General features: G+C 50.9%; 10 protein-coding genes and 2 long non-coding RNA genes across 27 annotated transcripts; 6 read left to right on the top strand and 6 right to left on the bottom strand.

Annotated features, from left to right (window-relative positions):
• Nucleotides 1-555: 555 nt before the first annotated feature.
• CAMK2N1 (calcium/calmodulin dependent protein kinase II inhibitor 1) lies at nucleotides 556-4,673 on the bottom strand. Of its 2 annotated transcripts, none has more exons than XR_007779290.1 (2): nucleotides 4,322-4,673; nucleotides 556-1,915 (listed from the first exon to the last, which is right to left on the bottom strand). XR_007779290.1 is itself a non-coding variant. In XM_030232851.2 (2 exons), the coding sequence occupies exons 1-2, from the start codon at nucleotides 2,901-2,903 to the stop codon at nucleotides 1,845-1,847; spliced, it is 231 nt and encodes a 76-aa protein (XP_030088711.1). In that variant the 5' UTR covers nucleotides 2,904-2,958; the 3' UTR covers nucleotides 556-1,844. The 2 variants fall into 2 exon arrangements, 1 of the variants encoding a protein (XP_030088711.1); XM_030232851.2 differs by lacking the exon at nucleotides 4,322-4,673 and adding an exon at nucleotides 2,744-2,958.
• Nucleotides 4,674-5,240: 567 nt separating this feature from the next.
• On the bottom strand, nucleotides 5,241-8,937 carry MUL1 (mitochondrial E3 ubiquitin protein ligase 1). Its single transcript, XM_030233737.2, has 4 exons — nucleotides 8,786-8,937; nucleotides 8,600-8,687; nucleotides 7,553-7,673; nucleotides 5,241-6,586 (listed from the first exon to the last, which is right to left on the bottom strand). The coding sequence occupies exons 1-4, from the start codon at nucleotides 8,903-8,905 to the stop codon at nucleotides 5,866-5,868; spliced, it is 1,050 nt and encodes a 349-aa protein (XP_030089597.1). The 5' UTR covers nucleotides 8,906-8,937; the 3' UTR covers nucleotides 5,241-5,865.
• A 1,161-nt stretch (nucleotides 8,938-10,098) lies between these two features.
• FAM43B (family with sequence similarity 43 member B) lies at nucleotides 10,099-11,449 on the bottom strand. Its single transcript, XM_050982525.1, has one exon. It carries the CDS (start codon nucleotides 11,209-11,211, stop codon nucleotides 10,321-10,323), a length of 891 nt encoding a protein of 296 aa, XP_050838482.1. The 5' UTR covers nucleotides 11,212-11,449; the 3' UTR covers nucleotides 10,099-10,320.
• A 2,447-nt stretch (nucleotides 11,450-13,896) lies between these two features.
• CDA (cytidine deaminase) lies at nucleotides 13,897-16,133 on the top strand. Its single transcript, XM_009099591.4, has 4 exons — nucleotides 13,897-14,119; nucleotides 14,396-14,507; nucleotides 14,776-14,833; nucleotides 15,370-16,133. The coding sequence occupies exons 1-4, from the start codon at nucleotides 13,945-13,947 to the stop codon at nucleotides 15,481-15,483; spliced, it is 459 nt and encodes a 152-aa protein (XP_009097839.1). The 5' UTR covers nucleotides 13,897-13,944; the 3' UTR covers nucleotides 15,484-16,133.
• Nucleotides 16,134-17,593: 1,460 nt separating this feature from the next.
• On the top strand, nucleotides 17,594-27,077 carry PINK1 (PTEN induced kinase 1). Its single transcript, XM_030230640.2, has 8 exons — nucleotides 17,594-17,914; nucleotides 19,806-20,105; nucleotides 21,034-21,137; nucleotides 22,722-22,904; nucleotides 23,274-23,437; nucleotides 24,393-24,520; nucleotides 25,265-25,501; nucleotides 25,892-27,077. Exons 1-8 carry the CDS (start codon nucleotides 17,594-17,596, stop codon nucleotides 26,150-26,152), a joined length of 1,698 nt encoding a protein of 565 aa, XP_030086500.2. The 3' UTR covers nucleotides 26,153-27,077.
• Nucleotides 27,078-27,193: 116 nt separating this feature from the next.
• Nucleotides 27,194-31,413, top strand: AGMAT (agmatinase). 2 transcript variants are annotated; one of them, XM_018924682.3, is made up of 8 exons: nucleotides 27,194-28,789; nucleotides 28,907-29,109; nucleotides 29,636-29,749; nucleotides 29,826-29,907; nucleotides 30,043-30,238; nucleotides 30,572-30,751; nucleotides 31,015-31,099; nucleotides 31,206-31,413. In XM_018924682.3, exons 1-8 carry the CDS (start codon nucleotides 28,419-28,421, stop codon nucleotides 31,277-31,279), a joined length of 1,305 nt encoding a protein of 434 aa, XP_018780227.1. In that variant the 5' UTR covers nucleotides 27,194-28,418; the 3' UTR covers nucleotides 31,280-31,413. The 2 variants fall into 2 exon arrangements, with proteins under 2 accessions (XP_018780227.1, XP_050838671.1); XM_050982714.1 differs by lacking the exon at nucleotides 29,636-29,749 and having other exon boundaries at nucleotides 29,859-29,907.
• A 390-nt stretch (nucleotides 31,414-31,803) lies between these two features.
• On the bottom strand, nucleotides 31,804-43,350 carry DNAJC16 (DnaJ heat shock protein family (Hsp40) member C16). Its single transcript, XM_030230639.2, has 14 exons — nucleotides 43,153-43,350; nucleotides 41,890-41,956; nucleotides 40,697-41,027; nucleotides 40,267-40,451; nucleotides 39,014-39,118; nucleotides 38,272-38,430; nucleotides 37,790-37,920; nucleotides 37,376-37,559; nucleotides 37,019-37,201; nucleotides 36,721-36,797; nucleotides 36,390-36,470; nucleotides 36,204-36,302; nucleotides 35,598-35,768; nucleotides 31,804-35,190 (listed from the first exon to the last, which is right to left on the bottom strand). The coding sequence occupies exons 1-14, from the start codon at nucleotides 43,311-43,313 to the stop codon at nucleotides 34,794-34,796; spliced, it is 2,331 nt and encodes a 776-aa protein (XP_030086499.1). The 5' UTR covers nucleotides 43,314-43,350; the 3' UTR covers nucleotides 31,804-34,793.
• A 28-nt stretch (nucleotides 43,351-43,378) lies between these two features.
• On the top strand, nucleotides 43,379-53,846 carry CASP9 (caspase 9). 5 transcript variants are annotated; one of them, XR_007779308.1, is made up of 12 exons: nucleotides 43,396-46,052; nucleotides 46,961-47,180; nucleotides 47,551-47,631; nucleotides 47,793-47,824; nucleotides 48,363-48,539; nucleotides 49,220-49,309; nucleotides 49,975-50,122; nucleotides 50,473-50,652; nucleotides 50,826-50,935; nucleotides 51,762-51,978; nucleotides 52,117-52,415; nucleotides 53,702-53,846. XR_007779308.1 is itself a non-coding variant. In XM_050982712.1 (10 exons), exons 1-10 carry the CDS (start codon nucleotides 45,921-45,923, stop codon nucleotides 51,643-51,645), a joined length of 1,263 nt encoding a protein of 420 aa, XP_050838669.1. In that variant the 5' UTR covers nucleotides 43,396-45,920; the 3' UTR covers nucleotides 51,646-51,803. The 5 variants fall into 5 exon arrangements, 3 of the variants coding, with proteins under 3 accessions (XP_050838670.1, XP_050838669.1, XP_018780228.3); XR_007779309.1 differs by having other exon boundaries at nucleotides 52,117-52,399; nucleotides 53,702-53,777; XM_050982712.1 differs by lacking the exons at nucleotides 52,117-52,415; nucleotides 53,702-53,846 and having other exon boundaries at nucleotides 51,553-51,803.
• LOC103824333 (chymotrypsin-C) lies at nucleotides 52,997-57,014 on the bottom strand. The gene is made up of 9 exons (XM_009099586.4): nucleotides 56,932-57,014; nucleotides 55,475-55,629; nucleotides 55,267-55,358; nucleotides 55,092-55,189; nucleotides 54,884-55,009; nucleotides 54,666-54,802; nucleotides 54,437-54,582; nucleotides 53,635-53,787; nucleotides 52,997-53,537 (listed from the first exon to the last, which is right to left on the bottom strand). The coding sequence occupies exons 1-9, from the start codon at nucleotides 57,012-57,014 to the stop codon at nucleotides 53,520-53,522; spliced, it is 1,008 nt and encodes a 335-aa protein (XP_009097834.2). The 3' UTR covers nucleotides 52,997-53,519.
• Nucleotides 55,562-80,951, bottom strand: LOC103824349 (EF-hand domain-containing protein D2-like). Of its 10 annotated transcripts, XR_007779306.1 has the most exons (29): nucleotides 80,856-80,951; nucleotides 80,239-80,445; nucleotides 77,714-77,984; nucleotides 76,516-76,607; nucleotides 76,037-76,264; nucleotides 75,582-75,705; nucleotides 75,106-75,236; nucleotides 74,290-74,355; nucleotides 73,807-73,899; nucleotides 73,302-73,409; nucleotides 72,812-72,895; nucleotides 71,932-72,084; nucleotides 71,402-71,597; nucleotides 71,016-71,086; nucleotides 70,587-70,724; nucleotides 69,674-69,781; nucleotides 69,391-69,480; nucleotides 68,985-69,210; nucleotides 68,428-68,509; nucleotides 67,624-67,739; nucleotides 66,817-66,976; nucleotides 66,402-66,489; nucleotides 65,025-65,160; nucleotides 64,618-64,745; nucleotides 64,174-64,269; nucleotides 63,361-63,581; nucleotides 62,805-62,970; nucleotides 62,356-62,528; nucleotides 61,282-62,059 (listed from the first exon to the last, which is right to left on the bottom strand). XR_007779306.1 is itself a non-coding variant. In XM_050982708.1 (28 exons), exons 1-28 carry the CDS (start codon nucleotides 80,949-80,951, stop codon nucleotides 57,773-57,775), a joined length of 3,681 nt encoding a protein of 1,226 aa, XP_050838665.1. In that variant the 3' UTR covers nucleotides 57,650-57,772. The 10 variants fall into 10 exon arrangements, 8 of the variants coding, with proteins under 8 accessions (XP_018780230.1, XP_050838668.1, XP_050838665.1 ...); XM_050982708.1 differs by lacking the exons at nucleotides 61,282-62,059; nucleotides 62,356-62,528 and adding an exon at nucleotides 57,650-57,778; XM_050982706.1 differs by having other exon boundaries at nucleotides 61,282-62,528.
• A 66-nt stretch (nucleotides 80,952-81,017) lies between these two features.
• LOC108963569 (uncharacterized) lies at nucleotides 81,018-82,581 on the top strand. Its single transcript, XR_001992278.3, has 2 exons — nucleotides 81,018-81,162; nucleotides 82,112-82,581. It is a non-coding gene; the product is annotated as an uncharacterized LOC108963569 (long non-coding RNA).
• Nucleotides 82,582-85,790: 3,209 nt separating this feature from the next.
• Nucleotides 85,791-92,941, top strand: LOC127060349 (uncharacterized). Its single transcript, XR_007779288.1, has 2 exons — nucleotides 85,791-88,011; nucleotides 91,875-92,941. It is a non-coding gene; the product is annotated as an uncharacterized LOC127060349 (long non-coding RNA).
• Nucleotides 92,942-117,943: the final 25,002 nt, after the last annotated feature.

The following is a 117,943-nucleotide window of genomic DNA, read 5'->3' as shown; positions in this document are numbered from 1 at the left end:
TCCTGTACAAATACCAGCTCAGTAACATCCTGCTTTTATTGCAATATATGATTTTCTTTGCAATAAAATCCCACCCCTGGACCTGTTTCCCATCTGTGATTATATTCTTGTTCCCCGGGCACAAAGGTTGGCTCGTGCCCTCGGTGGCATGGGCAGAAGGGATAATGGCCTTTTTTAACACCAGGATTTGGGGGTTGGGGGGAAGGGAGGCAATACTGGAAGGGAAATGCCCATTTTCCACAGCTTTTCCCACTGGTGAAGGAGAAGCCACCTTTTATTCCCCATTCCCAACAGGCACTCTCAGGACCCAATGTTGTATTTTTCCATTAAATTTGTGCCCCTGAAGCGTTTTCCCAATAAACAAAAAAAAAATCCCACAAATAAATATGAATTACAATTAGTTATTCAGATTAACAGGGGTCTGTGCTAGAGAGTGGGGAGGTTTTCCTTAGTTCTTTTGGGATTATTTGCGGGGACAGGGATGGATGCTCATGCTGTTTGGCCCTGGCAGCCCATGGGAAAACACGGCAAATCCGCATTTATAATTTTTTTCCGTTTTGTTTCATTTTCCTTTTTATTCGGACATTGCAGAAATAGCCCTGTGTAGTGGATAAAAGTGCAACATACACAATATTTAAGAAAAGGAGGAAAGAAAAACCTGCCTTGAGGTCTGTCAGTCAATCGCAAACAGAAACAAGAATCAAGCCCGGGCGCCAGAGGCGCTTTTTGTCCCCCCCCCTCTTTTTTTTCCCCTTTTGTTTTTATGCACATCATGCAAAATAGTTAAAAAGAAAGATTAGAAAAGAGAAGTCAGAGAAAACCCCACGAGAGATCGACCGAGCCCTAGAAAGAGCAGAAAGCTCCAAGTGCTTCTCGTCTCAGGGAGGGAATCGCTGCCCTCCAGCATCTCCAAGTGTTTGGCACTCTTGTGATTACATTAAATAATTTCTTTTATATATATGTTTTAATACAGTCTGTTAAAGAGAGGAAACTGCCACAATATAAGGAAAAAAAGAAAACAAAACCAAGATCACCCACACTACAGATTGCATGGTAGTTAGAAAAGCTGAGCAACCCCCCCGCCCTCCCCCATACATATAAAATCTGTCCCTTTGCTCACAGCAACCAAGAAGTACAAGCTTTAAAAAATAAACCAGCAATTCTTCCTTCAGGCCTTTCCTTTATAAAAGTTTTGGTTTTCCCCCTCGAGAACCTTAAAACGCGACTAAAATTAAATATATATATATATATCTATTTTATATAATTTCCCAACATCCAAAGACATCAACATAAAAAAAAAGAAACTCATACAGAAGGGGATAGCGTGGTACATCCAAGTGCACGGATTCATTTTTGCAAGATTAAATCATGTAAACAAGGTGCCCGCTGGGAACAACCCTGGCCGGAGGGAGACTCCAGGGGCTGTTCCCCCCGCTCCCCCCATCTCCCGCTGCCCCCTTTCCTCTTACCCCCCGATCTAGCGCGGCACAAGGTTCATCATCTCGAGAAAAGCGATCCCGAGTAATTCAGAGCCGCAGCGTGCCTCCTCCGTCCATCCCTCGGGGCGGGGAGTTTGAAGCAGGTCACTATTTTCCCGATTACATAGATATATTTTAATTTATTATCATTTTTGAATTCACGGCTGGGCTCTGGCTCGCTCGCCGCCCTCCCCTCCCGCGTCTCCGGAGGGCAGGAGGAGCCGCGGGGCCGCAGGCGGGCGCGGGCGGCGTTCGCGGCGCTCGGCGGGCGGTCGCTGCGGTGCTGGGGGTTATTCTCTGCCGATCACCTGTGCCATTGTAAACCGACCCCACCCCGAGCCTCAGCCCAGCGTCCCCAGGGAGGCTTTAAACACCGGGAGGGGCCTTTTCGGAGAGGTTTTGCAGCACATCATCAATTCTATCATCTTCAATAACCACTAGAAAGCAGAAAGAAACAGAAGCGCGATGAATTTTGTGCCGCCGTGCTCCCCCCGCCCAAGGTCACCCTGGGGAGGGTTGGAGGGGTCCCACATCCCTGGTGTGGCTGCTGGCAAAGCTACACGGCCCCGACCGCCGCAGGGCACCCGGCACCGCGTCCCGTCCCCAGGGAGCGTCCCCACTATAGCACGCCCCGGCACTGGTGTCCTGTCCCTGGGGACACCTGGCAAAGGACGTGTCCCCAAGAAAGGTTCTCTCACTTCAGTGCCCCGCGGATGGTCCCCAGAGAATGTGCCCTGTCCCCGAGGAACGTCCCTGCTGCCCTATACCCGGAGAAGTGCCCAGGGCAAAATGTCCTGTCCCCAGGGAAGGTCCTGGCTATCCAACACCCCGGTGACAGTCAGGACGTGATGCCTGACATCCTGCAGGGAGTCTGGTGCATCATGTTTCGTCCCCGGGGACGTCCCCGGTGCCCTGCATCCCCGAAATGTGCTCGATGCCCCCCATCCCTGGGGAAGGAACACGATGCCCATCATCGCTCAGGGAGCCCGGTGCACCATACCCTGTCCCCGGGGACGGTCCCCAGTGCCCTGCATCCCTGGAGAAGGTCCTCGGGACGCGATGCCCGACATCCTCAGGGAGCCCGGTATCATGCCCCGTCCCTGAGGACGGTCCCCAGGATCCCGCATCCCCGGGGAAGGTTCCCGGTACACGATGCCCAGCACTCGCGTGATACCCGCTGCATCCCTCTGCATCCCGCCGCATCCCTGGGGCCGTGACCCGCATCCCGGGCGACTCCCTGTGCACCCGGTCCCTCCGGCACCCACCTCTCTTGCTGCGACCGATCTGCCCCAGCTTGGGCGGCCGCTTGCCCTGCCCGCCGGCCAGGAGCCCGTCGCCGCCGCGGAGGCGAACGGGGAAGGGCAGCTGCCCCACGGCCGCGTCCCCCGCCAGCTGCCCCTCGCCGTAGGGCGGCCCCTCCGACATGGGGGCGGCGGGGGGGGACCCGCCGCCGCCGCCGCCCCCCGACAGCCTCCCGGGGCGCGGGGCCCGCGGGCCCGGGGCAGCGGCGCAGCGGGCGCGGGGCAGCCGCCCCGTCACATCCCGGCCCGGCCGGCGCTGCTCGCGGCTCCGCGGCTGCGGCGGCGGCTCCGGCGGCGACGGCGATAGAGGAGCGGGAGGCGGGACCGGGCGGGGCGGGGCGGGACCGGCTCGGCCCCCGGCACCGGCGGCGGCACCGCCCCGCGGGCTGATCCCGCACCCCGGGGATCCCCGGGACTGCCCCGCCGCCTGCCCCGCAGCGTCCCCGGGGAGCGCGGAGCATCCTCAAGGAGCCCGGGCCTGCCCCGCAGGCTCCCCGCGGAGCACGGAGCTGTCCCGGAGTATCCTCGGGTTGTTCCCAGCATCCCGGAGATCCCAGCGCTGCTTAGCAGACACAGTCTGCGGAGTCCGGAGCTGCTCCGCTTCATCCTCTGGATTCCCCAACCTGCCCCTCAGCATCCCCGCGGAGCCCAGAGCTGCCCTGCAAGGACCCTTGGAGAGCTTACGTGGCCCCACAGCACTTTTGGGGAGCCCAGATCTTCCCCACAGTCACATCTGGGGAGCCTAGACTACCCCACAGACACGTTTAGGGAGCTCAGAGTGAGCCCTCCCCAGCCACTCCTGAAAAGTCTGGAACTGACCCCTCCACCCCCCTGGGGAGCCCTGCGCCAGCTCCCAGGAACCGTGGGCACAGCCTCACGTGCCCTGCAGAGCCATATGGGGGCCTCTGGCACTTTGTGGGGGGCTGCAGCGTGGGGGGATTGGGTGTGCTTGGCTGGGGGTCCCTGGGACCCGTTCCTGCACGAACCTTTCCTGGGGCACTGCAGGAGGACTTCTGAGTCACTTTGAGCTTTCTATGCAGTCACCACAACAGTGTGGGTCTTTTGGGTTATTGCCTGGCAAAGTGAGTGATGGGAAGGCTGGGGATAACATTTTGGGACAGGCCACAGCTATATTGGGGTGTTCAGGCATCTGTGGTGCATCTCCCACAAAAGAGAGCAGGAGGACAGCAGCAAAGAACCTGTTTGTGCAAGGCTGAGTTACAGGATTTCTCTGGAATCAGGAATCAGGAGCCTGGCTCATTTTGGGGCAGACCAGAATGGAAGGACAGGGTGCCTGGTGGTGCCAAGGCTGGGGTGCGCTGTCCCGGGGCTGCTCCCATCTCCAAAGCCCTCGTTTGCTGAAATCCTCAGCCCCCAGAGCTGCACAAGCCCCTCTCCCCTGCACTCCTGCCCGCCCCCGAGCTGTCAGCTTCTTACATAAGGTTGCGGCTACGCCCGAGATATCACAGGGAAAGCTTGGAAACAGGAGGCGAGGGGTAATGGGGAAGCACAGCCCCTCCAAGGAGTATTTTTGGGCTTTACCTGATGCTCCATTCCTGGGCAAAACACCAAGGCTCGAGGCCATGTCTCCGTGAGGAGAACTGACCTCCCTGCTGTCCCCAGTGAGGGGATGAGGCTTTCTGGGGTGGTCGTTCCCCTGAAGAGGAGGGACACCTCTTCCAGCAGATGGGACTCTGCCATTTCAATCTGTCTTCTGGGTTTTGGGGCTGCAGTGTGGCTTTTTGAGCTGTGTTCCGCTGTTCCCTCTGGGATTCTGTTCCGCGGGCTGCCTCGCCCTGCAGGCAGCCACCGCCATCTACAGCTGGTGGGACGTGGCCCTTTCCCGGCACCGGAATCGCCAGGGACCGGCTCCTCCTCCAAATCCAGCCGTGGATTTGTGCCCCACAGCCAGAATGGCCTTCGGACACTGCCCGGCTGTTCTGGTTAATGTTTAATGAGAAACAAACCTTCATCTTCACTGTAAATCCAGGGGGTTTTAAATGCCATTCAATGGGAATGTTTCTTTTTAAATGTGCCTGGGGGATGTGGACAGCTCTGCCTGGAGCAGGGCTGCCCAGGGGCTCTGTCAGTCCTGGGAACTGCTCCTACTTGAGGTTCCCTCATTCCCCAGGAATGTTTCTCTAATTGTCTTCCCCAGCAAATGTTAACTGCAGCAGCACTTTGGGTCCATTAACCCTCTTGGGTGCATATGGGATTTATGGCAAAATAGGAGTGTCAGGGAATTTTCCTTTTTTGTGTCAGTTTGGAGGTTTGGCACCACCTGTATCATGAGGGGACAGCAGTGACTGTCATGTCCAGTGCAGGGGGGACAGGTTCCCCCCTCAGCCAACCTCCAACATGGCTTGGGATGACCCAGACTCACCATGTCCACCTCAGGAAGAACAAACCTCACCACTCCCCTGGAATCCTTCCCTGTTGTTCCCCTGGAATAACACAGACACGCTTTTCATCCTATTTTATTACATCACACCTCAATTGCTATCCCAAGCCAAGCCAAGCACAGCCATCAGCCATTAGCACAGCACTCTCACATCCCCATCCTCACACCCTGGTTTGACAAAGCCATTTTGGGGGGATCACAGAATTACCTGTGTTCACACCCCCTGGTACGAGCTCTCTGACAGCCCCTCCTGCTCCATGAGGCCTTACAGCCCTCTGGCAGCCTCACAAAAATTCTGCAGTCTCCCAGAACCCTTAATGCATTTTATTTCAGTTTTCCCCATGTTTTTATCAGCTGGGTAAAGGGCTGAAGGCTCTGTACCTATGACACAAACCCTTCAAGTCCAAACCTTAACAGAAGAGCTTCAAGCTGCATCTTCCCCCAAGCACGTCACCCTTGGCAAGGAATCATCTCTCTCAAAAACACCTCCATAGCACAGTGTGAGCCCTGGTCAGCTGCCTCCAGTCACCTTTTCAGACTCTGCTCTGGCCCCCTGGTGAAGCAAATGCTCCCTCAAGCTCCCTCCCCTTCCCCAAAACCCACCACCCAAGCAGCGAGGTGACAAAACCCCTTTGCCAGTGGCAGCTTTAAATCCAAAGTCTCCCCGCCGAGAACCAGAAAAAAATTAACTGTTGTACAAGGGAACCACTCTGGTGATGCCCTGCCTGCAGATTGGGCACTTTTTGGGATCGGGAAGCGCCTGGTAGCACTCGTGGCAGGAGCAGACGTGGCCACACTCCAGGAAAACGCAGGATTTGGTGCTGCTCAAGCAGACCACGCAGGAATTTTTGAGAACCTCCCCACCCTCGGCGCTGCCCAGGCGCTCCTGGGCCTGCCGGAACTCCTCCTGCATCTGCCGGAGGTGCTGCCGCTCCCGGTGGTGCCGGTACTGCTTCCGCAGCAGGAAAAACAGCACGGCGCAGGTGGCAAAGCCGAAAACCACTGTCAGGATTTTCCAAAACCGTACGCTGGACTCTTGCTTCTGCAGCAAGGACTGGAAATCCAGGGAGCTCAGGTAGTAGGGCATGCCCTGCTTCGGGGGCTGCAGCTTGATGGTGGCGTTGTCCAGGACCAGCTCTCCCACCCCAGTCAGGGCTGTGCCCACCTTCAGCATCTGCTCCGTCTCCTGGATGCCCTTGGGACGCTCCCCGCTGATGTAGTGGCCGATGACGTCCGTGAAGGACTGGACAGAGGGGTGGAATTTCTCATACACCGTCTCCAGGCCAAGCTCGGCAGCCTCCAGAGGCTTCATCACCCGGACGGTGATGCCGGCGCCATCCTCGGCAGGGACCAGGTCAAAGGGGGTGGTACTGGTTCTCTGGTGGATGATCTTCTCGTAGTCATTCCTGGGGAGGGAGAAGGGGGGGAAGTGAACTGACTGCCCCTGATGGGAAACACAGCCTGGGATGGCCTGCTGGTTTTGGGGACTGCCAGATGGGACACACCCTGAGTGGAGTTTCTTTGATGGGGGTCTCTGGAATGTGGAGCCTTTCCCTTCCGAGGAGGCTGTAATCTGATCCTAAGACTCCTCCCATGGGACATCTGATAAAACCCTGCCCCGGGTGTGTGTCTCCCCTCTCTGGACTTTGCTCAGGCTCCCAGGCCTTTGCCTCCTCCCCGCCATGGCACGGGCTGGGAGGGGAGGGGAGTGGGACATAAAATGGACTCTCGTCCTAAACAACGAAGAGACTTGTCTGTTTCCTCTGCTGTCGGTTGTGGCCTCCCTGGATAGGACCATCACTGTAGCCAAACACTACTACGCTGGAGAACACTTTTCCCCTCACGGCACTGTCCAGGCGTGCACGAGGCAACTCCACCCTCACCTCAGTGCTCCACAAGCAGTGGGGGCTTCCCCCATCCCCACCTACTTCCTCCTCACTTGCCTGTGGCATTCCCAGCTGTCACAAACCATCCCATGAGAAGAAGCACCATGTGTCACACATTCCAATTTGGTGTTACCAAATGCTTATCAAACAGCATCACTGGGCTCTGTTTCAGCAGTTCTGGGACACCTGGGCATGGAGATCACCCAAATCCAATTAATTTCTGTTCTGCAAGTGGGGTTTTTTTTTTAAATGCCATCCTCTGGTGGGGTAACAAAGTGGGGCTGATCAATCTTCAGCCCATGTTGGGCTACTAGATGCTCTCTTCTCCTCCAGCCCCTCTGTGAAAGCCCAAAAATCAACCAAACCCCCCATTATGGCAGCTGTCACTGTGGAGGCTACTCTGGGACCCAGCTTAGAGGCACTTGATCACTCTGGCCATTCCTGAGGCCATTTCAAGCTGTCAGACCTCCCAAGGGCACCACATACCAGAGGTGGGTGGTTCTGTTCCACACCATCTTGTGCTCCTGCAGTGTCAGCCTCTGAACCACCCCCTTGCAGTTCTCCACAAACTGACTGCTCAGCGTGTCCTTCACCGAGCGCACCACACCTGCAATGGGAACACAAGGGCCATGTGACGGCTCGTGAAACAAACCCTGGACAAAGGCTGGCACTCACAGGACCATGGGGAATGGCTTCACTGGGCTGCTAGGAAGAAATCCTCTCCTTCCTGTGAGGCTGGTGAGGGTATCCAGAGCAGCTGTGGCTGCCCCATCCCTGGAAGTGTCCAAGTCCAGGTTGGATAAGGCTTGGAGCAACCTGGGCTAGTGGAAGGTGTACCTGCCCATAGTAGGAGTGGAACTGAATGAGCTTTAAGATCTCTTTCTACCAAAACCATTCTAGAATTCTAAGATGGGGGCAAAAGGGCCAAGAGCCTGTATTTTCTGCTGTCAGGAGTCTGTGGCTGCATGGTGGGGGGGAAATGAGCTGATGGGCACGGGAGGAGGAGCTGGGGATGAAATCTCCAGGTGAGGAGCAGCTGTGGCGCAGGATGTGCCCCCCCACCACCGTCTGGGGTGCCACTTCAGGTCCTGTTTGAAAGGAATGAGGGATTTGTCTTTACAAACAAACTGTGGGTCTGCTGGTAGATAAAACTAGATACTGATAGATGAAAAAAAACAATGGGAAGAACCATAAATTCCATAGGAATTCCACTGACTGACGCAAGGGAAGGGAAAGGGAAAGTGAAAGGAAAAGGAAAGTGAAAGGGAAAGGTGAGGACAGGTTATACATTAGAAAGGGGTCTTAGGTATCAGGCATTTCAGGCAGTCTGCACCTCTCAAGTGCCTCAGCCATTAGGGAAAGAGAGAGGGAAATGCGGCCGGGAAGTGAGAATAAAAAGGAGGCTGCATCCTCTAGTAATTTGAGAGGCCCCATGGGAAACGCCCATGACCTCTCCCTTGGTTCAAATAAAGTTATAGGACTCCTCTGTCTCCTTTTTGGACATAAACCTCTGGTGTTTGTACACAACCCTACCTTCTATGACTGCGTAGGGCACGCAGCGTCCGGGCGCCTCCAGCAGCACGGCCCGCAGGTCCCCGTCCAGCCGGACCTTCCGGGCGCCCTGCGGGAGCAAACAGAGGCCGCGGCTCAGCCAGCGAGACCAGGCCGCGGCTCGGGGGCCGGGCACATGCATTACCCCGTCGCACCCCTCACACCCACCTCGAGCCCGCGGGCCACGCGAGCCTTCTGCCGGTAGATGGAGTAGAGCAGGGCGGTGATGGCGGTGCTGGTGGCCAAGAGCACGGCCTGTGCGGCCGAGGGCCGCCCGCCGCCCTCCATGGCCGCAGGGCCCGTCGTTACCACGGCAACCACGAGACGCGCCGGCGCGTGGTGATGACATCACGAGATGCGTTCTGGCCGCCGCAGTGCCGCCATAGAGACGGGGGGTCCGCCAAGGCCGGGCGGGGCGTGGGGGCTCCACACAGCCCTGGTGGGGTGCGGGGTAACACGGAGTGTCCCCCTACAGAGGTTGTGAGTCAGGGGAGGCGGGTCAGATCCCGGCCCCACAGAGCTTTAGGGGGATAAGCCCCGTCCGAGTTTGGGGGAGCGGGACAGGTGGCAGCCTCCACACCTCTTTTACCCCCACCTCCACCCTGGGGTCTTGGGAAGGACATCAAACTCCAGCCTCACCAGTATCTGAGGGAGATTAGCCCAAATCCCAGCCACCCCCTAGGATCCTGGCAGCTGGCCCCAAATCCTAATGCCCCTGGGTGTGGAGGGGGAGCATCCCCCATAGCCTCCCCGCCACCTTGGGGCTGGAGGGGCAATCCAAATTTCACCTGCTAAGTTTGGGGGGACAGTGGTCAGACCAAAGTCTGTCCCCCCGTGGCTCGGAGGGTTTATCTCTCCAAATCCCAGCCCTATAACACCTTGGGGAGGGGCTTACAACCCCTCGCTGGGCTGTGGGGCAGCAGCACCACCTGGTCCCCACTGCGGGGGCTCAGCCTCAGGACACAGCCCCCAGCCCCACTTTGCAGAGTCCTTTCTCCCACCCCACAAAGGGCCATGGCAGGGTGGCAGGTCGCTGCTGGGGAGGACACAAACATCCCCCATCCCCACCCCCCATCTCCTTACCATCATTTATTCTGGGAAAGCAGAAAAAGGGGAAGAAAAAAATAGCAATTTTTTTGTAAATTATTGATCTTCAGGCCCTTGGTGCTAATTTGGAGGGAGGGGGATGGGTGGTGCAGGCAAGTTGTGCTCCCCAGTGGAGTCCAGGGGGCCAAACCTCCGTCACTGCTCCCCCGACGTGGGTGGCACCGCCCCCCCCCATATTTAAAAAATGAAGTTGCCATGACTACGCAGAGCAGTACTCCCCCGCCCTCGGTGCTGCAGGAAAACACCGTGGACTCCGCAGCCCCCCCTCCTTGGCTTGCCTTTCGAGGGGTAAAAGCAATATAAACCCCCCAAACTGCCTCAGAGCCGAGCTTAACTCTGTTGTCCGCCAAGGTCCGGGCGAGACACAGGCGCCGTCACACTGCAGAAAACACACATTAATTTTATTATTATGGCCGCTGTGGAGGAGGCACGGGAGCAGGTTCATGTGCGGGGCCGGGGGGGGTCCCTGGGGTGCAAACCCACCACCACCACGGCTCTTCCTGCAAGCGGAGCTGCTGTCTTGTCCAGATTGCTCCCCGAGGAGGGTCCAGCACCGGCTCAGGGCGCAGGGAGGGCACCTCGTGCTCCGCCGGCACTCAGCACACGGCGGCTCGGGGCCCGCGCAGGCTGCATCCCCTCATGTCGCTGGCCAGCCGCAGCACGGCCGCTCGCTCGGGGTCCCCCAAGGGCGTCCCGGCGCCGAAGGCCTCCTCCTCCTCCTCCTCCAGGATGGAGCTGAGCCTTGGGGCGCAGCGGGCCCGCTCGGCCGGCGGGCGGTAGGGACACTTAGCGTTGAGCAGCCTTCGGAGCGGCACCAAAGGCACGATGGCGTCGCCCAGGAGCTGCTGCTGGACGTGGCGGAAATCGCTCTGTCTCTTGAGGCGCTTGAACTCGTTGAAGGCGGAGGCCGAGGTCTGGTAGAGGAGCAGGGCCATGGCGCGTGCCTTGTCGGCCTTGGAGACCAGCACGGCGTGGCAGCGCAGCACCACCGCCTTGTTCTTCACCTGGTGCCGGTACACCCAGGCGAACACCTTGGGGTGCCGGCGGTCGGCGGCGCAGTAGGTGATGCGGTGCAGCAGGTACGCGTGGCCCGGCCGGCGGGCCCCCTTCTCGCAGGGCGTCATGCGAATGCCGTGAGGGCCCAGCGTCAGCGTCATCTTGGCCCCGCCGGCGCCCGCCTCGCTCTTGGCCCAAATCTTGCCCACCGCTTCTTCGGTGCAGCCCTCGCCCTTGGCGTGCAGGGTGACGGCATTGCCCAGGTACCTCACCGTGTACGTCGGGTCCTCCTTGTTCAGCTCCACTTTCTGGCGCTTCCCGCGGAAGACGTTTCCCAGGCGCTCCAGCGGGCACTCGGGCAGCAGGTCCGGGCAGGAGCGGAGGAAGCCGGCCAGCAGCGCCGCGTAGCTCAGCCCCGGCCCCAGGCTCTTGCCTTTGCACTTACGTTCATTTTCCACCAGCACGAACTTGCTCCGGCGCCAGGGCAGCATCTCGGCTCCGCTCCGCTAATGCCGGCCTCGCTCGCAAGCAGCGGGACCACCCCCCGAGCCCCGATGCCGGTTTGGGGGGTGTCCCAGCACCCCCCGCGCAGGGGGTCTTTCCCCTTCCCCGGCAGCGGGATGCGGCCCCGTGTCCGATCCGGCTGCCCACGGAGGATGCGGAGCCGAGGAGCCGCCGCGTTCCGGGTGCCGCCTGCGCCTGATGCTGCGGGAGCGGCAGCGGCGGCGGCTGCGGGGACGCGGCTCTCCGTGGGCTGCTCCACCTCCCCGAGCACGCGGGGAGCCGCCGGTGAGCGGCCCCCGCCGGCTCCGTGCGCGCCCGCTCCGTGCCCCGGCTGCGAGAGGAAGCCGGGGGGGAATCCAGCCCCCATTCTCCATGCAACAGCCAGACCCCCAGCACCGAAACCCACCGGCGACAGGGGATATTCCCTCATTTCCCACCCGGGTTGGGGGATGATTTTGGGAAGGTCAGATGATGGCTTCTGACACGGGAACGACAAAAAGGTGGGGGGTTCCCCTAAATCAATACATGTCACAAGGGTGTGTGCCAGGATTTGCAGATCCTGCAGGTTTGCTGGCATTTTTTCCTCCAAGCCTCCCATTTGCTCCTGTTATTTCCAAGCCAGTCAGACCTCCTTGCTGCTCATCTCCTTTTGGGCTGAGCTGGCTTTTAACCTGTTGCTTTTATCTCTGGCCAAGGCTCTAGGACAGCTTCTCTCCAGGAGAATGGAATGTTATTTCCCCATGGCACAGCTCAGGGGGGATTTTTGGGGAGCACTGCAAGGTTTCAGCCCTGCAGTGGAGACTGAGACCGCTCAGGATTCAGTGCCTTTGGCTCAAACCCTGATTTTCACCTTTTTTTCTTTTTTTTCTTTTTTCATCTGGAGGTAAAGCAGGGAGACCCTTGGGGATGCTCTGTTTGCCTTGGGATTAAAAAATGGGGAGGAGAAAGGGGTAGAATGTTCCCCCACATTCCCCCACTTTTAGTCTGCTTGAGGAAGAAAATCAGAGTGGGGTGTTGCAGGGAACGGGAAGCCATTTCCCAGCAGCTTCCCAGATTTTCTGCAGTTTGAGTGAAGCAAATACAACCTTAAAATAGCAGCTTCACAGGCAGACAGCACCAGCCCCACTCTCTCACTGCCGCGGCCTCAACAGCCTTGTAAGATTTTGCAGCCAAAATAATAAAAAATGCATGAATTTATCTGGTTTTCAGCTTTTCTTATGCAAACATGGGCTGTATGGTTTGCTCCTAGTGCAAGGATGGTTTTGGGGAGATGACAATTAGGGAATTAGTGCTAATGAGGGAGATTTCTAGCTATGCTAGCCTCTGTCTTTCATAATTTCTGTTTTTGCTCTTGATGGCTGAGGTGAGGACCGTGTATACTTGCTCAGTGTTCATATTGAGAGGGCAGATGTGAACCACCCTGGAAGCTTCTTTATTTACAGATTCCACATTATTGGGGTCGGGGAGGGGCTGTGGTGTCCCTCTACACTGGTTTGATCCCACAGTGCCACCCACAAATTGCCCTAGGACTGGTTTTCCTTTTTTCTCCCAGATTTTGGGGGGCAAGGGAGACTCTGCACTGCATTGTATATAGGGGAAAAAAACCTGGATTTGCACTTGAAAGCTGAGAAAAGGAGCTGTGGGCTGGTTCAGGGCTGCCAATCCTTGATCTCACTCACTGCCCTGACAAGTAGTGAACTGTCATTGCTGGGCTCCAGAGTCAACAAGCACCCTGGCAGTGTGTGGAAGGTGGATTTCCTGGTTATCCCTTGGACAATACGGATCTCAGCATCCCAGCTTTGGTTTCTTGGGGTGCCTGTGGTGGTCTCACTGTCCCATACTCAGTTTCAGCTCCTGGAGTTTCAGCCCCATCAGAAGACACTCCCAATTTGGATGCTGCTTCCCAGCCTGTTGTGGCTCCTCAGCAGTGACCCAGCGGCAAGATTTGATGGCAAAACCAGCAGGTAAGGACAAAATCCTCCCAAAATCCAAGAAACTGGACAAAAATCCCAGTGATAAATCCCTGGGACCTGTGACAGCTGTCCTTGCAGCTAGAAAATGGGGCAGAAAGCTCCTTGGGCAAGGGGAAAAATAGAGAATTCTTTAATTAAAAAGCAATTTGATGATCACCTGGGAGCCCTTTACCTTGCGTGGGCTGATTCCCATGGAAGCACCAGCCAAACTGAATTTGGGCTCCAGCATGAGGGCATCTGAAATTGGACTTTTGACCACCTGTGTCTTCAGCCAGTTTCCCCTGCTGCTTGTAGTTAGAAGACCCGGAAAAATATTATTTTTTATGATAATTTTTTTTTATGCTTTCAATCTTATTAATTTATTTCTTTTGATCTCACTGATCAGGAGCTGTTGTTCCTTCCCATCAGGAATGATCTAAGGACATTTTCCTGCGGAGCCACAGAACCAGTTTTGAACTGAGGAGGAAAAAAACCTCCAGGATGGCGGCCGACAAATATTCTGCCAGGACAGAGAAAGGAGGAAGTAAATAACGAAAACAGGAGAAATTGGAAAAAATGAGGCAGCAGGCAGGGAAAGGATGTGGGAATCCCTGAATACGGTGCTTTGGGGGCCAGGGCTGCCCCTGAGGATGCTTTCCAGAGTTCAGCCCCGTGCCGGGGCGTTATCCTGGCGTCCCGGCCAGCCTATTTTCCTGGCGAGGAAATATTTAACCGCGGCGTCAGCAGGCAGGGCAGGCAGCTGCAGCAATGGAGAGAAGCGGGCAGCACCCGTTCCCTGCTGTCCCCCCAGGCCAGCCTCAGGGTGACCATCTCCAGCTCCTGCTGCGCCGCAGCCGGGAGGCCAAAAACTGCGCCTATTGCCCCTACAGCCAGTTCCCAGTGGGAGCTGCACTGCTCACCAGCGGAGGAGAGATCTTCTCAGGTAAGATGGGCTCTGAGACCCCCCCAGGGATTTCGGGGAACCCCTCAGCAAGCCTTGGGTTGTGTGTGAGGGTGTAGCAGGGTCATCCTGGGGTGCTGGTGTTGTGTGTCCTCCCCCGCTGCCTCCTGACAGCCTCCATCCGGGACCGAGCCAAAGATCACAGTGGATGGGAAAATAAATAGGGGAAGCAGGGGAAATGGCTTTTCTTTGTCAATTCCCCAAGAAGAAATGAGCTGGTGAGATTTGGGGTGGCTGATGCCGGGGTTGTCCCTGCAGGGTGCAATGTGGAGAATGCCTGCTACAGCCTGGGGATGTGTGCCGAGCGTGGTGCCATCCAAAAAGCCATCTCTGAGGGGCACACCAGCTTCAAGGCCATGGCCATCACCAGGTGAGGGTGCTCCGAGAGCTGGAGTGGTGAGGGATAGGGTGGGAATCAGCAGGAGATCCCCCACTGCTCCTCAGGGAAAAGGAGGAGCTGCTGCAGCTTTTGCAGCAGCTCCATCGTTTGGGGGAGGGAAATAAAGCTTTTACATGTTTTTTTTGGAGGAATTGGGGGGCAAATCTGCTGTGGCTTGTATTTATTGGGGGATGAAGGTCTTCTGCAAGTGTTCTCCCGTCCTCTGACCTCAGGACTCTGTACCCTTCTCCTTTGGCAGTGACATGGGGGACCACTTCATCACACCCTGTGGCGCCTGCAGACAAGTGATGAGAGAGGTGACAGCTTGTGTGGGGTTCTGTGGCTCATTCCCTGATTCCAGACACCATCCCCTGACCCCAGGCATCTCCCCCTAAAACACCTGGAGGTTCCAAGGAGGGTGCAACCCCTCCATCCTCAGCCCCAGGGCTGGCTCCAGGCTCCTCAGATTTCATTATCCCCTGGCAAAGGGGTATTCCTGACCTGGGTGGGTGTTCAGTGGGAATTCATTAGCTCACCTTCCAGGGGCAGGGTTTTGCCCTTGAGTCCTTGCTCTGGCAAGCCTGAAAATGGGGGTTTTCCTGCAAAAGGTGAGCTTCCCACAGATCCTGTCCAGCTCTCATCTCCCTCCTCCTGGGAATCCCAGCACCCACACCCTGTTTTGGGGTTGTTAATATTTAATGGGAAGGTAATGCTGATAAACCAAACCAAAATACGTGTAATAGAGAGGGATGCTCCCTGTGAACCTGAAAAGGTATATGAGTAATCTGGGGAAGAAATGCAGCTTCTTCCCTTCTTCTTCTCCCTCATCAGGCTCTTCTTTCTCCTCCTCCAGTTTGGCACAGACTGGGATGTCTACCTGACCAAAGGAGATGGCACCTACATTGTCAAGAGGCTGGAGGAGCTGCTGCCACTCTCTTTTGGCCCTGAGGACCTGAAGAAGGTCTGAGCAGCATGGCCGCCACCAGCCTTTGCCCTTAGGCACAGGGGACAATGGTTTTCCCCGATTTTCTCAGCCTATAAGCAACTTTTTGGGAACAACACGGTGGGAAATTTGTTTATACCGTTAAGTTGCCTGTTCCTCTGTCTCATCCTCTAATTCAGTGTTGATTTGCAGACTCCAGCTCCACCTTGCCCCGAGGAAATGGCTAAATCAAATCATAGAAATTCCCTGTTATTAGTGAAAAAAGCGTCCAGACATCCCTGTAGGCAAGGGAGGACATGGGTTTGGTGCAGAACTCAAACAGGCTTTGGTACAGAAACCACTCCTGAATAATGCAAAATCATTGCTTGGGAAAGTGCCGGATCCTTCAGCTCTAAAAAGAAGTGAAAGCAAGAGGGGAAAGGTCCATCAACCCCAGAAGTAATTAGTGACCCAATCCAGATTACGTGGATTGCAGGATGGTTATTGCACTGACCGTGTCCTTTGCTCCTTTCTTCCCAGCTTGTTTTCCTTACTTTTATTCTGTGGGGTGAAGAAGAGGACAAGGAATTTTTGGGGTGTTCTGGAGGGTTTTGTGCCTCCAGGGTAATGCCATTTGTTGATTGTGTACTGATTTATAATACAATGATTAACAAATTAATTACATTTCCCAACCACCGCTGGGTTGAGCATTTCTGCCATGCCCAAGTGAACTAAAAGCAGTTCTGGTTTATCTCCTGAATGAATGAAACACAGGGAGCGGGGTCTTGGGGCTGTCCTGCAGCCCAGGTAGGGCTGGGGGGTGCTGGATGTGCCCTGGGAACCTCATGAGGTTCAACAAAGCCGAGTGCAGGGTGCTGCCCCTGGCTCAGGGCAGCCCCTCAGTATCCCTACTGGTTGGGGAATGTAGAACACTCCTGCTGGGAAGGACTTGGAGATGCTGCTGGATGAGAGGCTGGATGAGCCTCTCTGTGGGGCTGATCCCACAGCACGGGCAGCAGGGGAGGGATTCTGGCACAGGCTGCTCAGAAAAGCTGTGGCTGCCCCTGGATTCCTGGAAGTGTCCAAGGCCAGGCTGAACAAGGCTTGGAGCAACCTGGGATCGTGGAAGGTGTCCCTGCTCATGGCAAGGGACTGGATGAGCTTTGAGGTCCCCTCCAGCTCAAATCAGGCTGTGACTCTGTGATTTGACGATTCCACGCACTGGGCTGTGCCGTGGCGGTTTCCAGGGCAGTGCCGTGCTCCATGCCAAGGCACTCCCAGCTGTGGCATCCATACCCTGCATTGCACAAGGCTTTACGTTGGTTGCACCCTGCTGTGTGCCCTGCTCCATGACCCATTCCATGCCCTGCTTGATGCCCCACACCATCTCCCCTTCCATATCCTGCTTTGTGCCTTGCTACATATCCCCTTCCATGCCCTGTTGAGTAGTCCACTCCATGCCCGCCTCCATGTCTTGTTCTATGCCCCATTCCATGTCCCACTCCCATGCCCTGCTCCCTGCCCGGCTCCATGCCCCACTCCATGCCGATTTCCACACTTTGCTCCGTGCCCCTTTCCCTGCCCCACTCCGTGCCCCATTCCCTGCCCTGCTCCGTGCCCATTCCCTGCCCCACTCGGTGTCTCGCTCTGTGCCCATTCCTGGCCCCATTCCCTGCCCCACTCTGTGCCCCGCTCCGTGCCCATTCCCGGCCCTGTTCCCTGCCCCACTCTGTGCCCCGCTCCGTGCCCATTCCCGGCCCTATTCCCTGCCCCACTCTGTGCCCCGCTCCGTGCCCATTCCCGGCCCTATTCCCTGCCCCACTCTGTGCCCCGCTCCGTGCCCATTCCCGGCCCTATTCCCTGCCCCACTCGGTGCCCCGCTCCGTGCCCATTCCCGGCCCCACTCGGTGCCCCGCTCCGTGCCCATTCCCGGCCCCACTCGGTGCCCCGCTCCGTGCCCATTCCCTGCCCTACTCTGTGCCCCGCTCCGTGCCCATTCCCAGCCCTGCTCCATGACCATTCCCTGCCCCATTCCCGGTCCCACTCTGCGCCCCGCTCCGGGCCCATTCCCGACCACATCCCCCGCCCGGTGCCGGGGGCGTGGTTTCGCGCTCTGGCCGCTCTGGGCCCCGCCCCCCGCCCTGACGCGCTGGCCATGGCGGTCCGGCTGCTGCTGGCCCGGGCCCTGCGGCTCCTCCCGCGGTGCCGCCCGCCCTGCGCGCCCCGCGCCCCCCGCCCCGACCCCCGCCCCGGCCCTGGGCCCGCGCCCTCCGCGCCGCCCGTCCCATGGCGGCCCTGGCTGGCCTGGTTGCCGGCCGCCCGCCGCCTCTTCCTGCGCGGCCCGGCGGGCGGGCTGGCGGCCGTTGCGCGGCGGGGCCGCGGCGGCGTCTGCCTGGCGCTGGCCATGGCGCTGGGCCTGGTGGAGCCGCGCCTGGAGGAGCAGCGCCGGGCTGAAGCGGCGTGTCGCCACATCCAGGTGGGGAGCGGCACGGGGGTCCCGCTGGGCAGCGCATGGGGCGCCCTCAGTGAGGGGGAGGGGGGGGCCTCGCCGCGGGGGGAGGCATTCAGTCACCTCCCAAGAAGGGCAGAAGAGGCCCAGGATGCCCTCCAGACATCCTTCATGAGAGAGAGGGTGGTCCTTGATGTGTGGAGCCCCTTGAGCTTCCCCCATGAACAGCACAGAGTGTCAGTGCTGGGGGGATCCACGTAGATACGCCCTCCTATGAAGGGTAGGGGGATCCTTGCTTTGGGAAGTCCCTCATACATCCCTCCCTGAGGGTTCTGCTCGTTGCTCTGGAGAAGCCGTTAGACATCATCCATAAAGGGGAGGGGGCTTCTTGTGAGCAACCCCTCAGATGCCCCCTCTCAAGATGGGGGGGGATGTCACTGCTGTGGGGAGCCCCCCAGACACCCTTGTTGAAGGGGAGAGCCTTGTTTTATGGAGCCCCTCAGACACCCCTCATGAAGGGAAGGGGTTCACTGCTGTGGGGAGACCCCCTGACAGGCCCTGTGAAGGGCATACTGGGGAGCTCCCCAGACACCTCCCCATCTCTCCCCAAGGAAGGTGAGGGGTGCTGCAATGAGTAGCCCTCAGGCACCTCCCTAAAGGAGGGGTGCTGGGAGCAGCCCCAAAGGCAGCTCCTTCTCCCCAAAAACAGGGTCCTGGGGAAGCCTCTCACTCAGCCCCTCATTGCCCTAAAGCAGGTACTTTCAAAATCAAGGGACCCTCACTCCCTGTCCCTCCACAGAGGGAGGGGGTCAGGGCTCTGGCGGTGGGGGTTTCATGTCCCAGGACACTGATGTTGATCCCCATGGGGACCGTGTGGTGCTGGCCCAGGCCGTGCTGGCAGGGCATGGAGGACGGATGGTACTGAACTTATTTCCTGGGTAAAAATAGACCTCTGGTGCTCAGAGCCAGCTGTCACCTGCTCCACTGACCAGCAGACACATTCTCTGAAGTTTCTTCTGAAGAGGATGCTTTCTCTCCTCTGTCCTTGTTGGGTGTTCCATTTGTTGTCCCTGGTCTGTGTCCAGTGACACATCCCTAGGGTGTCACTGCTGCTTTGGGGCTGCAACTCAGGAGAAGGCCACTCCTTTGTATCATTATGGTGACACTTGGGGCAGCACCAGACCTGTAGGATCATGAACTGTGATGACACTCCAGAACAGCCTCCTGTGTGTTGTTTTTCCACATCTTTTGATATCCTCCCTCAGCTCCCTCCCATCATAGATTCACTCTTCCTCACACTAACCAGCCCTCACAGCCGACTGCTGCAAAAAGGCCATTGTTTTTCCTGTTGCTGCTTTTAATTGGATTTTCTTTTAAATGCTGCTTGCCTGATTTGTTTATGGAGAGGGAGAAAAGTGTAATAATGCATCTGTTTTCAGAAATGTTCAGTTAAACTTTTCTTTACATAACCACAGAATCATGGAGTGGTTTGGGCTGGAACGGACTTTAAGGCCCGTCTCTTTCCGCCCCTTCCATGGGCAGGGACACCTTCCACTATCGCAGCTTGTTCCAAGCCCTGTTCAGCCTGGCCTTCGACACTTCCAGGGATGGAGCAGCCACAGCTTCTCTCGGAAAATATATTTATATTCTAGACTGGCAAATGACTCCCTCTCCTGGTTCCTCTTCTTCCCTCAAAAAGGGCACCTTTAGAAAAGACTGGTTTAGGGGTAAATTGTATCGCACAAAAATATATGGCCTGCATGTGGTTACAGTGATTTGAGCCCAATGCATAGAGTCTGATTGAGACTTTCAGGTTGGATCATCCCACCAGGATGTGTAATACCACTGACGCACCAAGTTCTCCTTCACTGGGAAGTCTGGGCTAACTGAGTGGGTTTTCTGTTTGTGTTCCTTTCAGACCACGTTTGTTGGGAAGAACAAGCCGCAGAAAGACCCCCTGAGCTCCTTTCGCTGGCAGGGCTTCAAGCTGGAGGAGTATCTCATTGGCCAGCCCATCGGGAAGGGCTGCAGTGCTGCTGTGTATGAGGCAGCCATTCCTTTCTGCCCCGCTCCTCGGGATCCTGCCGAGAGCAGCCCTCTCCCAGCCCTGCAGCAGGACCATGCCTCAGCTTCCCAGGGGGCTGAAGAGGAGCCTGTAGTGAAGCACCAACCAAAAGGGGCTTTTCCCTTAGCTATCAAAATGATGTGGAACATTTCGGTAAGGAGTCGTTGCTGAATCCCCCGTCTGTTGCTGGGGAATTCTGGCTGGAGTGTTTAATACTGAAGTGCTGAAAGCACTAATTATGGAGTGCAGGATGAGTGTGTCACAACAAAGCTGTTGGTAGGTGACACTGGAGACATCAAGTGTTAGTGTGGAGTCCCAAAGCGAGGTAATTAGCATTCATCATCCTCTGGAATCAGCACCGAGAGCTGCTGCTGGAGCTCGTGGGTATGGAGGTGATGTTTTGGGAAGAAAAGGTTTTCTGAGGCTGGCTCTATTGGAAAGGTCTAAGAAGGAGAAAGCCACTGCTGCCAGTGATTTAGGAACTGGTGTCCTGTCAGTGTCAGGACAGAGGTGGGTTTTCTTCCTGAAGAGTCAGTGGTCTCAGGGTGCACAGTAACCTGCCTGCTTGCCGTGAGTGACTGTCCAAGATCTGCTCCAGTGTTTCCCAGCCTGGGTGACTGGTGATCCAGTTCCTCAATGTGGCTCTTCCATGTTTAAAAAAAATCCATGTGGCTTTCCCCATTGATGTGACAAGTGAATATTTCAAGAGAATCTTCCAAAATGCCAACATCTGGAATCCCTTGGTCTCCAGATGTACCCTGGCATTTAGCTGTGTGCTCTTCCACTTGGGTTTGGAAGTTGAAAGTGAGTGCTAAGGTATAGTTTGGATTGCTGACAGTCAAGGGTGCATTTGAAGTGACAAATAGATTTCTTTCTGCAAATAAAGACCTTGTGGCCTCCCTTAGTGAACTCTTTAAGTTGTTAATTGTCTTCCTTGATTTTCAAGGGAAGGAGGTCCTGAAATTTGGTCTCAGTCAACCCAGCTCCAGACATGGTGCCAGCATCAGGATTATTTGCTCTCAGCATTGGGGCCAGGTGATTTCGGAGCTGAAACCCACATGGGGTGTGATTGTTGTTGCAGGCTGGTTCCTCGAGTGAAGCCATCCTCGATGCCATGGGCCGAGAGCTCGTCCCAGCTACAGGCCTTGCCTTGTCCAGGGAATATGGAGCTGTCTCTGGCTGCAGGTATGGAGGTGGCAAGGTGCTGATTTTATCCCTTGATTAGTTTTGCAGCAATTTGTTCTGTTAAGAAGGTGGACAGGGCTTTCTAGAACAGCTTGTTGGCATGCAGGGAATTGCATTACGAACGTATGTGGTCCAGAGGGGGTTGGAAGGGTGCACCAAGAATTTGGGAGCATTTGAGATCCCACCAGGGTCTAGTGGCTATGTTTTAGCTTTCCTGTGTTGAAATGTGTTGGCATTTGCTGAGGTAAAGGCTGGAGGAGCCACTGGTTGAACACCATTTAAATTTGTATTGTGATGCTTTTTAATTGCACCGCTGCAATTGGTAACAATTTGAGTGTATTAAACATCACATGATTTCACTGTAATACAGTAAGGTTGACTGTGAGGTTTGAGGAGTGGTTTGGGGTAAGATGGGTGCTGGACAGGGAGGTTGAAACTGTTTTAGTGCAGGAAAACTGATGAGAAGGGAAATGGAAATTACTTAGTTCGTACTCTTTGACCTGAGTGGGAAGTGAGCAAACAGCATGAAGGTGGAAAATCTCACGGAAACTTCTAAATTACCTTAAGTTAGCTATCTTTTTGTTCAGAAATGCATCTTTTTTTTTCCATTTGAAACAATGGAGTCCACAGCCCAGATTGTCTGATTTAAATTTCAAATCCATCCCGGCTGCCAATACAAATGAATAATGAATGCTGTGCCCGTGGCTGGCTGGGAATGCAGTAGAGCAGCCAAAGGGATATTTGACATTCAGGGGATGAGAGATTTGTGTTGCAGACAAATAGGTAATCTGCTTTTCAGGGTAGGGAGAGCTTCCTGCCTCTGCCGTAAAATAGAGGTTCTTAATTGATACTCCCAGTGTGAAGTTGACCTTTATTATGTCTAACAAAGTAATTGCATTTGGGTGTTATTCTCTAGAGCTGCTGTAGCTCTTTTTGAATGGAGAAGCAGCCTGTGCCTGGCTCTGCCTTTGTTAGCAGCATAGAAGGGTTAGTGGGGCTTGAGTAAAATGAAGGCTGCATGTTATGTGTGAGGGTTTTTATCAAAGCTCTGTTTGTAATGCAGGTAGAGCACCTTATTTCCTATTTGGCCATTGTGAATAGGGAAATCCAGTTACAGAAGAGCCCCTGTGACACCTTGGTTGGCTCAGTTTGCTCTGGAAAGCACCGAGGTGGATTCTGAGCTCTGGAGAAGGTGCTGGGATATGCCTGTGGCTGCAGTGGGTCTGTACAGGCTGTGGGTGCTCTGCATCCCCCTGGGAAGTACTGGGCTGAGATGCTGGTTGGGAAATGGGCAATGAAACTGCTGCCCATGCTCTTGCTCAGTGAATGGATTCCAGGATGTGAGTGTCTGACTGTTTGCTTAATGTGCAGTCCTGTAATCCACCCTGTGCAGCTTTAATCTTTCTCACTGGATGAGGCTTTCAGTGCAGAAAAAACATGTTTGCTCTCTGCTGGGGAACCCTTTGGTGTGGAGGACAGGCCATAATAATGAAGAGTAGTTCCAGCAATAACAGCAATGTGCCTGGGATCCATCAGAACCAACTGAGGGATTGGTGCAATCTGTGGTGTCTTTCCTCTGCACAGAAAACCTGTCCTTGGGAGGAAGAAGCTGCAGCCTCATCCGAATATAATCCAGGTGATCCGAGCATTCACATCCTCTGTCCCTTTGCTGCCTGGAGCCTTTGCTGACTATCCCGACGTCCTTCCATTGAGCCTGAACCCCAGAGGGCTCGGTCACAGCCGCACGCTCTTCCTGGTGATGAAGAAGTAGGTGGAGAGGAGCTGGTTAACGTGACTTGGGTATTGTCCCTGCAAAGCTTGGGTCTGGGCTACTGCCAAAGAGCAGAGTCTGCTCTTGGAAACGCCTCCCAGGACCTGTTCCAAGTCCTTGACGTTCTGACTGTGCTTCCACAATGAAGACAAACCGTTCTTTTTAATAATTACCCCAAATTGAAGTGAGAAATGTGGAGTTTGTCCCCATTTGTCTGCCCTTCTAAGCCTGAACTTCACCCCTAGTCTGAGCACACTGCTAGAGATGGAGTAGAATTAGTAATGAGATGAGCCAACACTGAGGTTGAACTGCCAGAGATAAGCCTCCAGGATGCTAATTCCCATTTTTTTCCTTGTTCTGCCTAGCTACCCCTTCACGCTGCGCCAGTATCTGCAGGAGAACACTCCAGATGTTCGCCTTTCCACAGTGATGATTCTGCAGCTCTTGGAAGGTGTGGACCACCTTGTTCGACATGGAATAGCACACAGAGACCTCAAGTCTGACAACATCCTGGTTGAATTTGATTCTGGTACGTAGATCCCTGAGGATAAATGCCAGTTAATTCACAGAAGTGATTTGGTCACGTTGGTATTTGGGGAAGTCTCACCCAGCTGCGTGTTTGAGGAAAGAAGCATCAAACCTTTTGAATAATCTCAGGTTTAGTTTCTAGCTTAGTATTTGCTGTGAGTGCAGCAAGTCATTGATCCCATCTGTGCCTGAGGTTTTGGATCATTAACATGGACATAGTGTATTGGTGAGATGATGAATTGCGTGAGCACAGCCAACATTGACTGGAGCATCTGGGAACACCGCATTTGGGATCCTGCAGGAGCCTTTGCTTCAGGTTCTTGGTTCTATCATCTTTCCCAAGCCAAAGAGTACAGGGAGCCTCTTAAAATCCCACCCCATGGCCAGGTTAGTGGTGCTGCACCCTGGGATGATGAAACATGGGTTAGGAGGGAAGGGATGCAGCATTTTCTTCTATGTGTTCTCCTGTCAGCTTCTAACAGCAGTTTTAATTACCTGAGCTCTTGTTTTGGTGTGATTGAGATTCAAATTGGCAAGAGCAATAGGAGGCAGGCAGGTTTGTGTGATTAAGAATGGAAGAATTTGGTTGAGTGTCAGGGAGAGAGACACAGAGACCACTGGAATCCACCCTGCCTTCCTGGAGACCGGCCCAAGAGGTGACAGAGGATTCTCTGTTCCCCAGGGCTCATATTTGGAAACATAAAATCATGGAATGGCCTGGGCTGGAAGGAACCTTAAAGCTCTTCTCATTCCAACCCCGTGCCATGGACAGGGACACCTCTCACTAGATCAGGTCACTCTACTCAATGTCTTTGCCCACGATCTTGATGAGGGAATCAAATGCCCCCTCAGTCAGTTTGCAGAGGACACCAAGCTGGTTGATGTGATGTAGTGTTTGGTGCTGCCAGGTCCTTCCAAACTGAACCCTAACTCTGGCAGCTCTGTGTTGTTCACAGCTGGCTGCCCCTGGCTGGTCATCACTGACTTTGGCTGCTGTTTGGCAGATGAAAACATTGGCCTGAAGCTGCCCTTCACCAGCTCCTACGTGGATCGGGGTGGCAACGGCTGCCTTATGGCACCTGAGGTAAATCTCTCTGTAGCAGTGCATTGTGATGCTGGTTTTCTGCTTGTCCTGCTGCTGGGCCTAAAAGTTTTGGTGGCAAGAAGGTTTGTGTCCTACCTTGAGTTAGATTTGGTAAACATCTGTGCTGAACTATGTCAAATGGACACCTTGAGCTCTAACAGGTGAAACGTAATCAGTTGGTGTTAAGAGGCAGAATCAGCTTTCCCCCCCTGCCCCCAAATTTACTCAATCTTTATTGAGGCCCCTTTCCATGTAACTATTAAGAATTTTATGCAGCAGTTGCAACAGTAGCTTTTGGCTAAAGTTCAAGATGGTTGTGAAATTATTTACAGTTCCTTTTTATTTTTTTGATGATAAGAAAAACTAAAAGCCAAGTCACCTTTAACTGTCTGCTGGACCTGGAGCACCTTGACGTGGTGTTGGTTGTTCATCTGCAGGTCTCCTGTCTCCATAATTGCAGCAGGAGATAGCTCTTGGAACTCTGGGAATGCTGGTCAGAGACAACAGCTAAAGCCTCAGTGCAATGTTCAGACTCCTCCCCACATCCCAGTGGGCTGAGCAGTGCTAGAGGCTTAGAGCATGCCAATAGGGAATATTTATAGCACAGATTCAGATGCAACCCACCTTTGGGTTCAGTGTCTAAGTTTATTACAGGGAAAATGCAGGTTTAAGCATTACAAATTTAATTTCAGCACAGAGGCTGCACTCGAGCTGTTTATTTGAATAGCCCCCTCTCTGTGGCAGGTGATCACAGCATCACCTGGTCCAGGCACAGTGATCAACTACAGCAAAGCCGATGCTTGGGCTGTTGGAGCGATTGCCTACGAAATCCTGGGCCTGGCCAATCCTTTCTATGGCCATGGGGACTCCACTCTGGAAAGCAGAAGTTACCAGGAGGACCAGCTGCCAAGCCTGCCCAACCATGTGCCCCTCGAGGTGAGGCAGGTGATAAAGATGCTGCTTCAGAGAGATCCCAACAAGGTAAGAAGCTGTTGCCTTCAAGATACCCTCTTTGGGAGTATCCCTGGCAGATCATTTTACCTTGGAGGGCTGTGGGTGCAGGTGGTAGTCCAGATCTCACTGCAGAATCAAAGGACAACATAAGGATCAAAGCCAAAAAAGTCTTTGCTGGGTGGTGGTGAATTGTTTCAGATGTTTGTGTCAGGAGCAGACCTCACACCGGAGGATTACACCCAACATTATACACATACAGTAGTAGTTTGAAAGATCTTTCTGATTCACAGGGTATTGCCTTTTAGGGGGGCAGGGGCCAGGGAGTTTTGGAGGTGCCACTGCTCCATGCTGGTGATGTGGCCGAGTGTAGCAGGATCAGCTAATCTCCCCTCCCCTTCCATCCCCTTCCTCTTGCAGAGGTTGTCTGCGAGAGTGGCTGCGAACGTGCTGCACCTGAGCCTCTGGGGTGACAGTGTTGTGGTATCCAGGACCCTGAAACCTGACCAGATGATCGCCTGGCTGCTCTGCCAGTCTGCAGCCACCCTGCTCACCAACAGGCTGGCAGAGAAGAGCCAGGTAGAAACCAAAATGAAGATGTGCTTCTTGGCAAACCTCGAGTTTGAAGACCTCTGGGCAGCAATATTCCTGTTGCTGGCATGGAGAAGCCACTCTGGGTGAAGGAACCACCTGGAACACAAGCATCCCACATAAATGGCACTTTCTAAAGGCACATAGGAACCTGTCCTTTCTGTCTGTCTGCAGTCCTCTAGTGCTTTAGGGAACAAGCTGCAGGCCTGTGTTTAGGAGCTTGAGTTTCTCTCTAGCAAATGTTAACCATGCTGCTTTTCTGTCCCTGCTAGAGGAGATGCCCTTGCTTCCTTACCCTCTGGGGAGGTGGGAGTGTGGACCTTGCAGGTGTCCAGAGGTACGTGGTTGGTTTTGCTCCCATTAGGGAATTAATTGACTTGTAAGTTTTGTGCTGAGTGAAGCAGATTCCTTTCAGAGGGATGACTGGGAGGAGGCACTGTCTGGCTGCATTTTACAGAGAAACAATTTGACACACAGAAATCCAAGCTGACAAAGGGAACTGCAGTCTCTGTTCTTGGGGTAACTACGGTGGTTTGAAACTCATTTTCTTCTGAGCTGTGAAATGACAGCCTGAAAACTTCCTGATGTGGTGCTGCCTGGTAACGTGAGCGTCAGCAGCACTAAAAACCTCACAGTTGTACGCAGGATAGTGGAAGCACATCATCCTCAAATCCCGCTTATTTTTGTTCTTAACTGTTGTAGCTCTGTGGTGGTGGCTGCCCCAGGGTCCAAGGCTGAGTCAGACTCTCCAGTTAGGGATAATGCTGCAAACAGAGTGAGGTTGGGCAGCAGCCCCTGCTTAAAGAGGTCAGTGTGATGCTCTGCTCTTTTACCTGCCTGTGTTTCTTTCAATGAAATAATGTCCTGTGGTGGGGAGGACAGAGACATCGGTCTTTAAATAACAACAGCCATGTTTATGAAACAGCATTCAATTTCATGGCTATAATTGTGTTTAGAGGAACTTGGGGAGAAAGTTATTTATGCTTGTTGCACAATAAATTAAAGATTTAATGTGGCTGTGGCTCTGTGGGTTCTCTCAATCCAGTTTGGGCTGTGGAGCATTGTTTCCGGGGTGTCTTAAATGCAAATTCAGCTCTTTCCAGTGCTAACTGTGGAACATGGTGTTCTACTCCAAGGGGAATTTCCCAAAGAGGAACAGACCTTGCCATGGGGATGTATTTTGTACTCTGCTGCATGGTAAATCACTGTCTGCTCCTGCAGTTTCCAGGTGGATGATAATGGCTGATACCCCTAATCATGACAAGGTAACCTGCACTCAGGGTTCTGCACATTGTTCCAGCGCAGCAAAGAGCACAGAGCCTGGGGAATTGGGGGAAATGAGCTCTTGGGGGAGAAAGCTGGAAAAAAAGACCTTTCTAACGTTGATCTGACCCAACCAAAGTGTCTGCTGCTGTTTCTTACATTACTGAGCTCTTGCAGTATGTTTCTGCTGCCTTTGTTTTGTATGTGCCTGGGTCTGGTGGTGAGTCCCATGCCCTGGACATGTGGAGCCTTTTGAGGAGTAAATGCTGTTGCTGTGTGGTGGATCTCTAAGCCCTCTTCCTGCTATGAACATCATTCCCATCCCTTTCCCTCTCTCTCCCAGGTCCAGTCTCTATACAAGTAGGGAGCAGAATTATGGGCTGGAGCCATCCAGTATCAAGAGTGTTTGTATTTGTCCAACCAGGGTTTTATCTGCACTGATGAACTCCACTTGTTGGAAACTTGCTTTCCCTGGAAACCATTTCAATTCTGTCCTCAAAAATGGCCTAAAATGCTTGTCCTGCAGCTTGTCCCTCAGGTCCTTAAATCCCTGTTAATGCTTCCCCTGTTGCTTGCATTTTGTCCACCCCTTGCATTTTGTCCACTCTGGTTCTGCAGAGGTCAGACTTCCCTTTTGTTTTCTTTCCCTTCTGCCTTCCACTAACGATACATTTTTAGATTTTTCAGCATTCTGGGTGCTTTTGTGGAGTGCAGGTTAAAAGTACAGGCTGTTAATGCAACAAATGCTGCTATGCTGTCTGCAAATGCCCAAGGGGAGCAAACTGGGACATCTCCCAGCATGTCCCTCCCACCTTGTCCCACTAATCCCTGCACAGGCTCTTGCCCCTCACTGCTGTGTTTGTTCCCAGTGTTTGCCAGGACTATGCCATTGGGAAAGGGGGTGGCTGGGAGGGTGAATGTGGATTCTGGGCTGGCTTTCTGCCCTTCCCTGGGCAGTGGAGTGTCCGGTGCACTTTGATCCCTGGAGGGAGGCTTGGCAGAGGCAGCTGGCACTGCCCAAGCTGGGAACGGGCTCCACAGCACACCTTGCTGCATTCCCAGTGGGAGAGAGGGTGGGAGTGTGTGGGTCAGGATGAGGCCTCTGCTCTGGGCTGCCTGCAGCCAGCTGCTGCCCCGGAGAGCTGGGCTCTGCGCTCCCAAGCCAGCTGTGACCACTATGGTGACCGCATCACACCACATCCTGTGGCCTCCGGCCCTTCTGGCCACCTCCAGCTCCCCAGCCAGTGTGTCCACAGGGTTCCTCCAGCCCATGGTCCCAGGGAGCAGAGCCCCCAGCTGCTGGAGCTCGCAGTTCAACGTGCCCCCCAGTGCCCTGCTCGTGGCCCGGCCTGTGGGGGTCTGCTCCATGATGAGGCTTCCCATGCGGGCTTCTGCAGAGGGACTGGACGTGGTGTTTGTCGGTGTCCCGCTGGACACAGGCACGTCCAACCGGCCGGGAGCCAGGTAAGGGCCAGCCAGGGAAGCTCATGCTTTCCTCCGGCCATCGGGCATGGCTCTCCTGTGGTGAGAGGGGTGCTGGGAACAATGCTGGTGGCATTTCCCTGCCATGTCATCACCCAGGTTCGGCCCGCGTCAGATCCGCGCCGAGTCGGCCATGGTGAGGAGGTACAACGGCAGCACCGGCGCGGCGCCCTTCGACTCCCTGCGGGTGGCCGACATCGGGGATGTGAACGTGAACCTCTACAGCCTGCCTGACAGCTGCCGCCTCATCCGGGAGTCCTACCAGGAGATCGTGGCCTCTGGCTGTGTGCCCCTCACCTTGGGTAAGGAGCCTCTGTCTTCCTGTCCTGCCACTGCATCCTGGCTCCGTCAAACTCTCTCTGCTTCTGTCATTCAATCCAGGCTTGGCAGAAGGCGAGCAATGAATCTGTGCCCTGCCTGGGCTGTTGTGCTGTATCATGGGTAAATTCACAGGCTCTCCACTGAACAGAATGTTCTGTGATGCCTTTTCCTTTGGGTCAAAAATTAGGAGCATGGGTCTGTCTGCAAATAAAACCAGTGACGTGTTTTTGGTGTCCTGTTGAGCAGGACCCAAAACAAGAGCAGGTTTTGTCCCTTGTGTCCCTCCAGCTGAGCGAGGACCAGGCTTTGCACGAGGCCTGATTTGGGTGCATGTTCAAGTTCTCAGCTGTTAGTGCTTGGCGTTAGTGCTGCTAGGGAGCACTAGTGGCAGTGAGTGTGTGGAGTAACGAGGGGCAAGTCATCAGTTACAGCATCCTAGAAGCTGATCAAATATCTATTTATAAGCCCAATCAAGGATCCTGCTCCACAGGCTGTCTCTTCTGGCAGTTCTGCGTATCTGGTCCTCCCTAAAAGCAAGACCAGGAGAAGAGAGGACCCAGGAGAGGAAGCAACCTGCACATGGGAGTGTTAGTTTTCCTTTGGCAATGAAGCCCTGCATAAGTGAGTGCAGGATAAATGCAAAGAGGGAAAAAATTACTTGGGAGCAAAAGTAATGAGCACTGAGCAGCTCCTGTAGTGTATTCCCCCTCTTCCCCATGGCTTTTTGCAGGTGGAGATCACACCATTACATACCCAATCCTGCAGGCCCTGGCGGCAAAGTAAGTTTCTAATCTGAATATGGAGAGAAAGGACCTGGGAAAGAGCCTCAGCAAGGCTCCAGGTTTGCTGTCCCTGCTGTTGGCAGGGCCACCATGCATGGGACAGGACTAGCGTGGCCACCTTGTCTCGAGCAGGCACGGTCCCGTGGGACTGGTGCACGTGGATGCTCACACTGACACCGGGGACACGGCTCTGGGGCAGAAGATCTACCACGGGAGCCCATTCCGGCGCTGTGTGGAGGAAGGGCTGCTGGACTGCGGCCGCGTGGTACAGATCGGCATCCGAGGCTCCTCCTATGACCCCGATCCCCACAAGTACTGCCGGGAACAGGTAAACTGATCCGCATGCAGAGCTGTGTGCTCCCCTGCCATAAATATCACGTCAGTAACATTTACTTGGCTTCAGAAGGGGAATAAATGAATTTTTTGCCTCTTGTTTCATGCCAGCGGCTTGTCTGCAGGACAAGCACTCCCGGCTCACTGAATGTCAGCTGAGTGGGGAGTTAGAAAGTGTGTGTGGGGAGTGGAAGGTGTTTCTGGGTGCACTTCTGCAGCTTCGCCCTGGAATGAGGATTGTTCCTGGCAGATATTCCCCATCAGGGCAGGGGATGCTCCTCATCTCCCCCCTTTCCCTAAGCAGGTGCCTGTGTCTGTGCTCCCACAGGGTTTCCGCGTGGTCCCAGCTGAGGAGTGCTGGATGAAGTCCCTGGAGCCGCTGATGAGGGAGGTGAAGGTGCAGATGGGGGAAAAGCCGATGTACATCAGCTTCGATATCGATGGGCTGGACCCCGCCTACGCCCCAGGCACTGGCACCCCGGAGATAGCCGGGCTCACACCTGCACAGGTGAGGGGACACGCTGCCCTGCCCAGGGGGAAAGGGCTCTTTTGCTCCCTTTATAAAGGAAGTCGTTTCACCAGCACAGCAAAGTAGAAGTTTAGGAAGGCCAGGAAGTGTTTCCTCATGGTGATGAGGAAGGAAAATGTGGAACAGATATGATTTGGTCTGTAGAGGTTGGGTTTCCTTGCTGGAATATGGGTAAAGCAGAGACTGAACTGGTCTGCTAAGCCAGATGTGTTTCTTGATCCCAAATCCATTTTTTCCCCTAGGCTTTGGAGATTATTCGTGGCTGCAAAGGCCTGAACATAGTGGGGTGTGACCTTGTGGAAGTTGCACCAATGTACGATGTCTCTGGTGAGTTTGAAGATGCCTGAGGGCAAGATAAGTGCCTGGCACAGGTGGCTGGGGGTGAAAGCTGTTGGATATACACAGATTTCCTTTTTTTGTGTTGTTTTTTTAGGCAATACAGCCCTCCTGGGGGCAAACCTACTGTTTGAAATGCTGTGTGTCCTCCCAGGAGTGAAGACACTGTGAGGGCAGTTCCCATCTGCCCTGGGGCAATGCTTCTCTGTGTCCTCAGCCAGGCTTTCCATGTCCCCTTCCCTTCAGGCAGCTGCAGCCAGCATGGACTTTGCAGCATGAAATAAATGCCATTTAGCACTAGAAAAGGTATTTTTTTAGCTGGGAAACTGTAGGGAAGGCTAGACAACCTATTTAACTGGGGTCTGGAGCTTTGGAGCTGGCCTGGGAAAGGCATAGATGAGGCTAATGCCATTTTGCCTCTGGAATGATTCACCCAGCTCACGGGGCTCCTGGAAAAACTGACACTGATGAAAGGTTTGTCCCATTAGGATGCTGCAGCAGGACAATGAATGTAGAAGGGAAGACATGGAGGGGGGCCTGAGCCTCCTGCTGAGAGTAGGGAGATATATGACTAGATTGCCTGCTGGTGGAATAACCAGGAGTTTCCTATGGCAGAAGCAGTTTAACGCTCCTGAAATTTCTGAGAGGACATGGAGGTGAGGTTTGTTTGTATATGGAGACACAGACCCACCTCATCACACTTTAAAATAGTTTATTTTGGTTGCGAAACTGTAATTGTCTTAAAACAAAATGACAACAAATACAAAAACGAAACAAAACCCCCCAAAAATAAAAAAGACAAGTTTGCCAAATAAGTTAATTCCCCCCCTCCCAGTATCAAAAGTGCAAAATAGGTACCTAGTTCTCAGTCCTACTTGTCAGGCTGCACTCGAGTCCTGGCTCCTGGTTGCTGTGGGTGAAGGGCAGAGACAGGGACAGGGAAGAGTTTGGGAACAATCTCCACTCTGGGGCCTGTATCCCTTTGCCTCAGCTCTGAGCACTGTGCCATTGCTCAGATCTCACTAGGAAAGTGCACTAGGACCCAATCTCCTCAATCTTTGGATTACAAATCACCGTGTGTGGAACAGAATCACAAGTGTTCAGAAAATGATGGGGTGATGGCTCACGGCTGCTGGGAGAGGGCAGATCCTGGGATAAGCAGCTCTGACCGTGGTCTCAAGACAGCAAACACCTGGGGTGCCACACTGGCACTGCAGCCAACTAAACTAGGGGCAGAGCAGCTTGGCTTTTGCTTCAGCTTAGGCAAAATTTCCATAAAAATCCAGGAGCTGTGCTCCTGTCCAGCCCCAGCCAGCACTGATGGACTGATGCAAGAACTCCCTGGCTGAAAGGGGAGGCTGTACTAAAAAGAAAATAAACCCAATGATTCTGGCAGCATACAACACACAGTGGATGTGAAGGCCATAAAGCCTTCTTCCCTTCCTCAGGGTGGGGCTGAATTCCCTCACTGTAGCATAACTAGGCACTTTTTTTTCATGAGTTGAGGGTTTTCTCCTTGTTTCTGATCAGCTGAAGAAACAGCAGAGAGCCAGAGAGCATTCTTCTGCTACTGCAAATGTTTAAGATGTTATGTGGAGCTTTCTGCTGGGCTAAAAACTATTCCAACCACATCCTGCATGGCAAGCTGTGGGAAAAGTGCAGGAGTGCTACAGTGATTGCTCCAGCCAGGTGGAAGTGAAGTCTAGAAACATCAGGCTCTCTGTCAGTGCTGCCTGTGCACCCTCACAGGAGCTTCACAGGAACTCCTGGGCAGGGAGAAGACATCACTTTCCTTCCTTCCCTCTACTTTAGTGCCTCATTCCATGGCCCAGAGTGCACTGGGCTGGAATTCACCTACCTCACATAGGGATCGTTTGTACCATCACAGCCTTTATTTGAAGCACATTGTACAGGGGATCTGAGGTACCTCTGGGGGTTGGAGCATGCCAGTCTGCTCCCAGGATGGGGAAATGCAAGGAGGCAATTAGGGGATGTAGGGAGTGCAATGGCTGGAGCATTCCCAGCATCTGTGCAGGATCAGCAGCTAGCTCAGGGGTTGGCAATTATTCCTACTGTCTGGCTGCTCTGCTAAGATGGTAACTAAAGTGGCAAGGGCTGAGACTGGAATTAACACCATGTGTTCACTGAGTGCTCTGTGCTCCAAGCCCTGTGGCAAAGGCCACTGGCCCCCATCCCTGTGCTTTGGCAACGCTGGAGCCTGATGGTGCCACAGGGTTCCATATCCATGGAAGGAGAAGGCCTGGGCGCCAGTGTCAGCCCTGGTGCAGTGAAAAGGAAGAACAAACCTCACAGGATTTCAGTCCTTGCCACAAAGAGAAGTCCTGCTGCCTTGCTTGGTCACTTGAGGAGTATTAAGCAGCCACGAGGCTGCTGCTTATCCTCCCTCTGCCTTACCCAGGGGCACCCTTTCCCTGTGGTGCTGGAAGCAGCTGTCGGGCACTGCTACAGCAAAGCAACGTCCAAACCCAGGGCTCTACAGCTGCTCTAACCTCACACACCCCCAATGCTTCCAAAAGATGAAAGAAATACCCAAGCAAACAAACAGAAAGCCACGGGAACAGCCTGAGTGTGCAGAAATGGAGGTTTGGGGTAAGAAAGAAATGGGTGAGAGGCTGAAACCCAACATCTCAACCTCCAACTAAACCAAAGGAGCTTCACACGCACACAACAGTCTGATTATACAGCACTTCTGGGACAACATTTCAAGAATACAATCGTTGAAGGATGAGGTTCCTTGATACAAAGGAAGGTTGGTTTGTACTACAGCTGGAAAGGTGTTTGCAAGGAGTGCAGGTGACTCCCTGGCAGCTATGCAGAGTTTTTTACACATCTACTGGCTCATAGCAGCTCACGCCTACAATCTGAGGACGCAGGTAAAGTTATGGCTCTAGGATACATTGTCTAAAATCGACAAGCAGAAAAGGCATCTGAAAAATGAACGTGACATTTAAATGACTCAACACTTTGACAGTATTTTACGGCTGTGCCCTTTCCCTCCCTGTTATGGTTCAGCCAGTGAAGCTGCAGGTGGAACCATGACACGAGGAGCGTGAAACATGCAGATCGCCCACGAGCCCGCACCACGGGGTGGTCCCAGCTAAGGTTTGCTACAAGGGAGATGCTCCTAACCAGATTCTGCATCACTTACCATGGGGAAAGCCGAGAGAGTACCACTGCCTGGTCGGAGGAAGCCTTTCAGAAGGGCAGGGCCTGGAGGGTCTGCAGGGTCTTGCCAGAGTTACACCATGCACCATGGGCTAAGCACACGGGGACGGGGAGGGAGTACCGTGACCCGGTCTGCGTCACCAGCCACAGCTGGTCCGGACCCAGGGAAGTCACTGATTTCTTCAACCGAGGTAAAACAAGAGGTGGGATGGGGGCGACTTGGGAAGCAGACGTGGCAGGACGAGAGGGGCACAACGGACCTCTGGGCTCTTGGGTTGTACAGCATCCAAACGCACAGCAGGGCGGTGGAGGGCACATGGGTGCGCTTGGCTGCGCTCCTGGGCTCCAGACATGGGAGGTGTGTTTTAATTGCTGGCCCCAGGAAAGTTCATCTAAAACCTAAGGTCCATTCATCAAGCTTGTTTGAATATTCCTGGAAAGAGCTGTCCCTTGTCATCTTCATAAAAAGTTTGTCCCCTTAGAATCTCTGTAAAATTCCTCAGTCTAGTGCAGGCCATGAGGGGATATAGAACCTCTGTAAGGAACCCTCTAGAAGGCGTTCCATCCAAAAGGACAATTTGTGTAATTTGTTTTTAATGGATCTAGATCCTGGGCTGCAGGAGGATTTCCCTCTGGCTTCCGCGTGTTGTAAAGCATCGTAATCCTCACATGATCCCAGGGTTCCCCCCTCATCCCCTGATCTGTGAGGCTTAAAGAGGCAGAAGTATTTCTTGTGACCGTTCAGAGCCAGGACATAGCCCGTGTAGTCACGCTCGAGGAAATGCTTGTCATACTGGTTTGGGATGGGGGCCGCGTCCTGCGCAAACTCCAGCAGATACTCCAGCCACTCTCGGTGCTTGTCCAGGCTGAGGAAGGAGAAGTGAAGAGAGCTGCTCCTTGGGGAAGAGCAGAGAAGATATTTGGATTAGTATGTGTCCTGGGTCTGGCTGGATTCCTACTGAACAGGTAAGGAATTGTCAACAAGGGCAGGGCAGTGCTGTGTAGCCACAGCTCCTTTTTCCGCTCAGTGTACGCAGCACTGTCGTGCTTTCTATTTGTCAAAACATGGGTACAGTCAAAGTGGCACCAGCACCTGACCCCTCTTGGCCACCACCACGAAGTTTGGCTGGGAACAGCCTCTTGGTTTTTGGTGACTCATTGCCACTGATGAGGGCAGAGGCTGCTTCGATCACCAGAAGCATTCACTGGCAATAGAGCCCCCCACGCTCCTCACATGTCACCAGAGCAACATTACACAAGTGCTTAATACAGCAACAGAAGTCTGGGAGAGGGCCCAGCCTACCCTGTGAACATGTAGACTTCCAGGGCGAACTTCTGGAGCAGGGGGGTTTTGGTGGAGTTGGACAGGATCAAGACGATGTTCATGTGCCCTGGCCTCAGGCGCACCAAGTTACTGGTGTAGTTGATGTCCGTTAGCTCAGTCACCTCAACAAAGCTCTTTTTGGGAATCCTGCTGCAACAAAAAGACCAAGTGAAAGGGGGGCAAAGGACTGGGAGCAACTGAGGATGGAGAAACTGAGTGCATTTGCTAGCCCTTTATGCTGAGCCATCCCTGTGCCCTGTAGCAAAAGCCAATGTTACTGATGCAATAGCTTGGTTTGCACCTCTCTCAATGAGTGGGTCACACCTTTACCTCTCCCCTGAGGATGCTGTCTTGGGCAAACTTGGTGGGAATTCTTTAATAAGCAGATTAGTGTCCCCCAGTCCTTGCTGGCTGCGTGCTGGCTGTGCACTGGTCCTCCTTCCTTGCTGTGCCTGCACAATCCTGCACAACAACTGCACTATGTGCAACTTCAGCACTTCTCTGCTCTTCACTAACGCTCCCCGCACAGGTGCTCCCTGAGCAATGCTTCTGCAGAAAACATTCTGGAAAATTTAGACAGGGAACCTGTTACTCTCTTTGCTGAAGCTCGCGTCATTCTTCTCTGTCTTTGCCGCCGTTTCTTCTTTCCCCGAGGATGGAGTGTCCCTTGTGTCACTCGAATCACTGCAGAGGAAGGTGATTTTGTGTGTGTTTAAGGCCTTGAGGTTGGGCTGAAGAGCTACCCCTGAAGGCATTTTGGTGTACACTCACCTGAAAGCCTGAACAATAACGGTGCCAAAGAGAATGAAGAGCGCAGAGAAGAGCAAGGACAGGAGTGGCATCATTTCTCGCCTGAGGGAAGATGTGCAAGCAGCAGTCAGGTCTGTGAGTTCACATTTTCTGCCTCAATTTCAGTTCCTGCCTATGTCAGGTAACACTGTGTGCCTTCCCCAGAAACTCAGCTTGTTTCTTGGGTCTTAAAGGCCGTCATGTTTTTGAGTACTGTCCTGCTCCCACCCAAAAGGATGCTAAAATTGCATCTGTTTTAAAATAAAGGTAACAAGGAAGCAACGAATACCAACAATGGATGCCCAATCCGTACCAGTTACTGTGAAACAAACTGTCCCACCAGTCTGAGATGTAGTCCACTGTGGAATAGAACCATCGGATAAGGAACATCTGTTTGAAAAGAATGAAAAGCAAAAGACGAAATGACAAAACTGCTATAAAGAGCCCCAACAGGTTTGCAGCATGCCATGAGATTCCTTCTGTAAGCAAGAAATCTTTTAAGAGTTTTGCCTTGTTATTTTAAAATATAAATAATGCCTCTGAACAACCATAATGGGACTGTCCACAAAGGTAACACGAACGTCAGGCATCTGGAAAAGCTGTGCACTTACAGGAGCAAGCTCATCATTCAGGTCTGCCACAACAGTCTCTGATGACAGAAGGCCAGGGTCTGTTCTCAGCTGATCCAGGAGATCCAGGAGGATGAAGTTGTCCTCTTTGCTGCCTTGCCAGGCCTCCTCCAAGGCTTTAAAGACGATCTTCCCTGCATTATTTCGTCTCTCCAAAATGACCACCTGGATGAGCCAAGAGCATGGCACATGTCAGAGAGGAAGGGGCTTTTGTTTTCTTCTAGACAGATAAATAATTTCAAACCACTTCCCAGAATCAGATGTCAGATCAAGGTACAGCATCAATTAAATGACAGGCTAAGAGAAGAAGGGATTAAAAAAATAAAAGGAAGCCCTCACAGCTGATCTTCCGTGATACTTCTCCTCATCCATCAGCAAGGAGTCTGCAAATTCCGGCTGCCGATCACTGTAGATGTGCACAAACCTCAGCGTGTCTTTTGTGTTGGCCACAGCAAAAGTCAAGAACGCCTCATAAGCCTCAGCAAACTTCTCTCCTTCCTCGGTAAGCAAGACCACGCAGTGCCTGGGTGACACAACAAGATGCGGGATTAAGAGCCAGTCTGGAGGTGAGAGGGAATGACCAACCCCTTTCCTCTCAGCAGAACAATCCTGATGAGCCCGAAACCTCTCTGACAGTGTGGATAATCGAGCATGATCCAATGCAGTCATTGCTCTTTTCCTGCAGAATCAAACCAAGTAACTCTAAGAGCAGCCCCAGAGCCTTGGGAGTCAAAATGGGAACACCTCACTTACTTCCGCTGACGATGAGACTTCTTCACAGGACACAGCTCCTGGAACAGCCTCTGGCTGGTTAGCCTGGCCACCATGAGGAACTTATTCTGGGAAAGGAAGTCATCAATGAGCTGCTTCTTCATTTCTCGTGCCTGGCAAGGACCAAGAAAGCAGAAGTAGGAAATGAGCAGGAAGAGGAGGAGAAAGCTGTTGGATGTTCCTGGAGAAGGCTGCCAGCCCTTGTGGTCATCCCTGCAATCACCCAAGATGTTCTGAGGCCCCAAGACTGGGAAGTTACCTGTGTCCTCACCCCCCAACTGGCTGGAGTGCCCCAAGCTTCCCTTGTCCTAACACTCTTCCTCCTCCTCCAAAGCCTGAGTTTAGGTTGAGAACAAACACTCTTCCTCCAAACTGCACCACTGACCACCCCCTCATCACCAGCTCGGTCAGAAGAGCTCCGTGCCTGTTTTCCCTAAGCTCTTGGAGAGGGCTCTGAGTGATACCTGCACAACGTCAGCGGGCCGGTCGATGTGCTCTTTGAAGATCATCATGGTGGGAGTGTAGACGTTGATGTTGTACTGGCTGGACAGCTCCTCGGTGCCTCGCAGTCCGACGTACACGTAGCCAAAGGACAGGTAATCTCGGTAGGCAAAGGCCGTCAGCTGGGCAGGAGGAAATCCCCAGCACAGTTATGTTACAGAGTAGGCATTTTCTCCCCAAGTGCCTGTGGTGACCTTGCTCCAAGAACACATTCCGCTGTTTGAATCCCACCAGATGTGCTGTGAGAGGTACAAGCCCTTCCTCTCCCTCACTAAACCAAATTTTGCATCCCCTTAGTCATTGTGCCAGGAGCCTTCAAGGATCCACAGCTTTGTTTACAGCCTGACATGTTGTAGGGTGGCAGGGGCTTCTTAAAAAAATGGGATTTTCAGCAACCCAAATTAGGTATGACACAAACATTTCTCATTCCCAACAAAGGTTGTGCACCTGCGTTGCTGCTACCTCTGAAACAAATCCGCACCTTCACATTTGTGAAGGGTAACTGTGTCAGGACGAAGAAACAGACTCCTTACAAAGCTGGTCACCTGGTCACATCATTTAAAACCTGCACAAATCACCTGGCTCTCCTTGAACCAGTCTGGTGTCTGGAGGCATTGGTTCACTGCTCACGGCAGTGGCGTGTTGTAATTTGGAACATCTGGATTTATAAACAAGTCAACAATGCAGTGAGAGAAATGACATTACCTTGTATAACAATGGCACAACTGGCATGTGATCGAAGAGCAGCACATGGGGCTTGTTGTCTTTCCTCCAGTGGGACAGAAAGCGGATGTAGTTTTTATCTGTAATCTTTAGACAGAAGCAGAACATCAGTTTAACCTCTGAGCTGTCAGACGCCAGCAACACTCTGCAACGAGGTGTCTGAATGAGGGCTGAACCTGAAAAGGCTGTCCAGATGTTGCAGGAAGCAGACAGTGGGTTGGTCTTTCCAACAGATATTCCTGATTTATAAATTAATTAAAACCATCACTCTTGTCCTCCCTCATCCATCTTAGTTATTGCAGTCTCTGTTGATGCCATTCCAAGTCAATGCCAACATCACTGTTATTCTCCTGTTTGTTGGAACCATATTATTTATATATACATAAAAATGGGAACCCAAGGGTTAAAAGAAGACACCTGATAGCTCCAGTAAACGTGCTCTGTTTCAGGTGTGCTACCTCTCAGAAAGGACATAAATGCTGCAGTTACTGTAGAAGGGGAAATGCCCCCTATTTTGGGGGCGAGAAGTCCAATAACTCCAGTACCCAGAAGACAAGTGAAGAGTCTGTTGGGGAAGGTGACCCTGGTAAAGATCCCAAGGGAAAATGAGGTGAGGGGAACAAGGCCATGAGCAGAGACTAGGCAGGTGAGAGTGCTGTGGAGGCTGACCCAGCCATATCACAGGGGTGGTGGGTGTTTTAGGCCTCTGTCAAAAATTACCAGAAGGCTGAAACACAGGAATATTTTATCAGTTAGGAGATTTTACTTATGATTTTGAAAGGGCTCATGCTGCCAGTTTGTTTCAAAGATCTGAAGAAAAACTGGACAAAACAAATGGGACTCAGTGTCAGTGAGTTTTAGCAGATGTGACCTATGAGGTAGTGAGTGGTCCCTAATTTGCTGGATGAAATGCCAAGAAAGCAGGAGAGAAGTGAAATGCAGCAGGTCCTAGGGATAGCTTGAGTAGAGCACTGGCAGCTGTGGGGTGTCACAGCTGGGGTCAGCTGCCACTAGAATCACTGGTGTGACTATGTAGTAGCAGGATCCTCTTTTCAAGGACTAGTGTTACAGAGCTGTGGGGTGGGAATGCTTCTGACAGCTCCAGGGTTTGGAGCTTTGTGCCACAGATCAGTTTGGAGCCTGAATTAATCAGATTAACCACCAAAACAGCCAAGGAGAGAGGGATCTCCAGGCAGAGAGGAGCAGCAGCACCTGACACCCCCGCTAGAACCTACCTTTTCAACAAGATTCCCTGGCAGGAGGTTCTCCACAAACTGCCGCAGGTTTTCCCGAATGACAGCATTGTGGAAGAAGGTTATTTTCCCATTAATGAGCCCCAGCAGGGTCGGAGTACTGTGGGCACCCAGATGATGGGCGAGGCGCCGTTCGTACCCCGCGTGAACGACGCCGATTCCTGCTCCTGGAAAAGGAGAGCACCAGGTTCACCTGTAAGATCCCCCACAACCCAAATGCCCAGTGCAAAACTGATGACCTGCTCCTTTGCCTAGCACCCTGCTTTGGAGTTAGGAATGTTTGGGAGAGCATTAGGATAAAACCCTGAGGAAATCCATAGGGTCTAAACTAGGTCACACAAACCTGAAGGCAAACCACTGCAGCCTTCCCAGGCGAGGGACACACACCCAACCCCTACAACCTCATCCTTACCCAGAGCCTCCAATTCCTGAGCAACTTCCTTCCACACGGGCTCGATGTGGATGCAGCTGAAGCACCAGTCTGAGGTGATTTTAATGAGGTAAGGTTTCTTGAAGCTATCTGGCACGATTTCATTGATGTAGTGAGAAAAGTGGAGCAAATACTTCTCGTCGGAGGTGTCGCGCCTCTCGGAATTGAAAGGAAAATGGAAGAAGGACTCATCAAAATAGAAGCCATCGTGGAAGCGGTGGAACTGGCGATGCTGCTGCTGAGAGAAGCCCTGGCTTTCCCCAGCATCTCCGTAGCGATCAAAGTTTGCCCTCTTTTCCTCGTTGGAGAGAATCTGGAAAGAAAATGATGGAAAAATGATTGCCTGAAACCATGAGGGGGAACTGCCCTGACTGTAATCCCTCAGTAAATAACGTAAAGAATGTGCAGTCTTTGCTGCACATCAGACAGATAAATATTTTGGAAAAGGGAAGCATCACATCCTTCTCAGCTCACTGTGGTAAATAAGGGTAAAAAAACCCTCAAAGCCCAAAGGAGCCCCTAAATCCAGACTGCTGTACCCACGTCTGTTACCAACAGCTCTTCGGGTCTGAACATCCTGTGTTCTGAGCACAAACACTCTTTTCTGGCTTTTGCTGGTGTCTCTTTGAATCTGGAGGGTTCAGAAAGTGCCAAAAGTTTCACTGAGCAGCCAAAAGCCCTATAGAGAAACTGCATTTTTTAGCAGGGAAATAAGGATTTATTTTGATTTCCATGGGCTTGGCTGCCACAAACTGGAGCGACCAATTTCCAGAATGTGCAAATAACTACTGCTAAGAATAATTTGAGGTGACTAAATCCCTGTGATGATGAACGTTGCTTACATGACCCCAAAATGCTTTTATGTATGTGTGACACAGTGAAGACGCTGGTCAGCTGGGCAGGGCTTGAGGAATACCCACTCCTTCCTTCTCTGAGGCTTTTTAGGCAGAGCAGGGCAGACCTGTAGCAAAGTATTTATAGCAGAAACCATGCTGGTGACCCCAGTGGCTCTGTCAACAAAGCTGAGCAAATTTTTTGGGTGGGCAATGTCCACCTCCAAAGAGTCAAGCACCTTTCCCACAAAGAAATACACTGAAAAAACACAAAGCCATGTATGGAAAATTAAGGTCACTTAATGTTAATTATACCAGGAGTTCACAGGAAGCACGTGTTACCTCATAGGCCTTGCTAATCTGGATGAATTTGTCCTCTGCACCCGGGTCCTTGTTTTTGTCAGGGTGCCTGTGGGGCAGAACCAGAGGAAAAAGAGGTCACTGGGGGAGCTGTTGTCCTCTGTTTGGAGGTGAGGAAGCTATGGGCAGGGAGGGCATGCACTGACATCCCCAAGGCTGAGATCAGATTTATACCCAGCACATGTTATCCCTGCCCAAACCCCATCTCAAAATGCAGCACTGGGATGTGGGCTGTGTGCCTGTGGACCTGTCCCTCTGTCTGCTCCATCCCAAGCAGCCTGAGCCCAGGACACGGAGTGTGTCTCCTTCCTAGTTGCAATGCCTCCCTTGGCTGCTGCCCTACATAACTACCTGGTTCTTCCTTGAATCACCTCCTGCCATGGCCTCAGGGATGTCTCACACACAACAACATGGGCTCTAAGAGCTGCAGGTAAGCCTACATTATTAACTTTATTTCTATGCCATAAGCCTGCCCCTCACCACACACCACCTGCATGAGGGGTGTGACATTTGGGCATCCAATACATTTCCCTTCCACAGCAGAGTGAGTGAATGGCCCTTGGACATCCAGCTATCAAGCTGAGACTTCAACCCTCGTGTATTAATAGTTCCCAGGGAGAAATTTTTCTCCCCACAGCCAGACTCCAAAAGAACATTTTCTGCAATCACTTCACTCTGGGAGAAGTTTTTCCGCTTGTAGTCAGACTCCAGGAGAACTTTTCCCCCCACAGACAGACTCTGGGAGAACTTTTCTCCCTATAGACTGATTCTAGAACTTTTTCCCTTTGTAACCAGACTCTGGAAAAACTTTTTTCCTGTAGCCAGACTCTGCGACAATTTCCCCCCCACAGCCACACTCCAGGAGAACTTTTCCCTCTGTAGCCAGATTCCAGGAGATCTTTCTCCCACCCATAGCCAGACCCCGTGAGAATTTTCCCAGCCTATCCAGACTCTGGGAGAACCTTCTCCTCTGCAGCCTGATTCTGGGAGAACTTTTTCCTTCCTAAGCAGACTCTGAGCGAACTCCCCCCCCCGCAGCCGGACTCCAGAGGGTTTCACAGCACTATCGCTGGCCTGGAGCATCTACGCGTGTCAGGCTGACCGCCGGCCTGCGAGGACGCCGGGGCGCACAGCCAGGCGAGGCGGCTCCTGCCACCGCGGGCTGCGGGGCCTGGCGCTGTCACCGGACCGAGGCCGGGATCCGCTCCCGGGGCCGGGCGAAGGGGGTGCAAGGGCAGCACGTACCATTCCCGGGCGAGCCGCTTGTAGGCCTTCTTGATGTCGGCCTGGCTGGAGCTCCGGCCGACCCCCAGCACGCGGTACGGGTCGAATTCGCCCGGCGCGGCCGCTCCCAGCGCCGGCAGCAGCAGGAGGAGCAGGAGCCACCCGGCCCGTCCCGGCTCCATGGTCCGGCGGGCCGCGGGGGGAGGAGCGGACGTGCCGCCCTCCCGCACCGAGCGCCGCCGCTTCCGGCGCGCCCGCCCGCCGTCCCCATGGAGACCGAGCTCTTCCGGGAAACCGGGGCTGCCGGCGGCGGGCTCGGAGGTGAGGGCCTGCGGAGAGGCCGTGGCAGCTCAGAAGCTGTGGCAGTGCTGTGGGGTGGGTTCGGAATGGGGATGGTGGCAGCCGTGTCCCGGGGGCATCGGGCCGCGGAGGAGATTGTCCCGCTCTGCTCTGCGCTGGGGCGGCCTCACCTGGGATATTGAGGGCAGGTGTGGGCACCGCAAAATAAGAAGCATATTAAGGCGTTAGAAAGCGTCCAGAGGAGGGCAGTGAAGCTGCTGAAGGGCCTTGAGGGGGATCGGAGCGGCTGAGGGCACTTGGTCTGTTCAGCTGGAGGAGACTGAAGGGAGACTCATCCCAGTTACACCTTCCTGTGAGGGGAAGAGAGACAGACACTGATCTCTGCTCTGGTGACAGTAACAGGACCCAGGGAATGGCTGGAGTTGTGTCAGGGCAGGGTTAGGTTGGATGTTAGGAAAAGGTTCTTCCCCCAGAGGGTGGTCGAGCACTGAACAGGCTCCCCAGGGAATGGGCACAGCACGGAGCCTGTCTGAGATCAAGGAGCTCCAGGGGACATGATGTGACTCTTGGGGTGTCCTCTGCAGGACCTGGACTCGGTGACCTATGTGGGTCCCTTCCTACTCAGCATGTTCTGTGATTCTATTTTGGTTTTTTGCTAAGTTATGTTTATCCAAAGTCAAAGACTTCTTGTCTCGTGCTCTGGCAGTAAGGAGGTTCACAAAGGAAACTGGGAGGGAGCACAGATGGGACAGGTGACCTGAACTGGCCAAAGGGATATGTTCCACACCACAGAATGCCCAGTGTATCAACTGGGGAGAGTGACTGGGGTGGAGCTGATCTGGGTTCAGAAAGGGGATCTGACATCAGTCAGTGGGTGGTGAGCAACTGCATTGTGCATCACTCATTTTCCCCGTCGTCGTCGTTGTTGTTGTTTTACTTTGATTCTCCTTCCCATTCCATGGGGTGGGAGGAGAAGAGAAGGGGGAGTTGAGCAAGTAGCTGTGTTGTGCCTAATTTCCAGCTCAGCTTAACCCACCACAGCTAGCTTAGGGAATGTGGGTTGGATGAATGGGTGGTGAGGTGGATCAAGGGCTGTGTGGGTGGCAGAGCTCAGACGGCATCATCCACTTGGAAGTCTGCAGTGGCTTCCCCAAAGATCTATACTGGGTCCAGTGGTCCAGTCTTAATCAACTTGTTTATCAACAATCTGGACAGACTGACAGAATGTACCCTCAGCAGGTTTGGTGATGATATGGAACTGGGGAAGTGGCTGATCCACCTGAAGCTTGGGGGCTGGGTGACACACATGGGGGACTGGCTGATCCACCTGAAGGCTGTGCTCCCATTCAGCAGGACTTTGAGAGGCTGGAGAATCGGGCAGAGAGAAACTTAATGATGCTCAACAAGGGCAATGCAGGTCCTGCCCCTGGGGAGGAACAGCCCCAAGTACCAGCACAGGCAGGGGGGACCTGCTGGAGCATCTCTGCAGGAAGGACCTCATGGTCAATGAGCTGTCCTGGAACCAGCAGAGTGTCCTGGGGGCCAAGAGGCCCTGGGGTGCACTGGGAGGAGCACTGGCAGCAGGTCAGGGAGTGACCCTGCCCCTCTGCCCAGCCCTGGGAGGCACACCTGAGTGCTGTGTTTAGCCCTGGGCTCCTTGCCAGGTAAGGAAGGGCCTGGAGCATCTCCCTTGCTGAGGAAAGGCTGAGGGAGCAGAGGCTATTCAGCCTGGAGAGGAGACACAGCTGAGAGAGGCCCTCATCCCCGTCCCTGCGTCCCTGTTCAGCCTCTGCTCCGGGGCGCGCAGCGATGGCACATGAACAACGGGCAGGAACTGATGCACAGGAAGTTCCATCTGAACATGAGGAAGAACTTTACTGTGCAGGCGACACAGTGCCTAGAGAGGGCGTGGAGTGTTCATCCCTGGAGATATTTTAAAAAAACCCAACAAAACACCAAAACATAAAAGGACGGAATCCTGTTCTGTTTGCTCTGGGATGACCCTTCTGGACCACAGCAGGCCTCTATCAGCCTGACTCCGTGTGTGATTCTGGAAGTCCGAGACAGCGGCGCTTCCGGTAGCGAGCTGCGGTTCCGGGCAGAGAGCTGCGGTTCCAGGGCAGAGCGGCGGTTCCAGGGCAGAGAGCTGCGGTTCCGGGGCAGAGCTGCGGTTCCGGGGCAGAGCTGCGGTTCCAGGGCAGAGAGGTGTGATTCCAGGCATTGAGGGGTTTGAGCAGCAGCTCCGGGAAGGAACCGGCGGCGGGTCTGAGACAGAGGGGCCGGTGCGGGGCAGAGCAGCGAGTCCCGGAAGGGACCGGCGGTGGGTCCGGTCATTGAGTGGCGGCACCGGGCATTGAGCGGCGGCTTTAATAAGGGACCGGCGACGGCTCCGGGGCTGAGCGGCTGTCCCGGGCAGAGCGGCGGTGTGTCCGGGCATTGAGCGGCGGTCCTGGGCAGAGCCCGGCTCCGGCAGCCCAGGCTCCGGGGCCATGGAGGAGCAGCAGCGGCGGGCGCTGCGGCGCGGGCGGGCCCGGCTGGTGGCGGCGCTGCGGGTGGAGTCGCTCTGGGACCCGCTGGAGCAGCGCGGGCTCTTCACCCGGCCAATGCTGGAGGAGCTGCAGGTGGGCCAGGGAGCGGGATACTGAGCACCGGGGTGGCGCGGGGAGGATCCTTGTTTCCCATGGCGGGGTAGCTCCTGCATCCCCTGAGCCCTGGTGACGGGACTGAAGGGTGGCCCCCATGTCTCCTAACCCTGGTGACAGGCCTGAGAGGGGTGGCTCTGTGTCTCTTCTTGGGCCCAAAGGGGGAACCCATGTCCCCTGAGCCTGGTGACAGGTCAGGTGGGTGGCCCCCAAGTCCCCTCACTCTAGTGACAGACGCGGGAGGGATTGTCCTGTGTCCTCTCAAGTGCAAGGGAAACTCCAGGTCCCCTCACTCTGGTGACAAGCTCCTAGGGGAGCTCCATGTCCCTTTAGTCCTGGTGACAGGCCCAAAGGGATGGCCCTGTCCCCCTCACTCTGATGACAAGGCCTGACGTTGGTCCTTATGCAGATAAGATGTTTGAGAACTGCCCCTCCATTTGCCCCTTCTTGTCCCCAGCCCTGGCCAGTGCCAGGTGTAGGGGTTTCTCTTTGTGTCCCTATCCCAATCTGATGACACCCTTAAGGTGTTCTTGCTTCCCCCCTTGGTTACAGGTGACAGGCCTGGGGGTGTTTTTACCCCATCTTACACACTGGTGACAGCTTAGGGGTGCCTTTTTGTCCCCAGAGGCCAGATTTGGGTGCTCCCTCTCCCCCTTTCCCTCTAGACCCCCTCATCAGGCTGGCTGTCCCAGTGGTGACCATTGTTGTTGGAAGGAGGTCAGGGCTGGGGGTCTGGTGGGGGTCTCTGGATATTTCCACTCGCTTTTGCTGTTGCTTAGCCCATGTCCATGTCCTGGGTGCAGATCCCACATTTCCCTGCTCAGAGTGGTCGGAAGGGCTGCCGAGGCACTGCACAAACCCCTGTTCTATGTTTTTCTCCTCTGCAGAGCACTGGCAGCCGAGGGGAGCAAGCCCGGCAGCTGATCATTGACCTGGAGACTCGAGGGAAGCAGGCTTTCCCTGCCTTCCTCTCCATCCTGCGGGACACTGGGCAGGGCGACCTCGCCGAGATGCTGATCCAGGAGTGCGAATCCTGGCCGGTGCCACCGCAGCTGACGGACCTGCGACCCATGGAGCTGGAGCTGCGGGAGGATAAACAGCATAAAAGTCAGTGCTGAGGGTGTAGTGTGTTTTTGGCAAACAGGATGGCAGCTGGGATTCCTCTCACTGTGGGCAAGAGTCTAGGAAGTCATGATTTTTATTATCTTGGTAGAGGTGACTGTTGGAAGAACCATGGAATCCTAGAATGGTTTGGGTTGGAAGGGACCTTAAAGCTCATCTCATTCCACCCCCTGCCATGGGCAGGGACACCTTTCACTATCCCAAGTTGCTCCAAGTCCTGTCCAACCTGGTCTTGAACACTGCCAGGGATGGGGCCTCCACAGCTTCTCGGGACAGCCTGTACGTCCTGCTTTTCAGCAGTGGAACCTTTTGAGCTCATACTCATCTTCTGTATTTTTGTCCCATGCTATTACAGATGTGAACCCTCATGAACGTTTGTCTATCCCAGTCCAAGCCGAGAGTGAAAGACCTCGAATGCCTTCTGTGTCGGCCTGGGGTAAGCCACATTCCACTCCTAGAGCCACAGCATGCCAAAGGCTTGTTTCCAGTGTGGTGGGAAGAAGAAATTCGTATGTGTTGGGAAAGACATGAACTCTAGGAGTGTGGTCTTGTTGTGGAGTGGGGTGAACTGAATCCTGTGCCTGTTTTGTGTTGTAGGTTCTGCTGTTGACAAGAGGAGCCGTGACCAGGTTAGTATTTGAGAAGGCTGAGAGTGTTCCCTACTAGGCAAAAGCTCTGTGCCTCCTGGGTGACTTGAGAAAATATTTCTGGAGGAGCTGGTTCTCACTTTGTTATACCTGAGCAGTTCTCCAAGGCTTTAACAGGGCCGATGGTCTCAGAGTGGATCAGTCATTAGCTACATCCTCCTTAAGATTACCACAGTGACAACACAAATTCTTGGCTCCTTTTGGTAAGGTTTGATGATGATGCCTAAAAAAATTTCCCAGAAATGTCAACTGGCTGTTGGACGTGCTACAGATAAAGCATCAGCTGGTTTTCCACAAAGGCTTTCCCGAGTTTAGTGGGTTATTTCTTGTTCCCAGCTGCTGATGAGAAGATGTGTGTGGAGAAAGGGTGCTTCTACTCATCCCTGGGACCAGAGAAATTAAAAAGCTGTGAAATGAGCCACTTTAAGGACTCCCATTCCTCATTGGCATTGTATCCTGCTGGATTAGCCAGCAAGCATTTAGAATAAGAGGGAGTTTAATTGTGACCTGTCCCTGGCAGGATTATGAGATGAAAGCGGATCCCTGCGGACACTGCCTGATCATCAACAACGTCAGTTTCTCCAGAGACTCGGGTCTGTCCACCCGAGAAGGGTCTGACATTGACTGTGAGAAGCTGGAGAGGCGCTTCAAGGCCTTGCGCTTCACCATCCTGACCCGGCGGGATCTGAAAGCTCAGGTGAGGCTGGGTGTGTCCTGCTGACACGAGGGATGAGAGGTCAGCCCCTGGAAGCAATGGGAATGCTTTAGGGGATGTGTCTTGAGTTAGCAGCACACCAAAAACCTCCCACAAAGAAACAATGAACCACTTGCATCCTCTTTATAGTTGCGCCACAATTGCAGAACAGGAGAGGACCTTGCACATTTTCATCCCTCTGCATGAATTTTGAATCCTTGTTGAGATTTGTAGGGATTTGGTGATGCTGTGTTTTTGGGATAGCTTGGACAGCTGTGTCATGTCTGTCTGTGCCGTCCTTGACTGTTACTGGAAGTGTCGGGGGGAACTTGATCATCTGAAAGTAAAATATTGTTCTCTGCTCACCCACCAGCTCCTGGTCAAAAGCAGTGGATTTCATCACATAAATTATGTGGAAATGTGCTTTGGTTTGTGGTGCTGTGTTGTAAAGAGTGTAGAGAGGTGACAAATCTGTGTGATTAAAGCAGCCAGTGTTAAATAAGGGCAGAGATGCAGAAATACTCACTCTTTGCCAATGGCTTCTGCTAGCTGTACTCAGGGCTCATGTTACCCTGTGGTAGAGGTTGACAGGATCCATGGCAGTGCAGTTAGAACAGGGTCTGGCAGTAACCTGTGACTGACATATGGTTCAAAAGACTCTCATTGTGATGTTTTCCACGCAGGAAATGGTGTTGGAGCTGCTGAAGCTGTCTCAGCAGGACCACAGTGCTTTGGACTGCTGCATTGTGGTCATCCTTTCCCATGGCTGTCAGGTGGGTTTGTCCCATCTCTCCCTTTGTTCCTTTGCTGTGGGAAGGGTTAATTCCCTGTCCTGTGGTCTCACACAGGGTGAGAGGGAAGTGGTCTGTCAAAACCTTGTTCTGCCATTGCAGTACATTTTAAAGAGTTACACCCTTACTCTGGGTTAAAGAAAACAGGAGCTTCTCTGGTGTGGTCTGATCCAGTGGTGCTAGTGGACAAGCATTTTCCATTTTGGAAGTTGGGCCTAATAATTTGGAACTGCATGGAGGTCCCACTCAGCCTCATGCTGTGGTGATTCAGTCCTTCCCATTCTCCAGCTCTGACTGGGAGATGCTATTAGCAATAAAGCCTGTTTATTCCAAGTCAGTTCTTAAAGGATGAGGAGAGGCATTCTTTGGAAAATGGTGTACGGTGTGTGCTCGTTGTACCAGAGGATGAAGAACTCCTTTGCTGGAGTATGTGGGATATGAGTTGGATAACATAAGTTGAATTGCTGGGTTTTAGTGCATTTCAAATATCTCCTGGATGTCCCCTCACCCTGACTTGGCCACAGGGATTCCCACAAAGACCAGGATTTGTCCTGGTACCTTTACGCCTTGAAGCACCTGACGGGATGGGCTCCATCGGAACTGGCCTTGCCTTCCCTGTCACTAGCTCCTGCATTTTCCTCTTGCAGACGAGCCATATTCAGTTTCCTGGAGGCGTTTATGGAACGGATGGAAAACCCATTCCCATAGAAAAGATTGTGAACTATTTCAATGGGTCCAATTGCCCGAGTTTGAGAGGAAAACCCAAACTGTTCTTCATCCAGGCCTGTGGTGGAGGTGAATCTTTGTGTTGGCTCCGGTGGCATTGGGCTGTGGAGATGTGATCAGGCTGTGGCTTTGGCTCCCTTTCTGTTCATTAACTGCCCCTCTCTCCAGCTGTCTTCTCACACCAGCTGCCTCTTCTCTTACCATGTGCTGAGAGGCCAGCTCTTCACACACAGTGAGGAATTCTGTATAAACTACCAATGACTTTGACTCAGCCGGTGCAGCCAAACAGCCAAAAATCCTTACTTTGTTCTAGGGCCTTTTTCCTTTTCTTTCCCCCTCTTTTCTAAACATTGATGTACAACTGTAAATCTCTTGGGTGGGATGGACATTAAGAGCTGTCTTGTTGCTGCTTTTTTCAGAACAAAGGGATCAAGGCTTTGTAGTGGATTGTGATTCACCTGAAGAGGAAGCTCCTGGGGGTTCCTTGGAATCCGACGCAACTCCGTTTTGGGTTTCATCGGATAACATAGATGAGCCCGATGCCATTGCCAGTTTGCCCACACCTAGTGACATCTTGGTTTCCTACTCAACTTTTCCAGGTGAAACAGCCTGTGCAAATCCTTTTCTGATTATGGGGGAATTAGCAAAACAGTTGGATCTTCATGGCCAAAGATAGGGGCAGTTCAGGACAACTGGGCTCTGTTGGGAGCGCCAGGAACTTGTTGGAATGTGAACAGCAGATGGGTTTGGCATAACACTCCTTTCTCTGAAGGTTTTGTCTCCTGGAGGGAGAAGTCGAGTGGCTCGTGGTATGTGGAAACGCTGGACAGTGTGCTGGAACAGTACGCCCATTCGGAAGACCTGCTCAGCATGTTAGTGAGGGTAAATGTTTTTTTTGTTCTCCCTTCTGCTGATGAAGGAAATAGTCAGGGGTGTTATCAGTTGGGGCATGGAGGCCTACACTCAAAAAAGGAGTGAGGATCTTGAGTTTAGGGATCGGCTCATTGGAGGTACTGCAGAGAGGTTTAATTACAAAGAAAGCGTCTGGCCTCAATCTGCCAAAAATCACTGGAGGTTTCTCCAGTGAGAAGTAATCTTGGCAATACAGGCTTTAATCCTTCTGAAGAAATTCCTAGAAAATATCATGGCTTTTCCTATCCAAGCTGATGAGATTTGGGTACTCCTATAAGTTTGTCCTGGGGGTGGAGGAGCACAATGCACAGGGATATGGCATGAGTCTGGCTGATCAACATCTTCCTTTGTGTGCCTTGTTGACTCAATATTGCCAAAGTTGTGTACAAGTGTAGGTGCCCCAGATACTTTTTCTGTTCTCCATGGGTAGGAGAAAAGTCCAGTGTGGAGAGAGAGAGGACTTACAGAATCACCTTGTTGTTGTTTTCTGGTTGTTGCGGTGCTTCTTTGGCTACCTTGTCATGGCACCCATTGATTCCCAGGGATGGGGAGAGCATCCCATTCCTCAGCCTCACTTCTATTCCCAGGTGGCACATGCTGTCTCTGCCAAGGGAAGGTACAAGCAGATCCCGGGATGTTTCAATTTCCTCCGTAAAAAATTTTTCTTCACGTGCCGCTGACACGTGGGCTCTGAGCCCCCTGCCAAGCACTGGAGATTCTTCCTGTGGCTGAATGAAGTCTGTGCCCACCACGACTTGGTGTCAGTGCTCCCTGTGGATTTTGTCTGTGTGTCCAGATGTTTGTCTGGAGAAATGTGATCCACGAGCGCTGGCTTTGCCATGGAGTGGAGATGAGATGGAGATTGTGCTGTGCCGATGGGAAATGTTGTGGATGGAGCAGGAAGTCCCTTTGCTGGAGAAGAGAGCCAGAGGAGAGCACTTCTGGCTCATCCTGACACAGCCACACTCGGCCTCAGAGTGTTTTTCTTTGCTGATCATGATATTTGTGTCCAGGTAACTGATTGAGGGGACGAGGGTCTGATGTTCAAGTGAAATGGGATGAGTTTCGCAGTCAGTGTTTCTAATAAATGCAATTAAAGAGCAAATCTTTAGCTGTATTCCCTTGTCTGTTCCATCTCATTGCCATTTCAGCACTTCCTGAAGGCTCCTCTGAAGTGGGAAGAGTAGGAACCTTCATTCGTGTCTGTGCTGCTGTCTGGTCATTTACAATGTGGCTGTGCCAGCCTGTGGAACATCCTGATCCTTTTGAGGAGTCAGTTGGGAATTACAGCAGGAAACTGATGAGGATTCATTGAAATACCAGTGCTGAAGTAAAGTTCTTAAGGAGCTGCTACCATGATGGCCTTGGGTCAGAAATCCTGCATCTGTGTTGGCTTTTGAGGGGGGAAAGCATCCTTGGAGCCACCCTTGGGAGGTGCAGAGGCCTTATGGTAAATCTTTGCTGAGGGGTGCTTGGGGATTCCCAGGGAACCTGGGAATATCCAATCTGCTTTTGCAGTCACTGAGGATTTCCATGCTCCTGTGGGAGCATTTAAGGTGCTTTGATGGTGCTGCAAGAGGAAGCCAGGGCTGCCCTGAGCATCCCAAGGAGGGTCCAGCTGGAGCTGGGGTGTGGCTCTGATGGCCTTGCCTGTGCTCAGATGTTTGTGAGAGCTCATGGTTGTCTCCTTCTCTATTCCCCTTCTCTGTCCCCCAGGGGAGTGGGGCTCTGGGCTGCCATGTCCCATTTTGTCCAGCTTTGTACATAGCATCTGGCTGTGCAGGTGATCCCAGGGCTGATCCCATCTCCCCTGGACCTGTTGTCCTTCAGGAAAGGTGACCCTGCACTCTTCCCCTTGTTTATTTCCCTGCTTCCCTCACTAAGAAAGCATTGGGACTGGGGTTGGGGTTACTTTGGGTAGAGATGGCTCAGCCTTGTCCCTCTCCTTTCCATGACATGGACTGCAGTGGCTGCTCCTTCCCCAGGGCATCTCTGGCAGAGGTGAGAACAGAGTGGGAGCACTCTGGCAGCACAGGTGGGGGAGGGAGTGTGGTGGGGCTGCGGAATGACCTCCAGGACCAACCCAGTTGCCTCAACACCCCCATTATAAATCTGCTGCCATCAAGTAGCCCAGTTATACCAGCAAGATCCCCTGAAACATCCCTGTTTCAGGGGATCTTGCCAAGACACCTAAAACCTCCTTGGGCCAACTAGGGGCCCTATAGCCCCTCTCCAAGATCCCTAGAGACCCCCAGGACCTCAGGCCAGATTCCAGCCACTCTCCCATCAAACCACCAGTCAAGCCTTGAACCCTTTGGCTTGGTGATGGCCATGGATTTACTCTTAGCTGGGAGTGACTTGTGGAGCCTGCCCAGCCTTGCTGTACAATGTGGGGGCTCTCCCCAGCACACAGGCAGAAGCCCAGGACAACAAGGTACAGCCAAGGTACTGCCCCTTGGTTCTGCTCCACCGCGTCCCCTCGAAAGAACCACATGAGACCAGCTTAGCACTATTGCCTTTATCACACTCAGCGCTTGTGCTCCATGCTGTGTCCTCAGTTCGTGCTCATTTTCTGCCAAAGAAAGACATGGGGAGGTTCATGGTGAGACAGCTGGGAGGGCAGGGTCAGGGTGGCCAACCTGCCTGGGGGCAGAGGAAGGGGCACCCACCTCGTTGATCCAGTCAATGTAGGCGGACACCCGGGTGAAGACTGTTGGCTTCTTTTTCATGTTGCAGCCCAGGCCGGAGCCGAAGCTGACGATGCCGTCGACCTCCCAGATCCCATCATCGCGCTGGCAGTTCAGGGGACCCCCAGAATCGCCCTGTGCAGAGAGACAGTGTTGGCCATCGCTCCTGGGCACCCTGTTGGCACACCCCACATCCCACACAGCACCTACCACTGTCATAGACAGGTAGAAGAATTATAAAAGAAAGGCCCTATGAAATCAGACCTCGCTCTGCTAAAATTGCCAAAGCTGGCCTGTCATTTCTTCTAAGTGCAGCTAACAAGTGATTTGCAAGTTCCCATGTGAAGCTATTTTGCAAATAAGAAGTTCGTTTAATGCAACAATCTATTCTGAGGGTGAAAAACAAATGCACCTCTGTAAACAATAAGATTTGTCCCATGAGAACTCACAAAGGGAAAACGGAAACATATCTAGAGAGAGAAAATTTGGTAGACTTAATCAATAGCGCTTAGCAACCTGTGAACTGAATTTTACTGTATTGCTGACCAGTTAGGATTAACACAGTGCCTTCTAATACTTCCTATAAATACGAGTTTTGTGGATAAAGAATGCTTTCTGCATGAAGAAAATGGAGTCTTGGCTAATCTATTCCAACACATGACCCGAGCTCCATCCCCTCCCTCCTGTGTAACTCATGGAACCTGTTTCCCTGCACTGCTCCAGCACCACTCTCAGTCCTACTCTGGGCTGGGGGCAGCTGCCACCCAGCAGTGCCCACACTCACGTTGCATCCAGAGACGATGCCGTCGCCGCCGGCGCACACCATGGTCTCAAGCACGAGGCTGCCCCACCAGTCCCACTTGGAGCAGGTCTTGTAGTCCACCACAGGCAGCAGAGCCTGCTGCAGGATCGTGGCCAGGGGCCCGTTGGCTGCAATGAGAGCCAAAGCTCGTACCTCACACCCTCGGCCTGCAACCCCTTCCCGGGGACCCTCCTGGGGACACCCCACTTACTCCTGATGCGTCCCCAGCCGGTGACATAGCAGGGGTAGTTGTTGGGCAGGATCTTGTCAGCAGCCGGCAGGCAGGCGGCACGGATGGTGTCAGTCTCCTGCACCTCCTCTGCCAGCTTGACCAGGGCAATGTCATTGCTACAGGGGGACATGAACCATGAGGAAGTCGTCCCCAGCTTTGTTGCCCCCCACCCACTCCTGGATACATTCCATCCCTACATGATGAGGTAGGAATCCCAATCCTCATGGACAATCGTCTTCTCCACACCCACGGCCACAGAACCGGGCTCGTCATCCTCTGACAGGTCCTGCATGCCCAGCACCACACGGTAGGTCATGGAAGAGCTGCCAGGGAGACAGAGAGTGTCAGTCCCCACAAGTATCTCACCCTGCTCTTACAGATGCCCCCCAGCACCCCAACACGCACCTGATGCAGTGGGCAGCTGTCAGCACCCACTGGGGGGCAATGAGGGTCCCGCCACAAGTGTGGTACCAGGATCCAGAGCGGCTGTACTGCAGCGAGATCTGCGAGGGCAGAGGCACAGGGTCAGAGCAGGAATGTCCCCATCCCTGTCCCCATGCCCATCCTTGTGCCCCCTCACCTGCCATGGCCAGCTGTGGGGTACAGCGTCTTCACCGCCCACGACGCGGGAGCTCAGCTGCGGTGGCACGGCCGGCTGACCGCATCCGTAGGCTGTGTGACACCCGGCAAAGGGGCATCAGAGGCTGCCTGTGCCCGTGCCCAGGGCCAGGGCAGGCCCCATGCTCCTGTTCCCCCTGCCCCGACCCTTCCCCATCCCCTGCACCTACCGTAGCCCAGCAGCACGACGAGACAGACGGCTCCCAGCATGGTTGTGCCTAGCAAAAGTGCCGTGGTGGGGCCGCTCACCCCTCTTATAGTGTCTGGACTGCTGGGGACCTTGGAGTGTCCCTGCCGGCTGCTGACACGTGGGGACTGTCCCACGCTGTGGGCACAGGGGCTCCTCAGCCCCACTGCCCCCTCTTATTGCACTCACCGTCCCACCTGGGAATGGCCACATCTGCCCCTCATGTGCTGGCACTATGCCGGGACCTGGTCTGGGAAGGTGACACCTGGCCCTGCTCTGGGAAGGGGCACAGGGTCCCTGCTGGGGCACAGGGTCACTCCCTCTTGGGGCAGACCCCCACCCATGATGCTGTCAGTGAGGTGCTGGGTAGCCCTGCTGCCCCCCAGCCCTGAGAACTGACTCCTCCAGGACACAGGCCCCTCACCCCACCACCCCCTAGGCTCAAGGTCTCCTTATCTCACTCTTGATATGGTCAAGAGCAGCCAAAACCCCACAGGTGCCATAGGGTGGGATAGGTGCAGGCATCAGCAGCACTGCTGATGGCCTTTGGTACACATCCCCACACCTAGATCAAGCCCCTGCTGCTTCCCAAACCACTGTGCCATACAGATGGCACAGTGAGCCACGGCTCACCCCTGTTCAGTGCCACCATCTCCAGTGGGAACTGTGTGCCCACGGTCACACCCCACTTCCCAGATTCCTTCCCCCCTCCCAAGCCCCTGCCCCAGACATGCCCATCCCACAGCTGCACCCCAGCAACCTGCACTTAAGAAATATAATATTTATTTGGGATTAAATTAAATAAAAAGCATAACACACCCCCTATACCAGCACTCGGGGGACACCGTGGGACAGATGTGGGTTTTTACCGCCACCCACAAACACGAGAGCCTCAGTGACCAATGGCAACCACTTGTGGCCACCACACTCATCCTGCCAGGCTGAGTACAACATAAAAAAACCACAATACAGCCCCATGAGCCAGCAGCTGCCTTTCTGTACATCTTTGACCAAAATAAAGAGAGACACAGCTCCTGAGGGGCTCCATTTCAGCTGGGTGGGCACACACCCCCAGCACCACACACACACACACAAACACACAGAGCCCCTCTATCAGCACCTGGCCCTTGCCATGGCTTTTGTCACTGGTGTCAGACATAGCAATACCAACAGACACTGGGCCAGTATGGCCACCAAAACACCCACCACAGCCACCTGTGCAAGCTCCCATCCTGCAGAACTCCCAATGCACTCACAACATAAAACAGTCTGGGCACAGGTGTCCCAGGGACAGACATTCTGGACATAGCTCCCCTGGGACTCAGCAGCAGCAACCCCCAGTGCAGCTACAGGCAGAGAACAGGGTGCTGTTCAGGGTGGGGGGCACGAACAACACCTACAGAGACCACAGCAAGAGGGGAGGGGGGAGCCGGGGCTGACCGGGCTCTGCCAGCAAGGTGGGCGTCGTGCTGAGCCCGCGCCGGAATCTTGCCGGCAGCCTGGGCGGCACACGGCTCGGGCATCGCTCCTGGCACGGCTGGCACCTGGCACAGGCAGTGCTGCCACTCTGGGCACCGCTGACCAGTCCTGCCTGGCCCTGTCACTGTGTGAAGGTGGACTGCAGCTCCTTGAAGGCTGCCTTCCTTTGCTTCAGCTCCTCTGCCTGCTTCTTCTTCTCCTCCTGCTCTGCTTTGATCTCCTCCTCAAACCTGCTGGCTTCATTGATGGCTTGTGCCTGTGGATGGAAATGCTCAGCTGTGACCTCTGCCAAGCTCTCCTACCCACCCCAACATCTCCTCCTCCTGCCTACCCAGCACCAAACTGTCCTGGTGCATCGCCATCTTGCAATGGGACCTCCTGAGCCCTGCCTCACCTTGGCCTCAAAGAAGTTCTTGGCGCCTTTCACCCCCTCTGTGGAGACATCAATCTCAGAGAGCCGGGCCAGGGCATGCAGCCCACTGTCCTCCTGCAGCTCACCCGCTGCTGCCTTCCGGAAAATCAGCAGGAACTGTGAGGGGAGATGGTAGCATTGGCTCCCTGAAGACCTCAAAGCCACCACAGCCACTGCCCACCTTCTCAGCAGCCTGAACAGTGGCTGGAGACATCTCCCTGCCAGTATGGAGCCTCCTATCCCCTTACCTCTCGAAAACTGAGCTTGCTGTCCAGGTCTTCATCCACCTCCTTGATCATGTTCTTCAGTCCCAGGTGTGTCTGTGGAGCCCCCAGCTTCTCCATCATCAGCTTCAGCTCCATCAGGTCAATGAAGCCGTCTTTCCCTGCATCATACCTGCAGGATGGCAGCAGAATCCTGACACATCACCACAGGGTGCAGAGCCCACACTGACCTGTGTGCTCTCACACTGGCTGGGAAGCAAAGAGGGCTAAGCAGGGACTTGGGCACTGATGGTCTCTGGCAGCTCTTCAGACCACAGGGAGCTGCCTCTGAACCGCTAACAACCCCCCGGAGCATTATGCAGGATAGTGCCTGTTTCCGTGTGGCACTTGGCAGGAGAACCTGCCAGGATGCTGCCAAGCCTGCTGCCAGCTCCCTGTGCCAGGAGCCTGAGCATATGATCCCCTTGGCTGCAGCATGGGATAGCAAGCCATGGGGCTATCCCATGCTGCAGCCACTGGGCACTGCTCCCCAGGTCAGTGAGCTCTGCTCACTGACACTACCTACAGACCTGTCAGGAATGCCCCTCCTCAGACTCCTGCCTGTGGCCATGCCACAATCCCCTCCAGTTTCCCCGCAGCCGCCCTGCTGTTCTCTCCCCTGCCCCCTGCCTGCCCACCGTGGGCTGTGCCAGCAGCGTGCTGGTGTGGCACAGCAGGATCTCCATGGGGAGCCAGCACAGAGCCGCGCTTTGTACAGTTCCACACATTGTAGGTGGGCAGCTACACACTGCACCCGTTGTGACAAGGCTTTTTTTTGGTATCTTGTCACTGCAGCAGCCACACAGAGCCCCGGCTCCCCATGCTGCAGGTCCGTGACTCATCTGTACCTCCCCTGCTGCTGTCGGCTCCATCCGTGTCTCCAGCAGCACCTTCCTGATCTGCCAGGGACCCCAAAATGGGGCTGGTCCTGCTCATCCCTGCCTACTGCTGCCATCACCCTCAGAGTGGGGCTGTGGGTACAGATCCCACATGATTTTTGCCTCTAGAACCCCACTTGGAGGATAGGATCATGGAATGGTTTGGGTTAGAACAGACTTTGAAGACCACCTCATTCCAACCCCCTGCCATGCGCAGGGACACATTCCCAGGTTGTTCCAAGCCTTGTTCAACTGGGCCTTGGACACTTCCATGGATAGGGCAGCCACAGCTTTTCTGGACAACCTGTGCCAGGGCCTCACCACTCTCACAGGGATGAACTTCCTCCCAGCATCCAAACTAACCCTGCGCCCTCTATCACTTTTGAAGACTTTTCTCCTTGTCCTTGTCCAAAATCCTTCTCCATCCTGCATCCCACAGAGTTTCTCTGCAAGGGGCGAGTTGGCTGGCCTGACTTTGCCACTTCATCCCATGCATACCACCTCCCCAGATGCAGGGCACTTCCTTTCTCTCAATCCCCTTCTTTGTTTCTTGCAGATACCAGCATCCCGCATCTCCCAAAGGGCACCATCTCCCCTGTGGAGAGCTTTCCCTGCTTCACTTTATCCTACACAGCCGGATTGTCACATCCCGAGGACAGCAGCAGCAGCGAGGACAGCGCGGCAGGGCTCTGTTCCAGAGCATCCTTCCCTTTGGAAAGCCCCAGCTCCCAAACCTCCCCAGTGGCTCGCAGCCCCGGCGCTGCTCCTTTCGCTGCAGCGAGACGCCGCAGCTGTCAGAGCAAACACGTCTGCTCCGACCGCCGGTCCCGCCTGCACGGCGCCGACACCCGCCCCGCCATCTGCGCCCGGAGCGCCCGGCACGGCCACCATCGCCTCCGGCATCGGGAGCGGCCGCTGTCCCCCCGCGGGCCCCGAGCACGCCGTCCCCGCCGCAGACTCCCTTCTGCTGCAGTGCTCGGCTCGCTGCCGTGAGCTGCCGGGGGGTGACAGCCCCCCCCCGAGGGCACGGGGAACGGGGGGCTCCGTGCACCGCCAGGGCTCCCGGCAGGGTGTGCCTGCACCCTACGCAGTCCCCCAGCCTTGTGATACGGGGTCACCGCCTTCAACTCCCCAGTTCCTCCGCCTCCTTGCTCGGGTCCGAGAGAGACTACCCAGGACGCCGATGCGGATCCTCCCCCCCCGGTGCCAGAAGGGCTGAGGGGTATTGGCATGTCGCAGCCATGCCTTCGTCTGTACTGTATCTCCGCGCTTTCCCGAAGTCGCGCTGTCTCCACGCCTCCTGCACAAAGCACCCAGCGCGGGATCTATGGGGATGCTCCGGGCTGTCCCGTTTTCCCCGGGCTACTCCAGCGCATACCAGCGTTGGAGTCCACCTCGATTTCTGCACCACCCACCCCCCCCCCGGAAATTTCCAGGGCTGAAGGCTCCCTGACAGACCCCCCCACCCCGGCCCTTCCCAGGGGCCGGGGGCCGAGCTCGTGCTCCGAGTCAAGCTCCGCCACTGCGTGGTGGCACGCAGCGCGGGCAGGGATGCTAAGGACACGCTAGCCTGGCCTCTGCGGCCCCGGGAGCTGCAGGAATGTGGGATCCCTCGGAGATGCGGCAGAAGGAATGTGAAGGTTCCCGGTCCCCTCTTTCAGACCCCTTTCTCTGGCCTCAGCATCAGGGTACCCCCTCATGGGGGACAGGAGGCTCCTTCTGCGAGAATTTCGGGATGCACAGGAACGCCTCCTGCAAGGACCTGGGGGAAGGTGTCCCAGGCACCAATCCTGGGATGGGTTTTGGGAGGAGAGCGGTGTCCCTGGCATCCCTCCTGAGAGTGGCAGGACGGGCATCCCTCCTGCAAGGAATTGGAGGTGCCTTGGCATCCTTGCTGCACAGAGCTGGGGCGGGGGGAGTCTCCAACGAGCAGCCGGGGGGATCCCTCCCGCAAGAGGCTGGGGTGCATGGGGGTCCCTCTCAAAAGGAATAGGGGGGTCCCGCCCGCAAGCACGGGGCGGGAGGCGCTGGGACATCCGCCCTGCCAGAAGCCGGGATGCAGGAACCGGGATATCCTGGGTTCCCCGTCCCCCCCGGCGCTGCCATCCGGGGACACCCCTCTCCCTGTGCCCCACACTCACTGTCGGAAGAGCCGTTCCATGTCGCGGAGCTGCCGCCGGGAGAACTCGCGGAACTCCCCGGCGGGGCTGAAGACGCGGCGGCCGCTGCCCCCGGGCGAACCCTCGCCCACCGCCCGCCCCGCGGGGCTGCCCGGCGCCGGCCCCGGCCGCGGCCCCCGGCCCCGCCGCCCCTCCGGCTCCTCCGCCGCCGCCGCCATGGTGCGGTGCCCGGATGGCCGCGCCGCTCCGCCCCGCTCCGCCCCGGGGCCGGGCTCCGGCCCCCCGGCTCCCCGCGCCCGCCCCAGGGGGCTCCGGCTGCCCGTCCCCGCCAGCACATCGCCGGCCCGACTGCGCCCTCCCGGCTCCCGCACCGGCCCCGGAGGGGTCCCATCCCCGCCGCCCTCCATCAGTCATCACTGTCCCTTCAGACCCCCTCCCCTCCACTGGCAGCATCGGCAGGGCTCATCAGCTCCCCGGCAGGAGCAACCTAGGATGACCCTTAGGGCCCGGCATGACCATACCCCGGTGGAATCCCCCTGGACCATCTTCAGGGTCCCTTTCAACCCAAAGCAACCCATGATTCCATGAGTCCATAACTCGAAGGAGGGTACGGGGAGTCTGGGGCGCTCACAACCACCTGTGCTCTTGCCATCTCCATTCATTCCTGACCCAGAGTTTGCCAAGGGTGTCATGGAGAAGACACACAGAGTCATGGAGCAGCACAACATCTCCAGGTACACCTGCAGCACCTACTCAAGCATACAAGGTCATGCTTTGTCCCAAAGTAAACCCAGGCATTCAGACAGGGAAGCATCCAGCTTCTCCCAGCACAAGGAGCAGGAAAACCAGGCCACACCAATGCCCAGAGCCCCACTAGGGATCGGCCACTGTGCACATGTGGGTGCTTTGCATGCCCAGAGATGATACAGCCCTGCATCAGCCTGCTGCAGCCATCTGCTTTCAGACCTTTTTTATCCTATTAAAAAATAAAGACCAAGAAACTGCATTGGGGCTTTGCTCACATCCTTAGCTGAAGGGGTCTGTAGAGGACTTGACACATGGACTGCTCCGAGCAGTGCTGAGGCAGAGCAGCTGCAGGGATGATGTGCTGGAGCTGCCTATTGCCTGTAGGGAAACAGGCAACTCCAGCCCCCCAAAACACTGCTGTCCCCCAAAATCCAGGGTCTGCTCTCACCTTTGCTAAGGATCAGAATCAGTAAATGAGCCTGTGCCATCACCCCACCCCACTGGTGGGGTCACTCTCCCGAGCTTGTCCTCATGCTGCTGCAGTACTGGTGTGGCTGACACAGGTCCTCTTCTTCCCAGGTGGCAGGTGAAGCATTCCTGGGGTGTTCCAGGAACTCCAGAATTCTGAATTCAGAATTATGTTCCAGTTTCCCTGTGACACGATGGAGACTGGAGGACACAGGAGTTGCAAGGGATATTTCAAGCCACATTGGCTTCATGTGCTTGAGGCCACTTCAGCAAGGACAGGACACACTCCCCACAACTGACTTCATATGTCACTGGACTGTGTTCACACACACAAATACACACTGCATATACCCTCACCACCTTTTCCACTGTCATAAATCCCACCACACTCTGTGGGACATGGACTGTGGGAAAGTCAGGTCCTACATTGTACAGTCACACCAGCATGCCCAGGAGCTACAGGATACAAACTGGAGCTCCTCAAAATACACCCTCACCTCATGCCACCTCCACCCTGACAGAGTCCACAGCGATGACTGTTCCTACTGCAGACCCCCACCTAGTGAAGATCCCCGTGGTGCTGCTCCTATGAGCTTCCCGATTTGACAGCACCTGCCATGCACCCCTTGGCCTTCGGCTTGCCTGAGCAGGGACTCTTTGTGGCTCCAGGCTACAGAACAGAGAGAACAGACACAGCGTTGACCACGAGAGCTCATCATGACCTGCTCTGCTCCCTTGCCCTCACACATGGTGCAAACCCATTGCTACGGGTGTCTGCACCTCCTCTGACTTCATCAAGGGATGCGGCCACGATGCTGCGGCTGAGTGGTGGGGCACTGGAACCTCCAGGCTCTTGGGATGGTCTGACTGACCACTCTGTGGATGGCTCCCAACAGGTGGAGCTGGCTGTTGTACAAAGAGCAGGAGTTGGGTGTTGCCTTCTCACCTTGTGCCGTTTGGCCGCTTGACGCAGCCTCTTCTCCTGGTCCAGCTGGTGCTGCATCCTCTCCAGAGCCTCTTGCAGCAGAGCCTTCTCTTCTGCCTCCCTGTGGGCTTCATCTTCCAGGTTGGACATCTCCTCCTGGCACCTCTGCAGAGAAGCTTGGCTTTGCCTGGGCAAAACAGGAGGGGAGGATTCTGTTGGTCTTTTGCCCTTACCAGCGCCCTGACCCTCAGCTGTGCTCTCCCACACCTTCCTTGGTCCTGCTGACACCGTCCCTCTGCCCCAGCCACTGCTGTCCCAGGCTCCAGCCACCCAGGACAAAGGAACCTGTCAAGGCTTTCCCGACTCTGACACTGCTCAGCTGTGTGAGGCTGCAGAATGGGAGGATCTTTCCCCACTCCTCTTGACATTTGACTTTAGTACTGCGGCCATAGACACAGACTGGTCTCAGACAGACACAGGACTCAGAAAGAAGTGACTCATGTCACTTCTTACCCCAAGCTCCCTGTCACTTGGCATCCAAGGATCAGGTCTTGTTCAGAACCCTGACTTTCCATACCTGAGCTGCTCCACACTTCCCTCATAAGCTTTCAGCACTTCTTCTTTCCTTTCCAGGCGAACCTGGAGGTTCCTGATCTTTCTGTACAACAGCTCCAGGGCCTTCTGTCTCTGCAGTCCCACTTCTGCCCTTCTCTCCTGAGGAAGGTGCTGCAGAGGCTGCATTCCTGACAGCTCCTTCATCTCCACCAGGCTTCCCAGAGCACCGATTACATCAAGGTACTGTGGGAAGAAGAGAGAATGCATTATTTACCAGGTCTGCTGCATTCCATCACGCTGCTCAGCCATCTGCTTTCTGTCTGCTTTCCTGAGGACATGACAGTGTCCCAAGGAAAGTAGGTTTGCATCTCATTCCCAGCTGCACAGCTCACTGGGATTGGATTGCTTCCTTTTCTAAGATAACTGTTTTCCCTGCTGGTGTTTCCCTGCATTTTTGGAGGGAAGAAACCCCCTTGCACAATCCACCAGTTGTGCTACCCGTGGACCTCTTCCCTGGCATCTCCCTCCATTGTTCCCCAGCCTCTCTGATGCACCATGGCATGTTTTGGGGTCCCAGGATGTCCTGGAAGACACACAATGTGCTCTGGGCCGTAGAAAGTTTAAATTGGAAGAGAAATTTAAAGGTCATCAAACCAATCCCCCCTGCCATGGACAGGGATGTCTTTAACTGGACCACAGAACAGCTAATCTTCAACATTCCTGCAGCATCCTGATGTGACATACCTCTGAAATGTTTTCAAAAGACATGTAAACTCTAACACTCTGGGCATGTACACACACTCTACACCATTTACCGTATCTATCCCTGACATACCATCTTCTCACCCAAGTCTGTCGCTTCAGCCATTTCCAAGCTCACTCTGCTGTTGGATATCCTGAGTGAGCTCCCATCAGGAACATGGTCAGGAGCCTGCAGACAGGAAAAGACCCATGGAGCCCGTGTTGGGCCTGGTTTTTGGTCAAGTGGCCTTGTGCCTCCCTTTCACCCCATGGGAAAACCACCCCAGTATTGCTGTTGTCCCAAGCCTCCCACCCTGCTCGGCCCATGGCATCCCTTGTGGTACTCTGACAGCACCAGGCAATGTGCTGGTCCTGATGGAGCTGCCACCCTCTGCAGGAGCACTGCCAGCCATCCATCAGGCTGCATCTCCTACCCTGACTTCTTATGTAGCAGCTCTGAAAACCCATATCTCCCTTTCCCAGGGCGCACTTTCCAAACAAAGTCACAGGCATTACAAACCACACACTGCCTCCCTACCTTGCCAGCCCTCAGTTTTTCTCCCAACACAGGAGCAGGTTTCAGCTCAAGACCTCCTTGTTGGACTATTTTCTCTGGTAAATCTTTCATCCAGACCACCAGTGGCTCTGAATTGCTCTTTACAGCACCTGAAGGCAAACAAGCAGGTGCCAAATTATTCCACTATCCATACAACTTTGAGGCTGCCCAGCTTTCCCAGCCTCCCTGTGAGGATGGGGAGGCCCTGGAGAGGTTGCCCAGAGAAGCTGTGGCTGCTTCATCCCTGGAAGTGCCCAAGGCCAGGCTGGACGGGGCTGGGAGAAACCTGGGATGGTGGCAGGTATCCCATGGCAGGGGGTGGAACAAGACAGCCCTTAAAGTCTCTTCCAGCCCAAGCCATTCCACAGTTCTAGGAGAGCCCTGCTCACCTGAGCACTGCCTCTTCTCCAGCATCTTTACTCTCTCCCGGAGCTCGGCCAAACCTTCTTTCTGGCGCTGGATTGTTTCCTCGTGCCCGAGGCCTCGGCATTTTGCACCGAGCTCAGCCAAATCTGATGGTGGCTCCTGAAAGAAGACAGGCTCTTGCTCAGTCTGCATCTGGCACAGCACAAGCTCAATGTAAACACAGCCTTGGTGCCAGACATTGGGCACTTGGCACAAGAACAAAGCCTCGGAAGCATTTCCATGGATTGGGGAGATATAAGAGACTTGTCAGAGACCTCCTTCCTGCTCTGCTGTGCCATGGTCAGGATATGAACCTTGCAAACACTCTGGAGAGCCGGGAGAGGGTTGGTGTACATCTCTGAACAGCCACCCTGGCGTTTTTCCCTTATCCTTTGCACCACCAGAGAACATTGCCATCTACACACAAACACCGGTGCAATTCAGAGACTGTGTCCCTCCACAGACTTGGACATCACTCTCTACACGTGCACTGCCTCTCCCAGCCCCATCCAAATCCCCACATTATGACAAACATCCAAAAATTTGTGATGGGGCTCGGGCCACAGGGCTGATGATGGCTGCAGACCCCCAGCTTCGGTCTGGCTGCTGTCACCCCACATCTCTGCCCATCCTGCTCCTGAATGGCACCCCCAGCACTGGGACCTCCCCCTCCCCATCACAGAACGTGGAGCAGGATGGGCAGTGCCTCCCACCCCTCATCAGCTGGCTGTGAGTCACAGCGGCCCCCGCAGCCAGCTGGCCTCGCTGGCACACTGCTGGCTGCCACCTTCGCTGTACAGAATGTACAATTCCCACAGTCCCTCCATCTGCTGCTGCCACCACCTGCGAGTTCTTCCCTTTTCCAGCCTCGGGAAAATCAAACAGGGATTTGGCACAGGAGAATGAGGAGCGTTTCTTCCTGTCCTGTGTAACAAGCTACCCCTACTTCTGCACATACAGCCCTAGAATTGGTTCTGCACTACCTGCACAGCCAGCATCCACAGCTCAGCAAGCTGGCAAAAGGAAGGAATGCTTGCATGTTGCTATTCCCTCTAATTGTCAATTAACACAGCCATTAGCACGCACAACACTTGGTGGTTCCAAACTGCTGTGCAAACATCAGCTCATTAACAGCAGCAGCCTGGTGGGGGCTGTGGGTTCCCCGGATCAGAGGCAGCACAGGCAGCCCTGCCTCAGGAAGGGTGCCCAGCCATCCCCCCCCACCCTCGGGCCAGCATGGAGCAGCTCCAGGCTTGGCTCTCACCGTGATGCTGAGAAGCACCACATGCCATCAGTGCTCTTGGCAAACCCACACCTCGGTGTTCTCCACGAGGATTTACCCTCTGGGAGGCTTCACTCACCTGCACTGGTGTCCTCGGAGCATCCCCTGTGTTCTCCAGTGTTTGTTGGGAAGCATCCCTCAGCACCTGGCAGCGCCTTTGGGCTTGGCTGTGTGGAGAGACAAGAAGTTGTGGAACCCCATGATGGATGAAGGTGACCCAAACAGCTTGTGGAGAGCAGCACCCTGGGCACCCACTGATGACTACCATGGTGTGGGTGGGAACACTCGCTTAGATACAAGTGCCTGAGTGACACATCTACTGGCATGAGCCCCACTAAACCCCCATTTCACATCCTGTGTCATGGATTCAGAGCTGAGCTCTATCCTGATAATCTCACACATGCCTTTTGCTCTGAAGAGAACCCTAAACACCGTCAGCTGCTGGGGACACACAGAGTGGCATCCATGAAGCCTTGGGTGATATCAGGGTGTACCTTAATTCTTCAGCTGCTGCTTTCAGGGCCTGATCCTTTTCTTCCACAAGGTTGGACATCTCAGATAGCTTCTCCCTGAGCTGGTTCACTTCCCATTCCTGGTGTTTCAGCTGCCTCTGGCTGTGCTCCAGCTCCACCTTCTGCTCTTCACTCAGCTCCCCTAAGCACAGAACAGCCTCGTGGGATGCTGGCTGACTCATCACTCAGTCCTGGGGATCTGCAGCTGGTGCACCCTCATGGAAGCAACAATGGGGCTCATCCCTGCAGAGTCCTGCCCTTAACAGCTGCCCTCAGATCCTGGGCCATGCCAACAGGACATCCTGGTTTACTAAATCCCAGTCTCTTTGTGCAGGTACAAGCCAGGGCAATTCCTTGCTGTGGTACTTTTCCTTCAGATTGAAGGACAGGTCACCAGCATTTTCTGACTTGCATTTTTTGACTCCACACATTCCTCATGGGCTCTGTCCTCATGTTCACAGCCCTGCCCATGGAGGAATTCCAGACAACGCTTTCCCAGTCCACTGGCTTAGAACATTTTCAGCTCCAAGAAGTTCACCAGTGTGATTTCAAGCTCAGTTTTGTCTACCTGCTCTCCCCCTGATTCTCTGATACTCTGCTCTCTCATTGTCACTGCTATTACTTAGCCAAGGATGGGGAGAAATTCACCTTCCCAAAGGGAACAGACTGCCTGCTTTGCCCCCAGCAGGACAAAGCATTGCCTGAGAATTGTGACATCAATTTCCTGTGATCTGTGTGTGCTTGGAAGAGGATGGGGACGATGGCAGCCACACAGGGCACATCACCCACCTCTCATGTCTGACATCCTGGCTCTGGTTTCTGACAGCTCCCTGCTGAGCCTGCTGATGACTGCCTTCTTTTCCAGGAGAGTGCCCTGCACCACTACCAGCTCCTCCTGCAGTTTCCTGGGAAAGATCAGTGCAGATCTCACAGCCATTGGGATACCTCACTGCAGGAAGCCCATGCATGCCTTCCTGTGCTGCATTCCTGCTTAATATTTTATTATTTAATTATTTTTTTACCTCCCTTTTGGTCCCGTGGGGTCACCCTTGTGGGAGAGTTAGGGATTGCGGCCGGAAGATCTCGGGCTGTTACGCGTAGACAGGAAGACCCCTCCTCACCTTCAGTCTGACCTTGGCTACCTGGCCGCACCCAGGACAGGGCCAGAGGAAGTGACAACAGACTGCCCAAGCCATAAATACCCCTGAAACCTTTGAATAAACGCCATTTGCTATCCACCACATTGGTGTCTGCAGCATGTGGACCGAGTGACTCTGTATTTGGGTCACCGTGCCGGACCCCAGAACCAGGTCGCCTTGCAGGGAACTGCAACACACCCTGTGGTGTGGGATTGGCCACACCACTTGCTCTCACCTGGAGCCATCCAGAGGGGATGGCAGATTGTCACATGCTGTTTGGCATCACTTTGATGCTCTATGCCCTTAGGATCACTTCAGCCCAGCAAAGGGACTCAAGTCCTGTCCCAGACTAAAAAGATCTTGGGAGAAGTGGCATTGTACTTCCTTAGGCTCTCCCAAGTGGTCCCTGCCCTTCTCCAAGCATCTCTGATCACCATCAGTGAGTGCTGCTCACCTCAGACAAACATGAGACTCCATGGCAGGACAGATCTCCAGCCAAGCTCCCGATGCTGCGCTGTGGGCATGACACTGAAGTCCTAAAGGACACAAGGAAAAAAGGCCTATTACTTCTTTGTAACACTTACACACTTGTTGCTTCTGCTACACAAATAACTTCCTTCGAATGGCAGCTCTGAGGACTGTCTCTTTGGGAAACCCATGTCCCTGAGAGCGCAGTTCCAGGGCCAACCACATAGTTCTTGGCATCCAGCCTTGACTGGGATTGCTCCTGTCTTGGAGAAGCCCAAAGCATGCCAGTCTTGTAATTTTAGAGGGCAAAGAGCCCTTCTTCAGTGGCAAAGCCCTGACAAAACCACCAAACAATGAAAAAATGTTCTCCAAAAGCACCAAACAATGTGAGCCTTCTGCAGGGCCTCACAGAGCTTGTCCTGCAGGGGAATAACCTTCATTCAGTATCTTCCCAATGTTTTCTATAGCAGCAAATTCCACACACATTTCATGTTAACCCAGCCAGTTCCTGGTACAGCCACATCCCATACAACCCTCACCTACCTTCCGTCTTTTCCACAAGTGCTGCCTTCTCCTCCTCCAGCACCTTCTGCTGCTCAGTGGCCTCTAGCAGCCTGTCCTCTAAAGCCAAGATGGTCAGGGAATGCTGCCTGCTTTGCTCCCTGTATCCTGCTACTTCTTCTTGCAGTTTCTGCCTCTGCAACTCATTTTCCTCCTGGACAGCCCTGAGCTGTTGGCTCTGCTGGAGCACCTGTTGCTGTAACACAGCCTGGGAAACAAGATGTGGGAGCTTGGTTGGAAGCACTTGGGGGTTTTTTTGGGATTACCATCAGCACCATCTCCCCTGGATGGTGATCACAAGAATGGAGGGAAGGGAAGGATTTCAGGGATGGGGGAAACCTTCTTCTCCAGCACTGCATCCTGCACCTGCACAGGTCGGTGCAAGTACCTCTTGTGCAGTGATTTTCTTCAGCTCACGCAAAGCTTCTCTCAGTTTTCCCTCTGTCAGTTCCTGCTCCTCTGCCTTCTTTGCTGTTGCCTACCAGAGGAAATTAGCAGTAATTAGGTTAGCCAGGAATCCACCTGTCTTTCTGCAGAGCTGCTCTCTGTGTATTGGGGCAGGGGCAGGGAAACCCCTTCTTCCACTGATTTGAGCCCCTGGAGCACCACACTGCACTTTTCCTTTACTTCACTCCAAGAGTGAGCTGTTCTGCTTCACCTCCCATGCTTACCTCAGCCATGTTTCTTAGGTGGCTTTCCAGCTCTTGGATCTTCCTCTGTTCTTCCCCCACAGATTTCTTGCATTTGTCCTTCTCCTCAGTGACAGCGCTTTCCAGGATCTGTGAATCAACAGACCACAGATTCACTTCAGGAAAAAAAGACCTCAGCTCCAAGGAGGAAAGCAGCAGGGAGGGTCATTGCTCCGGATCGGGGGCAGATGATGGGAGAAAATCTTGGCAGGACATGAGGTGACTCGGTGAAAGAGAGGATGGGAGCACCCAGGGAAAAGCACAGCTGAGAAACTGGGTAGGAGCTGCTTGGCTGCTCCCTGCCTGAATCCCTAGAAAACTGAACACTGGAAAACCACCATTCCCAAGGTGCCAGACACAGAAGCAGACTGGAAACTGTCCTACAAGGCTACCATGATCACAACACACACATGGCAAAACACCCATTCACACCCTGACTGACACTGCACCCCACACCAGAGCCACTGGTGCGATGGTCTGGGCCTCCCTGGGGCTGAGGGGGACTGCGGCCCCCTGCTCCACAGGAATATCCTTTTCCAGCCAAAAAGGAGCCAACAGGATCCCAGCATGGGGAGGGAGGGAGAGGAGGCTTGAGAAGAAGCAGTTGCAATGCTTCCCTAAGCTCATGGATCATGATGCTCCTTGCTTTCCCTTTTCCCCTGGTGACTGACTGGCAGCTGTACATCCTGATGTAACCTGCAGGTGCTTCCCAGTTCCACCATGGATACTTTTGTGAGTTTACATCACCTGGATCCATATGGGAGGATATCCAGTCCCTTGGGACTGCACTTAGTTTGGAGTTAGAGGTTCCTCCTCTCGTTATCCAACACGCTTATAGACATCCATTTTTCCCACGTAACATTCCTATTCTGAAACACTAACCATGTCACTGTACCTGTTTGCTCTCCTTGTCCTTTTCCAGGATGATTTGCTGGATTTTTATCTGTAAGTCTTGTTCATGTTTTGCTTCCAGCTCCTTTGTGTGCTCCTGCAGCAGCTCTGCCTGCAGCTCCTGGAGCTTCTCTAATTGCTCCTACAGGGAGACATGGAGGTATTAAAGTAAGTGTGTCAGCAGCAGGGCAAGAAATAAACCTCCTGTGTACATTCACTCACAAGAAAATTACAAAAGAGATCTCCTCTCCATCCTGCTGCATTAGGGATAAGGACACACTGACAGTGGGCTCTGTCTCCCTTACCTTACATTTCCTGTAGACTCAGGGATCTCAGCTACTGCACATCTCCAGTCCAGGTGCTATACTGGCTTGCTTGGGACTGCCATCATATTTACCCATAGAAAGGTTTATGTGCATAAATATTTCTCTACCTGCAATATCTGATTCCTCTGTGCCATCTCCTGACTCTTTTCCAACAAGCTCCCGAGAACAGCCAACAGCCCTGCAAAAGTCAACAGAGCCTCACTGTGTGGAGTGCTGACACACCATATTATGGATATCCAGGAAAATTTCTTCATGAAAAGGATGGTCAGGCATTGGAATGGGCCACCATCCCTGGAAGTGTTCAATAAAGTGTGAGGCTGTGGCACTTGGAAACAGTGCTGGCTTTAACGGTTGTACTTGGTGCCCTTGGAAGTATTTTCCAGCCTTAAAATTTCCATGATTCTGTGATTTTCTCCCCAAGGAGTGGCTCATGCTGGACTTTCTCCTCTACATCTGGCTTGCCAGGACATCCCACATTCTCAAGAGCACAGACCTTTGCCAGAGGTGTGCAGGTCCATCCCCATGCTGTTCAGGAGCTGCTCTGCACCCTCCAGCCAGGACAGGGGACCACGTGCCATGTCCACCACTGCTGTCCTGATGGCTGAGACAGAGGGATCCAGGCACAACAGCTCCAGCTGCCCCAGCTCCCCTCGCAGGCTGGCGCTGCTGCAGGGGCTCCTCAGGCAAGCCTGGAACAAATGGAACCAGTGGGGGTCAAGACAGTCTCCACTGTCAGTGGTCTTCAGGGACTGGCAAATGATACATCATTTCTGAACATCTCAGACCAGGCTGGATGGGGCTTGGAGCAACCTTGTCTAGTGGAAGGTGTCTCTGCCAATGGCAGGGGGAAAACAGGATGGGGTTTATGGAGAAGCTGTGACAAACTCCTGGGAACATGAACACTTAAGGATGATGCTTTGTTTCAGGGTTGTATCTTTACTCTGACCTTTCCTCAGGCCAACAAAACACCCTGTGCCACTATCTCCCAGAGGCCATTTGGTCCTCAGTATTTAAAGGGCTGACCTGGAGCTTCTGCAGGGAATTCTTGAACACCTTGATGTTTGCAGACACCTCCATCTCCTTTGCGAGCCTGGAGCTTAATTCTCTCTGCAGACTCTTCTCTCTCTCGTGACTTTGTTGGTTCTCATCAGAGATCTGCCTGATCTTCTCTATCACCTGGCAAAAGTGGGTGAAGAAGGAGGAGGATAGGGCTTATGCTGTTTTCCAGCTGAGGGGCCAGGGATTGTCTCAGAGAGCAGGAACTGAGACTTGCTGCAAACTGGCAGCCACATCAGATTCTGGGCTTGTCCCTGTTGCAGACCACTGACTCCCTCCAAGCTTTGGGAGACAAAAAGGACTGTGTCCCCTTCATGTCATGGAGTGTGGCAGCAGCTCTGGCCACAGAGAGAAGCACACAACTTCCCCAGGCATCGTTCTGGGAAAGTCTGAGAAGATCAGAGAAAAGAATGAGAAACAATTCTTAACTTGCTGCACCTGGTATTGTGAACATGTGGAATGTGTTAAGGAGATTTGTTTACCAGAGGGTGGTTTCTTAATTAGCCAATGGTGATGGTGTTTTAATTGAAAGACCAATCAATTGTACCTGTAGCGAACTAGGGTATAAAAAGAGCAATGGATTTCTTAATAAACATTATTGATCAGCCTTCTGTGAATTCATGGAGTCTATGCCAATTATTACCTGGCTGGGGGCTGGTTTGCTGTAACAATGGAGCAGTGCCATTCACCTGGGATAGCCACAGCCCAAATCCTCCTCTGGAAAAGCCCGGGTGCTGCAGCCCTACAGCACATGGAGCAGGCACCACGGCTGATCTGCAGCAGCTGCTGTGAGCCACTTGGGCTTTGCAGGCTCCGAACATCTCTGTGAGCTGGTCTCCAAACTCACCTGCTGCTCTGTTACAGGTTTCCCTGTGCTGCCAGCTGCTGATGGAGAACAGACTTGCATCACTCGGCTCTTGAAAGACTCCAGCTGCAGCAGGGATCCACATAGGGAAATAAACACCACCAATCATTGACAGCCACTCTGCTGATCACTGATGGTCCATATCTAGTATGATGCTATCTGCAAAGGGCTGTCCCTGCCCAGAGCAGTATTACCCAGGCACTGAGGAAGGTTGATGTGGCTCCCAGACAGCATAATTAAGATTAGAGATTCCTTTTCTGTATGCTATTAAACTGCTACGTTGTCCATGCTGCCCACACCAGTTCTGGATAAGCCTTTTATACTTCACCCAATGACAAGACAAGTCCCATGCCAGGGTTTGGTGCTCAGGACTCTGGGTTTCTATTTCCACAGCACATCTTCCCCATGGGAAGCTGCATCCCTGTGCTGCCCATGACCCCAGTGGTGATGTTTCCATCCCTGCCATCCCTACCTGCTCTCCAGCTTGCTGCATGTCAGACCGCAGCAGGCGCTCCCTGCTCTCCATCTCCCGCAGCTGCCTTGCCTGCTGGGACCATGCTGCCTTCAGCTCCTCCTCTGCCTGCAACGAGAGCTTTGGCATCTTAGAATGACATCCAAAACCATGCCATGGGCATTTCCACCACTGTTCCCATTAGACAAATCCAAATGTGTCTTTGAATACCAGGAGACAGACAGAAATTCTGGTGCAGGGAGTGGGGTTGCAGCATCGACCCTTCGTGGCACTTTTTGTCTGGGTTTTGTCCCTGGGATATTGTCCATCCTTGACTTCCTCACCCAACACCCACACAGGGCACTCTGCCATCAATTTTTCTTCTTCCATCAGGGTCCATGGTAGAGCTCAGGACAGTTGGATGCCCTGCCCATCCAGCCTGTGCTCCCAGGGATTGCTGGTCCCCATCTCACTCCCCTGGGATGATGGCACCTGCCCTCTGAGTGTTCCCTGCAGCCAACTGTACCTTGGCTTTCTCAGCCAGTTGCTTTTGGATGCTCTCATGCTTCTGGATCTCCCCCTGCAGCCCCTCCAGGTCCTGCTCCAGCTCCTTGATGCGCTGCAAGAGCCCGGGGAAGGTGGGGGTCTCACTAGGGCAGCTGGGCACTGCCCCTCTGGATGACCTCCACTGATCAGCAAGATTTTCTGCCCATTTAAATCACTTTGTTTACTGGAATTCTCTTCTAACCTGCATTTACTGTGGTTATATCAGCTTACAAGTGAAATTCAATCTGATTTCTGATTCCCCCCAAGCCCTCTCTCCTCCACCCTCCCCTTCACACTGTAAACAAGTGTTGCAGATCCAGGACTTCCCCAGGTCTTATGCCCAGTATGTGCCTTTCAGGACAGGAGCTGAGTTCCAAACAGTTCCCTTACAATGCCAAGTTAATTATTCCCTCACTGATGCATTCCTGCAGCCACTGCTTACCCAAAGTGACTTTTGACTCACATTTCTGCAGGAGATTAGTTCTTGCTCTCTGAGTTCATGCTTAGTTTCTTCTATAATTCTCGAGCACTAGAAGGAACGGCAGCCAAGGAAAATAACCATCAGGGCAGTGACACCATTGCTCCTGCTGTGAATGGGACACTGGCACAGGCTGCCCAGGGCAGTGGTTGAACTGCCATCCCTGTAGGAATCTAAAAGATACTTGGGGACATGGCTTAGTGGTGACCTTGCTGGTGCTGGGGTAATGGCTGGACTCAGTGATCTTACAGGTGATTTCCAATCTCAGCAATTCTGGAATTCACAAGTCAATCCCTGTGATCTCCTGGTACATTGCAGCCAACACAGTCTCTGCCCTTATCATGCTCCCAGTGCAGCTCTGCCAGTTGAGGAAGAGCTGCCCATGCAGAGGAACAACCTGCTGCTGCACAAGCCAGGTTCATGTCATGGATTCTTTAAGGACGAATCCAGGCTGGGCCACAGAGAGCCCCACAGTGACATGCACAGTGACATGGTTCCTCGGGAGGACCTTGGCAGGAATATTCTGTGTGCACAAACAGCTGCTTTGTTCACAGAAGCCCAGGGCACACAGTACCTGATGCAGAGCAAGGAGGGAGATCCAGCTGGGGAAGGAGACCCTGATCTGTGGGCATCCTGGCACACGCAGACTGGTCATAGGACCATCACCACTATATCCCAGTGACACAACTGCTACCATCCTCACCAGAGAGAAGCACGACCCTTCTCACCTGCTTTCCCACCTTAATCCCCATGTCAAGCAGGGGGTCATAAATTACTGAGCCCCTAATTAGTGCTACCAACCTTGGCTGTAACCTCAGCCAGCTGCTTGTCCTTCTCTCGGTTTTCCTTACTCAGTTTTTCAGTCTCTTGCTGGAGCTGCTGGATTTTCTGTGCCTTTTGCAGGAGTTCTCTTTGCATGTTGCTCACCAGACCTGAGGAAAACAACTCTGGTCAGAGGTCACCCAGGGATGGGATACTGGGAAGAAAAGCTTCTCTGTGAGGGTGGGGAGGCTCTGGCACAGGGTGCCCAGAGCAGCTGTGGCTGCCCCATCTCTGGCAGTGCCCAAGGCCAGTTTGGATGGGGCTTGGAGCAGCCCGGGACAGTGCAAGGTGTTCCTGCCATGGCAGGGGGTGGAATGAGGTGCTCTTCAGGGTCCCTTCCCACAAGGCACTAGGAATAATTTGTTGCCTGTAGAGTCTGGCCAATGCTTGCTCCTTATCCCGAGCCAGTCCCAATCTGCTTCATGCCCTGACCCAATGGTCCAGGGATACAAAACCTGCAGTCAAAGCCTGGTCTCTCTTCAACTTCTCACTTTCCCGCCGCAGCCTCCCGATCTCCAGGTCTCTCTCATGGAGGGAATGGCTGAAAACTTGGTTTGAGTCTTTCTGCAAGTCATTGATCTGCAAAACACAGATTTACCTGTGCTCCTCACCAGAGTATTCACTGACTGCTACCCCTTCAGGCAGGGTCATCTGGCACTTGTGGTTTGGTTGGATTGCTCTTTAGCATCTTCAAATACCATCCTAAATGTGCTCTGGCTGCTGAAATCCTAATGCCAGAGGTGTGAGGGAGGGGAGGGAGGGAGGGAAGGGAGAAAGGAAGTCTCTCTCCCTCCTTTCCCTTGTTTTCAGACACACAACCGCTCCTGCCCAAACCTGGCTGCTACCCCACAAACACACCTGTACCTGAGAGGTATTTTCCCTGCTCGGTGCCTTTGGAAGCCTCCAGTACCTGCTCCCTCAGGGCTCTGATCTCCTCTGTTTGGGCTCCCAGCTCTTGGTTGAAGGTGAGCAGCTTCTGGGTCAGCTCAGCCTCGTTCCTCACTGCTGCCTGGGCCAGTTTCTTTTCCATGGCTGCGATCTTCTCCTGTAGGTCTCTCATCACCACATCCTTCCCCTTTAACTCTGTTTCCAAACCAAAAAGATGATCCACTTCCTTCTCCAGTAGCTTCTCACCCTGCTGGCAGATCCAGGTTCCACTGGTCACTCTGCAGCCACAGAAACTCCAGACCCCTTGCCCAGGGGTACCAACTCAAGAGACCTGCTGTCCCTGGCTTAGCACATCCTCCAGCCACCCACTGTCCCCATCCACCCACTTTGGTGGCAGCCCCCACACCCTGCTGGGACTCCTGGTTGGACACAGACATTTGGCAGGGTTCACCTGCTCCTCCAAGGACCAGGACAGGATCCTCCCTCCCTCCCTAGCATTACCTTCCCCTCCAGGAGGAGATCCACCTTGTGAGGTCCTAGGGAAGGGGCTCTCCCCACATGGCTTGCACCATCACCTGAGAAGCTGGCTGACACTGGAAGAAAGCAAAGTATCAGCATGAGAGGTGGCTGCAGGCAGCAAAAATGCTCCCTGCAGCATCCTTTTCCTTTGTCCCAAAACTACTCCAAGGCAGTGGCCACTGTTCAGGGCATGAGCTCCCTTCACAACCAGCAGAGAAACAAACCAAAAAAAGACTGCAAAAAACTTAGACTGCAAACAGTCTGCACAGAAGAGAGAGTTAATTCACCTTCGGGGAACAAAAACAGTACAGAAAAGAGAGTTAATTCACCTCTGGGAACCAAAACAGCCTAAAAGTAGCAGAGACACAGCAGAGAGAGGCTGCCCTTTTTTTTTCAGCACTGGCCAGCCCCCCAGAAAGCTCTGCTTTTTTTGTCTTTCCACATGGGATCAGCTCTGCTCACTGCCATTAGGGCATGGAGATCCTTTGGGCTGTTCTCAAAAAAAGGAGTTTTTGCTACCCTGGCTGTGTGTGTCCCTGCCTTTGCCCTCACTGAGGTTTCCAGTTCAGCACTGGGACTGCACTGTGCTGCCTCACTGCTGACTTTGTGTTCTTATGACAGCTCAAAAATCCCAAGCCACAGCAGGAAAAGCACAGCACTGTGCACCAGGCCTCAACATCCATGGCAAATGTCACCACCTCCAGCCCAAACTCTCACCTGTGAGAGGTGAGAGTTTGGGCTGGAGATGTGACACATGTGATGTGCCCTGCTCTATCACATACTGTATTTCCAGAGGTGCACTGGATACAGATCTATTTTAAAGTGCTTTCACTAGAGACAGCCACTTCAAAGGAGGGAAAAACCCACTTTACATAGGAGTCAAGAACAGGCGCAGGAGTCAGTGGTGCAGATAAAGTCAATCATGGCCCTTCTGGGTCCCACACCAGGAAAAAGGAAGAGGAAATGTCTCTCTGCAAGGGCAACAGCATTCCCTTTGGGATGGCACAGCTCATTTCTTCCCTGATCCAAATGCCACCCAGGACCACACACAGATTTTGATCAGCTCCAGGGGACAATGACTCGCACCCAGTTGCTCAATGCTTGTCACTGCTCTGCTCCAATTAAGTGGCTCTGTGAGGACACCAGGACACAAATGGCTGGTTTTGGCATCATGGAGTACCTGGCCTCACTGCAGAGGTCCTACTGGATTTGTCCAGAGAGGTGGCACTGGCTGCGCTCCTGTCCCAGGCACTCGCAGGTCGCCTTGGCAGCACCAGATGGGGCACATGGCCAGGGGCTCTGGGGGCCCCACTGCCCCGGGAGTCAGGGGGAAGCTGCCCCTGCACCGAGGGCAGGCACAGAGGAGATGTAGGAGTCCAGGGTTTGGGCTCTGCAACCACCTGGAGCTGCCCACTCCATCCCATGCGATGTTTCAAAGGCAGACAGGACACCTACGGTGGGAAAGCACCAAGTTATCTGCAAGATTTTAGGAAATATTTTAGCCCTGGAGTCATCGTATCATGAAAAACCCAGGCACAGATCTAAGCAGAAGCACAATTTAAGATTTTTTCCCATTTCCATTACGTAAGGATCAGATTTTAATCAGGGCATCCAGATGCTTTGCTGAAACAGAAGGAAATTATTGCGGTTTTCTGCTTTTTGAGCTTTTCCATCCGCATCTGACTGCCCTAATTCTGCACATCATTTGCACAATCCAGGAGCACTCCTTTCACAGCTCTCCTGGCTCACACATGGTCCTATCCCATTTGTTTCTCCCATTCTCTCATGCAAACCAAAGCCTCTCATTGTGTTCCTGTTTTCCCATCAGCTGGGCCTGTCAGACTGGGAATTAGGACACTGTGTGCTGTTCTCCTAAAGAGCAGAGCTTTCTAGGACAGTGGGGACAAGCCACCACCAAGGTCTCAGTGACAAGGGCTGCATTAAACATCTGCCAGTGGCGTTGAACCTGGGTGTGGGTTCTTCAACACCCGGCTGTTAACAGAGCCCCAGACCCCAGTGCAGACTCCCTGCACCTCCAGCACCTTCCCTTCTCCCAGGGTACATGTCAGCCCTGCTGCTTTGCTCCTGCTGTTGCCCACAGCGCTGGCTTCCAGCGGGATGGCACAAAAACCTGACAGAGTCCCTATCTGGGCACGGCAGGGTGTGATTCCCAACGGGGTGTACTCCTCTGCACAGCACCTCCTCTCAGATTAGAGGAGAGATCCCTCTCCTTTGACAGCCGAGGTGGTTCCTTCCCTGCAGGCAGCAGGGTCGGGCTTCAAAGCTGCCCCTCCAAAGGAGGATCCCAGGGTGAGGAAAAGGCACCCCATGGACAGGCTCTGCATCGCTGTGCAACCCGATCCTGTGCTCACGTGCCCTTGGGAATTCAGCTGCTCACTGCTCCAACACGATCTAGCTTTACCTAGGCAGCATCTCAGATTCTTCAAGAGCCAAAATAATAAAAATATTACTGGGGATCTGTTACCTCGTTCTCAGGGGTTCCAGGATGAGGGAAGAGACAACAAAGTTGACTCCATGTATCAGAAGGCTTGATTTACTATTATATGATATATGATATATAAAAACTATACTAAAAGAATAGAGAGAAGGATTTCACTACAAAGCTATGCTAAGAATAGAAAAAGGAATGTCAAAACAAGTCTTCTCAGACCGAGACCAGCTGGACAGGTGAACTGTGATAGGCTCTTAATTGCAAACAGCATGAGGAGGCCAATCAGAGATTTTCTCTGTTGCATTCCACAGCAGCAGATAAGAATTGTTTACAATTTGTTCCTGAGGCCTCTCAGCTCTCAGGAGGGGAAAAATCCTAAGTAAAGGATTTTTCATAAAACATGTCGGTGACAGGGATCATCAGTTGCTCTATGTTTTATTTGAAACCCAGCTTCTCTCTTGTTAAGTGGCTTGGGAGGAAACATAAAATGCAAATAGATGGAAAGGACATTTTCCAGGTCTTCCTTTGCCAATGCATCTCTGTCCCGTACTTTTCCATTATCCTACTGAACTGCCTGAGTTTCTTCAGCAGAGGGAGCTCCAACTTTTCATTTCCTCCTCCCCCGTGACAGGAAAGATGTGAGCTACTGTCTTTACAAATAATTTGATGGGTGAAGGTATGGGCGCTGACGTCTTTGAAATGGGTCTTAATGTCTCTACTGACTTTGGGCAGCAGGTTTGTTGCAGAGCCCAGACAGCATGGCTCCTGAGATAGGCAAGGGTCTGCACAAGCCTGAACTCCTGAACTTTGGGGTAAAACAGTAGGTTCAAGGGGGAAATATGTGGTAGATGGTTTGGGAAAGCTGTACCTTCCTAGTACCTCGGCCAGTGGGAAAAGGAAGAGGGCACCATGCAACCAAGAGTTAGGATAAAAGGAGGCTGCACCCTCTGAAACCCCGAGAGAGAGAAAACCCGAGGGGCATGTGCCCCAGTTGACTCTCTCCCTTTATTGGGAGAATAATTTATCTGGGAGATAAATTGGGAGAATTATTTATCTGCATAAAGGTTAAGGACTCCTCTGTCTCCTTTTTGGACATAAACCTCAGGCGTTTCCTGACACTCACCATTGGCACTTTTGCTCAAAATGTCCAGTTGAGCTGGGAGCAAGTTCCTGCTTCTGAAACCTTGCCTGGGCAGGAGCACCCGCCCACCCACCTTCCCCGGGCACCTTTTCCCGGGCATCCCCAGCCCTACCTGGGCAGCCCCATCCAGCACCAGCTCAAAGGACGCTCCCGCGGTGCCGAAGCTCAGGATGTCCCCCGGCCTCACCCTGACAGCCGCGTTCTGGACCTGGCAGCTGTTGACAAAGGTGCCGTGGGGGGAGTTGAAGTCCTGAAGGATGAAGCTGTTGTCTGAGGCGGAGAACTCCAGGGCTGCATGGCGATCTGCTACCCCTGCAGACTGAGAGCAGGCAAGGGACAGGCAGGGAACCCTGCTGGAGGTGGCTCCAGGTTCATTCCTGCTTTGCCAAGCCCCTTTTCTGGCCGTCAATCCCAACACAAACTGCTACCTCCACACTTTGCACGGAGGGCTCCAGCACATTCCCTTCCCTTCCCTTCCCTTCCCTTCCCTTCCCTTCTCCCTTCCCTTCCCTTCCCTTCTCCCTTCCCTTCTCCCTTCCCTTCCCTTCCCGTCCCTTCCCTTCTCCCTTCCCTTCCCTTCCCGTCCCTTCCCTTCCCTTCCCTTCTCCCTTCCTTCCCTTCTCCTTCCCTTCCCTCCTTCTCCTTCCCTTCTCCCTTTTCCCTTCTCCCTTCCCTTCTCCCTTCCCTTCTCCCTTCCCTTCTCCCTTCCCTCAGCTGCCTCGGCCCTACCCGCAGGACGATGTCGGCCCCTCTGTGGCTCCCGATGGTCGTGGTGTAGGATTTCAGCTGGAAACAGCCCTCCGAGCTCTTCAGGAAAGCTCGCATTGCCCAACCCCCCCACCTGCAAGGCTCGCAACAAACAAGTCCTCAGTCAGCGATTTCCCCCCCAGCACACAACCTGAGCCACGAGTGGCACCAACTCAAACAGTAAAAATTGTACCAAACGACCCCAAAAGCAGCCGTGTCCTAGCTGGCAGCGCGGCTGCAGTAGCCTTGGAAACCTCGGCCACGCCGGAGCCTGCTGCTGCCTGCCTGGGTGAGTTTTTCCTCTTCTATTTGTTTAGTTGTGGTTGTTTTTTTTTTTTTTTTTTTTTTTTTTTTTTTTTTTTTTTTTTTTTTTTTTTTTTTTTTGTTTGGTTTGGTTTTTTTTTTTTTTTTTCCTTCTTTTTCCAAGCAACTGTCCCGGCAGCACAACACAGCTCTGCGCCGGCATGGCCACCGATCCCATCAATTGGGGACACACGTGGGAATGTGTATCCCAAACCCCACGGGGGCCCTGCCACCTGCTAGGACGTTTGGCCCCCATTTTACTTATTTTTTATTTCATGTCGTGCTAACATACTCACAGAAACAGGTCTTGCAGCATCAGGGAAGGGTATAAACATTGCTGTCAGGTGGATGCTGTCACCCATCAGCACTTTGCCATCAATATTCCTTGGTCCCAGGTGGCCACAACCCCTTTTTCAACAGAACAGAAAGGAAAAAAACCCACTTGCCCCTAACACACCCCAGTTTGTCCTCACCAGTCCTGCAAGATTTCATTGTGCTCCTTTTTGAGGTAGAAGTAGCATATTTGGCAAATCAGAGCTTCTCTGAAAACTTCTGCCAGTTTGAAGCCATTCCCTTTTGTCCTGTCACTGTGTGCTCTTGTATAAATCTGTATTGAAACTGATGTCAAATTTTACTCTCAAATGACTGGTATAAATAACAAATACAGTTATTGGCTTTTGTATTTATGTATCAACTTTTGCTTTGCAAGGTAATATTGATCAGAAAAATCCTGATATAGTACAACTTGTATTTACTTCTGTTGATATAGTAAAATCTGTCAGTTTATGTATACACTGTATAGCTTTTATAAATGGTAGTGTAATATGTACTATCTTAGACAGTAGTATAATAGAGACTGTGAAATGTTGAAATGCTTTTTCATGTAACTGACTCAGAAAATGGTGTGAAATAATAAGGTGATTTCTCACATTCAGGAAATCTAAAAGACAAGATAACAGAAACCAGAGCACAAAAATGAAGAAGAGTTTATTGACCCTCTTTATCAGGGAGTGGAAATACAACGGGATGGAACCACAAGAAGAAATAAAATGTATTGGTTTAATCTACAAAATGGCATGAAGACAAGTCAAAGTTAAAACCAAGGAAAAGAACATCTAAACTCAAAGGAATGTCTGAATATGTATAAACTCTTAAGAATATGCTTGTACCCCCTGGAATGTAACAGTATCTAGAGAACGTGGTGCTAAGTTAACCATATGCTTTTGGCAAATAGCCAAGCACCTCAGCGCTGGATTTTATCCCTTTTATCTCTTAATAAACTTTTATAAAATTTTTAAATAGTGAACTGTTTCTCACATGACTAAGCTGCACAGAAGTGTATCTGAGGAAGTGTAACAAAATAAGTAATTCTATGAAGTTGTAATAAAGATTTTTCTTTTTGTTCCTTCTGTCTTTGGTGTGATTTACTCTTTTTTGTTTGTGTTTTGTGTTGACTTTGTCTGGGTCTCTCCCTGTCTCTCTTTTGCTCGCTCCCCTGCCTTGCAGTCTCTCTCCCTCTCTCTTAGCCATCTTTGTCCTGCTCTCTCTCCACCTCTCTCTCTTTTCTTCTCTTTCCTCTTTGCTTTGCCCCCTTTACTCTCTCTTTTGTCTCTTTTTACTTTCATGTCTCTCTCTCTCGTTTTCTCTCCTCCCTCCATCTCAGATACTCTGCCCTGGACCTTTTCCAAATGACAAACCCACACACGAAGTAGAGGCTCTCCACCAGCTACAGTTGTGTAGTGCACCTGCAGAGCATCTGAGCATCAGGTGGCAGTCAGAGGTTCAGCAAATCCTAGTACCAGTATTATAATATGTACCTAGTTATAGGTACATATTATAATACTGGCTTTTTGCAAATATTGAAATAGCTTTTATATGTGTAGTGTTAAAGTAACTTTGTTAAAAAGATATAGTTTTTATTTCTGTTAATAAAGCTTAGTGAAATAGCTAATATAAGTATACTTGTGTTAAAATGTCTGCTTGGATGGGATAACATCCAATGAACACAGGATGAGGATACCTGTACAGATCTCCCAACTATCAGCACTCACTGTGTGGACCAAGACCCAAAAACTGGAGGTGATAAGAATGGACTAAAAACCAAGGAATACCCATGCTCTAAAAAGGCAGATCCAAGGAGGAGACATGCTAAACAATTTCTGGGACACGTAAACCAGTTTGGGAAAAGTTTACTATGCATAAGGCTCTATGAATATGCAACAGGTTGATGGAAGGGAAAAGGTGTTCAAGGGTTATCCCTGCAGATAACAGTGTGCTCTTGGGCTACAATCCTTGCTTTACTATCTTTGTCTCCCATTGGCCTTTATTAAACTTTTAAAATTTTCACAGGAGAGTGAATATGTTTTTCACACTAGAATCCCTGAATCCCTGGGTTGGAAGGGACCCGAACTCTGACCTATTTCCAGGCCTCCCTCCTGCCATGGGCAAGGACAGCTTCCACTAGACCAGGTTGCTCAAAGCCCCTTCTAACCTTGCCTTGAATGTTTCCTGGGTTTCTCCTGTCATACTTCCCTGGGCAGCCTGTGCCAGTGCCTCACCACTACCACAGTAAAGGATTTCTTCCCAATATCTAATGGAAACCAATCCTCTTCTATCCTAAAGCCATTTCCCTTGTTTTATCACTACCTGCCGACATTGGAAGCCCTTCTCCAACTCTCTCACAGCCCCATGGGGCACTGGAAGGCCACAATTACTTTTTTACTTTTTTATTCTGAAGATCTTTCTCCCAGGCATGTGATGCATAGGAAATATTGCAGTGAAAATTTTTGCTTCCGTATTTGACAAGAAACCAGCTTGGGCACCATTGTGCTGTCCACATGCAACTATGTGACATTTTCTACCCTGAAATGGAAGCATGGTTTGTGTTGCCTTGTCACAGTACAGTTTGTGCATTGTGGTGCATTTACTTATGGCCTAGGGCTGGTTTTGTTTTCTTTCTTTGTTTTTTTTTTTCTTCTGTAAGAAAGCCATTTTTCCTAATCTCTCACCACACACACACACAGAAAAAAAAAAAAAAAAAAAAAGGAACATAAACAGCACTTATACTGTGCAAATCATGGCATTGACCCATTGATCCTCAGAGTTTATAAGTGCTCCATTTTTAGAGACAATGAACTAATATGTGATATCTGTTGCTTTTTGAAGTTGTAGGATGTTTTGTGATTTATAACAATGAGACATGAAAATAGTGATGTGTGTGCTGAAAACTTTGCAGGTGGTCACTTGAATTTTCTTTGGTGCTGAATTACAGACCCATTTCAAAACTATCAAAAAACCACTCTGTGGAAATGCACATACCAAAGATATGCAAGATATGTGTGAAACTCTCAGCCTTAAAATAAATACAGACAAATTCTTCTGTAATCACTTGAAACACACATTATCACACAGAGCAGTTGATTAAACAATATTTCATCTAAATATATTTCTAATCAATACCCCTCTAATTCCTAACCTCATGTCTCAGAGTCATATGAAAGTAATACAGCTGTTCTTCACAAAATCCTTTTTCTGAGGAATTATAAGCAAAGTTTTTTTTACATTTTTTTGAAGCAAGTCAATTGCTGGTACAAATAAAAATGTACTTTTACACGACTACTTCAAAATAATGAAATACAGGCAGATGAGAAGAGACAACTGTTTGGAAGAAGTCAGAACTGAAACCAGACCTTTGCAAGTATTTGTTCTTATCCCATAAATATTCTCTAGAAACTGGACATAAAAATTGTACTTTAGTACCAGTACAGTATGATAACTTGCTGTATTCACAGGATACCCCAAACCAAACTAAATAGATTTTCAATACATTTTGGTATATGAAAATGTTCTGTGCTATCTATATGCAAGGACATAATTTTTAATGAGAATGCTATTATGCTGCCACAATTATTTCAGCCTGAGGAATAATATATTTAAGGTTGTGATTTATCAGAGGTTTAAGAGTTATGAGCTGCAATTTAACCAGGAATATGCTAACCACAGATAAATCACAAGCTGCATGTTATAGGCTTCTTATTGGTCTTTGAATAGCAGATTGTGAGACACACTTGGTTTGGTGTATGTTGCCATTTAGAGAATTGCAGTATTAAATATAGTAATAAATACTACTTGTGTTAATACCTAGTATTAAATACTAGGTATTAAATACTAACACTAAATTTAATTAATTTAAATTCAATACAGTTAAATAATTTAATATTTAATTTAATATCTATTCATTATTTAATATTAAATAAATATTAAATAATAATAATTAATTAAGAAATAGTAATTAACGCTAATTACTAGCACTAATTTAATATTAATACTACAATTACCTAGTATAAAATACTTACTAGTATTAAATACCTACTATGAGATACTACTGTCACACTATGCTTGTGTAGCTGTGGGATATCATCAGGCCCTAAATAAATATGAAATTTCTGCTCATATTAATTTATGCATTAAAAATGTAAAGTTTCTCATTTTTGTATATAGAGAAAAACACTATTAATTTATATACTAATTTATATACTAATTATTTCAAAATAAAAATATGCCTATTATATACAATATTTTAGAATATAAGAAATTACTTACAAAATTAGATGGGGTTTGGAAATATAAACATAACTTTTCTATATATAAATTAAATAATAAAAGGCTTGAAAATGTAAGAGATAATCTATATGAAGGAAATAAAAATAGTGTGTGTTTACCACTCTGTCCTCCTCACTGCCCCTGATGCTCTCATTCTGGCTCAGGGTCCTCCTCCCTGACACCCTTTCCCTGTTGCTCTGTCCTTTTATCTGTCTGTCCTTCTTTTCTGCTCTGTCCTTTTACCTGTCCTCCATGCCCCTTTCATGATCTCTTTTTTATTCCCTGTTGCTCTGTCCTGCTCTCTGTTCCATTTTATCTTACTGTATCTTTCTGTCCTGTTCCCTGCCCCTATTATTTTTTAATCCCTCTGTGTTGTGTTGCCCATTGATTTTATTTTCTGCATCTCCATTCTGGCACTCTGTCCTCATTTTCCTTTCTCTGGCCTGCTCCCACTTGCTCTTTCTGCCTGTCCTGCTCCCTCCTGTGCTTCCAGGCACAATTCCCCAGGTGTGGCAGGTGGTGCTGCCTTCATGTGAGGTGGTTTGGTGGTGGACTTGGCAGTGCTGGCTTAATGCTCAGACTTGGATCACTTCAAAGTTCTTCTCCAACCTAAATGGTTCTGCGGTTCTTTATCTCTCTCCTACTCCCTTCACTTCCCCTCCATTGCTGTTCCTCTCTTCTTTTTCTTGTCCCTGTCCTTTTTGCCTTTCTCTGTCCCATTCTCAGACCTGTGCTTTCTCACTGCACCTTCTCAGCAAGCTGGCATCCTCCCTGTTCTCCTCCCTCCCTCCTCTTTCTCTTTTTATCATTCTTTTTCTCTTTCTCCTCCTTCTCCTCCTGAGCTGTCCCAGTGGCAGTGGCAGTGTCCCCAGGTGACAGAGCAGCCTTGCCGCAGGAACTTCTCCCGTGTGACAGAATTAACCCTTCCTGCCGGCCTTTGCCCAGCAGGGATGGATGATCCCTGGCTCCTGCTGGGCTCTGGGCATCTCTGGTGCCCTCACGGTTCAGACAGGGTTTTCACGTCTCTGGGTCACACCGCTGGTTTGTCTCTGGGTCGTGTGTTCGTCTGTGGGTGTCTGTCTCAAATCGTGCGCAAAAAAAAATACTAAAAATTGTAACTTTTCTTATCTCTTTATATATATGCAGACAAAAAAAAAATTCCAGATACAATTCCGTATCTACTGTTTTATATGAAGAATCTTAAAGCATAAGGAATTCTAAATACGGATATATGTAAGATTTGAAAATACAAATATAACCTCTGTATATATAAATTAAACAATAAAGGGCCCGAAAAAGGAGAAAAGATGACCTCAATGAAGGCAAGAGAAGCAGCTCTGTGCGCTCAGAAGTTTTTTGGCCATCACCAACTCCGGGCTCTCAGCAGGGCCTTGAGCGCTGCCGGCCGCGCCGGCCGCGGGGCACTGCGCGTGCGCGGCGAGTTCGCCGGCTCGGGACCGCTCCCGGCAGGCCGAAGGCGGCATTGCCACAAGGCAGGCGCGCATGCGCACTGCCTCAAACGGCTCTCTGGCCTCACCCGCAGCTCGAAAGCGGTACTGCAATTCCGAATCGTGCGCACGCGCAGTGACTCCTCGGGCCGCTACCGTGCCGCTTTCCGTGCCTGCGGCGGGGAACAGCGTGGGAGCATCATGCGCGGGTCCCGGCTGGGGTGGCAGTGTCGGGCGGGGATTGCAGGGAGCCTGCGGAGCCGCGGCGTGAGTGCCAGGTGGCATTGGGCGGCTGCAAGAAGTCACGTGACAAGCCACTAGGGATGGTGGCGTTGTACGAACTGGCGTCATTCCACTCTCAAGATGGTGACCGCGAGAGGAATCACATGTCACAACACTAAAGATGGCGGATTAGGAAAAAAAAAACCATCCAAATAAACAAATCAAAAACCAAAACCAAAACCAAAAACCCAAACAAAACAAAACAGAAAACCACCTCGTGGCACCATGCTCAAGATGGTGACAGTGTACAGGAAATGATGCCATGCCACTTTCAGGATGGCAGCCCGGGCATCCAAACCAGGCCATCCTTCCCAAGATGGCAGCAGGCAAGGCCTTGCTTTTGGGGAAGGCCAAAGAATCACAGTAGAACCTCCCTCGTCAGAAGGGAGCATCTCTCATCAGAAAGGAACCTCCCTCCTCAGAATGGAGCATCTCTCCTCAGAAAGGAACCTCCTTCCTCAAAAGGGAACCTCTCTCAGTAAAGAGCCTCTCCCCTCAGAAAGGTATGTTTCCTCCTGAACCCAGACCCGATCTCAGCTTGGAGCCCGATCTCACGGCTTCCCGGCCTGGAGCTGAGGGCGGTGGCTCAGCTGGAACGGGTGGGTGGTGACGGGCAGCGACAGGTGGTTACGGGCGGTGGCAGGTGGTGACGGGCGGTGACAGGTGGTTACAGGCGGTGACGGGCATTGACAGGCAGTGGCGGGGCCGCAGCCCCGCTGTTTGGTGGTGTGGCCTGCAGGCCAAAGGCAAATGGGGATTTGTCCTGGGCGCAGCGATCCATTTGTAACGGGAGTGTGAAAAATGCCAATCACTTGTTTTTAGAAGTTTAAAAGTTTAATAGTAATAAAATGGTTCTAAAAATAGCAATATATCTTAGAGTAATAAAAATTTGGACAATTAGGATTTAGGACAATATGAGACAATAAGAATAAAGAGTTGTGGACAGTTCAGGTACCTCTTTCTGGGCAAAATAAGCCCAAAAAAGGACACACGTTAACAGCAGATTAACCCTTAAAATCAATAGTCCATTCCATATTCATACACCTCATACATGATGCATAAATTCCATTCAAACACAGGATTCTGTCTGGTCAGTGTCAACTTCTTCCTCTTAATCCTGACGGCATCTTCAGGGCTGAGCAAGGTGGGAAGAAGTTTCTTCTGATAAGAGAGAGCAATAAATTCTTTTCCTCTGTAAGATTTAGGTGTCCTGTGGCTACTATCTCGGTGTGAGTACCTCATTCCTCGCTTTAAAAAAATATCCCACATACATAGTTTCTATTTTAACATTATGTTATAACCTAAAACTATATTTAACACACTACTTGAAAAAATTAATACAGCATAACTTTCTAAGATAACACATATAATATTCATGTCAATATTTGTGAAAGGCCAATCTTAAAATACACATTTTTCACACCGAGGCAACAAGATAAGGCTTGAGCTATGCAAAATGCTGTATCTATGCAGAAAGAAGTTACTTTGTAACAGGTATGTAAAACACATTCAGTCTCCTGTGAAAATTTAAGCACTTTAATAAAGGACAATAGGAGACAAAGACAGTAAAAGCAACGATTAATTACAGCTGGGTGCATCTTGGCACTCAGCCAAGAGCTCACCCTTACCTTTGGAGATACCCCTTAAATACCTTTTTCCCTTACATCAGCCTGTTGCATATTCATAGACCTTATGCATATGCATAAGTTATTTTACATATTCCTGAACTATTTTACGTGGCCCCTCCTCGGGTCTGCCTTTGTAGATATTGTGTGTTTCTTGGCTGTGGTTTTGGTCTCCTTATCACTTCCAGTTTAGGCCGTGTTCCACACTGCCTTCAGATGGTGAGTGCTGATAGCTGGCATATCAATAGCAGGGTTCTCATTACATGTTTCCTGGATGTTATCCTGACCAAACAGACAGTTCACTCAGAACTATGTCAGCTACCACTGCTACTATGTCTAAGTTTTCGTCAATAGAAATAAAAGCAAAGTTATTTTAACATTGCTTATAACATTCATCCTAATATTTGCAAAAAGCCAACAACGTAATATGTATTTATAACAATGGGTATGTGAATGAAGCACTTTTTAGAAATCAGCAAATTTAGCAGAACAAGCTAACTGCGAAAAGCTAACCACAGGCTATCTGAACAGAAAATCTTATAGAGCATCTGTAGAAATAGAAGTGAAAAGTTTGAGCCTGAGGAAGACTTCTGAGTCTTCATCCAAAACAACCACAGGAGGCTGACAACCAACTTGTGCAGAAACCGCTCATGAGCTACAGTGGCTTACATAATCATGTGATCAGAAAATATGTTACATTATGAAGAATAAGAAAGTATAATGTGCACATAAGTAGAGAAGTATAAAAGCTAGTGCTCTGCAAAGAACAGATGAGTGAGTTTGTGGTGGAGCCATCCCCCTCACTCCCAGTGTCCAATAATCAAATACCTGCTCTGTAGGCCTCCTATGGGGTACTGTGTTCTTGCTTAGATTTTGGGCATCAAGGGCCCACAGTGAATGTTGCCTGGCCAGTCTCCTGATGTGCCTGATCCAGTGCTATGCTGTCTCCCAGTGACCTTGTTCTGATTTAATCCATCTTGGAATGTGCTGGAAATACAGCTTGGACTATAAAAAGCACATGGGAAACTGTGTGTTCCCAAGGTACTGCTTTAGGGGTGTGCAGCTTCTGAACGACACAGATAGTTCAGACTGCCACAGAGACCTGCTGGGCTGTGGCTCTGGGGCAGGAGTGTCAGACAAATGGCATCATCAGTGCCTCCTTAATAGTTGCTTTCCTTGGGCTGCCAAGATCAGTATGAAGTGGTGTTCATGCCCCACTTGCAAGCCACAGAGTGGTGTAACTGGGTATGTTTTTCCTGCTTTATGTGCTCTCTTAATGACGCCCTGAGGTGCTCTGGCTCATGGCAGTATAATCTATTGTCTTATAGATACATATTATAACGTTGGCTTTTCGCAAATATTAAAATGGATTTTATAGGGGGGTGTTAAAATAACTTTGTTATAAAGATATAGTTTTTATTTCTGTTGTTAATTAAGCTTAGACATAGTATTGAAATAGCTATGCTTATGTTAAAATGCCTGTTTGGATGGGATAACATCTAATGAACACAGGATGACACCTGCTGCAGATCTGCCAACTATCAGCACTCACTGTCTGAAGGCAGTGTGGACCAAGGCCTAAACTGGAGGTGATAAGGAGCCCAAACCACAGCCAGGAAACACACATGCTTTAAAAAAGGTGGACCCAAGGAGGGGCCATGTAAAATCGGTCCTGGAATATGTAAACTAATTTATGCATAGGCATAAGGGTCTATGAATATGCAAAAGGATGATGTAGGGGAAAAGATATTTCGGGGTATCCCCGAAGGTAAGGGTGTGCTCTTGGCTGAGCGCTGCAATTCACGTGGCTGTAATAACCTTTGCTCTGTGGTCCTTGTCTCCCATTGTCCTTATGAAACTGTTTAAATTTTTGCAGGAGAGAGAACATGTTTTTCACAATGTGTAGCCACTTCTCGTGCCTGTCTGTATGGCTGGGTCAGTTCCTGAATGCCCCATGGAAGGTTAGAAAAGCCCTTGGAGACCATCATGTCCAGCTGCTGACCCAGCATGGGCAAGGGCACCCCTGACCATGTCCCCAAGTGCCACCTCAGGAACCACCTGATGAGTGACACGGATGGAAGTGGGGGCTGCAGGCACTGGCAGTGTCATTGCTGGCTGGCAGTGGGGCTGGGGGGTCCCAGAGGGGCTCCCAAATCCGTCCCACAGTGTGGCTGGTGTGCAGGAGACAGAGTGCAGGGGGAGCAGCCCAAAGCCAGGCTTGGGACAGTTACCCTGCGGTTCAGGGAACCTGTGCCTGAAGCACATTTAACTCCAGTGTGTTTGGCACCTTTTTGTAGGTGCAGATTTTTATGCACTTGGAAGTAGATTTTGGGAGCTGCTCTGGGCCTCACTACCTCACAGGGAGGAATTTCTTCCCAATATCCCATCTAAATTTACATTCCTTCAGCTTAAGACATTCCTCCTTGTCCCAAGAGCCATGGCCTGCTGCTGCTGCAGTATTTGCTTTTTATGTTATTATATTGCATTTATCTATTGTCCAGTATAAGGGACACTTTAGGAAGAAATCCTCCCTGTCATCTTGTCCTCTTGCCTTCAGATGTTCCCATCCTAATGAATTCAGCTTTGATTTAATTCCTTAAGCCAGTTTTAGCACGAGCTAATTTTACTTAGAGCAGAGGTACCTTGAAGGGACTTCAAAATAATAAAACAGGAGTGGAAAGGATGCTTTGCCAGGTGGCTTTGCTCTCCTGGCATCTGACTGAATCCCTCCTTCCTCCCAGACAGGCCTGGCTGCTGAGGACAACCTGTGTGAGATCTGTGCCAATGCTGCCTGCACCATCTGCTTCTGAGAAGGTGGGAAAACCCACACAAAGCATGTCCAGCTGGGAAGTTTGTGCGTTTCTATAGCAGGATCATGTACTTTCACCCATCAATTTTTCTGGGCTCCATCTCCCAGTGAAGCCAAACTGCAGCTGCCAGCTCTTGGGGATGTTCCTGCAGTCCTGCAGCACCTGGATTGAGATGCCACCAGCAGAGCAGATCTGCCAGCAAGGAGGCTGGGACTCCTCTGAGAGGTTCCAGTGCTGCAGGAGTTGGGTGACACTGGAATGGAAATGCCCTGGGTGTCATTTCCCACTATTTTGCCTGGGTTGAACGCACTGGGCAAAACTCAGTACTTTCTGCAGCCTTTTAGTAGGTAATATTAATATCTAATATTCAGTGTCTAATACTTAATAGCTAATATTTAATGTCTGATAATTAAGATTTAATATTTAATACCTGGTTGTGATTTGGCCTCCTGTACACGCAAGAGCAGGACCAGGTTATCCCCTTTCTCAGCCCTCATTTCCAGTGGGTTGGATCCCTTTCCCTTCCCTCTGTCTGCAGGTGATATCTCTGAGTTTGTAGCAGAACTGCAACAAGTAACTCAAGATGAATTCCTGGTGTTGAGGAACACCTTGACAGCCAGAAACCAGCCTGTTCCTTGTACTGATTAGGGAATGGATACAGAGGAGCAAAGGAAATCTTCCCTGGTTGTGTATTGAGATTCTTTAAACTCCCTTTAGGAGGAAGGAATTCCAAACTGCAGTGCTGGAATCATGTTGAAATGAAAACATTGCATATTGTTTTATTTATTGGTGGCAAGAATGTGAAGAAAGGATCTGCACATGTTTATATGTGTATAGGAAATAAAAGCTAGGAATAATTTGGATTTTTAAAATGTTATTTCTGGGGTTTGTTGTAGATTTGTAGATTTGGTTTTAGGATATTCTTCTTGCTTACTTGCTTTTTGCCCATATAAGGTGTTTCATGTCTGGGGCTTCCCTGAATAAAAGATATAATTTAATAGTGTCCTGAAATAAAAGCAGTTTTTGGTCCCAGAATCCCAGAAACACTGAGGCTGGGAAAGCCCCCCAGGAACATCAAGTCCACACTGTGTCTGATTCTCACCTCGTCCCCAGCCCAGAGCTCTGAGTGACACATCCAGGTATTCCTTGGACACCTCCAGGGATGGGCACTCCAAACCTCTCTGGGCAGCCCCTGCCAAGGCCTGACTACTCTTTCCATGCAGAAATTCCTCCTGGTGTCCACCCTGAGCCTGCTCTGGCCCAGCCTGAGGCCATTCCCTCTCCTCCTGTCCCTGTTCCTGGGAGCAGAGCCCAACCCCCCAGGCTATCCCATCTGGCAGGAGTTCTGCAGAGCCACAAGGGCCCTACTGAGCCTCCTTTTCTCCAGGCTGAGCCCCTTTCCCAGACCCCTATAAGGAACACAAGTCTGTATCAGAGATCCCTCCTACTTGTAACTCTTGAATTATTATCTCCATGTGGGGCCCTCAACTCAGCAACCAAGCTCTACAAGGCTGCCAGTGCTCCAAAGCTGCACCCTTATCCCGGGAACCTGGTGCCTAAACCCAGAACTGATGTTAGAAAAGTAACATTAAATGTGTAAACCCCTGTTTCACTTGACAGGACAGCTGTGAGGGTGTAGAAGGGGATTCCTTACATCAGTTGGTTGGCTACTCCAGCTGCCCTGCCTTGGTTCTGAATTCTCTTCCAATGTCCTGGAACACCCAGATGTGCAGTTCCATAATCAGGTTTTAAGCACATACAGGTTGTGCTAGCCCAGGACAGTTTTTTAGTGTAATTTTGGAGCTTAGGACTTGCCCGTGTTCATACCCATCTCTGTAATTCTGTACATTTCTGCTCCTTTAAGGAACTAACATGGTTTTAATAGGGAAAAACCACAAAGAACACTAATGTATAATTTTCTGTCATGTATTTTTGAATTATTTGGGAGAATTTCCTGAATTTTATAGGGTACTTCTGGTAGCACAACAGTGCCCCTACTGAGCAGCAAAAATTTATCTGTACCCTTTGCTCATGAGAACATGTGCAAACCAGTTCTTCTGAAATGAGGTGATAACTCAGGGCTGTGGGAGAGAGATTGTACAGCTGGGAAGGGAGAAAAAGGAACTTTCTGCTCTCCTGCTGCTGTGTACTAAAACTGTCCCATTCCTGGGCACAGCAGTGAGGTGGGGGGGAATTAAAAGGAGATTCAGGCTGGCTTCTATCAGTTTCTCTGGGTCTGTATTGAAGGCATTTGAGACAGTAGTTTCATGTTCACCCTCAGGCATTTATTATTCCTTATCAGTGAAACAGTCTCACAACCATGAGTTCAGCAGCAAGGCACAAAATGGCCAACAATCTCTTGGAACAAGATCTTTTAAGACTAAACTATCCAATTAAGAGCTGACACCTGGATTATTTTCCCTTTTAACCCAATAACTGATCCCACAGAGGTGCAGTGCAGACTTTTCTGCCCAATTACAAAATGCCACCCAAACCCATGAAGAAGAAGGAAGAAGAAGCATGAAGAAGAAACCCAGGACAGCACCCTGTGCCCTCCATCTTGCTTCCATCCACGGCATCCTAAAAATCCCAAACCCTCAATTTCTCACCAAGTGATACACCGGCCCTACTCTCTATAACCTATTTCACACTTTTGTGGGTTCCAGTCTATCTTGAAGTCTGAGAAACTTTCTCCATGAATGAGGGTATAAGTCAGTGCTCCCCTGGGGGTCGGGGCACCCCAGAGCAGACAGAGAAATATCCCTGTGCCCTGGGTTTCCACAGACTTCCAAAGAAAAAAATGGGTTATAGATTTCAAACGCTTTTTGTGATCATGACGGCAAACATTCATTTTTGGAACAAAGCCCTTTGCTCTTCTGATGAAGGGCTTGAACTTTTTACGAGATCAGGCAGTGACAGGATGAGGGGGAATGGCCTTTAGAAATTTAGATTGGATCTTTGGAAGAAATTCTGGAGTAGAAGCACTGAACAGAGGTAGGAGCAAGAGGCTGTCCATGAGGGCAGCAACCACAGCTGGCAGCCCTGCCCAGAGCTGCTCTTCCTTGGGTGATCCTGCCCATAGAATGTGTGCAGCAGTGGGAATTACACAAGTTACTTTAGCCAGGACAAGAGAACTCCCTGACACAGAGGGAAAGCTGATTGATAAGAAAGGGGATTTTATGTCAGAGGTGTAACAAAATGGTAGGTGGGTAAATTCAGAGTTTTAGACACCATTTCCTTTCAGAGTGTGTGATTAAATAATGAGCAGCTTGGAAGGGAGATTGAGCATCTGCTAATTAAAGCCTGAATTATCTTTCTTAACCACAGACATGACATCCACATCCTTTAACCACACATGAATTCCTCCTTAACACATGCACAGCTTTCTCTAGCACATGCCAAATCCCAGTTCACACTGGGCACATGCAGAGGGTTTTTTTTAGGCTTTATAATCTATGAATTCTTTCTGAATCATTCCCTCTTCCCTTCTGATCCATAGGAAGGCCTGAACCTCAGCATAAATAACACTCCTTTATTGCCAACTCCCAATGTGGGAGTTTTTTCCCAGCTGTTGAGCACTGAGATGACAAATTCCATCAGTTCTGTAATTCCAAGACCTCCTTGAAGTGCTGGATAATGCAGACACTGGAAGCTCTTCCCTCTGTCCAGCACTTTGCACTCCCAGCCCCTTGTCCCTTTGTCACTGTGTCATTCTGTGTTTTGATGTCCACAGTCATCAGGAAGGTGGGATTTCCCCTTTTCTCACTTATACTGGATGCACAGACTTTTGTGCCTGTTCTCCCTTAAATTTTCATCACCTTTCCCTCCAGATTTCTCTTACCTTTCTCCTCACTCTGCTAAGCTCTTCCAAATTTCTGCCTCATCCAGGCCTTGCCTGATTCATCCTTGTATTCACTTATTGGCTGTCAGTTCTTGTCCTTCCTACTGGCACCACCCCCAGACTCTTTCCTTTAATATTTGGAGTTTGGGTTGGTTTTTCTTCCCCTCCTTGGTTCTATAATGGGGCTCTTTCACCAGGTTTCATTATTCTTTAATTCCATATCCATTCCTCCCTCTATTCTGCTGAAACTCAAAATTCCTTGGACTGATAATTCTTTATTAGATTAAAAGTTATAATTTCTACATATTTCTCATATTTTGACTCCCTCTTCTAGCCACCAGTGTTCTCAGCCAACCAGCTTTAGATCCTAGTAAAATCCTAATCCCATAATTTCTTTCCATTTCCCACCCACATTACCCTCTAGTGCCACTCCTGTATTGCTTCTGTCCAGAAATTTTGTTTCTATCTGCTTCTATTCCCATTAACCTCTGTCTTCCCACCCCTCTGCACCCCTCTGGCCATTATCACTTCATGATTTGCCCATATTGTTCCTGTATTTCAGAATGTGTAGTATATGATGTAGATAATTCATGCTTTGGAGATTGTATAAAAATTATAAAGATCCCACCATGCATCTGACCCCCATGGCCAAAAGCAGGGCTTTTCATTTCCAAAAGATTTCCCGGACCTGCCCAGATAAAATCATGGCCATTAACGAGTGAATGAGTCTTTCCTGGGTGATCAGCAACCATCTCCCAAGAATGTCCAGAACATTCACCCAACCATCTCCCAAGAATGTCCAGAACATTTACCGAACAACACCTGGGAGAGATTACATCGAAAAACAGGCTACAGCTGAAAGGAAGACCATTTTGAGGAGCCCAGACAGCCACCCAAACCTATGGACTGACTTTTGTATGGGACTGTATCTGTATAGTTCCTGTTATACATATGTAGGAACTTATAGAAATCTTAGGTCATTTCTGCTCCAGGCAGAATAAACTGTATATAAGCTGGCTACCTGGAGCAGTTGGTGTGACACTCTGGGAGACGCTGACATTACGTCAGTCTGTCCCAAATTCACCCAGCGCCAAAGTCCGGGGTTGACGCTGTCTTGGCTGTGGCGGTTTTATAATATTTTATTTTTCGTTGTTGATCTAATAAATTTATAAAATTTTAAAAATAAATTTGGCTGCAGAATTGATCATTTATAACAGAATGTTTGTTTATTTTTTTTTTTTTTTTTTGTCTTAATTTTCCCCCCCCTTTTTTTGTCTTTTTTGTTTTCCCTAAACAGAAAAATCCAGAATTTGGGATGAGTAGGAGAAGAACTTGTTTTATCATCAAAAACATTTCCCTCCTTTAAAATGCTCAGAAATATGAAGGCTCAAACCAATTTCTTCACAAAATCCTGAGTGGTTGAGGGTGGAAGGGACACTGGCGTGATCCAGTCCCACCTCCCTGGGACCTGAGTGCCCAGGGCTCTTTCCAGATCACTTTTGGATGTCTCCAAGGATGGAGACTCCACCACCTCTCTTAGCAGCCCATTTCAGTTCTCACTCACCGTTTTTTTGGTCTTTTTGTTCAATATCAGTGAAATTCTGACTTGCCCCCACCTAGGAGATAGAAGAACAGAAGCTTTTCCTATTTCAAATGAAGCTTTTTTTTTTTTTTTGAGGAAATTTTAGTGCTTTTCATGGAAAAAATGCAGCAGGATTAGAGGCAATGTTGATGGGGTTGGTGTCATCCTTGGGTGGGGCTCTGCTCCCACCCCATGCAAATCCAGGGATCCTGCAGTGCTCAGCAAACACTGAGCACACAAAGATGTGATTGTTCTTGGGGTAACATTTTCACTAAAGGGTCACAGAAGGTACCAGCAATGACGTGGTTTGGTTTAAAAAGAATAAAAAGGCCATAAAAGCAACAGCACAGCCAAGGAAAATCTGCATTAAATATTTTGCATCCCTGCCTTGTTCCCATAAAAACTACCATCACGGGATAGGGATATCTGTTATGGGATAGGAATACTCCTAGATCTTTCCAGGATATTGTTTTTTTTTTATTTTTCCAGGAGTCTGAAAGACAAATTCCATGTTCTCCTCTGCCTGGGATGTCATGAACAAAAAAAAGGGTTACCCAATTTTTTTTTTTCCCCAAAGGTTGTGGAATTACAAGTTAAGCCAGTTCTGGCAGAGGGGAGCACTTTGTATGTTGTAATCACCTGTTAAGTATCAGTTGATGACCATGTATTGTTAAGAATTCACTCTATTGTATCAGCATCACCCTGCTTTCGGCCAGGTGGGAGGATGCCATCCTCCCCCCCAAGACGGTGGAGGGGAGGGGACCAGGAGTTGATATGCAAATAAGTTTAGAGCTAAGATGAAACGGGGCAAACCCCTCACTAAATGCAGCTAATAAACCCCTAAACCAGCGAGCCAATATGGGATTTAGAGATCAAAGTAGTGTCTGGACTCCAGGGGCAAGGTCCGAAGCCAGCAGAGATGGTGAAAACCTTAGTTGTCCCTTGCCCTAAGTACAGAAGACCTCAGCTGGGGCCAGTACCCTAGATGGAAAGCTCTTTCATCAGGATCAAGGGCTGTATATTCCCACCTCTTCTCGTGAGGAAAGGACCCCCAGCTTTGGCCCTTAGTAGACAAGCTGTGTTACCCTCTTCCTTTGAGTAACTCCTGGGAGTGGTGATGGTGAAACTGCAAGTGGGTCAGTTGGGCTTTCCAACCTTGAGCTGATCACTTTTAGTAAGGTTGGTAAAAGGAGAATGATTACCTGCCCTGTTTGTTTCAGGGATATTTCACCATCAGGGATATTCCAGTATATTTCACTAATCAGAATTAATGATAAAGGTCTTTTGTTGCTGTTTTCAGACCTGTCACGATAAGGCACTTTTTGACCAGATCAGTAAATATTCTGCTTTGATGTCCCAGTGGATGAGGTGACACAGTGAATGCCAATATTCCTGTTAGCTTTCAGCTGCTTTAAATAGCAAATACCCCACAGTTTGGTGAATTCCAGCTGGGGCCTGAATTGTCACTTAGGTGATTTGCCCCAGGCAATTTTGATTTTTGGTAACTCATGATAGAAGTCCAACCCCTCTTCTGGGAGATACCTGGGGAAAAAACCTGGAAAATTCAGGGCAGAGTGACCGAGGTGGTGAGGGGCCTGTGGGGAGAAAGGGGAGAAGAAAAGGGTGAGGGGGGCAGCTGTGAGGGACAGGTTAATCATGGGAGGGTCTGTAATTTCCAGATCCTTCAGAACGGCACATCCAGTGACACTTCTCTGACACCTTCAAGGATCCATGTCTCAGTTTGCTTAAGAACTGCTTGGCTATTAATACCTCTGGAAGATTTAAAAAAAATTTTTTTTGAAGCTTGTACCAAGTGTGGTGCATATTTGTAGGTGAAAAAGAAATATTTATGATTATTATGAACCTGCTGCCCAATCATTTTGCTAAATTCCTCTTGTCTGGTGTCATTTGCCTTTGTGTGCTCTAAAGCTGCTCCTTCTCTTTGATCTCTTGTTGACTCAGACCTTCACAGAGCTCTTGTGCTGGCTCTGAATGAGGTCAGCAGGAACAGATGTGGCTGAGTGAGCACACAAAGGCACAGAGAACAACAGGGAACTTGCGGGAATAACAAAGGTGCCACTCCAGCAATCCAGCTGCTGAACAGATTGTTTTTGGGGAGGGTGGAAGGTCTGAACCCTGATAAGTTAACAGCAGAGATAACATTACCTGAGAGCAATGAGTTCACAGAACATCACACAGAGAATTCTCGTCTTTGTTCCAGGAAGGAAATAGATTGTGGCAAGGGACTGTCCCACCCTAACTGGGCATCTCAGGCATGGCATGTGGATGATGTGACCAAAACCTGGTTTGTCACTGCCAGTCAACAAAAGCCTCTGAGGGACATGGAGATGCTCCATGGGCTGGAGCCCCTCTACTCTGGAGCCAGGCTGGGAGAGCTGGGGGTGTTCAGCCTGGAGAGGAGAAGGCTCCAGGGAGAGCTCAGAGCCCCTTCCAGGGCCTAATGGGGCTCCAGGAAGGCTGGAGAGGGATGGGGGACAAGGGATGAAGGGACAGGACACAGGGAAATGGCTTCGTATTACCAGAGGGCATGGCCAAATGGGATATTGGGGTGGAATTCCTGGCTGTGAGGGTGGGCAAGCCCTGGCACAGGGTGCCCAGAGCAGCTTTGGCTGCCCCTGGAACCCTGGAAGTGTCCAAGGCCAGGCTGGATGGAACAGCCTGGGATAGTGGAAGGTGTCCCTGCCTGCTTTGGACAATACTCTCAGGCACAGGGTGGGATTGCTGGGGGGGTCTGTGCAGAACCAGGATCTGGACTGGATAGTCCTTGTGGGTCCCTTCCAGATCAAGATATTCCACTATTCTGTAGCCCAGGTGTGACTAGTGGAATAGTGACTACATCTACCACCAAGAGTCCAACAGAATTTTCTCTCCTCTCTTCTTTCTCTGTGTAGGGACGTAGGAAACATTCTGAAAGTCATGGGAAGCCAAGTTCAGGATCCCATTTAATTTACTGTAGGATGTTCAGGGGAGGAAGCAAAGGTGGGGAAATGGAGGAGTTGACAGAATTTGGAGAGAGACAAACATAGGGGAAAAAATAAGGCCAAGGGGACAAGAGTGGCCAGTGCTGTGCAAAGAGCTTACTGGGTATTGTGATCCTGATCCTGATCGGCGTACTGTGACATGGCTTCTCATTAACCTCCATTCCTAAATCCTTCCCTGGGTCAGGGGCTGTTTATTCCCTCTGCAGGGAGGTCTGAGAGCCCCTGGAGTGGGGCTGTGGCTGCAGGGCTGGTGTGCCAGGGGCTGGAGCTGTGTGGCTGTGTGGGGATGTGATCCCAGGGAGTGACCAGCTGGGTGAGAGCCCTGGGGGCCAGGAGCCTGCATGTGTGTGAGGGTCTGAAAACCAGAGGATTTGACTGCCAGAGGCACTGGTGTGTGTGTGGGGGGGTGTCTGGGCCAACTGCAGGAGAGATTTTAGAGTCTGGAGGGGTCAGTGGGGAAGATCCAGGAGCAGCTACTGGGTACATTTGCAGCTACTGGAGATACACACTCAGTGTTGCTGAGCTTGGTGGGTCTGCGGCAGCCTTGCCTCTGTTGTGGTCCCAGATTTGCAGCTCCCCATGAGAAGCAGCATCAAAAAAGAGCCCTCAGTTAAATTGGTCAGGGACTGTCTCTGAGAGTCACTTGTGGGGTTTGTGAGTACAGGATGTCAGGAGCTGGCTTGGAAAGGAGCCTGGGCAAATGAGTGCAAACGAAACAAGAGCCTTGCCTCAAAGAGTTTATGGCAGGAATGATGTTTGTTCTATGTGAAATAGGGGCAATTGCAGATCCTGGTTACCGAGGGTGTATCATTCAAAACCAACATAGGGCCTGGTACAAAACACTCTCCTTTGTGGTGAAGTTTTATGGGTGTACAGTCAGGTGGTATCCAGGTTACTGGGGCCCTGTCTCCCACCAGCCTTTCATCTTCTCCTTCATAAAAATAACAAATCCATTCCAGCAACATTTTGGCAGTTGGGCTGTGGATTGTTAATGTTTATTGCCTGATAAAGCTTTGCACAGGACTGTGACATACTCTCTGGGTGTTCCAGAAGCTGCCTACAGAAGCTGTGCCCGCTGTCCCCAGGTGGGTCACAGCAGTCCCATGGATACCATCCCTCTCTGTGAGGATCCTTTAGGGGCCCTGCTGTGGGAGGGAATGTCCCACACCTGGGTCACAGGTGTCTCCCCAGGACACAAGTCAGGGGAGGATCAGAAGAGCCTCTAGCTAGAAGGAATCTTGGGAGAGAGAAAATCCCTGGGGTGGTGGCAAAGGCACCTAAGGCAGAGGAAAGTGAAGGAAGAGATTTGTACAGTGAGATTAAAGATTGGAGTGTGGAGAGGGACAGCTCCAATCTCTGCTCTGTGACCAGGGACAGGATCCAGGGGAGGCTGGAGCTCTGTCGGGGGGCTTAGGTTGGAGATCAGGGAAAGGTTCTTCCCCCAGAGGGTGCTGGGCACTGCCCAGGCTCCCCAGGGAATGGGCACAGCCTCGGGGCTGCCAGAGCTCCAGGAGCGTTTGGACAGCACTGCCAGGCACAGAGGGGATTGTTGGGATGTCTGTGGAGGGCCAGGAGTGGGACTGGATGGTCCTGGTGGATCCCTTCCAGCTCAGGATGTTCTGTGATTCTTTGTGCACCAGACACAGAGACAGAATCATGGAATGGTTTGGGTTGGAAGGGACCTTAAAGATTGTCTCATTCCTGCCTCTGCCATGGACTGGGATCCTCTGGTCTGACACCAGAGCTCACATTTGGAATGTGCAGCTCTGTGGGTCGGTTTTGCTTTCTTGGTTCAGTGCGTTAGGAGTGGAAGGGCAGAAACAGAGAGTGCAAGTGCATCCAGGAGCCACAGGAGATGTGTCCCTGTGAACCAGAGCAGCTCACACAGGTGCTCGGCCACAGATCTGATCCAGACAGATCCATAGTGAGCTGCAAATCTATTGATCCAAGCAGATTTATAGTGAGATAGAGATCTAATGATTCACTTTTGGTGAGGTGCAGATCTATTGATCCAGATTTGTGGCGATCTAGAGATCTATCTATGGATAGGGAGGTCCATCCATTGATAGATCTGTGTGCTCTTTTGATCCACACAGATTTACATTGAACTACAGATTTACATTTTCTACAAAAGCAGGAGCAATTCTTTCCAGGTCATTCCTGGGAGGTGCTTGTCTGACTCGTTCTTAAGCCTGACAGACCTGGGAAATTCTACAATTTCCTCGTAAATGTCCAAAGCTTCAGCATGTCTGTTATTGAAACCTTTTCTCTTTGAATCAACCCTTTACTGCAGTTCATAGAATCCCAGAATGGGTGGGTTGAAAGGAACACCTTAAAGCTCATCTTGTTCTACCCCTGTCCTAGGCAGGGACACCTTCCACTGTCCCAGGCTGCCCCAGGCCCCTCCGACCTGGCCCTGGACCCCCTCAGGGATGGGGCAGCTGTGTTATCTTTTATCAGCTCCCTACAAATCCAAGGGCTGTTTTCATCCTTACCTCAATCGTATCTATATTCTGCTTTTTTTTTAGTCCTCTCTTATTTGTCTGTCCCTCCAGGGACACTTGTCCTCTCTGGAATCACAGCAGCTGTTGCATGTCTTCCCTGATGTGCATTCTCTCACTGGATGAGATAAGGATAAGATGATAGAAGGGGCAATGTCTGTGAGGAGGACAGCAGGAACCACACTTTGCCAAACATTATTTATTTATTTTATTTTATTTTATTTTATTTTATTTTATTTTATTTTATTTTATTTATTTATTTTATTTTATTTTATTTTATTATTTATTTTATTTTATTTATTTTATTTATTTTATTTATTTTATTTTATTTTATTTTATTTTATTTATTTATTTATTTTATTTTATTTTATTTTATTTTATTTTATTTTATTTTATTTTATTTATTTTATTTTATTTTATTTTATTTTATTTTATTTTATTTTAATTTTTTTTTTTCCCTGATGTTATTTTTCCTGTAAGCCACACGAGGGCAATCTTATCCTATCACTTGAGGGAAATGAGCCGAAATTCCCTGACAAAGGTTAAAGAGGCTCTCAAGTGCTATTTCCTACCAGAGAGTGCAAACAGAAACATTCTTCTTGGACTGGAGATGCATTTAATGGCAGAACAGAACCCAAAATTGAAAGGAGAATAATATAAAACCCCTGTTTTTTAGACTTTCCCTTGCATGTTTCCTTAACAAAGCCCTGCTGGCTGCCCCAGTCACCTTCTCTTCCTGTATATGGCCATAAAATGCTTCCATGGGGATCCTTTTCCAGGACTTTCCCAGGGACTGAGGTGAGGCTGACTTGTTAGCTGACTTGTAATTCCCAAACTTCTTCTTGAGTTTCCTCTGGAAGATGGGTGAGATGCTGAGGTTCATTTTTCAGGAACTTCCTTTTTCACTGTGACCTTTCAAAAATGACAGAAAAGATTCTTGCGATGATTCCAAGTAGTTCTCCCTGTGCTTGGGATGTGTCCGTCCCATCCCACAGTGCTGTGTGTCCATCCCATCCCATCCCATCCCATCCCATCCCATCCCATCCCATCCCATCCCATCCCATCCCATCCCATCCCATCCCATCCCATCCCATCCCATCCCATCCCATCCCATCCCATCCCATCCCATCCCATCCCATCCCATCCCATCCCATCCCATCCCATCCCATCCCATCCCGTGTGTCCCCCACAGGCACCAGAGATCCCCAGCTGTGCCTTCCCCCACTGTGGGATGCTTTCCCACAGATCCTGCCAGGAGTGTTTCAGGGCAGACTCAGCAGGAAACTGGGTCTGGCACGAAAACATGGAGCACCTCACCCTTGCCCATATCCTCTGACACTATGGAATAAGTGGTTTCACACACAGGCTCATTTTCTTTCCAGAGGCCACTGGATGATACAGCACAATGATTCCATGCCCAGAGGAAGGTGCTGATGGAGCCTAAATCTGCTGGGATCTGAGTACAAAGGAGCCTCACTTCTGGTCTGGATTTATAAAGGAATTTTTCAGTGCCTCCTCCTCTGTCAATTAAGTTGTCTTTTATTATAGCAGCCTTAGAATGCATTTTCCCTGGAAGTGTCCAAGGCCAGGGTGGACCAACTTGGCCTAGTGGAAGGCATCCCTAGGGTGGAACTGGATGAGCTTTAAGGTCCCTCCCGGCCCAAACCATTCCAGGATTCCATGGTTCCATGATTCCGTGATTCCATGAGGTGCTGCACTTGTGTTGTTCTTCAGCATATCCTTTCCCAGGACCAGATTTGTTCACAGGAGTGAAAGGCGTGAACAATCCTTTAAAAAATGAAACTTCTCAGCCTCTGTGACAGCAAATTCAGCCCATAATAGTCCATTGCCAGCAAGAAAAGGCAGTCAGTGGCTTCCTTCATTCCACAAACCTCACTGAGGAGCAGCTGGACAAACTTTTTCAGGTATAAGCACTGAACTGGGCAGTGCATCCTTCTCCTCATGCTCAGTGAATTCAGGAAAGCAGCAGAATTCCCCTCATGGAAAAGAACCAGAATCGTGGAATATCCTGAGCTGGAAGGGACCCACAAGGATCAGAGCCCAGTTCCTGGCTCTGCACAGACACCCCAACAACCCCACCCTGGGCATCCCTGGCAGCGCTGTCCAAACGCTCCTGGAGCTCTGGAAGCTTTGCCCATTCCCTGGGGATCCCGGGCAGTGCCAGCATCCAGTGACCACAGGAGGAGTTTTTTGGCCTGTTGCAGCCCAGACTGAACAGTGCCACACTGAGCAATGTGACTGAAGTAAGGTCTGCTTGCACTGGAGATTGACAGTCAAGTCCCAGTCCCAGCCACTGCTGAGAAAGCAGCTCAGACCGGCAGAACTGCTGGGATAAAGAAGGAAACTGGGATATGTTACCAGGGATCTAAAGCAGAAGCTCAGCACAGGCTCCCGAGGCCATCAAAGTGCTCAAGAGACAGCTCAGGGGCTGATGTTGAACACCTGCAGATGTAAAACCTCCAGGAGCATTTGAGCACCTGGCTCTGAGCACCCACAGCTTAAACTGCTGTTCAGCGAGCCCTGGGCACTGATATAACGTGAGGACCTCTAATTAATATCACAACAAAAATATTCCAGACCTCACTGAATCGTTAGAGCAGCAAGGAGAGCTCAGCTCCCACATGCAGGGGAGGCAAGGTTGGGCTGTTGTTCTTTCTGTAGGAAGGATCCCACAGGGAAAGAAGGAGCTGTGTCCTCAGAATGTAGCTTAAGGCTTTTAAAAAGATGTTCTGCCAGATCTCTGGTCCCAGAAAGAAAATCAGTTCAGTGAGGAGCCCCTCCTGATCCAGAGTCCCCTCAGAAAGTGTGGGAAATTGGTTAAGACCTAGTTTTGGTCATATAAGAAAAAGAAACACCACTACAAGGGGGGGGGGGGGGAACTACAACTGGTTAGAAAGGATTTTGCTTAGACTCCTGAGCACAAGGTAACTGCTGTGCAGGGAATTGTGGAATCTCTGAGGTTGGAAAGACCTCTCAGATCATAGACTCCAGCCATTAATCCAGAAGCACTGCGAGAACAGAGGAACCAGGGATCACAGAACAAGCAGGAGATGAAACATTGACAGCAGTACAGTCCTCAGTGCTGAAATGGCATTTTTGTGTGAGGCTGTGGGCAGGCGCAAACTCACTGGAACAGAGAAGGCCAAAGGGTTTGGGAAAGAGGGAGGAAAATCAATTTGGGGAAGGTTCATGGAATGTGATGTCTCAATTCTAACACGAGAATGGGAGAGCACCACACAAAACTGTGGGGCTGCAGGTTTAGAACACACCAAAGAATTTGTCTCTTCCCACAAATAATCTGTCATGTGCTGGGTCAGATGGCAGATATTTTTAGGGGTTTAAAAAAGGAATGAAAAAGCTCATGGAGGAACAGTCCATGGAAGGCCACTGAGAAAAATGCCCATTCCATGGTCAGAACAATCACAGGATCAACTCCATACATTTGTCCTGTTCTTTATCTTTCCTTGATGCATCAGATGGTTTCCAAATGTCCTGATTGAACCCAGCCCCACCTCAACTATGTTTTCCAACATGCTCACGAAGCATATTTCTACCAGCTGAGACATCAGCCACCATCATTCCAATGACACTGAATGGGGACTGATACCAGGGAATAGGGAACAGAAAAGCAGTATCAGAAAAGCAGCTCATCCTGCAGAGTGCAGGGTCCAAGGATGAGAGTTTCTGCCCATAAATGCAGTGGTTGAGAGGAAGTTACAAGAGAATAACTTATTATATAACTTTTTATATATTTTTATATTATATCTATTTTTCAATCATATTATATATATATATATATATTCATATAATAACTTTATATATGTGTGTGTACACACACACACACTCACACACACATTTTTTTATGTATATATGAGTACACTGAAAGCAAAAGCTTTAGATCCATAAGTGAATCAGGCACAAAAAAACTTTTCCACAAAACAAAACCTTCAACAACAACAACAACAAAACAAAACCCAACCCCCAAAACAAAAATAAAAAACTCCAACCCCCAAAAAACCCAAAAGGGCACAAAGGACTGAAGCCTCAAACTAAAAGCCCACCCCCACAAGCACAAAAACCCCGGGGACTAAACTAGTAACCAAAAATCACCATGTAATGACCCAGACCAGGAGACTTTCCCACTAAATGAAATTTTGCACAGAATAAACTAAGCACACAAGGGCCAATGATGAACAAACTTCTAAGAAGAATCTGTAAAAACACTTCTGTTAGAGTCCTAGATACTGAGAATTTTAGACTTTCTATACTGAAAGGTAGAGATTCTCAAAAAATCACTACGTTTAACTTGAGGTTGTGGAGAAAACACTTAAAATGAAATAATAAAGCTAAAATTATAAATATAAATATGTAATTAATTAAAAATGTGTAATATTACATAATAAAAACCCATAGAATTTAAAGTTTTAAAATATAATAATATATGTAGGACACTTCAGAAGTAGTTTCTATACCTGACAGTTTTCCTGACATGCCAGGGAAGAAGGCACGGGAGAAAACGTACATGGTGGGTGTGGGGGCTCATAGTGCTCTGTCCATGCTGGAGGGCACTTTGTGGCAAAAATGTCTCTTTATATGTCTGAGTATCTTGGGAGAAGTTCCTGTTCCAGTTCCAGGGGTGGCTGAGTCAGTACAAGCCCAAGGATGCTGCACAGCGATGTGGGAGCAGGAGCAGAAGTTGCTGTGGGTGGTGGGAAACACAAACCTTATGCTTAAGGTTGTTTTAACTCCACCAGAATTTTCCCTTGGGAGAGCAGAGAAGGTTGTAAAAATCATCCTGTAAGCTCAGCTGCTCTGACAGTTATTTGTTTAGCACATTGTCTTTCTGTCATTTGGAGAGAGCCTGAATTGATAGGAAAAACCCTTCAGTTGTGTTCTGAAGTCATCAATAGTTGCCAGTCCCTTCAGATGACGCTCCTGGAGTGCCAGGCTGCCTTCCCTGCAGGCAGAGGACATGTTTCAGCAAGGCAGGGCTCCACCTGTGCCATGGCAGGGCCATCTGGGCTGTACCAGCTCCATTGGAATTCGCTGCCTTTCCACCAGGAGTCCCCCCAGAGCTGCCCGAGATCCTTCAGCTGGGGACATTTTGCTGTCACAGCAAGGGAACAGGATGGTCACTACAGCTGAGTTCCAGCTTCTCCTCACACTCAGCCCTGATTTCAGCTGGGGTGGAGTTTAAATGCTCTCCTGAGCAGCTAGTACAGGGCAGTGTTCTGGGATTGGGAGCAGTGTCCCTGCATTTTGCAGCAGGTTGGACCAGGGGATCTTTAAGGTTCCTTCAAGCCCAGTCTGGGACCCTGTGATATTGTTGGTCACACACAGATGTGTCAGTGGGTGCTGAGTTGTGCTCCCTGAATTCAAGGATTTTTCAGAGTCCCATGCTTGGCACAAGAAGCTGGGAGGGGGCATGGCCAGGACAGCTGACCTGAACTGTCAAAGGATATTCCAGACCACAGAATCTCATGTCCAGTATATAAAGTGGGAAGAGTGGGCTGGAATCCACTGATCCATTGAATCCATTGTTGCTTGAGGATTACCTGGGCAGCAGTTAATGGGTGGTGAGCAGCTTTATTGGGCTGAAATTACATCTAATTTGAGGCTTATTTATCTTATTTATCTTATTTATGCTGCTGCTGTTGTTATTGTTGTTATTATTATTTCTTCCAAATATTAAATTGCTGTCATCTCAGCCCATGAGATTTACCCTTTTTTTTTTCCTGATTCTCTCCCCCATCTCACCCGGGAGAAAGGAGGAGTGAGTGAATGTGTGTGTTGTGCTTGGTTGTCACCTGGGCTTTTCCATGCCCCTTCAGCTGCCATTCTGCAGCCATCTGAGTGTGAGGGGGTGTTGGGATGACCTGGCTGGGTTTTGGTACCAGGGGAGTGGCAGAGGTGGCTCCTGTGAGCAGCTGTCAGAAGCTCCCCCTGTGCCTGGCAGAGCCAATTCCAGCTGTGTCCAGGACAGAGCCACCACTGGCCGAGGCCATCACAAATGGTGGGGACACCTTGGGGACAACAGAGTGGAGAAGAAAAAGCCCCCAGGTTATTGCACAGCGGGAATTGTGGCCAGAGAAGAGCAGGGTGAGACCATGGGAGGGGAGCAGCTCTGCAGACAGCAGGGCAGGGCACGAGGAGGGGCAGGAGCTGCTCCAGGCAGAGATTGCTCTGGGATTCCCTGGGGAAGCCCATGGGGAGCCAGCTGTGCCCCTGCAGCCCGTGGAGGGCTTGTGGGGAGCAGAGATGCACCTGCAGCCACTGGAGGAGCCCAAGCCTGAGCAGGGGGTGCCTGAGAGGGGCTGTGAGCCCATGGGAAACCCGTGCTGAGCTGGGTCCTGGCAGGGACCTGCAGACCCATGGAGAGGGCAGGGTCCTGGCAGTACCTGTGACCCCACAGGGGACCCACAGTGGAGCAGCTGCTAAAGGACTGACCCCGTGCCAGAGTGATCCACTTTGCAGCAGTTTGTGGGGAGCTATTGCCTGTGGGATGGACTCAAGCCGGAGAAGTCCATGGACAACTGTCTCCCCTGGGAGGGCCCTTGTGGTGGAGCAGCAGCAGGAATAACATGCAATGAACTGAAAAAACCTCCATTCCCTGTGCTGATGGAGGGAGGAGGCAGAACTGGGAAGGAGGGAGGGGTGGGAGAAAGGTGCTTTTAAGGTCAGTTTTTCCTTGTCATTATCTTGCTCTGATTTTGTTAGCAATGCATTCAGTTAATGTCTCTCATTCCAGCCTGCTCTGTCCATGAGGGTGTTTGTTGAGGGATCTCTCCTGGCCCTTTTCTAAACCCAGGAATCCTCCATCCTGTGGAGGGCGGTGATGGAGAGGCTTTGGTGGGTGTCTGGAATGCAGCCACGGTCACCCCACTACAGCTGGGCACGGAAATATAATTAATTAATTAATTAATTAAACTCCTTTTGTCCTTCCTGAGGAGAAGGTTCCCATTGCAGCCATTGTTGTCATGGGGGTGTTGGGGAGCTGGACAATGGTGCCTGCTCTGCTTACCCAGTCCACAACTGCTAGTTCTGGAGGCAGAGCTTGTTGTTATTCACATGATAAAATAATTTTAAACATCTCTTGTCAGCTCACTGTTTTTTGACTTCCGTGACATCATTACCATCCCCAGTAGACTCTTCTTATTAAAAAAATAAAAAAGACATCTGTGTACATTTTCAGAAATGCTGAGAACTCAGAATCTGTTCTCACCTTCAGAGACCTTGACAAATGGTATGTCATAAAATCAGTGGGTTGAATATGCACAACCTGGCGATGGGCTGTTGATGAACCCATTACCAGGGCTTGGAGTAACTCTTAATTTGGGGGGAGCTGCCACTCCAAACTGTCAGGTTACACTTACGTGAAGCAGATGTGCTGCACATTGATTTATTCATGTGCCCAGAGTGGAACATCTTTCTAAATAAAAGTGAAATGTAATTTTAGCCCAAGGTCATTATTAGTATTCCTTATTTTGTGCTTGTTATAAAAAGCCCATCAACTGCATCTCAGTGATCCCAAAACCTGCTTTGAGATTGTCTAACCTAGTCTACACCTTAAATGTTTTTGCCTTATTCCAATTGTTAAATTTCTAATTTTTTTCCCTTATGTTTCATGAGATGAAGCATTTTTTTAGGGTCCATAGCACAGTGATCCATCCCATTACAGCAGATTTTAATATTCTGACTGGATAATCCTTTCTTCCCCTGGCTTTTGAGGTAATGGACAGCTTGGTGGATTTTTGTTGACATGTCCATCAAAGGATTTCTGTAAATGTTCAGTGTAACCTGAGGTTTGGACTGAGCAAACTTAAATCCAGGCATCTCCCTCATCATCTGGGATGGAAAGCTAGGGTTAGGAGTAGGGTTAAGGTTATGTTAGGAGTAGAGCTAGGGTTGGTATTAGGGTTGTGCTTCTGCCAAGGTCTGGACTAATGTTTGGGTTGGGGTTAGTTTCATGGGTAGTATTACAATATGGGTTTTTTCTGGTGAGAGTCAACATTTGGTTTAGGGTTAGTGCTTTTTTTGTCTACTGTTAGGGTTACAGGAGTATCAGAATGTTCTGCAGGTGCATTCAAGGTGATCTCCCTGCACCTAGCGGATTTGGCAGCTGAAATCTGTACAAAGCTCTTTTATTCATCACTGGGGTCAGTTTTCACATTAATCAGGATTCCTGAATTTGTATTTTATTTTTTTACCTTTAGGTGACTCTTGCCTAGGTCTTCTCCAGCCTGATCACATTCAGAAGCTGCTGCATCATGTTTACATTCCTTTTCAAAATTTGGGATCAAACCCTTTGCATTTCAACAATCACTTGACAGGGGGTTTAAATTTTCTATTTACCCTGTAGAGTTCTGGCAGCCTTGGAATAAGGGAGGAGACACCTTTCCCTTCCCTTCAGCAGTGGTGGGACCTTTGCTGCAGCCCACCAGGGCACTATTAGTTACTCCCTCAGCAGGTCTGGGGTCCCTGCTGTGACACTTCCTGTCTTTTCTCAGTTTCTGCAGTGGCTTTTTCCTTCCTGGCCAAGCATTTCCTCTCCAGCCATGTCCTGCATGCCCTGGGCAGCCTCTCCAGTGGAGCAGCCCTTGTCATGGACAGTGGGAAGGAACAGGATGGCATCCTTCCTACCTGGGGATGGAGGATGGTGGGAAAGAGCAAACCTATGGCTGAGGCTGGGAAAGAGGAGCTGTGGCACTTTGGGGTGGAGGAGCGGTGCCTGGAGAGGTGACTCCCCAGACAGGTGATGCTGCTGGGAATTTGGCAAACAAAAGCTGAAGGCTGGGCTGGCACTGCAGGGGATGATCCATGTGGCTTCCCTGAGCATGGAGAAGTCCCTGCCAGAGCCAGGCAGGGTTTCCATCTCTGGCAGAGAAGGGTGAGGAATCCACCTTGCATTGTTTGTACCCTCACATCTGCCAGGTTAGTCCACAGAAGTGTGTTTCTCACAGAATCAAGGAATCATTTAGGCTGGAAAACCTTCAGATCATCATGTCCAATCCTTACCCAGCAGCACTGTCATGTACACCCTAACCTCTGTCCCCAGGTGCCACATTCACATGTTTTATGAACACTTCCAGGGATGGTGACCCCACCACTGCCCTGGGCAGCCTCTGCCAGTGCCTGATCAGCTGTTCTGTGAAGAAATTTTCCCAACGCCCAACCTAAATCTCCCCTGGCACAGCTTGAGGATGTTTCCTCTCATGCTCCTTGTTCCCTGGAAGCAGAGCCTGTCAGGAAGTTGTGGAGTTATTATTTAATAACCCATTAAACATCTTGTTATCTGGGCCCAGGGTAAAGATTTCCTATCACAAAGCAAATTAATGACAAACAACCCCTGAAATGTTATTTTAACCCATTTTTAACAACATTCCCCAGACAGCCCCGTGGATGTGCCAGAAAGGGGTCCTGTGACATGTTCAGAGCTTCCCAGATGCTGCCTTGAGCTCTGGATTAATCATTTCCCTTTCCCACCCTAATTTGACTGGATTTTCCTGCTCCCGGTCAATGCAACTGTAGCATCCAGGAATGGAACTCGATCCACGTGGGCCCCTTCAGCTCAGGATATTCCATGAATCTGTGATTCCATAAATGGGTGCTCACACCTGACTCTTCTCCTGCAAGCTCAGCTGCCCCAGAATTCCTTCAGAGACCCTCTGGCATTCAATAATATTTAGCAATGGATCATATAGAAGGTGTTTAATGATTAATGGTATTTGGAAAAATATCATATGCCCTGAGAAGTTTTACACTTTCTCTATTCCCATGCCAGCAAGTGAAGATTTGCAGAGTGAGGTAATTTTATTAAACCAACTGATAAAACTGGAAAAAAGAAGATAAACACTTTGGAAATTCACCATCTTCTTTGAGTCTTAACCAGAAACTGCAAATTTCTTGCCAAGTTCTGGCTGAAAATAGCTGTGCTAAGTTTCACTTAATTTTTAAAATCACTTTGGAATTAAAGGATGGTTGGTGAAAATGTGGAATGTGATAATTATTGTGGAGTAAAAGATATTGCTGGAGCCAGGAGCAAAGAGTGGGAATCCAGAGTTGGTCTCTGAATTAGCTCCAGGTTGACCTTGGGGATGCATTGCCCATCAGCAGCTCTAGCCCACACTTCCTTTCACTTCCATCCCAACGGAATTTTCCATGCTCTGAAAGAAGCATCTCTGCTGCATCTATCCTGGGCTCCAGAAGATTTTCTGGAGCTTGGAGAAGCTCTGGGAGTGCTACAGGATGCTTCACTGCCTGTGAACCCATGAACAAACTCCCTTTCCACACATTAATTATAGGTTTTGCTGAAGAAAGTCTACAGAAAGGCAGAAGCAGATGGGAAGAGATATTTAGACATTTTAATGATCTCTTCCTGTGCCTAATGGAAGAGGGTTAAATGTTGAATTCCATAACTCTTCAAACCCTTTGGGTAAGCACTGACCGAGGCAGTTACAAGTTGCTGCATTAACTGTGAAATTGTCCAGTCCCTGCTGGACAGCCCTGACTTTGCCAGGGCTGGAAATTCCCAGGGAGATGCTCCTTTGGCTGGAACACCTCTGGACAATGACACCCCATGACCAGGCAGGTTTTTATCTGTGCGTTCCACACAGAGCTCAGTCACCCAGATGGATGTGAGGGTGCAGATGGGCAGTTAGTCAGATTAATACAACAAATGCAATTGAAAGCCATTAAAAACTGACAGTGCTGTGCTCAGGATGTCCCAGACATTTCCTACGTGTGTCCCTGCTATCTAAGGAATATTTCCACCTCTCTTTGCTTATGGGACTGTCTGAAGTTTGGGGACTGGGTATGATGGGAGTTTTCTTTTCTGTCACAGCCCCTGAGCTCACAAACTCCTAGACTGAGATATCTCTGATCAAAGCCCTTTGGCTTAAATAAACTCCACTTCCATCAGCCTTTTTGTTTCCCTTCTGCACTTTATAAACATGGAAACACATCCCAAAATCCTTGGTTTGCAAGTGCTCTGCTGTGATCACCACATTTTTATCCCATGGACTGTAGATACAAGCCTGATAAGGAACCACTGAGAGAGCTGGGGATCTTCAGCCTGGAGAAAAGGAGACTCAAGGGTGACCTTATCACTCTCTAGAACTTCCTGAAGGGTAGTTGTAGTCAGGTGGGGCTGGGCTCTTTCTCCAGGCAGCACTGACAGAAGGAGAGGACAGAGTCTTAAGGTGTGCCAAGGGAAATATAGGCTGGATATTAGGAAAAAGTTTTTACAAAGAATGATAAAGTTCTGGAATGGTCTGCCTGGGGAGGTGGTGGAGGTGGTGGTGTTAAACACACCATCCCTGGGTGTGTTTAACAAAGCCTGGATGTGGCACTGGGTGCCAGGGTTTAGTTGAGATGTTGGGGCTGGGCTGGACTCCAGCCATGATCTTGTAGGTCTGTTCCAACCTTGTGATTCTGTGAATTCTGTGATTCTGTGGATTCTGTGAATTCTGTGAATGGATATGTATTCCCTGTTTGGAAAACAGGGAAGCACTCAATGAAATGGATACCAAGCCAAGGATGCCCTAGGAATGCAGAGTCATCCCTGGAGAACAGCCTGGCTTAGCAGGACCTGCCTTTAACTTGCTGGATCAGGCACCTTTTCATCAGCTTTTCTTGCCTGAAGGAGGAGATGGAAGTGAGGCATCAGGTCCTACAGGAAAGTACTTTTAGGCATCACAGAGCTAAGGAAGGACCAGGAAAAGAGACATCAATCAATGACCTTCATATGGAGTCATCAAATTGTTTGGGTTGGAAGGGATCTTAAAGATCAGCAAGTGGGATTTGCTCACTGCTGCATTGGCCAGAAAGGCAGAAGCTAGAAAGGTTTTATGCCTGGCAGTGTCCAAGGCCAGGCTGGACAGGGCTTGGAGCACCCTGGGATAGTGGAAGGTGTCCCTGCCCATGGCAGGGGGTGGGACTGAGCTTTAAGGTCTCTCCCAACACAAACCACTTTATAATTCTCTGATATGATTCTACAGCACAAGTGTGAAAAGCCATCTCAGCAACAAATTTCTCACAGTGCCTGAGGAAGAGCTGGAGGAACTGCCTGGGAACCATCACTTATTTCTGTTTAATAGTTTTGCAAACCTTCCTCCTCATCCGGGCAGGCTGGGAGATGCCAGGCTGGAAACCTGGAGGTGAGAGCCCAAAAACCACTGTGCTCTCAGTGCAGATTGATTCAAATGTAAGAAATCCACTCATTTGTAAGAAATTCACTCATTTTTCCTAAAGACATCCTGGCAGTCATTTTGCCAGTGATGGGCATGCTGTTACCATGGGTTTGGGTTAGGAAAAAACCACAAAATTCCCAGCATATTTTACTTTCTTTGTCTTGCTGAGTGGCTCACATGTTTGGACTGGACTTGGTGCACAGGTGAGCATTAGTTTTTATTCAAAAGTAACAAAACTTAACAAACTCCTTGAGCCCAAGAAGCACAAATAAATTATTTAAGTGTTAGAACCCCTTTGAAGAGAGACTGAAAAAAACCACCCTTGCCTGGTTTTTTTTTGTGGTGGTTTTGTGGGTGTATTTATTTATTTTAAGAAAAGGGCAGAAATGAACATTCAAATTCCCTTCTGTAACTCTGGGTTTAGTGATGTAAAAATCCACCTTTCCCAGGAGATGGCAGAAGAGCCCTGTTGATGGCCAAGGACAGGCGCTGCTGGGTGATGGATGTTTAAACACTGGGAAAAATCTGGGAGCTGTTGAGCTCTGATCCAAATGATCAAAATCTTATGGATTTACAGCCAAGGCCTTTCCTGCTGTCTGTAAATTCTCCTGCTCTGCGCACAGTGATGTGTCAGGACTGGGTTTCGTGTCACTTGTCCCTGTGGCTGAAGCAAAGGGAAGAATCATCTGGGAGCAGAGGAGGGTGGAAAGGGCTGCAATAACTGTTGGGGAGATGTTGGGCAGGAGTGATGGGATGGCAGTGTCAGGTTTGAGGTTAGGACTGGGACTGGAGGACTGAATTCCTCAAAATGAGATCACCGTAATCACATTTTATGTCTGCGGGTGGGAGAGGGTGGAAACTGGGATGGAGTGAGCCACAAAGCTCCTGCACCTGGCTGTGTGTGGAGTGGGGCTGTGCAGCAGAGCACAGGGATTTTAGGCAGCATCACTGGCAGAGTGTTGGACCGGCTGGGAGCTGGAGCTGCTCCAGCTCAGAACTGACACCTGGAATGTGACGTGGAGGTACCTGGCAGCCATCAGGCTGCCTGCTCATGGAATGACAGAATGGTTTGGGTTGGAAGGAACCTTAAATCTCATCCTGTTCCACCCCCTGCCTCACCACCCTCACCTGGATTCATTTACCTCACAGGGAAGGTGAGGTAAATAACCTCACAGGGAAGAATCCCTTCCCAAATCCCATCTAACCCTGCCCTCTCTCATCCACCAAGGAACTGAGGCAGAGCATTGTGCCCAGCCCGTGGAGCTGTGGGGGTACCAGATGTGACATGACCAGCACCAAGGGCAGGGACATCCCCCTTTTCTGGGGTGTTTTCTGCAGCTTTTCTGCTGCAAGAGACTCGTTCAACCCCCTCTGAGTCCTCAGCCAGCTGTCCCCCCTCCTGCTCACACACACTATGCAACTTAAAGGTTGTTCCCAGCAAGTTGCTCCTGATCTACCAGCCTGAGCAGTCTTTAGCTCCATGAATATTTAATTACTTCATAGGAAGCTGAATAACTTTAAGAGGCAGGAGAGGAAAAGGCTCATGGTAAGAGGTCTGAGATTCAAGAGGTTTTTGCGGGGGAGCAAAGAGTGAATCTGAACAAGTTAATTGTCTTCTGCAGTTTCCAAAGTGAGCTCAGACTGATATTACAGATCTTACAGATATTTCACACACCCCCAACAAAAATAAGGAACCTAAACACCTAGGGCATGTTTTAGACAAGTGCAGAGCTCACCAGGCACCAATGACCTTAACCCTGCCCTCCACTGAGGCTGTGATGGAGGAAGAGCCTACCCAACCTTCTTTATCCCACAGAATAAAACCTGCACTCCCAGAAGTTGCTCTGTGTTTTTTTTGTTTGAAAAAGTCAAGGTTTAACCAGGTTACCTTATCTGCTGCATTATTTTTTAAAAAATGTTTCTTTTGTTTTATTCCTGAGGTCTTTGCATACCTTCCTCTGCTTGGAGTCTAAATTTAACAAATTCAAGAGTTTTCCAGAACATGAGAGGCAAAAGGCACATACTGAATGATACAAAAATATTTCTTTTCTTTCAAGGTATATAAACAGCTGCCCTTTCATTTTAACAAAGACCTTCCATCTCATTTGTCATAGAGAAGTATAATACCAATGCAAATAAAGATCATGTGTGGAAAAAAATCTCACTTGCCAGATCAAGAATCTAAACTATGTAACTGTTTCCAAGATTACCGTGGAAACCAAATTACTACTAAAAGGACATTAATCTGTCTCTGACCCTGAAATGCTGTAGTGAAGGATTTTTGTTGTTACCCATTAGCTCTGCCCAGGAATTTCTTCAAGCATTTAGGAATTCAACATTAATTGCCTGTGAGGGTGAATAAGCCATGAAGTTACCTCCACAAACCCTTTCCCAGATCAAAGCAACATCCAAAACTAAGAGAAGAAAGAGATTTCTGGTATTTTCAAGCTGCAATTTGCGTGATTCAGGTGCAATTGAGTGTGGCTTTTGCATTGGAATATTTCTTCCAGAACATGATTAGCATCCACAGGCACCACGAATTTAACAGAATTTAACAACTGGATCAATCTTTGCTAAAAACGTTCTTAATTGTAAAGAAATTTAAAATACAATTGTGTTCATCTGGCTCAGCATCCCTACTGAGAAACAATCAACCAAAGACATCAATGAAGAGAATCTTTGAGTGGGGAACAAAGACAACTGAAATATAAACTGCTTAATAGATAAAAAATAATAGTTTTCTCTTAGAAGTGAAAACCCCCTTTCTGTATGTGCTTATAGATCCTAACATGTTTTGATTAATTTTTGCTATTTTTTTTCCTGGCTGCTGTCCCTGTCAGGGGAGACTTTTACTGGAAACAGTTC

The sequence above is a fragment of the Serinus canaria genome, chromosome 21 (assembly GCF_022539315.1).
Source record: "Serinus canaria isolate serCan28SL12 chromosome 21, serCan2020, whole genome shotgun sequence".
Classification (NCBI taxonomy): domain Eukaryota; kingdom Metazoa; phylum Chordata; class Aves; order Passeriformes; family Fringillidae; genus Serinus; species Serinus canaria.
Note: the sequence above shows the minus strand (reverse complement) of the source record. Positions and strands in the feature narration are given on the sequence as shown.

Excerpts from the sequence above, each read along its gene's own strand:
- CAMK2N1 (XM_030232851.2), bottom strand. The coding sequence starts at position 2,903 with ATGTCGGAGGGGCCGCCCTACGGCGAGGGGCAGCTGGCGGGGGACGCG. Across the intron at positions 1,916-2,743 it reads GATCGGTCGCAGCAAGAGAG|TGGTTATTGAAGATGATAGA; the intron begins GTGGGTGCCGGA and ends TCTGCTTTCTAG.
- MUL1 (XM_030233737.2), bottom strand. The coding sequence starts at position 8,905 with ATGGAGGGCGGCGGGCGGCCCTCGGCCGCACAGGCCGTGCTCTTGGCC. Across the intron at positions 8,688-8,785 it reads GCGTGGCCCGCGGGCTCGAG|GGCGCCCGGAAGGTCCGGCT; the intron begins GTGGGTGTGAGG and ends TTGCTCCCGCAG. Across the intron at positions 7,674-8,599 it reads GCCCTACGCAGTCATAGAAG|GTGTGGTGCGCTCGGTGAAG; the intron begins GTAGGGTTGTGT and ends TTCCCATTGCAG.
- FAM43B (XM_050982525.1), bottom strand. The coding sequence starts at position 11,211 with ATGCTGCCCTGGCGCCGGAGCAAGTTCGTGCTGGTGGAAAATGAACGT.
- CDA (XM_009099591.4), top strand. The coding sequence starts at position 13,945 with ATGGAGAGAAGCGGGCAGCACCCGTTCCCTGCTGTCCCCCCAGGCCAG. Across the intron at positions 14,508-14,775 it reads AAGGCCATGGCCATCACCAG|TGACATGGGGGACCACTTCA; the intron begins GTGAGGGTGCTC and ends CTCCTTTGGCAG. Across the intron at positions 14,834-15,369 it reads GCAGACAAGTGATGAGAGAG|TTTGGCACAGACTGGGATGT; the intron begins GTGACAGCTTGT and ends CTCCTCCTCCAG.
- PINK1 (XM_030230640.2), top strand. The coding sequence starts at position 17,594 with ATGGCGGTCCGGCTGCTGCTGGCCCGGGCCCTGCGGCTCCTCCCGCGG. Across the intron at positions 17,915-19,805 it reads CGGCGTGTCGCCACATCCAG|ACCACGTTTGTTGGGAAGAA; the intron begins GTGGGGAGCGGC and ends TGTTCCTTTCAG. Across the intron at positions 22,905-23,273 it reads CTCTTCCTGGTGATGAAGAA|CTACCCCTTCACGCTGCGCC; the intron begins GTAGGTGGAGAG and ends TGTTCTGCCTAG.
- AGMAT (XM_018924682.3), top strand. The coding sequence starts at position 28,419 with ATGAGGCCTCTGCTCTGGGCTGCCTGCAGCCAGCTGCTGCCCCGGAGA. Across the intron at positions 29,908-30,042 it reads CTGCAGGCCCTGGCGGCAAA|GCACGGTCCCGTGGGACTGG; the intron begins GTAAGTTTCTAA and ends TGTCTCGAGCAG. Across the intron at positions 31,100-31,205 it reads ACCAATGTACGATGTCTCTG|GCAATACAGCCCTCCTGGGG; the intron begins GTGAGTTTGAAG and ends TTGTTTTTTTAG.
- DNAJC16 (XM_030230639.2), bottom strand. The coding sequence starts at position 43,313 with ATGGAGCCGGGACGGGCCGGGTGGCTCCTGCTCCTCCTGCTGCTGCCG. Across the intron at positions 39,119-40,266 it reads CAGGGAATCTTGTTGAAAAG|ATTACAGATAAAAACTACAT; the intron begins GTAGGTTCTAGC and ends TTCTGTCTAAAG. Across the intron at positions 36,303-36,389 it reads GTTATTGTTCAGGCTTTCAG|TGATTCGAGTGACACAAGGG; the intron begins GTGAGTGTACAC and ends CTTCCTCTGCAG.
- CASP9 (XM_018924683.3), top strand. The coding sequence starts at position 45,921 with ATGGAGGAGCAGCAGCGGCGGGCGCTGCGGCGCGGGCGGGCCCGGCTG. Across the intron at positions 46,053-46,960 it reads CAATGCTGGAGGAGCTGCAG|AGCACTGGCAGCCGAGGGGA; the intron begins GTGGGCCAGGGA and ends TCTCCTCTGCAG. Across the intron at positions 47,825-48,362 it reads ACAAGAGGAGCCGTGACCAG|GATTATGAGATGAAAGCGGA; the intron begins GTTAGTATTTGA and ends TGTCCCTGGCAG.
- LOC103824333 (XM_009099586.4), bottom strand. The coding sequence starts at position 57,014 with ATGCCCGAGCCGTGTGCCGCCCAGGCTGCCGGCAAGATTCCGGCGCGG. Across the intron at positions 55,190-55,266 it reads CCCACAGCTGGCCATGGCAG|ATCTCGCTGCAGTACAGCCG; the intron begins GTGAGGGGGCAC and ends CTGCCCTCGCAG. Across the intron at positions 54,583-54,665 it reads CGGCTGGGGACGCATCAGGA|CCAACGGGCCCCTGGCCACG; the intron begins GTAAGTGGGGTG and ends CTCTCATTGCAG.
- LOC103824349 (XM_050982706.1), bottom strand. The coding sequence starts at position 80,951 with ATGCGAGCTTTCCTGAAGAGCTCGGAGGGCTGTTTCCAGCTGAAATCC. Across the intron at positions 69,211-69,390 it reads AGAAAATCACTGCACAAGAG|GCTGTGTTACAGCAACAGGT; the intron begins GTACTTGCACCG and ends CTTGTTTCCCAG. Across the intron at positions 63,582-64,173 it reads CAGACTTGGGTGAGAAGATG|TACCTTGATGTAATCGGTGC; the intron begins GTATGTCAGGGA and ends TTCTTCCCACAG.